This window comes from Vanellus vanellus, assembly GCF_965231255.1.
Source record: "Vanellus vanellus genome assembly, chromosome: 11".
NCBI classification, from domain to species: Eukaryota; Metazoa; Chordata; class Aves; order Charadriiformes; family Charadriidae; genus Vanellus; species Vanellus vanellus.
In genome coordinates, this window is record NC_138916.1 from 6,459,875 (window position 1) to 6,585,672 (window position 125,798).

The 125,798-nt window shown below is 41.2% G+C and overlaps 1 protein-coding gene across 1 annotated transcript; it reads left to right on the forward strand.

Annotated features, from left to right (window-relative positions):
• The first annotated feature begins 48,699 nt into the window (after nt 1–48,699).
• Nucleotides 48,700–117,453, forward strand: RORA (RAR related orphan receptor A). Its single transcript, XM_082488998.1, has 10 exons — nt 48,700–48,747; nt 94,658–94,743; nt 104,558–104,699; nt 106,331–106,726; nt 109,830–109,951; nt 111,170–111,302; nt 111,994–112,101; nt 113,540–113,650; nt 115,007–115,119; nt 116,436–117,453. The coding sequence occupies exons 1-10, from the start codon at nt 48,717–48,719 to the stop codon at nt 116,598–116,600; spliced, it is 1,407 nt and encodes a 468-aa protein (XP_082345124.1). The 5' UTR covers nt 48,700–48,716; the 3' UTR covers nt 116,601–117,453.
• The last annotated feature ends 8,345 nt before the right edge of the window (nt 117,454–125,798 follow it).

The window sequence follows — 125,798 nt, forward strand, 5'->3', positions numbered from 1 at the left end:
GTGAAGAAAATTACTGATGTATGTTGGACTTGCAGAATTAGTTTCTCAAGAGATCCTGTTGATTTCAAAAGAACTGATGCATAAGTCTTTGTAAGACTTCTAGGACACGGCTCATAGGAAAGGCATTCAAACATACATGCAAGAGGGAGTTAGCCCTGGCCCAAAGAAAGCCAAAGATCTTGTAACTCCCCCTTTTTACATTAAGTAGTTTCCAGACTGATTTTTTTGGGGGGGGTTGGGTGTCATAGCACACTCATTTCTAGGTGATTATTATACTTCTTGAATGTTCCGAATAGCAGAGTCATTGGCTTCCTGCATTAAAACTAAAACTGACCGCAATGATGTAGGAATGTGTTGCATACTTAAAATTTATATTTAAAGCACTAGTTATAATGTATCTAACCTAAGTAACTGTTTGGATATGCTGGTACATTTTTTTGCTTAGTTTTTCTTGCCACTTAGAGTTACTGGTGTGAAAGGGAAGGCTTCTTAAAAATTCACAACTCATTTTAACGTAAGTAAAGATTCCTGATTAATTTAAATCTAATCCTATTGAACTCGCTGGCACCATTTATCCTTGTTCCACCAGATTGCAGTTAGTCACTGCACTGTTAGTTCAAAGCAAAATACTTTGGTTTCACTGCATCTACCAGTGTAATTATGAAGAAGATGCAAAAAAGCCTACCTCTAAGCTGTTGTTCAAAAAGGTTATCTAAAAATATCTGCATAAAACAGCTAAAAGGCCTTACCAGATGGTAATCAGTAATTATTGTGGAAACATCTGATTGGAAAAACCCACCACTCGTCTCATATTAAAAAAAAAAAAAAAAGGTAGAAAAATATAAGCACTAATATTTCCATCACTGTTTCATGTATCAGGGGAAAGTAGGCCCTCAGTCAGCGAATACAGCTAAGTCTGTTTTGCGCTGTGGCAAATCCCATTGTGAAGAGGCTGTGAGTAATCAGAAGTGACAGCATAAGCACCTTCTGTTCAAAGTGATTTTACAGAAAGCATTATTTTCTGAGAAAAGTACACATATGGCTCCCATAATGCTGAAAGAGCACTGATGTTTCCATTTATTAGCACTAGTGTTGGGAGAGGAAGTTTTGCAAATGGTGTTCGGATTTAAGACCTTTTTCTCTGTATTTCCTGTTCCGTAAACCACCCTTAAAACTGTAGGAGCTGGGCAGATAGGCAAGGGTGCGGTGAGTACTTCTGCCAAGGGAATGTTAGGACAGTTCGTGGTGATGAAGACTCTATCGGGAGCTGTACATGCTGTTCAGTGGTCACTCCAGAAGTCAAACAGCAGCAAAAATGCTCTTCCTTGGTGGAAAGAACAAAAGTTCTAGTGACAGCTGGAATGTCAAATTCAAAGGGTAAGGCAGACCTTTGGAAAAAACTAGAGAGGGGGTTTTGCACTCATACCAAAGAGTGCACAAGATACTGTTCGTGCATTTTCATGTAGATGCTTCAGACCTCTCTGCGGCTTCTCACTCTGCCACTCTTCTTGCCCTAAGCTATCGTTCCTGTAATAACGCTCACCTCCTTGGCACACGCAGCTGTCCTGGCCCGTTCACCTACTCTGAGCCGTCCAGTAACGATTGGACTGGAATGAAAATCCGTGAAAGCCGGCTCTTACAAAATACAAATTTAAAGGATGAATTTGCCCCCTGTAGTAGCTACTTATGTAGCTAAAAGGTTGTGGTGGTGGTGGTGTGGGTTTTTTTCTTTTGTTCTTATTGCTTACCCTGGCTCTACAGTTTGAGGCTACAACCTTCATTCCTAGCACAAGGAATGTGCGGATTTGGCCGGGACCTTTCCATTTAAGTCAGTACACGAGCATAATCAAGTTCTAGTATTCTGATTTTCGCAAATTGCTTACCAGTGTCTCACATTTACAAAATTATTCAAATGAATTGCTCAGAACTTCTCTTCCCAGAGCCTGGAGCCTCTCAGCTTTTCTTTTCGGGGAAAAGAAAGCTTCCAGTGCTCACACTTGTAGAACTCGGTGGTTCAAGACCAAAAGGCCAATAGCAACACAAGTGCAATTAACAAAAAATCCTCATGACATTTATGTCAAACTTGATAGCTACATATTTGGGGTTGACATTGTGGATTTATGTATCTACTAAAAACATGAATAGTTTAAAATCTGTTGGCTTTGGAAGTTGGTTCTAAATTTGCAAATAAGGTATCTATATTTTTCTGAATTATTATAACCTACTGCCTCCCTGAGATGTTCCACAACAAAAAAGCCTGAAATAATTTTTTTTTTTTTTGAAGAGGTGGTTAAAGAAATAGGAGGGTAGCTAAGGAGATTTGGGTCTGTCTGTCTTTCCTGAATAGTAAGGCAAACAATTCCAATCCCAAAATTTTATTGAAGGCCTTAATCACAAATTAAATTTTTCAAATACTTGTACTGCTTCCAGTAACATCTTTCTTTTCTCATAAAATTCCCCCCAAGGAGAGTGAAGTTTAAAATACTGAGGGGTCTGAGTACAGCACCATTTATCTACGAAAGTGGAGACAATATCGTTCGTATTCAAGCATGAATTCTGATGACATTTAACAGAGTTAATTTTATCTTTATTTGGTATTATGAATTTTGCCTCGTTCCGTTCATTCTGTTGCTTTTTTTAAAATGCCTCTCCAATTTCACTGGCACTGGACCATTGTTGGTGATTACCGCCACATGCCTGCCTAGCATAAAACCATCTTTAGTGCTTCACAAAGTATACATTTAACAGCTTGTAGATATTTGCGTCTGGCTTGGAATTGTGGCAAGTAATACTCCTATTGAGAGAGCTGTTCATTTGGTTTTAATGAGCGTAAGCTACAGCTTGCAGTCAAGGAACTACTTGAACTTAACAACATAGCAACTGAATTGCACGGCTCAAATCTGTTCTGTCTGGGAAGTTTGATGTGCACTAGTTAATATGAGTGTGGGAAAATTTTTAACCGTGGAAAATAGAAGGGGACTTCCATAGTGGTGTTGGTATCTTCTGTTTGCATCAGCTTCAGTCTTAAAAAAGCAGCATCTAGATATGCATTCCAACAACAAAATTTAAGCGATACATGTTGAAATATTTATTGATGAGGTATAAGGAGAGAATGTACCATTAAAGTCTGCATGCAAAGAAGGGAGCTCCTCCCACCTCTAATGTACAGGTCATTGCAATTTTCATTCTTCTTTTATAGTGGCCGCTGTGTGTCTGAAATAAAATAGTTTAATGATGAAATACACATCAAAAGAATTTACTCAGTGGTTGCTTTGCTAACATTTGTATCATTTCTTCCCTACAGGTATTTCTGTAACAAAGAAGACTCATACATGTAAGTAATACCTTTTGATTTGGCCTTCTCTTACAAATAGAATTCATGTAAGGCTGTGCTGTGGCGCTCAGACTGTTATGTGTTGGTCTGGTCTGAGAAGGCTCCGTTTTAAAAATTGTGGTGGGTTTTCTGCAGGTTTTTTTTCCAGTCCTCACCTGAAATGTCATCTAAATGGATATACAATGCGTGTGTGTGTGTATTTGCATATGTATTAAGTCAGAGGGCAGAAAAAGAAAGTTGTGAAGAAAGGCAGAATTCCTCATTCTAGTATGTACACCTTACAGCCAGCTGATAAGTAACGGATCCAGAAAATATAGGTGAGAAGAATGGTTGTACTTTTATATGTCTGTTCTATATGCAGTATGATTCAAATACAAATAAATTATTTACTTGAAAGTCTTCTGTCCCTTCCTATGCATTAATCTGTAAGGTAAATCATTCTGTGCTTGTGCTTAAGGAGCTCTTGATGAAAATGAGGGCGGTATTGTTTTGCTCTCAACTGTATAAACAAACAGTCCTCATAAACGGCAACCTTGGAAATGGATGTGGATGTGTGCATTTACTTATGTATACGTTTATTCCAAATCTTCTTGAAAGGCATCATTATCGGGGATCAACTCATCTACCATGCAGTGAGATAAAAGCACAATTCCAAGAAAATGTTACCGTGTAACATTTGTAACCGAAGGAGATACCTTGAGATTCTTCTGATACTGTGGAGGTTTGGAAGTCTGGTAGTGCAGGAATTGTACTTGCCCAGGATCTGAAACCGGAGTAGCCTAAAGCTGGGGCTATTAGTCTCATGAAAGCCTTCTAACAAAACAGGTGGTAGGCTGCACAGTATTTACAAAGGTATATGCATTTAACAGGGTTATGCATTTGAAGAATGTTCTCCGTGGCTTCTAGCGTTAAAGTGGTGTCATAAAGTGTCTTACATTAATTTCATTCTTATTTCATTCCTGGTTTTAAAATATTAGTGTAATAAAAAAAAATCTGACTTGAGATTATGAATTCTCACCTTATAGAGTTACAAATACAGTTGCTTGATTTCAGAATTTCAAATGAGACACTGATTTTTATGAGTTTTGAATTAAAAGTTAAATGCCACAAACTTTTATAGTATGATGGTCCTCCTCTGCTTAAGCGGGCTTGCCGCTTTATGCATTCTTAGGCTCAGATCCTCTTTGGCTGAATGCATATATGGTTTCCATTGAACTTAATGTGAGCTACAGCTAGGCATCTGAGGGCAGAATTTGACCCATACGTTTTTGGTGAATATTTGAGCTCATGCTGACTGAGATTGACGGTACAGGAGACTGAAGTCCTCTGTATATCCGCAGGCCAGGCATTGTACAGACAGCTTCCTTGCACAGCCTTGCCCATGAGCTCAACCCTGGCCTGGAGCGACCACCCTCTCTAGAGGTGGTAAGTAATTCGGTATTTGTGCTAGCTCAGTCTCGGGCCTCTCTTGTACAGAGGCTAATGGCTGTACGTGGTGGTTTGTAACAATCCACCTGGAAATCAGCTGAAATCACCCTGTATATTTTGTATACAGCAGTGCTGTGTACTGACCTGCTAGAGGAGTCGCATCTCCAGTTCCAGTACTCGACCCTTTTTGTGGGGAAGATTAAATAGTAACCACAGACCTAAAAAGTGTAGAAAATGTGCTCTTAAGCCATGCCAGACTGATAAAGAGTTATCATCATTTATATCTCAGTGGATGCCATGTTTGGCCTATGATGGAAAAAAGAGGCACTCATCAACTGTGTTAGATGATTAGCTGCTGTTCACCATATATGGCCTTTAATCTAGTTAAGACAGAAATTAGGGTCCCAGCGTCTTCTGTGTTGAGAACTTTGTGCTATTCTAAGAGAACTGTCAAAGAGTAGTTCCCCGATTCGTTAATCAGTTGTCATGCAATTGCTGAAGCATGAAGAAAAAAAGTTCCCTGAATAATGGGAAGATAAGCTTGCCCATTAAGAAAGGATTAAAATAGAAGGACCAATATGCTGTAATTGGCATGATGAAAATGCAGGCTACGTTTGCTAACAAATACGTATGCGTTTTCATTCAGTTTTGGTTGAAGTTCTTTTAGAATTCAATCCTGTTATGACAAATTCTCATAGAGCAGGAATTAATGTAAACTGTGCGTCTTTGGCATTTCAGCATCACGCATGATAAGCATTTTTTCTCCTTATTGCCTGGAATTTTTTTATTATTGAACAGAAGAAGTAGACATCAAGATTCAGTTTTGGAATGTCTCAGAAAAAAAAATAATTTTATATAAACACCTAAATGCAAAAATTGCAACTCAAATCTGAGTTGATATCAACTAAAAATGGCAAGGAGTTTTTGTGTATCAAATCGATCTACGGTTTGCCTATTGCTCTGTATCAGTATATATAGCATATCCAAATTAAGTTGCATAGACTAGGATTTCTGCAAAGAAAGTTCAAAAACCATTCTCACAAACACTTTGTGAAGTGTATATACATTTTCTGCACTGCTGTTTAGAAATACAGATGAAGTCTTCTCAGTCCAAGTTTACAATGTATGGCATATGAGGGTGTTGACTGACTGTAAACTAGCACTTAACGTCTAATGACCTTTTGACTTAGTTGGTGGAGTATAATGCCAGAAAGTTTGACACAGTATGCATTTTGAAACGTGAGATTAATCCTTTTCAGACTTCATCCTAATAGCCATTTTGATTGTGCAGGTTTTGAAATCCGTGGTGGCCTTTCTCCACTACTGCATTCTTCCTGGTTTTATTGTTTGAGATTTTGGGTTTATTTTACCCCCTTCTTGGCATTAGACTGTGACAAAAGTGTTCTGTCAGTTGAAATTGAAGTACTGGGCTGATGACAGGTGCTTAGGTCATTTCTGAGTCGAATGGTAGTTCAGCATTCGTACACATGCAATACAGTGCTGAAGAACCAGGTCTTCCCTAATGCAACTAGCTAAATAAAACCTGAGAGATTTTCACTCTTCTTGATACAACTGATATTATCCAAGTACTCTTTTTCATTAGCTGCTTCTCCACATCCTCTCTCTATCGGAATTTAAGCATTACAAAACCTGCCATTTTTAAACAAGGAGTGTAATACTTTTCCAAGCATCACTAAAGGAATAAATTTTGTCCACCCCAAAATGCGGTTTTTCCCTCAGTAGATTGAACAGGCTTTTGAAGAAAAAAATTCATGCCTTTTGTCTGTCTGTAGAACTATTCCCACTTGGGCTCAGGCAGCTATTTGTAACCATCACTTTATGTAACCTTTAGCGTCGCTAAGTCAGATGGCAGAAGCCAAGTCCCCTCTCATCTTCCTCCACACTCAAAATCCTTCACACGCTCGCATCCTTCCACGCTCAAAAGTGGGACTTTTGGTGTTTCGGTTCTTTTTTGACTCAAGAAAGATATGACTGACACTTAGATTCTTTTCTGGTCATTTAGTTTGCACTAATATTTGTAATACAGCCTTCTTCCTCTCGTGTTTCACGTTCTGAATAGAAAGTGAATGGTAACTTTGATACACAGCGTCAGCCTTTTTGCAAATTCAGACAGGCATCATTGTATCAGTGATAACAAAGATCTGAAATTCTGGGGAGTGGAAGGCTGCAAAGGACCTGGCATTACTGACTTTGGTTTATGCTCAATCCTGAAGTGTGTAGTATTCAATTTCTGTAGTATTTCGTTGCTCTTAACTTTCCAGTGACAGCGCACCTACAGATCGCTGTCAAACAGTGTGGATGGTGGCCCTTTGTGAGCTGAGTCCAAAACTGTTTGACAACTGCCTAGTTCATGTACTTAGACTAAATTACCGCCATTTGTGTTTCTTTGGGCAATCCCAGTGATGGATTGCCAAGTACCTCACTTCCTATACTTGATCCAGCTCAGTTTTCAGGGAAGTTTAAGACCTACCGGCCCAATTTGTTCTCTGATGCCTTTATGATAAGGATTTCCCTTATTGGTAATGGAACTTTTTAGTTGTACTACTTTGCCACTCACTAGTCTTTCCTAAAATTCTGACTCAAGAAAGTCAAGCATTAAAGGCTGCTGCAAAATGGTATTCAAAATGTGCATCTCATTCTCCATTCATAGCAGTCTGATCAGTTAAGATGTTGGGAAGTTCAGCTTCACAGAATCATAGAATGGTTTGGGTTAGAGGGGACCTTAAAGGTCAGCTAGTTCCAACCCCCCTGGGCTGGGCAGGGACACTTTACACTAGACCAGGTTGCTCCAAGCCCCATCCAGCCTGGCCTTGAACACCTCCAGGGATGGGGAAGCCACAACTTCCCTGGGCAACCTGTGCCAGTGACTCACCACCCTCAGAGTAAAGAATTTCTTCATAATATCTAATCTAAATCTCTCATCTTCCAGTTTAAAACCATTGCCCCTCATCCTGTTGCTTCACTCTCTGATAAAGAGTCCCTCTCCGGCTTTCCTATAGCTCCCCTTTAGGTACTGGAAGGCGCTATAAGGTCTCCCCAGAGCCTTCTCTTCTTGAGGCTGAACAACCCTAACTCTCTCAGCCTGTCCTCACAGGAGAGGCTCCAGCCCTCTGATCATCTTTGTGGCCTCCTCTGGACCTTCTCCAACAGGTCCATATCCTTCTTATGTTGGGGGCCCCGGAGCTGGATGCAGCACTCCAGGTGGGGTCTCACCAGAGCGGAGCAGAAGGGCAGAATCCCCTCCCTCGCCCTGCTGGCCACGCTGCTTTTGATGCAGCCCAGGATGTGTTTGGCTTTCTGGGCTGCAAGCGCACGTTGCTGCCTCATGTTGAGCTTCTCATCAACTGTCACCCCCAAGTCCTCCTCCTGAGGGCTGTTCTCAATCCATTCTCTGCCCTGTCTGTATTTATGCTTGGGATTGCTGCAACCCAGGTGCAGGACCTTGCACTTGGCCTGGTTGAGCTTCATGAGGTTCACATGGGCCCACTTTTCAAGCATGTCCAGGTCCCTCTGGGTGGCATCCCTGCCTTCCAGCGTGTCGATTGCCACCCTATAGCTTGGTGTCATCAGCAAACTTGCTGAGGGTGCACTCAATCCCACTGTCTGTGTCACTGACAAAGATGCTAAACAGCACCGGTCCCAGTACTGACCCCTGAGGAAACTCCACTCATCATTGGTCTCTGCTTTGACGTCGAGCCATTGATCACAACTCTTTGAGTGCGGCCATCCAGCCAATTCCTTATCCACCAAGTGGTCCATCCATCAAATCCATGTCTCTCCAATTTAGAGACATCTCATACATATGTGTATAGAATACTTCGCATTGTTTCCTGAGGTGGAATTAGGCCAGGGCAGCCATACCTTCTCAGTACCTGGACAAGTTTGGTGTGGACTGTCACATTTCAGCACGTTACCACTTGTTGTTACCTACTCCCTGAACTACCACAGGTTTTGACACTCATTTCTTTATTCTGTGTCACTGCCTGATGATGTGTGATACTGGCAGAAACGGTGCTTCGTAGATTGTATTGTGGTAGGTACAACAGTGAGAAAGCCACCATTAGTGATCTGCGGACTAATTTTGTTCATCCTTTATCATCTGCGTTTGCTTGTAATGCAAGTAGGTGTACCTGGGTATCATGTTCAGCACTGTATATTTTATAATTTCATAACCCAAGATATATCCAGATTTAACAGAAACTACTAATACCAAAGCCCTCTATAGATGAACTCCTTTGTAACTCTAAGATATTTGCCCTTTGTTTCAGATTTGGGACTTCTTTGCTTTTTGCGATTTACTGAAATAGTTATTCTAGAGTAATTTTTCTTAAACAGTTATGTCAGCAGGCATCCCTGTATGAATGCCTTAATTTTGGATGAAATTCCTTCCTTACACTGAAATTATCCCTTCAGTTAACTTCTGTAAGGTAAGAAATGTTTCCAAAGTTAGGTGCTGATTTTAGTGACCTGAGCTTCTGCTGGAAAACTAAGTGGAGACCGTGTGATTTTAATTTTTATCACTAAATAAAAGCATTTGCTTGAAGAGCTGGCAGCTTTATTGGCAAAGGGTGGAAGTAAACCCACCCCTTCTGCTCTCTGAGATCCCACACCGAGCACCTATCCCAACGCCTTCCCTCGCTCCCACGTCAAGCTCGGGGACCATTCCTACACTCGTTTTGTAGTAGGTGTTGATCTAGAGAAGTATCTAGACTGTGCACTTCAAGGAGACTTACCTCTGGGATAAGTGGTCCATTGATGTTTCAAGTTTACACTGCGATTGGAAGGTTTGATTATACCAACATGATTATACCATGTTGTTCACCAAAGTTCTAGAAGCATATTGTTTGCCACTTAATTGAATTCAAGACCTGGATGTCTCTTTTTATCTTATTTTACTTTCCACATTCTATTTATAGCCACTGCTAAAGATTCCTCAAAGTTTATTAGTTATTTTGCTTAATGGTATTAAAGGTAAAATAACTGTGATTTTTTTTTTATCTGATTTATAAGTACTTAGTACATCTACTGTGCTTTGTACTGTCTACTTCACCTCGTGTTTCATGTGCTGGCTAAAGTAAATAAACGGTGCTTTTCCATCAGAAAATAGGAGCCTGCAGAAAACTGATGGTTAACAGGATCTGCTGTTAGCACCAAGGCCTAAAGAGAACAGGTGAAAACTAAACCCTGTCCCCTGAGGCCAATAAAATAGCTGTTTTGTCCCCTGTGTGTAACCTCCTAATAACTTTACTGGGCAGCCTTAAAGATCCCTTGGGGGCTTCTCTGCAAGAGCACTCCCTCTCTTTGTTCAGATTGCTTATTAAAAATGATTTTATAATGAAGTTGCCTCAAATAGAAGCTACTTTCCTACTTGTCCTTGAAGCACTGTTTGCCCTGGTGAAGAATCCGAAGACAACTATCTAGGGCTTTTCTCTTGTTCAAAACTTTTACTGAACTACGGCTACACTTGATTATTTTTTTTCTTTTTCCCTGTGAGTCAAAGAAAACCACTTCACTAGCAGCTAGATACTGTACCTTAATTTCTACTTTGAAGCCATACCTGTAAAAAGTTTGTTTTGGTTGCCAGCGTGGTCAATCGATCAGTTTCATTCCCTGCCACACAAAACACTGGGTCAGTGACTTGTTTGTTGCCTGAGAGAGAATGCGTGTTGCCTTATTGTTGTGGTGGCCAAGTTATTGAGTACAGAGGCAAAGATTAAGGCATTGTCAAATAATGAGGAGAGGAGGGAATATTTTTAAAATCAGAAAATGTTTCTGGCTGGCTTAGGAGCAAGAGTACGCAGGGTGACAGTGCTGTGTGTGAATGTGTGACTTTCATGACATGGATTTAGGTGGAAATCTCTGGATGCTCTGGCTCTTCATGGTAGGTCTATAACAGCGAAATATTTCGTCTGTGAAAGTTCTGATATTTTTGAGGGAGAGACTGGCCCTTTGCCCATGTGGAAGCAGCTGTGGGTAAAGCATCAGAAGACCTTTTTGTTAATGCATGTTTTGTGCCCTCGCAGAATAACTGGTCAGAACTGAGACAAATCTGGTGCCTCTAATCTTCTATTAGCTACCCAAAAGCTTGGCTTCTGCCTGGGCCCCCACCCTTTGGCACAGTTGGAAGGAACATTTCGTTTTCTCTAAGGCTGATAGAACGGGCAATTAAATGCACTGCCCTGGAAGTCCCATGGGGAACTCTGTCTATTAGCTGCACTTGAAGCTAATGTCAGGTCTCTTCTCTGGTTCTGTTCTGAGTATATGGAGCAGCTTCTATCTACATTGGACTTTTGGCTGTAACCATTAAGTATGGACTTGTTTTACTGTGAGCTTTCTGGTAAATACCTTAAGATCGGTTTTTCTGTGCCTTTATAGGAAAGTAGCATGCAAACTGCAGCAAGGTTAAAAAACTGCAAACAGGTGAGAACTAATTTTGGCAAATGAAGACTCAAGCATCTGCAAAATGTTAATCATCCAGTATTAAAATGTGTATGTGTGTTGGATTATGGTTCAGATACTCCTAATATTACAGTTACCTAGCAAACTTAATTAGACAAGGCAGAAGAAAGGAAGCTGTCTTAAATTTTGCAAGTCTTTATCTGGGGGTTAAGTCCTGACCCTTTCCGTGCCTCTAATTCATAGTAATAGAGGTTAAAAAGCAATAAATTCCTTTTCTGCTCACGCTTCATTTCTTTTTCTGGTCTGTCCTGTGGAAACATACAAGATGGGCAGAGACATTCTCTTTCATGTTTAAGAAATGTTTTGGAGGCCCGCGTTTTAAGGAATGATGAAGTGCTGGGAGACCATGTGGGGGATTCTGACATGAGACACCTAAATTCTGTCAGTGCGGTTGGTGGATATTAGGGGATTGTGGATAGGACTCAAAAATAAATTTAAACTGTTTGTGGACGTAGGCGGTACGTACATTGGGAACGTCTGCAGTCTTCTCTTACACCCAAGTCTTGCCTTATAATTCCCTAGAAAGTTATTCTAACACCTTTTGTACCCTTCTCTTTTCTATTTATTAATTCCTGAGGCCATTTGTCTAATGCTAGACATACGGAATTAAGTCATGAACGCTCCTTGTGCAAAGGACTCTAACAGAGAAAGCGTAGGACTGATCTGACTCCTATTGCAGCTGCTTTAAGGATTCCTATTGGCTGGGACATGCTTTGATCAGCCCTTAAAACATACTGTCTTTCGTTGTTGTTGTTTTTAAAGTCTCCTGTCATTAGGACTCTCACAGCTGTTACAGGAAGTTAATGTTTCCAGCTTGATAAGAACAGCCATCCACAATTTTGGTACAGTCTTTGGTTACAGAAGAGAACTGTGTTATGGGCTGAATGTGAGCTTCAAAACACATGATACTTTCCCCACTCAAAGACGTTAGTCCAACTCTGAGAGCAGTAGAAGCTACTCTTGGCAAAGTCCTGAAGTTAAATTTTTTTTACAATTTTTGAGTGGCTTGGGCACCGGAAAACTGACAGGCGAGACTTCTCCAAATCTGTTTTGCATTGCGGATGTTTTTCAGTGCAAACAATGTGCAAACAAATAGAAAGTGTTACTGCTCATGACTTTCTCCTTTAATATACGGGTCACATATTTTGGCTTTGAATAATAATAAGTCCAGGCAGCTCTAATTTCTACATACAGAAGAATACCAATACACTGGAAGCCTTTTGGCTACATCCTTTGCAATAGTTTCCGAAGAGATAATTGTACTTACTAACCAAGACTTGTGCAAGTCTGCGTCAGTTTGATTGGAACAGTTTCTTGAAGTCACCTCACCCTTTATAGAAAGGTACGTCTTTGACTCTGTGAATGGATTTCTACCAAATCCAGCAAAATGTTGGGATTAAATTTGGATTAAAACATGATCTTTAGGCCTGGTTGCCCATTTGTTCAAAGAGCAAAGGTCAAAAAGTTTTCCCGAAGTAGGTGGTTTTATTCCCATGGACGTAGCACTGTTACCTTTTTTCACACATTGAGAAGAATCTGTCCTTAGAGCTTTTCGCTCACATTAATTTCCCTTCATGACATTGTTTCTTATAACACAATACTGCATTTTTGTTGTAGTGGGGCTGAATTCTAACGATTCTAAAGCATGCTCAGTCATATGGACTTCTCCAAGGTTGGTATCTGAACCAAAAAAAGCACATTTTATTATCTGAATTTTGAAGCCAGCAACTGATTCCATCATTCCTAATAGACTCATTTATTTGACAGTGCATTGCTAGACTTGTGCAGTTGCCATTCTGAAACAGCTATTGAACCTGAAAAGGGTTTTTTAACGTATGTTGATGGCTAACCTTATTAGGACTGTAAAAATATTGGAAGCTTTTGCAGCCTTTCTCTGAGAACATCAACCTGAAATTATTTAAATGTTGACCCCAGCCAGGAACAGTTTCTTGCAGACAACATATAAGGCAGCTCCTTATGGCAGATCAGGTAGTCACTCTAACTCATATGGAATAGCTTGTTCTTAATCTTATGACCAAATGATGAAGTATAGTAATTAATAATGCTCACCTAAAAAGGACAAAAAGCCTCAAAGGGCTGTGTGGGTAAGGCTGAAGAACTGAAATCTGCAGTTGAAAAGTAGGAACAGAAACAGATTAGCGCAAAATGAAATAGAATCTCGATGGAATGTGGGATACAGACTTTTGAAAATTCAGCTTTCTTTTTCTTTTTTTGTAACAGTCGAATAGTTTTGAGGTATATTGGCAAAATACTACGTCTTTGTGTATATTGGTTAATTGGGTGGAGGAAGAACAGTGCAGAGAGCTTTTCAGAAATCTCGCCAGGTAGGAGTTACAGTTAAGTAGGAGTACAGATGATTCTTGGGTTTTGTATGGATCAAAAAGTAGGGACATACTTCGGTTCAAGTTTCTGAGTACATCAATGCCACCTGCATTTGTGTTTGTAATTTGCATGAGGAGTGGGAAGATGGTCATCTGCTTGCTTAAACTATGCTCACATACAAATTGCTTATGCAAAATTCTTCATTAAACTGAAAGACTCGGAAAACATGGTGCTTGGTGTTATTTTAGTATAGGGGAAGTAGTTGAATTTCCTGTTGTATATTGAATACTTGTGTCTCAGTTTAAAACAGGAGAAGAATTATAGCGCTTTCATGATATGACAAAAGAACTCAATTTTTCTGTAATGCCATAATGATTTCCTTTCAATCAACTGTACATGCACTAAAAAAGCATAGTTAAAATATGCATGATTGGGCATATACAGGTGTGCTTATTAGCACACGTTAAAATCAGCATCACAATTTTGAAATGTTTTTTTCCTAATTATGTTTTATACAGAGAGAGACAGACAGAGAGGGAAAGAGTCAGTATTAGTAAGTGCCAAAATTGCATCCTCCAGTCTGAATACCTTTGAATTCCAGTGTGAATATCCTTCGCTAATTTATTGCTTGCTATAGTTGTAGAACCTCAATGTGGTCTTTAACCCCAATGCAGTTACTTTGCCTTAAATTACTGTATTGCCTGGTTTTGGATTGAAAGGAATAGATCTCGCCTAAACGGGATTGAAAGGAATAGATCTCGCCTAAACAGAATTTACTGTTTTAAGGGATTGCAACTGGGACTTCAGGAAGCTTCCTGTCTTAACCCGACTGCCATTAATGGTAAAATCCTTGACTTGAATAGAAATAGAACTGTACCTTCGATGAATTATTCTAAAAATTATAAGCAGTAAATGAAACTGGAAGCCTTGACAAAGAGTTTCGTGACTTTGCTGAAAAAAAATAAGGCTGTTGTGAGACCTTTCTGCTATCCGCCTTAGCTTCCCCTGTGTGTTGGATAGGTTCTGTTTAAGGTTAACATAAACTATCAGTTGCGAGTTGTAGCAGTGTGACTTGCTGAACAAAAGACTAGGCACACCCTCAAAGCAATTTCCTCTCTTTTTTTTTTTTTTTTGAGGTGTTTACCACCAACTTCAAAAGCCAGTTCACCACAGTGGTGGTATTCTTGCAGTTTTCTGGAAATTCAAATTAGGCTTTATTTAATCTCTGTGCAACACAGGTAGGGAAACCTCTGGTTTCAGAAAGCCAGTATATGACCAAAGCCACTTAGTGATTTCCTTTTAGATATAGTCATCAGTTGATAACCATCCTTCCCACCAATGTTTGTCTGAAGAACTGTTTCCTTATCTTTGTTACTGTTACCTAACTGATATGTAGGTGTGATACTTGCTGGCTGCAAAGACAACTTTTACAGATAAGGCAAGTTTCCTGTTTAAACTCTTAACATTTCTTTCTGACCTGTTTTTCCTTTTCCCTCCCTATATTGCTGGCTTACTCCAGAGTTATGGTCCTTGAAGTAAAAGTGGAAGTAAAGGCGTCATCCAAAAAGATGATTTTATATGCTGTTTAAGGACATAAGGGTACTAAAGGCTGGCTGAAAATAATTTTCCTGTTAAACAGAGCTTTTGGTATTTCAAAAAATATTTCACTGAAATAGACTCAGGTTTTTTCTACAGTTTGCAGGAGGAAGGAAAGAAAACCCCTTGTTAACTCAGAACAGGGCGAGTAGTCCTTCACATGGGATGATGGTGATGTGACTTTAAGACCTGGCCTAGAACCAAGGTAGTTCAGGTACTTCAACCTTAAATTCCCGTGTCCTGTTAACATGACTTTACCACCAGCTGTTTTGAGAGTAGATTTTAGTATGAAATCCCGTCCTTGATGAAGCAGTAATGTATATTTCTCTGGAATGTATATCTTTGACAAGCAAACAATGTTGTCACCAAAAAAATCCTCAGCCGTTTCTAACAGGGAGCCTTTGAAAAGAGACACAGAGACCCTTGACTAGTTTGCGAACTTATTAATATTCTTTGTGAAACTAATACCTGGCGATCTTGGTTTGCCAAGAAAATTCCCCTTACTGCATGTTAATTTGCCGCTTTTCACTGACATTTGATGGGAGGTTGTATGGCAGTCACTCCAGGTAGGAACCTGTCATTGTTTTCCAAACAGACTGCTTTCCTCACTCCGGGGTTAAATCTACAGTTAGACTACAGCTCCAGCCTAGTAGATGGGATTGTATTCTGTAAGTGCAGAGTTGAGAAGGCTTGTATGGAGCTACTTACTTTATTGACTCAAGGTATTGAGTTCCTGGTCTTGAAATCACAACGCTGAGCATATGAATGCGATTGACATCTTACTTTATGTTCTGGGTAAGCAACAAAAGCCTATCTACTTATCTATTTCTAACGTGTTGTGGGTGGGTATATGTTGTCCAGTAAATCTTATGTGTTCTGTTGTGTCGCATTTGGCTTGCGTATACAAAATGGCTTAATGGCACTAGCACAGCAAGCCTCCATGATGCTTCTCTCCAAATCACACTTGATAGTGCTCTTTTTGACAACCAAAAGGTCTATTCAGCAGTTATAAATTGAACGCGTAAGTGTTAGTTTGACACTGACCCCTCCCGCTGGTGGGATTTGGGCAATTGTTGAGAGACTTTAGTATCCACTACAAAAGTTCATAGCACCTGTGTCATTTCATTCTCCCTCTTCCCTTCCCTGTTCCTTTGCTAATCCCCACGCAAAATCTTTCTTGGAGGCACTTGTCATTAAAAAATGGCTCTATTTCTAAATCGATAAATTACCAAAGTGCACATATAATTTGCCCAAAGCCAAAACAAAAAAAAAACCTAATTCAGTAAGCTAGTTCTGAGTGACATACCCCAAAATAACCATTCCCTCTATTGGATTGGTTCATTGCTGGATAATAAATCCAGAAAAAGGTTTTAATTGACTATTTAAGTAGTTTTAGCTCAAGTTAGTCTTTTCTGCCTTTAGTTTCTATTGTTTTCCAGTTTGCAACCACTGAACACAGTTAAATGGACAGCCCCTTTGATGGGTTTTATGTGCTTTCTACACACTTGCTTCCAAAGAGTTTTGAGGTTATATTTCTATTACGATTGTTGTTATTCTTAGGGCTGTAGGGAGACAGAAGGAAAAGGGAAGGAGAAGCAAAAAGAAAGAGGAAAGGATGTAGTTACTATTTACCTAAAGGTTGTATGCTGATTCAGTATATTAGCACCTATTAGGTATGAAGGCAAACAGAAGCTACAGCTAAAGTTGGTGGTCAGATTCTGTATAAAGGAATGGCAACAGGAACTAAACGATGGCGAATTTTGTATTTGATCCATTAAAGCTCCTTCCGGTGAGATTGTACATCATCACACCACTGCCTACTTGCATAAAGCTAAGCATGCCCCGATCACAAGATTAGACCAAAAGGGCTTAGCCTCTTTCAAAAAAGTACTGCTAGGATACTTCCTGTAGGAATCTGCATGTAACGGCAACTACTAATTAAATCTCCGAACACAATCGTAGTCATAAAAATATCCTTTTTCTTCACTCCGTGAAGCCTTTGCTTCTTTAACTATTGCACTCTTGATTTTCCTCATGAGACTTTTCCCATCAGAGACAAGAGATGATCAAAGACGGGTGCAGTGACATAAAGAAAAGAGGAAAATTGTGTACCTCTTGAAATCAGTAGAAAAACTGCCCTTGGTTTAAGAGCCAGAAGATCCCGTTCATTGCAAAGTGGTGTAGCTTCTCCTTTAAACCCACAGTGGTACAGCATACGGTATTTAGTTGGTTTTCCCTCTCTTACACAGATATTAACTTCAGTAAGGAAAGAAACTAGGATCTTATCAGACTATGCCAACTTGTGTCCTTTGGTGCTTTTAAATGAGTTTCCAAAAAACATCTTTATTCCAAAATGTAAAAGAGGTAAAAATAAGTCTATTAGCTGTTGTATTTGACCCTTCATTGGTTATTCAATAGAAATGTGAATCCTAAGCTGCTTGGGTTTTCGTTTGTGTTTCCCAGGTGATTGTTTTTGTGCTTAGTGTTGAGAAAAGTATTTCCATTTCATTTCTGACCATGTGTTTTCATGGAAACAAACCATCTATAACACATTGTATTTCTATGAAAACACAAGCGTATTAAATGTCAAACAGTTTATGTTTTCACGGCAGTCGTCTTGAAATTGGCACATTCACTGTGTCAGTGTTTTATGATGTAAGCTTAAAACTGTCAGATTGTCAATGTTCAGACATGAAAAGGTCTGAAGTCTCGCACATGGAGGAGGAGAAATTAGGCTCTTGTCAATTAGCAGGTGGTGGTAATTTAGGCGTGTGTGTTCGAGGCTTGGATTAAGATAATGGAAACTCCTTAGTCTGAGTATCCTCAAATATTTAAGCTGATAAAGAGGTGGCGTCAGCGTCGAAGTCAGAGTCATTTGTGCTTACTGAGGGCTGACTATAAATATCAGGGTTGCTGGTGGAGCTTGAAGTTGTCTTTGCGCATTTAACTTTATCACTCAGCTCATGCATTGCAGAAATTGCTTCAAAAAGCAAGGAGGCTGGAAGAAATGGCTCCGCACAACTGTGCATCCCCTATGCCACTGGTGCTGACGGATCTTAAGGACTATATAGCAAGGCTGTGGGCATTGGCTAACCATTTGGGAATTGTAACTGCAGGTTCATGGGTCACATTGTAACAGGCCGAAAAATGACTTTCAAAGCAGACTGGCTCCTGGAAGAGCAAGCAGAGCCCACTGGGTAAGCTCACAGCAAAAAAGTCCTGTGTTGGTAAGGTAGGGCATGCTGAACGAGCTGCCGTTTGTCACTAAGTGATCCTTGTTATATGGAAACCGCACTCACATCTAAGTCTGTCGCTGCTCTACTGAGAGGTGAGGTGGGCATCGGGCTGTTAAAGAAAAGATAAGAAAGTATGTGATGCATATGGGACAAAGACAATGCAAAGGTCATAGTAAAGAGAATTTTATCTTTACTAAGATAAGAAATACTTGTACAAGAAAAGCCCTTTTAGCCCTCCCGCCCCCATCGTTCTTACACTTAAAAAAAAAAAAAAACCACGACACTGTTGCCCTACTGATCTTGACATTTCCAGTATATATGGGTTAAATGGCAGGAAAATCAATTTTGCTTCTATCGTGCTGTGCTATATTTTATAGTATGTAAATGGATGTTGATCGTATGGTTTAACTGAATATGACTCCACTTAGAAATGGCTCATTCCTCACGTGCAAAAGTTTTTAGGAGTAATTTGCAGGTACGAGTGCAGTTGCATATATTTCCCTATTGCATTATGCAAATAATAAGGAAGAAAATAGCTATATAGTTTATTTATTATCTCTAAAGGGAAAATGTACACATATTTTACATGCACATGTCAACAATATTTCCTCTTCTTGTGATTGTAGAAAGCCTTTAATACATTTCTCTACAATGAATTTTAAGTTTCACAGTGGAATTAACTAAATGGTTTGGTTAGTTTTGAAGTCTAATGGATGGGATTTAAATCCAGTTTTAACATCACACAGGAAATGTCTTTCAATATCTTTTTGACTCTGTTCTGTGGTTGTCTCTTCTGTATAGCCAAACTGAAGACAATTTCTCATTGTTGGAAAAAGTTGTAGCACTCAAAGTAGTACAGGTGCTCTTAAGTTCCTTACGCCGAGTTTGCCTAGCACCTGCTCGTCTTTCAGACTCTATCTGAGGGTTATTTGTCCACACTTGTGCCTATGTGGAGTCTGCCGGGGGGCTGTGAGAAAACCCAGTTTCCTAGTCAACCCTCCGTGGCTGCTGGGATATCTGTGTAAGACCACGGTTCTTCCCTTCACGGATCAAATTGCAGAACTTGATTCTTTCATGAGCATCACTTACACATAACTTTCTCAGTTCTGTCCTTACGCGTATCTCCTAGTAGCTCAAACTGTAGTTAGTGACAGACATTCACCTGGTGACAAGTTTAATGATTTGTGAAATCCTAACCCTTGGGGCACATGCTGGTTATTTATTGTTACACGCAAACACAAAGCAGATAGTAAATGTATCGCTTCCAGATTTAGGTGACTGCAATGGGTGTTTGATTACCTGAAAGAGGTAGTGAATGTTTATAGACATTTGCATAACAGCCATTTGTCTTTTCATTTTACCGCTAGACACAGTGGATACGTGAGACTGCCTATAATTTTGCTGCAATTGCCAATATTTTTTTTGAGTGTTGACCTATGCATGTAACTGTCATAGGTATTGTACCACATATCAGAATACAGGTGTGTCAGTAGGAAGCTGTCATTTAATTTTAAAGGAAGGATGAAAACTATATAAGTGGTGCTGAGCCATGATGTCATAAACTTTGTACTGCTCATACTCTGTATTTATACTGTTATTTTTTGCCACGCAGTAGCAGAATAATTTTCTGATTTTTTTTTTTTTTCCCCTAGAATAGGTTTTCTCTCTCTGTTCTCTCTTACATTAACAGTGTAACAGAAGGAAACTATAAATTCTTAACTTCACCCACAAGCGAGATTTATTGGAGATGGATCAATATCTGGTTTTGTTAATGTTGATACACTCTGTGCAAACTTCTCAGTACATGCTTGTAATTTATTCATAGCTGAACTTGGGGTAGACCGAGCGTAAAGACTGTAGTCTGGAACACTAAAGGCACGTCTACTTTACCAAGTCATGCAGATGAAAGGGAGCAGATCTATACGGCAGAGCACTTGACACAGAGGATCTGACAGCCACGCTATACCTGTTTCAGGGTTGGTCTGTTTGTTGACTTCAGAGTAGGTCTGGTCTGGTCTCATGAAGCCTATTGCAGCTGGAGTGAATTACATATTGTCTGGAAGTGCATCTTTCGGTCTAGTTTCATCGGAAAGGAATCCTGTTCACGTGCTCTGAGGCCACTCTATGATGCAAACCAAAACACAGGGAAGCGATGGGGAGAGCTGCTTCAAAAGCACTCTCCCGAGCTGAACTAAAATGCTGTTGGAGACACGCACTAAAAAGCTGCAAGCGCAATTTCTGAATGGGACTAGAAATTTCCTAGCAAAGTAGCGTTTGCAGTTACCAACTCTGCTAAACTGCCTGCGGCAAGTCTCCTTGCTTTCCTTTAGCCGTTAGTTCTCTCTGAAGTGGTCCCCATGACTGCTGCCCGTTTCAGTCACATCACGGGGACAGCTGACGCCTCTGCTTCTCCAGAAGCCACCCGTATGCACAGATGCATTGTAAAGTGAATAGGTTTGTGAAAGGACATGGTTTTCTATAAATAGGAAATGTTCCTTCGTTACACTATGTAATAACTGCTGAAGGTTAATCATATTCATCTTTTGGTATTGCCCCTGTTCAGAACTAACTGATGGTTGGAGAATGCTCTTTATATTGTTCTTCAGTTTGTAAAGGGAAGTCAGATTGATCTTCTGTTTCTTCTTTCTATTTCTGTTGTATAGCATATCCAGTATAAGAACCTGAAGTTCACTCCAGTATGTAAGGAAGTGCTGGAATTGAATATTGGTAATATTATCATATACAGAAAAAACATTTATTGGGGTAGAGGGGAGAGAGGACGTTGCGTCCCCTGCACATCATAAAAGCGATCGCTGAAATGCAGCTTTTCATGCTCTTCTGTATTTTTGTATGGATTTCAGGCTCAAAAGCTACATTGCTCGTTATGGCATGTGTTGCTTCCATTGCTCATAGCAATGGAGATCCATGAACAAAAGAGGAAAACAAGGAGGTGTTCTGTAAAGAAAAGTTTTCCACACAGAACCCAGTTCTTTTGCAGGCGTACAGGTGTGACGCTTTTCTTGTCATTGTGTATGTGCATTTAGTCTCTGATTCAGAATTTTTTTGGGCAGTTTAATGTACTGCAGTAAAGCTTTCACTGCCTTCACTTACTTGAAATTAGCCCTAGTAAATACTGACTTGGTGTGATTTGTTACAGTGCTGACAATGTGTTGCTTGGCTGAGTAACTTGTAAAAAGACTGTGCTAATTAGCTCCTACAAGATAACGTTTTCTTTTCTATGTGAATATATGGATTGTCGTTTGCTGCCAGGCTCTGCAGAAGTGTATCAGTAGTTCCTTACAGTTGTCTCTTTGCTACTTTGAACAGCTCAGCAATCTCTAGTGCCTACATCCATTTGTATGTTCCCGGTGAGCTAAAAAATCATGTTCCTACCCCCGCCCCTTTTTTTTTTTATAGCGTTATATAGAAATGGGGCTCCAGAATCTCCTCAGATTCTAGGAGGATACCTTTTCCTCTGAGTCACTGTTTTTGTTCTGCATCAGTGCCGATTCATTCCCTACTGTCAGTCAACTTTGTTTCTTCACCCCAAAAGTATCTAATAGTATTAGGCACTGGTTATTTATGTTTAGGTCATCATAACTCTGGTGTTTCTTTTGAAGGTTTACTCTGAACATTGTCGTCCATTTCTGTCATTACTTTAATAGTTCTATTTGTTGGCACTGGTGAGCGTTTCCTTTTCCCCCAAGTTTTCATTCTGAATGGAAATAGGAAGCCCAAGCAGAGAATGCATCGGGGTTTTTTCTCAGAATTCCAATATGTTATATTTATTTAGCTTTCGTCTTGTTTTTCCATGTTCTTTTGCAGACATGTTGTTATTAATGCGAATGAGAGGGAGTCATGGACAATAACCCCATTGTGGCTCATGTGTAAATGGGATAGTCTGTGGTTTTCTTTCTTTACATTTGCATTTTTAATGTTTTATTTCTTTTTTGTTTAAATTTTAAATAATAATAAAAAAAACAAAAAAAACCAAAAAAAAACCAAACCAACCTCACACTGGAAATGCAATGATTTGGCTGGAAGGGCACTAACAATGATGGTTCGTGCAACTGAGAATTTTGTTTTTCAGTCCTTCGCTTACACAAGCGACTACCGACAGACCTTTAATTTACATTGCTAGCATAGAGGTATAGCCACAAGAACTGCTCTGTAATATCCTTTTAAGCAGTATTTTTTTGTCCACCTGTAATGAAGGGTGTCTGTTTTATATTGCTGCCCATTCATCATTCCTTGAACACCTGCTGCCTCAGTCAGTTACTTCTTAAATCTGAGTTAACCTTCTAATGTGATCCTGCTCTCCTTTCTTCCTTGCTCAAACCTATTATTCCATAAACCAAGCTGTCCAACGTGAGTCCAGCCACCTGTCAGCACACGGTGTAGGATTTTAACATCTACCGCTTATGCCTGCTGTTCCTTGGAGCAGTGGATTTTCACCACATCTTTATGAACAGAAGAGCAAAGTACATAACTAACCTGAACTATTCATTATGGGCTCATGGGTTTGCTTTATGTTTTCCTTCCATGGCTTAGGACTGCACATTGTTCTCTAATTCATTCTGCAGTCAAGAATGGAACAATTAGCCACAAACTCTCAAGCTCTGGCAGATGATTAATCAAAAAAAAAAAAAAAAATTAACTTTGGCTGATAATGCTACTCCATGAATTATGAGCTGGCTACAAGCCAGAGAATACTCCTATTGTCCGCTGCGCAGACGGCCCATCCTTCCTTGACTCAAGTGCACCAGAAATAGTAAGATTTTTCATCTAATAGAATTTTAACCATTATGTTATTAAGGTTTTTAATTCCTTGGTGCAGCGCTTCTGAATCTCTTTTAGCCAGCTACGATGTAATCCTCAGATAATCCAGAGTTCCTTTGTATTTCAGTATAATTTGGCAGTTGAAAGGGGAGGTGGTAAATAAAGTTTAAAGCATTTAGGTGAACAGCTGCATTGCAAAATCTTATTGTTATAATTACAAAGATTTTAATTAAAAATGCTGGCCACAAATAATTCTGTTGTAGGCTACTGGCAGTGATTACAAATCAGTTCCCAACTGTGCTTTGGTACTGACACGTACCCAAGTTTCTGTGAAGTGCACATTTATTTTACTTTTGCTATTAGTACTCTTTTTTGTAATATTTTCATAGGCCACTGTCCTATGGCTTACCATGGTCCCTAGCCAGCAGGCTGAGTAACACTTGGGCAATGAGGTTTTTTGGTTGTAGAGTATTAGTGATTCCAAAAGAACTTGAATGACATTAACAATTACCTGCTGCAAATGTCTTTATTTCAGGGGGAAAGAATCCCAGCTTTGCTTACTAAATGCAGTATGGTTTGCTTACTAATAAGTATTACAAACCACTACCCTGAACTCGGATCTGTCAGCTCAGATCTCTAAAAGTCTTTCTGAATGACAATGCAAATCTGTTGTTCTGCTAACTGGAAGCAAGTATGATTTCCATGATGAGCCTAGACAGAATTCTTTTTTCCTAAAAACCACTGTCATGAAACTCAAGCTACATAAAACCTGTTTTCACTCTGAGGAGGAACATTACCGCGTCTGCTTCTAGTAATTACTTAGCTGTACTGGCACACGTGTGCAATTGTTTTTCATCCATCAGCAAAAGGATTGCTAGAACAGTGCTCTACCCCTAGTATCGGGGTGAAAAAGTGGAGGCATTACACAGGGGCAAGAGCCTGGGTCTGACTTGTGTGCTTTTCAGCTCTTTACTGGACGATTGCTGATTCCAAGATTGTCGTTTTCGAATTAAATCTTTAAAAAATAAAAATTGCTACTATAGGCAGAGGGAAAAATAATCCAGACATACAGCGAATCTCTGGGGTACTAATAATTAAAGTTGTTGCCAAGACTTTTCAGTGTTCTGAAATTTTGATTAACATTTTATTTCATTTCTGATCAGCACATAGTGTTTAAGCCCGTTTCAAGACTGATTTGGTGGGCTTCCAATAGAGGAGCCGTAGCTTAGATGAGTACTCATTGTGAAGAGGTTCGTGTAGGTCCCACTTAGTGTTTAAATTGACTTTCCAACTCATATTTCACATTAACAATTGAAAGGATTAGTGTAAAGGACTCTATAGTGCCTGTCGGGGAAAAAAAAAATAGTCAAATTAAGTATAAATGAAAAGATATGTTGTAGTAACTTGATCAGTCTTGGCATCTCCTTAGCTGTTGTTATCTGTACCTAAGCTAGGGTAACTGATGATGGGGTTTTCCAAACATAACCTTTCATGCACATTTTGCAGTGCACAGAAACAAATCCCATAAAAACACAAGTTTGTCTGAAAAATGACAAATACCAAATTTTGAGCAGAATCTGTCCATCTGTGTAATCACATCTAGGGTTTCCCTCATTACCATCAGAGCCAAGTACTTCACAGCTTTTAATATCTCAAAATCTGAACAGGGCAGAGAAGCACCCTCACCTATAGAAGACCCAAGACATACAGAAACTGAAGTGATAAAAATCCTTCTCTAGCTCCCAGCTGTGCTGTTGTGTGAATACGCCCTAGCCCCCTTCTGGCAAAATCAGCCCAATGGGCCCCGGCCAGCATTTCTGATGGCTTAATTTTTTTTTTCCATTGTAGATTAGGGAGAGGATACTTAAACTGCCTCAGAAGCTGTCCTACAAACAGAAATTGAGGCTTGTGTTACTGCTGCGTGCCACTGATCTGAGGGTAAACGTCGATCCATGGCCTCAGAGCTAATCTGCATCTACTGCTGTAGCACTTGGCTGTCCCACAGTCCGAGTGCCGTGTGAGCTTTTCCTCCTACACCCTTAAGCTGACAAGGCCAAGAGAACTCTGTCGGCTACAGTTGGAAGCAGTTTTCCTCTTTCTTGAAACTACCGCTCTGGTGCTGTTTAGTGGTCCAGCTACTACCCCCATTTCGGCCAGCACCGTGTGTTCAGAACAGAACTTCCCCTACCTCCTGGTTACGTGATAGTCCTCTGTGCTGTGTATCCCTCCTCTGAGAGATGACTTTCTAATTGTTACGCAGACCAACTGGGTACTTCTTGTTTCCCGAGTATGCTCCTTATTTTTTGTTTTTGCTGCTGGCAACATCTGTAAATAGGGAAACTTTTGGCACTGTCAGCTAATTGAAATTTCTGTGGGATGAAGTAGCCCCTGCTGACACTTCAATGTAACTGCTTCGCTTTCTATTGGCAAGATTTTATTGTGTAGCTATCCAGGCTCTAATAAATATACTGCTTTTAGATAGAGCTTTAATTCACACTGCTTTAAGTGGGAACGAGTAATGTTGATTGCTGCTGCTTAACATTTTTTTTTGTGTTAATAATTTCCAATCAGATAAACGTTTTTCTACCGCATTGCTCACACTTTGCAAGTTCGTTTCTCTCCCTTGCTATAGAACTTAATCAGATACTTATTAAATGCGATCCCTTCCCCTCAGTCTGTCCTCCTCCCATGAAATCCCGGCTTGTCCTTAGCAATAGCTGCTTCAGGAGACACAAAAATTAGTTTGGAAAAGCCTCTTTTCCTTTTCTTCCTCATTTGAAAGCGTTTTACGTTATTCTTTATATAGAAGAACATAGTAGTATTTATAATTACTATTAAGAAAAATATTTTCCATGCAGAAGGCCAGGCCCTGCCAGTGCCAAAAGAAGCGCTCTTTGGTATTTAGGAAGGAGTCTCGGGGGGATGTCAGACCATGCTTTGCAACAACAAAAAAAGTCAAGTATCTGAAACATTCCCTGCTGCCAAGGAGACCTTTGTCAAGTTGTTGAAGACTTTCTGAATTGGGATTGCTTATCACTTCGCAAAAGTTGCCCCCAGAACTTTTATGTACTAGCGAAAGGTGTCCTTTTTCTTCAGTTGCTCCGTCTTTGCTTACCCTTGTCCTACCACTTTCCTTAGCAGTAGGCTGCGGTGGGCCAATATGATTCACCACTGCAGCTAGTGGCATGCTGTAATTACTAACGAGGAAACTACTCCAAGGAATACTAAAATACAGTGTAACAATCGCAGTATTCTGGGCCAAGGTAGTATCATGGGCTTAGAAAGTTTGTATAGTAACAAAAAACAACTAGCATGGGTAGGAATAGCAGCGACCTCACAACAGCACAAGCTTAGTATGTTCCAGCAACCAGATTAATAACCCTCCACTGGCCTTACCTATACACTTCGATCACTGGTAAATACTGTGCTACCGTATCTTCACTGCTATTTTAAGTCATGTTACCTGGATGTGTGATAACACAGTTTTAGTGAAACAGATCTGAAGACTGTGATTTACCGTTGATAACTGAATTGACCCGAATACAAAACACACAGAGTGGCCATACTGTATTTGTCCATCAGGACGGAAGAGACGACAGTATAGAGCCTCTGAAATCTGTGAGCGTTCCATCAAAATCTGCTTTGGCAATGCAAAATTTTTAGACTACAAATGAATTATATCTTTTTCTTTAAATCCGGTCTTTCTTTGTGCAGCACCAAGTAGCAAAATAGGCCTGATTGTTTTTTTCGTTTCTATTTTTTTAAAACCTTTAGCAGTCACCTTTAAGAATCTGACCCTTATTCTTTCTGCTAGGGAGATAATTACTCACTCTCAATTGCTATCCCTAGAACCAGTTAATGAATGCTACATAATAAACAGAAGTAGGGCAGCTGGTTGAGAACAATGCACAGGTGGGTAAGAAGACTTCATTTGGTGAGGATATAATGAGCATGAGAACTTGTGGTTTGTCTAAATACCACCCTCGCCTCCTCCCGCATTGTTACCGTTCTCCCTCAATCAGTTTTTTTACTTGTTAAGTGGCAAGAGAAAGAAGGTTACAAAGGGAAGAGAGGTTTCCTCAGCAGAGGGAGATTCAAGAGATTCCCTCTTTCCCAGACCCATCCTGAACATATTTACTTTCTGATGTGCTCTTGTGCACCTTCCCAGAGGAGGCTGATTCTGCAGGCAGAATAATCACTGCTTTGCTGTGCTTGGTTTTATTATCTCTCTGCGAGACTTACCCCTTCCCATGTCCCCTCCTTCCTTAAAAAAACTGTGCCAAATCTAACCTTTGGAGGTGAGGACAGGATTGATTCTTGATATATCTGTTTATATGATGTTAGCGCTGAGAGAGAAAGCGACTGCCCTAGCCCTGCCACTGCTGGTCTTGCCGTCTGTCTTGAACAGCTGCATTTTCTAGCCAAGTTTTACTGCGTACCTCAGTAATGTGAATCTGTCACAATGACATTTAGTGGCCAACACACACACAAAAAAAGTAAGTAACACTGCTATCCAACTGAAGAATATCAACGCATAATACAAATAAGTATTTCCTTTGCCTGACAGCCTCTCCATAACTGCAGTTTCAGAGATGTAGTGCATCTGTATTTTTTAAGCCAGCGCTAGGTCATTCAGCGATTGATGTTGTGTAAAGTCATAGCAGTAGAGGCAAATGACTCAGTGACAGGAACTATTGAAGATGAACGGAGAGCCAGGCAATACATTCTTTCTATTCTGTGTTTTGGTAACCTGGCTGACTCACAAAAAGGAAACAGGGTCTGAAGGTTTCTGGCTTGTTAACCAAAGTATTAATCGCTTAGAAATTGCAAAGTTTGTTAGTAATGTGGTTTCTGATACTCTGAACATGACTTGACTTCTTATAATGTCCTGTTTGAACTGGAACAGAAATTAATTAAGGTAGAATTTCAAAAGCTAAACTCCACGGACTTCCATTATGATCTGAGCACCTGTCTTCCTTAGACTCTTCTGAAAATTTCCACCTTAATCTTCCAAAGGCATGTTTAATACTCAAAATGGCAGAAGTCGTAGCCAGAACAGCTTCCAGCTAGAGATGTGGTAGGAACATTATGCACAACATTTGCTAATACAGGCACGTACAGGCCAGCAATAGTTCCAGTATCTCTGCCAGAAAGCTAATGAGAACATATTTGGCCATAAACTTTCCTCTGACTTGGGCAAGGGCATATCTAAATTCCAGTTCTCTCGTGTCCACTAGCTGTAAAATGGAGGTATCAAAGCAACATTGCCAGAATAAAGTGTGACTTCTTAAGGGTTTTCAGTGAGACACTGAGACATGATAATTGAACAAACCCGTCATGGGCTGTATTTGCATAGGCGGGTGTATGTTTTTCTTGAGTAAATGGGCTGGTTGTGCATGCCAAGTGCTCGCCACGTATGTGATAGGCCAATGAGGAAACGCAGCTCTGTATGTTCCATTCAGAGCATATTTGGAGGGGAAAAACTTAATGCAAAGTGCTGTCTTTTCTACAATAGTCACCCAAACCCTCAAAACACAGTGAACCTGTCAAAGGGCGCACCTTCACTGTTCTAGTGGCCTTTGTTCATCCAAAACTAGAAGCCTTTTTTCTTGCATAGCATCCTTTTGACATAGGCAAGTGATGAAATTAGAATGGGAGTTAATTTATCTCACTAAGGATCTTGGAAAAGCATGCCTCTTTCCTGATGCTCTCCTGGCTTGTGATCTATTGGACCTTGACCCGTGAAGATAGGAAGCCAAAACGGGAGGTGTTATTCAAGAACTCCCTGAATGGGGAAAACTTGCTCTCCTGCTTTTGAGCTCTAACCCCCTTCCTTCCCAGGCCCTCTGCCGATATATTTTAAGATGACCTTTAGAACCTGTGTTTCAACTCTGGCAAATCTCCACCAGGAGTCAGCATTGCCAGGTTAAACATTGCGGGACGTATAACTACTCTGTAAAAATCAAAATGCAGTATGCAGTGATGATCAGCTATTAAAGGCCTCCTTACAGTACGCCTGGTCTCCTGCCGAGCCTGCGGAGTGCGTTATCCAGGTCCGTGCTACCTGGGAGACAAGAGGCGCTTGGAAATTAATGGGTGCCTGGAGTTCTTTCCCAGCTGAAACGTAGGTCTCTTAAATTGCCAGAGCTTCTCCATGTTGCCTGGACATGCTCCCAAGGCCGCTGCCCGAGTGAAGAAGGGAGAATGGCTATTACCCTTCTGCTATGAAGAAACCATTATCTTCTGCAGTTTAGGAGCTGCACAAGGGACAAAGCAGAAGTTTTGGTGATGCACCCTTACAAGGCCAATGTTTTGGAAAGCTGACAGGCAGCCAAAAATAATATTGTCCATCAGACCAATTACAGTAATACTGTAGCAGCTGGAAACGTTTGCTTTCATTCTTGATACAGTATGCCCAAAAGATGCTTTCTGCCAGCTTTACTGCTGTATGTCCCATGGCTGACAGGAGAGATAAGAAAGGAGACTTTTTCATAAACCCTTCAGACCACAATGACCGGTTCTTTAGAAGAATTACATTTAAAAAGATCTAAATGTAAAAATTAAAATGCAGAATTACCCAACTTCATGTAGAAGCAACCTTGTCATCCTGTATTCTCCCTGCCATATTGCTCGTTAGTCTTCTTGGTGAATGGCTAAGTCATTAACAGCTTAAAGGGGAAACTCTTCAGGTTAGGGATATTTTTTCATTTGCAGCGTACTTAAATCTCTGGAAAGACTTCCATCAGCTGCTATAAGACTACGTAAAGTTTTGATGAGTGGAATGTAGAACCGTAGATGTGCCAGCGCAAAATGCTCTCTTCTGATGTGCCAGTCTCCCAGTCAGCTCAAGCTACGCAGTAAGTTTCAATTATCTGCCTTTTGAATTAAAACTACAGGAATATCTAAATGGCACCATTCGGTGCTGTGCAAAAATAGCTGCACGGCCAGTTTTGGGTAGCAGAACAAGTATAATTGTATTCCGATGCAATTGTGTGTGCTTTGGGGCAGTCAAAGGGTTTGAAAAGTTATCATTTTCACCTACGGTTTGCTGACCCTTAGCTGGACGCGGTTACTGGTGTGCAAGTGCGCCTGTATGTACCTGGCCTGTTTTGGCTGTCATTGAAAGAGACAAGTCACCTTCCTAGTGCAGCAATCGTAGGCTTCTCAAACTTGGTGTGTCACAGCATCTTTGACTGTTTTCTTGGTGTTCCAGCTGAAACCTCGCTCGCAGGTGGTCTAGAGGTGCTATTTGTATTGTATGTATAAGTATTTTTAGAGCTCGCCTGAATATTCGTACCTGATACCGGCGTTTAAGGTCTGCATGGACTTAATTGGTTGGAGGCGTTTGAAGAATTGTAAACCTTGAATTTATAGGAATGGTTATTATGATGTTCCCCTACATTGGTGTTTGATTTATATCTGCAAGAGTCATTCCCAGAAGGGATTCAACTAGATTTCTCTCCCAGGTTTTTAATTTAATTGATGATTGTTTACACGAGTGTCCTTGCCAAAGTGAGGTGATTTGGCAGTCCTCTGGAATGTAAAGGTGAAGTATATTGATGTAATCTTTTCCCAAAGGAGCTGTTCTTTCCATGGCAAAGCATCATTGTTTTTGTTCTTGTGTCTGCAACTTTGTTTACATGGGTTTAATTGAATTTTTTCTATACTGCACTGTAAATGGGAGATGGCAGTTGCATATAGTTCTTCCTTCCTGGAGTACAGATTTTTGGACTCTCAGTTTGTTAATGAATCCTGAATTTCCCTGACCAGTAATTCGTCAGAGTTTTCAATGTGATAAGTACTGAAAATAGGGAGAATCTGTTCTGCCATTATGCAGACAGTCTATAGGAGCTATTCATAGTGATGTTAGGATCTCATACCCTTGTCTTCATGTGATTAGTACTGGACTTAGCTTACAAATAAGCATATCTGAATTGGTAACTTAGAAACAATGTATATGAACCATATTTGTTTTAACATACAAACAAGCTTGTAACAGTCTCAGCTTTAAAATTATATGTTCCTGGAGCAATGTGAATGTAAAACCAGAATTGATAACTGTTTTCAGAAATCATATTTTTTTGGTAGCCTTTTGTTGTTGTTGTTCTAATCTTTTTTTTCCACTTATGCGATAAGTTTGGGGTTTGGACCTGTAATTTTTGAGTAGGCTGTTTGTTGCCGCTCGGGAATTGAGCAGCAAGTGGAACACCGTGACTGAAGTGTTCTTTCATCTGTTCTAGCATGGATGGGCCTTGATCAGAACAGCAGGTCTGGACGGCTCACTGAGCTGCTGAATAGCTTGCTGAGGATCTAAACTTCACAGCTTCTTCTGAACTGTGGGCTGGCCCTGCCAATAGGCTGGAGCTCAGTATGCCCCAAAGAGATGATTTTGTAATTGCAAATGAAATTGGTGATGTGAATCTATCCATTTATTTTTCTGGTCACATCTTTTATCGGTTATTGCTTTTCCATTTCCTTTAAATTCATCAACAATTTTTCTCAGTCATCCTTTTTGTGCTCCAGATCCAGACAAAGTGATCCACAGAGCAGAGAATGACGGCTGTATTCTAGATCTGCGTAGTAATTTATCTCCCTTGTGTCCATTCTGCTGGTCCTAGTTGCAAAGAAGATGATAACGAAGCAGGTGCCTGCCGCTGGGCTTCTGATCATATGCCTGCACAATCCGATCTGATGGTTCAGAGGCAAAGTAGCTCCTACTGTAAAGTGCAAATATAATAGAGATAAATCAGAAATGAACGAGATCCTTATAAACTTAAATTAAAAATACCTTCTGCTATTTCTTCTCCTGGAAAAATGCTTCTTCCTGATATACCTACCCAACACATGGACTCAGTGTTAACTAATGAGGCTTCTTTTTAGGTATTTCTCATTCCTTCTTATCACGTCAAAGTTAGCAACAGATTTCCTGGTATTTTGTTTTTCTTTTCCCTCATTCCTGCAGGACTCAGTCTTAACTCAAGGATTTTTTTTGATCCGTATAGACCTTTAGGAAATTAATTTCAAATATTTGATGTTCCAAATATTTTGCAACTCCTAAGAGTGTATTGTTGGATGTATTGTTGATAGTTAAAAAAGCCAAGACCCGGCAGCCACAGGAATTTATGCCCGTTATGGAAAATCTAACATGATTTCTTTGGTATGGCAATACCAAAAAGTCTGCTGGCATACCCAACTAAAGTACTTATAACCATATAAAGGGAATGCCTTTTAGGAATTGGATTAAAACACAGACATAATATTTTCCATCAATTAGATGCTGAGAAATCCCAGACATACAGTGCTGCAAGTGAAATTAGATACCTTGGGAAACCTATTCCAAATGGAAATCTAATATGTGGGATCCTGACTCAGTCACCACTCCCTCAGTTTTTTACCCTCCCAAAAATATATTTGGATACACTAGCAATGTAAATATAGTAACATTATACCCAGTAAATATGCACAGATTGGATCGCACCAGCTGCACTAAATGTAGCCATAGACAAACTACAAACTTGCCTATAGGTATTTTAAAAACCTGCCAATAATGCAGATTCACCTGTTTTCCTATGTTGCTGCAGATGTGCAGCACTACTATTTGTGGAATCCTTTCAGCAAACTGTGTATTATTTATAAATGGAAAATGACGGAGTTTATGGTGAGGCGTCTGTCACAGTTGTTTGGCATATGGGAATTATAAATAGGACTGGGTAATCATTGATGTGCTGTGCTTTTGGCACTGTGGTCAGTTCTGACCCAAAGAGAAGCCACAAGAGAGAAATATATGGAGGTCCCTACTAGCTTTTTTGTGTGTAGAAATATTTTGTGCTTTGGTTCACACCCTGCTTAAGCTGCAAGCTAAATGGAGTATTTTTAACATCGTCCTTTACATGCTCCCACAGCGTGGCTCTTTTCAAAACAGTTTGCCCCTAAGTGTTTTGGGCAGTTCTTCGTTAGGGTAGTAAAACTAGCACGCAATTATCAGTACTGCTTGCCAAACGCATTTGAGAGCGCCCTCCTCCAGAATATCCAGGTGAAGAACTGAGCACCCGAAGTTTTAGGCCTGTGGTGCAGCTTGGTTTAGATGTAATCTGAAGTAACTGCTTCTGAGCGCACAATGAAGTCTTCTGCAAATCATACACAAGAGGAAGTGGTTTCTGAACTACATGGACAGCATGCAGGCTTGGTTTGCAGTAAGACCAGGTACAAACCAGCCATCCAAAAGGTACCATTTACCTTCTCCTGTCCTAGTGGAGGTGGGAAAGAATTTCTAATGTTACTGAAGGAGCCATTACTCTCTTTGATTACGCAGTGCAACATTTTTGTTTTCCTAATTTCCACATTTAATTGATTCAATTTGAAAGTTATTCTGATTCTTTTTTTAACTTTTAAAACACAATCTGTGATCTAGTTACATCCAGTTCTGCCTTCCCTTTGACTTTTGCTGTTTTCAACGATAACTGGTTTCTTCATTTGAATTGAGTTGGCAGCTCGTTTGATGGATGTTCTTGGTGGAATAGAATCCAGCTGTCTTCACTTAACAGTATTATAATACAGGACAAACATTTTAGTCTGTGTCATCCATGTAAACAGTCTGTGGTTCCAAAGCTGCGTAAATTCATGAAGAAAATGCCAGTCCGTGCTTCTTTTTTGCTATGCTTACAATGTGGGCAGAAGATGGCCCTGGTTGGGTTTGGCTTTTTTTTCCCCCCTAAATCATTGCAGTAAGCTAGTAGGGTGATATGCCAGTTAATACGTTAATGAAGTATACATCAATGTTGCCAAATAAACAGCTTTTGAGGCGTATGCATATTATTATTGTGGGAAATGTTTCTACTGGTATATTAGATAATAGGTGCAATTTGAAGAAGGAACATGTAGTTCTGTTCATCTCCACTCCCTGTGCATCCTTGGGTGTGGGCATATAATACTGAAATGTGTAGCTCAGCACATTTTCAATTCACCTGGTTGACAAGAAGTTGCAAAGCAGCATAGATTTTCTTTTGCTTTCCATCTAGTTCTGATGAGCAAACCCAATAGATTGTTTTTCTTAGGTGGGTTTTTTTCCCCCCCTCCTCCTTCTTATTCTTCATAAAAGGCTTGTTTTAACACTGTACTTCTGGGTAGTGCACCTTTTTAACCTTGTAACTATTGAACCTTTTGCAGGAAGCTGTTTTTGCAGGTACAGAGAATATAGGAAATTAACACCTTCCAGGTGTGGGCACAGAAGCACATTTCAGATACATAAACAGTGTTGTCAGCTGAGGAGTGGAGTGCTTAGTTAGTGAGAGCCTGTGTATCCATGTTCCGACGCACCAGGATTTGAAAGATTGGATAGAATATGGGAGTTTAATCTGTAAGTTTTGGTTTCTCAGAGTTGAAAGGCTTCTTGCTTTGTGATCGTTTCCTGAGCTTACACCCGGTCTGTACCACTTCACAGCAGTTTCTACTTTCCGTGCCCAATGGCTGATCCAGACATTCCTAGGCGGACCTGATTTTTTTTAGTCCCTATAACGTTTTTTCCAGCACTTATCTATAGGAAGGTCAGCTAGGCAAATGATCAGTAGAGTTTCCAACTGCCTATGATGAGTGAAAAAGCACTCTTAAATGGCCCCGTCTTTTTAAAAATCCACTTTAATGACATATTCTCAAGCCAGGGAAATGCATATAGAGGAGGAGTGTAACAGCTTGCTCTTTATCTCTAAAATCTGCAGTCTTCAAGATAGGATACCAGACGTTGCTTTTGTTGAACACAGATTTTTATCTTCCTATCCAATCACCCCCTACCACCAGGCTTCAAAATTCTTGTTTCCCTGGTAAGAAAGCTGGTTCAGACGCCATACCTGTGGTTTCCCTTGTATTCCGGATCTTTTTACAGAACTTGGTTTCCATAGTAAATGCTTTTCAAAAAAAGCTATGGTTCAATAAAAGCACTCTGTAGTCCTTCATTTTATAAAGGAGTGCTCTCATTAACTCACTGTTGAATAACTCTTGCAACCGTGGGTCTATTTGAATTCTACTCCAAATGTTCCGTTACAGGCCGTCTGACACCTCATGAAACACATTATAAGCTCCATTGCTGAGTTTCTGATCTCAGGTCTTAGTCCTGAAACTATTTTATCATACTTACATTTGAACACAATATGCTAACTGAGACAGCAAATGAGGGGCCATATTTAGCCACGCAGTCTAGAAACCAGGAGAAAGGGTCAGGAAATACTTACTGTTCAAAAAACTAGTGTTTTCCAAACTTTCTGGAATAATGTGATGTGAAGCTTTTGTTTTCTGTGTTGCCTCTTTTAATTTTGAAAAGCTTCCTGTTTTGTTGAGACACCACCGCATTTGTTATCAGAATTAGAGAGAGGAAGATGCGCGCACCATGCTGATTCAGGGAGACCTTCATTCCTGTCTAACGTAAACGGGAACCATCAGACAGACAGCACTGGGCTTGGTTTCACAAATACGGAGGAAAATTCCCCTAACCCAGTAATCCCAGTTTAGAAACGGTAACTCAGTTAGTGGGAGACCTGAAGAAATAAGGCATTGTCAGTGACAATCCTGTCCCTCTTTCGTGCATGTGCCTTTTGCGTAGTGATCTTGAACATCACTTCCCTTGCAAACCCCACAGCTATAAATACAGCTCTCGGGGAAACGTAGCTGACATGCACAGGTAGGAGTGCTGTGCAGACAGCACAGTATCATATCCCGCAGCACATAATCCTAAATCATGTAAACCCTCTGGACACCATTGGTAATATCGTGTTGCCTTTGCCAGCCCTTTCCCATTTATTTATTTATCTTCCTCGGTATGGAAAACAATTAGGTCTTTCTTTAGCGAGATTTTTCACCTTACTTAGCAGAGTGAGAAGTGTATAGGCATTCGGCTGCTCAAGCTACCACTGTCTTTGCTGGATTTTGGATCACATCAGTAATCTGTCACGTTTCCAGCAACAAGCACACGAAACGTGGCAGAACATTATCTCACAATTTTGGATGATTGTATCCTGCTCAGTATCGTGGTACATGAAATAATTACAAACTGAGATGTTACCGTGGTATCTGTAGGACCAGTTAATGCCAAGCTGGTGCTTCCTTAGGTTGCCCTTCTATTTTCACAAGAAAGTGAAAGTGAAAAGGAGCTAGGTGTGAAATAACTTGAATCAGCACTGCAAGCGGTGAGAACGTATTTGAGCCTTTAAAGGAGAAAGGAATGGCCTGAAAGTTTTCGCCTGGCACAAGATCTCTACAAACAGTGACTTTTACCCTTGCTGTACGGTCATCAGCAGTCTCAAATTATTTGTGATACACCTCTAAAGTTATATCAGAGCTGAAGATTTGTTACAGCAGTGTGAAACATATTCTGATTTTTCTCTTGACAAAGATAGCATCTTTTTGACTTAGGAAAATGACAGACCTGCCTACCGTTACTGTGCCAGTTGAAACCCCAGTGCGAACCCCAGCTGCTGCCTCTTTCATACAGGAAGACCACTGGTCCTGCGTGGGGTTTTGGGGCCAGATTTGAGATGTAGTTCTTGTGTCAGAGATTCTGGGTCTTTTTTTATAGGCTTTGTAATTTTTTCCTTTCAATTTCATCATACAAAAATTTAGTGTATTCCTTCCTTCTTAATACTGTTAAATGTTGCAGGCTTAATTTAAACATAATGATTGCTTGAAAACATTTGTTTTCTTATTTGGTTGACAAAACCAATGAAGCATTTATATTGCAATGTCTTGGCATGTTTTCAGTTTGGGATCACTAGACAACTAAAGAGGGAAGGGCTAGAGTTTGTGAAGGCAAAAATAATGCGCTTATTTCCCCTTATGAAATGATGCATATTGCTCTTTGCAGAGTACCGGCCTTAAATGGAAAAGAAGTCTAACATAGAATAAATGCTTTTGTCTAGCTTTGAATGCTCCATGGCAAGGCTAACATTTATATAGATGAAACAAAAGAGAAGGGAAGATAGGTAGAAAGTAGTAAAACATCTAGGGCTTTGGAATGGTGTATCTTTCCTGTAACAGGTCAGTGCCCATCTGAAAGCTTGCTGTGGGTTGGGAGGGTCCGGGGGGCTCCCCTCAGAAGCTGTTTCAAGGAGGTCATGCCTTCTAAACAAGGTGGCTCGCAGCCCTGAGCAACACGAGGCACTCAATCCCCAGGAGTGGTTACCCCTCCCTTCTCTTAACCATTCTCCTCAGAGATCTTTAGGAGTTTCTAGAATGTAATTTCTCTCCTTTTCCCAGGGGACTTCAAAACACCGACTACGTAAGCATGCAGACATACTGAGGACGCAGAATTACCTCCAGTTGTCTCTCCTTGTATTGTGGAAAAATGCCCGGTTCCAAAATCAAATGCAGTTACTGTCACTTCGTAGGCTGGCCCGACCAGCAAGCTTTGGGGACCTTTGCTGTTGGATCTGTAGCGTGCTGCAGAATGTTAGCGGGCTGTCTTTGCCACAGGCGTTCCTGACTTTGAGGGAACTGCATATACTTGCTAGTTTTCAGAAATGGCTCTTCTGTCCTGTGCATTGGTGACCGTTCCTGTAGTATGCTTGAGTTTAAGTACAAAGCTTTCAAGGTTCTGTTAGCACCAGCTCCCATTCGCTACTTGTCTCCTTCTCACTTCAATACCGGGTGGAAATACAGCAGATGTGTCGTAGATACTGAGAAGAATCGAGAAGCTGTCGCAGAGAATGCTGTATTTTCTCCTTCTCTCAAAGCTGAGGCTCAGAAAGAGTTGTCTAGTGGTTTATATTGTTTGGAAACATGCTACAGGAAAACGTAGCATCTTTAATTGCTTCTATCAGAATACCCTTTGATTTTTACCATACATCTCTTTGGTATGATTTTTCAAAATTATTAATCAGAAGGTTGTGAAGAAAAAATGATGATGATTTTCTGGGTAAAAATAGTGTGAGTTCTCTCCATTTTTCACATTGAGGTAGGTTGCCCTACCTTAGCAATTTCACATTGGTAGTTCCCCTCCTATTTGATAGTAACTTCTGTTCATTTTGTATCGTATTAACTATCTTTAGCAGTGCTTCAGAAGCTTCCTCCCTCAGCATTTTGGTGCAGATCTCATCAATATCTGTGAACTTCAGTTCTTCTTCACCTCCTTTTGAAGTTTTCTTCAGTTCTTCTATTAGAAGTGATCCAGCTTCCATTCGTCTCAGATTTGTTAAAAAAATGCTGTCGTCTGTTCATTCAGCACGTTGCAGCCATTTAGTCACCTGCACAAGAGCTCCTTTCCATCCCTCATCTGGCTTTATCTCAGCAGTGGGCAGTCTGTCGCTTTGTCTTTGATCAGCGAATTGTAGAGGTTCTTCTCTCTGCCATAATTCCAGTGATGACATAGAGAAACTTCGCATAGCTTGATCTTGTACAGCCTTTTTCGTCTTTCACTTTTTATTGCTATACCTCCTATTTCTTTTAGTAATTATTTTCTCGAGTTTTTTATTCTTTGGCATGGGGATTTTTCATTGTTTTGTACCCCAGCTCGCGCACCTCTCAGTTTCACGTGACAATTACTGCTCTGTCCCAGGTATTGCAGGACACCTGGTTCTTTTATACGCAGTCCACAAAAGAGCAGTGCTCCAGCATACTGGATCGGGGCTTTTTGCCCCAAAAGTGTGAGCGAGCCCATTGGCTTGCGCAGGACTCCTCAGCTGTGTACAGGAGGCACGGTTTGGCCCGCTACATGCGGTGTATCTTACCTGCTGCTATCATGCAACTTTTTGTGGATCATGTAATTGTAATAGGCTTGTTGAACAGATGTAAAGTCTAACAGCTCCGATGATGCACTTTAACGGAAAATACAAATCAATTTCAGTTGTTCATGCTAGAGAGCAGATAAATTACTCTATTAAAACAGAAAAAATACTATTTTGGGGAAGCAGTTTCCAGTCAGTTAACAAAAAATACTCTTTGTCCTTCAGCTAAAAATGAATGGAATGATTAAAAGCAGCAGACACCTTTTTAAATTATTGGACATTTAAAAAAAAAAAAACAAAAAACAAAACAACAAAACAAACAAAAAACCCCAACAAAACCACAAAACAATAACCTGTATTGAAATTCAAGTGTCTCTGTCCGTTGTAGCTTGTAAAGTACATGCTTGCAATATATTTGCTGTGGAGTCAAGAAGTTTGTGTTTTAATAACTGGGGTATGCATTGGAACCTTACTACAGATGTGCACTGAAGAACAGCTGCTATGCGCTAGAGGTAACCTCCCCAGCTATAGCAGCCTTAAAGTAAAGATTAACGATGTCTTAAATTAGCCTTGATTCTATTAGAAATGTCCCTCATATTTCATGCTCTGGAAAGGAATATGGGGAAAGAATGTCATAATGTTTCCCTGTTCTTTGACAAGCCTTTCAGTAGCCCTGTCACAGATCCTTTAAAATTGAATTGAAATAATCAGAAATGATGTGCCTATGTGAAAAATGCTTGGCGGATTCTTTTCTGTAAGATGGGTGTATGCTAATGAATTTTAAATTATGAATTTAAAATTATTCTTATCAAGCAAGTGGTAGTAGCTCAGATTAATTTACTAAGATAGAAAGTGAGAAGGTTTCTAAACCCTTTACCTGTTTAGCCTTCTAAATAGGATAAAAAAATGCTGCCTCGAGCTACATTAATACAAACACAGGTTATAAAACCAGGTTTTATATGAAGCAATAGATCATTCCCTATAGGTGGTCTGCCCTATGTGCTCTGCTTTGTAATCACATTCATCAGCTTAGAATGCTGCTCTCCCCCCTTTTAAAGTAAAAGATGGTACTGTGCAGGTGTTCTCTGAACTTGGTGATTATTAGTAAAACAATGCTCTCAAATAATTATCTCCCTTTGTGAGTGAATCATCTTCTTATTTTGCTTCTACTAAAGTCTGATATCCTTCAACAGTGTCACTTTATCATGCCTGATAATCAGAATTATGCAAAGGAATTATCTGTGTGGATTTCATGCCCAGGAACTGTATCATCGTTTATTTATCCCTCTTAAGTAGGTATGCGGTGTTTTGTTTGTTTGAAGTACTATAGTTGAGGCTGTATTGACTTTTGAAAATAGATCATTAAAGTTTATGTTATCCTTCAAGTTCAAGCCTTAAAAGCCATAATCAGCTACCATTCATTTTTCACTAACAGCATCAAAAGTAATGAATTTTCTTTGCTAATTTTAAGAATGTAATGGTGCCATGGGGGAGGACATCTGGAGTGAAGGCTGCCGGAGCGACTCTTTAGTTTCATTAGAACAATAGCATTTGATCTGTAAATAACAGTTTGCCAGCTACCGTCAGAATACCAAGGAGTAAGAAATGGGACAAATTAACATCAATCTACTAGTACGCGATCAGAGGGTATGTTAGCCTCGCCGGTGTTGCTGTTCTGGAGCTCAGTATTGATCTGAGAAGGAACTGGAGAAAACGCGACACGCACAGCATTTAGGAGCTGCCTGTTAAATACCGTGCTGGAAAAGAGGGAGCCAGACAGGTTTAGAGGCCCATGTAAGCTGTGGCTTGAAGGCTAATTCCGGAGAGAGGCCTAACACGGAACTTTAATTGTCTTGGAAAACACGTGTGGTTCTAAGCTTGTATTTCTCATTGAGACGTAGAAAACATGCCAGATCTTAAAATTTTTCTCGTAATAGCACAAATACTCAGCAGTGCAAAGCTGTATAAATAATGTATATGCTCACAGGAGCAGGAAATATGCAGCTGATCAGGCGACGTCAACTTAGATGAATCCTGTCCTGAAAGCTGTACTTTAAATGTGAGCGATAAAACCACTATTGACATGTGGCACTACTGACTGAAATGTCAATAGTTATAAAAAGAGTATTTCATAACGCAGAATCATTGCTTGGTTTGCTTGACTGGACAGATGCTTCTATTTTCCATGAAGGAAAAATAATCTCCATATTAGTTCTCTGAATGCCCAGCACAGCTTATTTGTCTCACTGAAGCTCACGTTCTTAATTGAAGAATCTGTTCTTGAAAATAGGGAAAATTTGCTTGCTGGTCTTGTACAGCGTAAGAGGGGGTTTTGACACCGAGCATGACCTCAAACGATACTTGGAGTTTGCTCAATCTGGAAACGGGTGCGGGGCAAATTCAATGCATGAAGCATCCTCATCCTTACCCCTTAGCTCCTTCCGGGAGACTGCTTCAATTGTTCTCTGGCATCTGTGACTTAGGCACAGTTTCCAGAGTTTATAGGCAGAAGGGACAATTTTGTTTGGCTGTCTGTAGACTGCAGACTATTACATTTCTCTGGTTATTCTTAAGCATAGTTGAAGCGTTCTGTTTCTCAACAGATTAGAGCATGTGCCGTAAGCAGAGAGAAAATAAAAGAAGCTAAAGTGCTATTAATGCCCTAGGCACACGGAGAGGCAGAGGATCCGCTCAGATATGCCCATATCAGCTTGACTGTTGAACCATTCCTCAGGAAAAGGCCAGACAACCACTCGGTTCCTTCCTGATGCTGCATCTGGCCAAACACGTTTCTGAGGAAGATTCTGAGAAAGAAATCTGTCTCGCTTCATCTCACGCACTGCTCACTAGGGCCCTTTCTCCCACCTTGGCCACCCCGATGATTCAAAAGAGGGCGGAAAGAGAAACCCAAGGACTAAAGAAACAGAACGCCACCATTTGATCAATGTGCCTCAGGAAAAAAAAAAACTGTTACTTATCCGTGGTACGTAAGCAGCTAAAGACCTGAAGCCATTGGTCAGGTCAGTCATAAATTTGCTGGGGGAAGCAAGGAGGCTAGGAGCACTCTTCCTGGTTCTCATTTTCCTTTTCTGTGGCGATGCACGAAAACAGGGCCTCCCTGTGAGCACTGCAATTCTTCTGCAAATGACTATATGCACTAAATTTTGGGAACTGGACCCAATACTTTGTGAAACTCAGTTGTTGCCCCATGCAACTGGCTAAAAAGGGTACAGGCCAACAGCTTTTTAGACAAGTAAGAACTTTTCCAGTACTACTTAGGGGGTTTTCAGAAAGGGACCAAAGCGCTTACAGAGTTCTGCCTACTCTCAGCAGGCCTCCAACAGGCACCAGCACCTGTCCAGCCAGCAGGCAGTGTCTCCGCATCCAGGAGTTTGGTTGCAGGATGAGCAGGATGTTCAGTTGTTAACTGAGCATCTTCACACGGGCTGTTTCTGTGCTACTGAAGCCCGAACATCAAGCTGATAAGGAGCAAAAGGACTTTTGAAGATTCCAAAATAGGCTCAAGATGTTCCACTACAACCAATACAATTCTCCTTGAGTAAGTTTACAGGAAAAGGCAGTTCTTTGGGGAGCCCATTTATGCCCAAAAAAAAAAAAAAAAGATTATATGATGATGCTTAAACAAGGGTCGTAACAATTGCTTCTTTGAGGATAACCGGTATCTTGCTGGGTTTTGTGCTACTGACAAGTCACCTCAACAGTAAGTTTTACACCATCCATTGACTTTTCCCTGCCAGAAGGGATATACTGAACAATGCACAGCTGCAGTTTTTGGTAAGCAACACTGGCCAAAAATAGCCAGGTAAGGTTAGGTATGAAAAAGAGAGCTCTAACAGCTTTCAAACAATTTCCGCTTTTTTGGCAGCATTAATGGTAGGACATTGTAGAAAGATTTGATAATGTGATCTAAAGCAACTTCAAAACTGTATAGATTAGAATCTCTCTGAGATCAAACAGGGACTCAGCAGTGGCAGTGGGATCAGTAATCCAATATCAGCCACTTCATAACCCCATTTTAGGTGTAGAGAAAAGAGGGATGCTCCTAAGTCCAGTTTGATCTATTTCTTGATAACCTTGTAATCTTTTCACTTACAGTTGGTGGCAGATGATTAATTACCCATAATCTCATCTTTCCAATCACTTCAATTTTAAAGTGTACTGCTGTTACCTTACACTTTGAAAAGCAGCAAATATTATAGCCTTTCGAGGGATTTCAAGGTCAGAGAAAACTGGGTGACAATCCAGTTGACTAGAGCTTTAAAATCTTTTACTGCCAACAGCATACCTGGCTGATGATGATGACTTTGGGCTTACCTTTTATCCAGATGAACTCCAAAGCATTTTGTCAACTCGTACTTCATTTCACCAGGTGCAGAACTGTAGCAGCTGTTTGGCAAAGCACAGAAACCAGTTCAACAGTTGTGGATAGCAATGTACTTAATTGGAAGTTGTGGGGTAGTTTATAAAGTGGCTTGATTAAGACGTATAGCTGCAGACCTGCGCTGCACAAAAGCACACCTCCTCAGCAAGAATTTAGGAAGGTATTTTGTCTGAAGCAAAACGGTATGATTGCAGGGTCAGCATAGTAGCAGTTTTAAATAGATGAAAAAGAGGCAACTTAATGAGGACAGCCTCCGTTAGATTCATCTTCGACAGTGTGCTACTTGGAGGGCTAGAAATAAATGAAGATTAAAATACCACTAAATCTAGAGGGGGGAAATGTGTTAAGGACCAATAATTTTCTTTTTGTGGGTGTTGCATATACCAACTAGATAACCCCTGAAAAAGTGATCGTCAACAGGGCGGACAGAACTGTGTATTTTAAAGATTATTTAGAGCTGCAGTCTTCCTGCACTTTGTTTTGGATGTATTTGGTAAACGAGGCAGTTGTGACTGCTGCACCCGTGTGGTTTCATGTATGATTATTGTGCAAGAAGCCAAAAAGGCAACAGCGCAGCTTTCCGACGCTTGGAACTTGTTGTGTGTTTTAAACTCTTGTTGCATCTAGAGCTGCAGCCCTAATACGAGCTGGGAGCTGAACACCTCACCTGCCGTTAGGAAATGTGATTGGGTTGCCATTGGGGAAAGGCTTGGCTTTCAGTATCACCTGCTTTTTCCCATTTACCAGGTAGCTTCTGTCACCTTCTGTCATCTCTGGGCAGGGTTTAACTCCTCAGAGGAGCTCCTTCAATGTTGGTAAGAAATTAATTTTCTATAGGTGTTTGAAGTACTGAAAAACGCTTGAACCTTTCTAAATGTTACTGCTATCTATTTGAATCAATACAAGGTTTCCTAAACATTTTAAAGAACTTCTTTCATTAAAAGCATATGAAAACTTCAGAAAAAACAATTAAAAATATGCATGATTATGTAAATTTATACTGACAGTCTAAGCCCTTTTTTTAAGCAAAAACATCTGTGGAAAACTTAGCTTTGGGTTGTTTTAACAAAGTGAAGAAGCTGTCTCTGCTAAAACTGAAAATGTGGAGGCCCTGGACAATTTGTCGGAGTGGTTTTATATCGCGTTTCTTTTCCAGTAAGTAAAATTTTCATCTCCATGGGAGAATGCAGCCGTTTCCCTGCAAGAGGATTTGCATGCAGTTGTGTATGTGACGGCGACAGAGCAGTGGGTAAAGGCCGCACCTTGTAGTGGTTTGACAACTTCAGCTTCATAACAACCCTCTGTGGTTATACCTCCTTCAGACAGGGGGTAATTACATGACACACTTTCTTCTTTTAAGAGCATTTTTTCCTCTCTGCTATGTAGGGAAGGATGGTGGTGGTTACATCCTATATTTATTATTCAAATCTTAAATTTTAGTGATAAGTAGGTCTCAGAATTCTTCCTGAATTAAGCCTAGCCATGCAGCTTCACTTAGGCAAGAATGCAAAACTTGACCCAACAGTCTGCAGAAATGCCCCCCACTCATGTCCCAGGTCAGGACAATATAAACAGACTTTTTTAATTAGTTGCATTTAAACTCCTTCTGGTTGGGGGTGTCTTTGAACGAGTAGTTATTGGTTCATCTTGGAAGCTGAATTTATTACTTTGCTCTGTAGCTTTAAAGAGAGGTGGTGGAGGAGAGCTTTTCAGTATTTTCTGTCCTGTGCTTAGAATACTTGATTAAATACCGGTTCCCTGATTACTAGTGCTAATAGCCATCATGGGTGTTTTCCCTTTCTCTCTTAGCAATTTAACACTTTTTTAGGTTGGTTGGGTTTTGGGTTTTGTTGTTGTTGTTGCTGTTGGGTTGGGTTTTTTTGCCTAACGGAGGTTGAAAAGGTTGCTAGAAGCAGTTGTTTCCCACTGATTGTTGCGGAGGCTTGTGGTTAAGCTAACAAGTTGAACACCTTTTATATCGATGCAACACAGAACGGCGGTACCTGATAAGGTTACACCAATATGTTAACGTCTTTAAAACTACCAGTCTACCATTTATAGTTCCTGGATGTCTGAGTGTGGTTAGCATTCAAGTTTACGCCATAGCAGACCCTTCGTGCTCACGGCTTCCCTCAGTCGTGGGGGGCCTCGGGACTGGCACATCAAAGGCGGGCGAGAGCGCAGCTGCCCTGGCTCGTTTTTATCTGTTGCAAAAGGGCCGGGGCGCATCTCGCGTCCTGCTGGTCCCCTGGCAGGGCCAGCTGTTCCAGCAGTGCTCTCCCAAAAGGAGGAGCGCACCACTGCCCTGCTCCGGCAGCGGTGGGGTCGGGGTCGGGCCCCCTGCACCCCACTGGCGGCAAGTCAGCCCCATGCGGGGCTGGGCCACCCGCTCCCCCCCAGCACCCAGGCTGAAATGCAAATTTCCATTCTGTCAAAATGGCCACATTCTGGAGCCGCTGACGCGCTGCAGTGCGGTTTTGGAACTACCTGCCTTTGGGGCACGTGCTGGTGGCTTGGATGTTGAGTAGCAGGCCCAGCCGTCCCCCGGGACCCGCTCCTCTCTGTTCCCAAGAAAAGGTGGCGCGAAGGATGAACGCACCCTGTGGTCGGGGTCTGCTTTGCAGGCCGCTAATGAGTCTGAACCATGAATACGTAGATTTAACACCTTCTGGAGGTCTTTGGATGCAGAAATCAAGGAAAGAATTGCGTGTAACCTGAGGTGTAGTTTCTCACTCCTATGAAGAGTATGCAGTCTTGTGGTGTTTTACAGGCATTATCAAATGCTTAGTATCGTAGGGCTTCTGGAAAATAGGAAGCGTCCATATAAATCAAATTAAACCCTGCTGTACAAACCGGCGAGAGCAATTGCGCCTCAAGTAAACTGTAATACTGAGCTAAGTATTATTAGACAGGCACATTGTCTTTGTGTTGTCATTGATATGGTGTCTGAACTTGAGTGAGACTTCCAGTATTGTGATAGTTTGCTAAGTTGGGAGGAAACGGATTTTGAACTGAGTTTTCATAATGAGGTCAAACCAAGACAGAAAACTAAAGTGCGAATAGATGTGTTTATACATCCAGAAGTCAGTTAGCAGATGGCTTTAGACGGGATATTGGTAACAAATAATAGACTATCTGAAGTATGCTCTTCTCACTTAAAATGTCTGATGACCAATCTTCTATAATTTTATGTAGCAACCGTTGTAAGGCATTTATTTGTAAGAACGCAAAATCTGTGCCGCCTGCTTATTATTGAAGCCGTTTAGCAAATCACATGTCATTGCAGATTACCAGTTGCATTTCAGTTGGACTGGAAACAAATACAGATCAGTAATAATGTAATGCTCTGTACCTTAAGGTTAAATGGCTGACAAGACAACTAGCGCTAATGGACTGTGACATTTTTCAAGCCATAGGTCTGACATTACTTGCTGTGTCAGGGTGAAATGCTTACAACCATCTAACTCCAGATTACAGAATATTAAGACATCATTCTTTTCGCCTGTGCGTGCCGCAAGTTTTCGGACTGCGTCTAAATTCCACAGCAGCAGTAGCAGCTGCCCCAGGTGTAAAAGCAGCATTTTCCAGGTTCCAAAGAGCCCTGAACAGCACTGTTAGTGGTATTTGATTCAGTCCAGGATGTCCTGTAAGGTTTCTGTACATTGCAACTTTAAAACACGTGCTGTGGATAAAAGTCCGTGAACACAAGCCCATCTGTCCTGACAACTGCTGGGACCAGGTCTGCCACTGTAACTTTGCTGAGCAGTATCTCACAATGCACGTGGTGCTGTCAGCAGGAATGGCTTAATGTAAGTAAGGATGGCTATCCCAGGTCAAAAACTTTGTGCCAAAGATACCTGCTAAATTTACACTACTGCACCAGATTAGCTCGTAGATTCTTTTTTTTTAAATAAGGAAGATTTAAAACAATATTTTACATTAATGGGGCTTGAATGACTAGACTGATAAATGGTAAGTACACCTGGACGGCTTCTAATCATGTTTAAATAATATCATACTGTATTAAGAACACATTAAAGAAATAGGTAAGAATTAGCCGTTAGGGGCCATTTAATAACAGATTGTTTCCGTGTCCTCATCTCACAAAGGCTCTTTCTAAATATAGGGCTCTGTTTCAAATATCAAGATGCTTCCTCTGGCTTCTGTTTATCTATTTTTCCTTATTTTCATTAAATACTTATATTTCTGATTAAGTTATTATGAGATGTTATATTATGTCCCCTATTGAATAGCTTGTAATGCAGCGATGCTTTTCTGCAGTTTTATATTTTGTGACACTCTCTGCCAGTGGCTGAGATAGGAAGTGGAAAAAATACTGGGTTTGTTAATGCAGTTTTCATCAAAGTGTGGTGTGTTTTTTTTCATAGGTTGGTTGGATTTTTTTGTCTTGCGCGATCCCTCTTGTAGCGTGGATGAGTGTGTATCAATGATGCAAAACTTCATCTCGCAACCTGACAGTACAGTGACAGCTGATGCTATGGAGTATATGAGAATAACTCCGGCAGCGGTATAATGCTTCATACGTTCCAAGTAAATCCTAAGAGAATACGAACCCATCACCAGACAGATTTAAAATGTAAATGCTGTTCAGCTTGATCATCAAGTCAACGACTATTAAGTGTATAGTCGTGTTATGCCAAGATGTAGCTTCAATACGGTTATTTTTTTACTTAAAACAACACTTACAAATCTTTTAGGGCGAGGGGAAGAAAAAAAAGGTGAACTTCCCCGGAGGACGGGGAAAGCAGGGAAGCGAGCTGCCCGCGCTGTCGGCTATTTCAGAAGCGATGATCGTTACCGCCCGCTCAGCCAGCCCTGACCCCACAGCACAGCCCCTCCGCTCCCTCCCCTTCCCTTCCCCTCCTCTCGCATTCGTTCACCCCGACCCGGGGCCCGCACCACCCGCTCCGGCAGGGCTGCGGGGCCCTGTCCCCGCCGGGGCCGCGCCGCACCTGCCCGGCCCGGCCCGGCCCTGCCCTGCCCGCCGCCTTCCCGGGGCCGCGGCGGGCCCGCCGCTGACAGCGGGCTCCGGCGGAGCGCAAGGCCGCGGGGCGGTGGCAGCCGGCGGCGGGGGCGGTGCTGCCGGGCCGGGCGCGCCCCGTGACCGGCCGCCCGCGCCGCCCCTCGGCGGCGGCAGGGGAGGGGAGGGAGCGAGCGGTGTAAACAAGGCGGGGGGCCGGGGCTGGCTTGATGTCAGCGGGTCACATGGAGCCTCATATGGGCCGGGGGATGGCGGCGCGGCGCGGCTCTCCGCTGGCAGGCGGCGGCGGCTGCTGCTGCTGCTGAGGCGGCGGCGGCGGCCGTTCACGCCGAGGGCCCGGCCCGTCCCGCCTCCCCTCCCCGCCTCCCTGCCCGCCGCGCTCCGCTCCCCGCCGCTTCGCCCCTGACAAATGATGTGTTTTGTGCTCGCCGCGATGAAAGGTAGGCGCAGCCCGCCGGAGCCGCGGGGAGGGGGGCGGGGGAGCCCGGCCCGGGAGCGGCGGGGCCGGCTGGCGCGACGGTGCTCCGTGGCCTCCCCTCTCCCTCCGCCGGTGCCACCGCTCGGCGTCCCGCTGATGCGGGGCGGCCTGCGGGGAGCCCCGGGCCGGGGGCGGCGCTGCCCGTGCCTGCCCCGCCGGTGCCTGCCCCGTCCGCCGGCGCGGGGACCCGGCCGGGCGGCCCCTGGAGCCGAGGGAGGTTTTTAGGAGCTCTCGGAGGGATGGGGCGGCTCAGCCTTTGCCGCGAGCGGCGGGCAGCGCCCGGGTCTGCCGCCGCCGTGGTGTGGTGTGGTGCGGGCGGGGAGCGGAACGGTAACCCGGCGGAGCCTCTGCACTTTACACTGTCGCGTACAAGTTAGAGGCTAAGAGATAGCTTATCTGCCAGCACGGCTCTTCGGAGGGAGAGGTTATCGCTAACGCGGTTGGGGTTGCATAAAGCGGAGACGAGCTGTCTGATCTTTCGGCAAACCCTTGTAGAAAATACGGTAAAATCTGTCTCTGGCAAAGGCGAAAAGAACGTGGCAGCATCCTGTAGGTAGCCGGTGGGGCTAAAATGGCATTTTAAGAGATAGCTGCTCGTTTTTTAAAGACTTTGGAATAAAAAGAAAAATCAGAGCTACGTAGTGATTTTAAAAAAACAAACAAACAAAAAAACCAAACACAAACTCAAGTTTTCCCTGCTGGCCGATCCGAGTCCTTATTGAGGGGCAGCGTCAGACTGAGGAGAGTCAAACGAAGTTTTTGATGAGAAATCAGAAGTTTAGAAGTATGTTTGCAGTCTGCCCTGTTTCCTAATAAAATGAGGTGCACAGCAGAACTGTGCATTACAGCATTTTTAAAGTCATAGTTGTTTGTTGTTTTTTTTTTTAATCTGAAACCAGTAACCATCTTACTTAAATGCAATATTCTTTCATAGTGAAGAGTGTCACTGTTGACATTTGAATTTAGTGCTCCCAGTAAAATACTAAATCTGTACCCTTTCAAATATTTTCATGGATTTTCTAGGTAAAGTTTCCTTTTTAAAAAAACAAAATTGTTACTTGGAAAAAGAAGATTGAATCCTGCTTCAGCTAGAGACCATTTCCTTTTTTTTTTTTTTTTCCAGTTTTCAGGAGCAGGAGGTAATGGGCACCAATAGCAGCATAGTGTTTGAGGCACAGTAATTTTCAATTACTAGGCTTCCTTTTCTTCTTGGAGAGAAGCCTATGCGAATAAAAAGAAAAGCACTATATTCATTAATCATTAGCCAGGCTGAATGCATTTGGCAAGAAAATGTAATTGGGTTGATTCGAATAGTTGCATCTGTAACAAAAGGAAATGCATTTTTTTAAGTGCGAACTACATGGATATTTTAACAGTCCCTTAGAATTCTACATATTCTGATAAGAGTTTTTCAGCATTTCCCTCACAAGCCTGTTTAGAACCGTGTAATCAAATAAACACATGTATAAAAAAAGGAAAGTACACAAATTTAAAAAAAAATCGGAGGGGGTATTTGCCTTGTATGCTTCTGCACAGAGACTGAAGGTGTGTTGTAAAAGAACAGGCAGATGATTTTTCAGCAACTCAACTTTGAAATATTTTTTTTTACTCTCTTTGGAGTTTCATTTAAAAAAATTTTCACACTGATGTAAAAACTTAGCGGAGCATGGCTTTTGGGTTTTAAAGTGTAATTCCTAATGGCTTTATGATGAAAATACTTAGGTCTTTGTACTTTTTACAGAATACTTCTATGGTATGTTTCACTCACGTTTCATACCTTTTAGTTTTCTAGTGCCTCGAAAAACTTTCTTGGTTTTTTGTCTTTTCTCTAATTTGCTGGATGGGGTTCAGCTGGAGCAAATGTGGTGGTGTTTGTCTTAAAGTGATCTCTGACTGCCATGAAATAATAGATCCACAGTCCAGTATTGTGATTTGAGAGAAGTAGACCAGTACCACAGGGAATGCAATTTTATATAAGCTTGAAGGTACAAGGGAAAAATGTAAAACGTGCAGGTGAATTGAGTATTTTATTTATTCGCAGTGCTGTAATAGCATCTTTTGGTGCTTCTGATCTTTTACATTTCTGAAGTTAAAGTGCAGAAAATTATGGTCTGCGGGAGAATATGGGACGTTACAGATTTCCCTATTGGATTATTTTTATTTTTTTTTCTTATGAAAAAGAAGAGTGTCAATTCTTTTCCTGTTGCTGTTCAGGCAGCCCAAATTGATACCATATGAAATTAATTTGCAAGTCGTATTTTTCATGCAACATAATGTTCTGGCAAATGTGCTTTCTTTCGTTTTGAAAAGTCCTCAGTCTTCCAGACTATGTACAGGTTTGAATGAGTAAAGATTTTGGCTAGCTGTCAGCACATCGGTAGCTGCGCTTTTATGCTTAAAGAGCTGGAAAACAGACTAGACCAGCGAAGAGGCTGGACATGTCCTTAAGACAGGTTGCGCGATAAGATATGTAACTTTCTGGTTTCAAGCAGAGAGGAAAGAGGTTTGGGTTTTTTTGGTTTTTTTTTTTTTTTTATTTCTAAGAAAATAGGCAGTGGTGAAGCATCAGAGTTCATAATGACTGAGTAAATATTTTGTAGACTGATGGGCTTTTAAAAATTATTTATCAAGTGTTGCGAGTCTGTATAGAGGATTCATGAAGGCTTGCATTCTTAGGTTGTAACATGCAGGCCAGTTAACCGGCTGATAGCTTGAAGGGAGAGTGCAGCTGTATGTGCTTACCAGTAAAAGTTTGCAGAGAAATCAGATAATTTCACCAGCATATTCATTGGTACAGATCTTATTCCCGCGAGAGTCTTCACTGGCAGAAGCTTCAAGGGTGACTTCAAGGAGAATAGTGCTAAGTGCTATGAATTGGTGAGCAAATACTCTGTGCTGGAGTGGAAACATGGATTCAGTTGTCATGCCAGTACGTAACTGGAGGAGAGCTCAAGACGGGGTAGCTGGATTCAAAAGTGTGGTATTTTACCATTTTTTGGTATCTACTTTGTAGAGAGACGGGTGTATCAGGCCTGGTGTTGGTGAGAGCTGAAGTACTTGGCTTGTGCTATCATCAGACCTGGATAAAAGGGTTCAGTCTACTCATGAGTTTATAATGGAAATGAACCTAGCAATAGTTTTACTATCCTTCCTATGGACATTCCAAAGTAGAGATTGGTAGGAAGGTAGATGTAAATTTTTTAAACTCTTTCTACCGGTGCATTTACTGTTAAGGTGGAATCTGAGCTACTAATCCTGACTTTTGCTGTGTGGCCATCAACAAAGTTGAATCTGTTGCTCTTTTGTGGACAATAGACCGGGTGAGTAGAATCAGTTGTTGTAAGGGAAGTAGAATCACTTGATTGTAAGGAAAATTGTTTCACTCTGGGGGTATATGTTTGGATTGTTGGAAGCGTAACTAGTTTTCTAGCTGATAGGGTCTCTGAATGAAAACTCAGGCGGTTAGAAATGCTTGTTTAAGGCAATGGACTGTTGGTTTCCTGATTAGTGCACATGATTTTGGGGTCTTACTGTACTTTTTCTGACGACCCTCGCTGCGGATGGGCAGATAAGCAGGATTTCCCTTGGTGCCTGGCTGTAGCGCTGAAGGGAGCGTGCTTTACTTGCGGCGACCTCCACGCTCTGCCCTCGGCAGAGCCAGCTTGCTCAGAGGCCGGCTGGCCGGCAGGCCGGGGATTTATGCAGTGCTGCTTACCGCGCGTGAGCTTTTCTGAGTCTGTCAAGCCTGACCTTTTGACGTGTTTTTTTGTCGTGTATCTTGGCACCAACCTGCCAGCCAGCACGGTGGTAATTACTCTGTGTTTTTCACCAGTAAACAACTGCCTGTGGACAAAATATCTTGCCATAGGTTTAAAAAAAAAAGTTGCTTTACAAAGTGAAGTATGTTTAAATTTGCCTTCACTGTGGTACTATTGAAAGTTAAATCCTGTTTAGCAAATACCCTGGTACAGAACTTCTGTTGACTAAATATTAACAGAATCTGGCCTTTGGAATTGCTAGCTGAGAGGCTGGTTTTTTGCTGTTTTAGTTTCATACAACTGATCTGAATGACTGACTTGTACCGAAGACATTTGTTGCATGACATTCACAGGATAAGATTGGTTTGAGGTTTATTGCTGAAGTGTACTTTTCAGACTCTTTGAAAGACTCTCAAGATTTGCAAGTAAAAGCAGAGGAAATCTGTCGTTATGTCTCACTCTGTGATAATCAAAGGCAGTTGCATGCTCTGTACAAGTCTCACTTGGGGACACTCCTTTCAAGTATGGAGAATCTGTTACGTCCTGTTTAAGTCAGCAAAAACTGTGGGTGCTGAACATCTCACTAGATCAAACTCTTTAAACTTACGTACAGCTCTTTCCTAGCTAAAGTGCTGACCCTGTTGCAACTGGCTGGCAATACAATCTTAAAAGTAATCTTCTAGGATAAGTCTGAATAATTGGGGCAAAACTGAAGTGATCTATGGACCCCACGCAAGGACTTCTGTACCCTTTTTATTAAAAAAAAAAAAAAAAAAAAAGTCCCTTTCCTGAAGGGATGAAGCTGTAGAGGTGGGTAGTTAAGCGCTGGTGGTGTTTGGGGTGTGGGCTCTGCACAAAAGTGAAATGTCATCATGTTTTATCCAGTGAGCTGATATGGGGGTCGGGGGGAGGTGGCAGCTGGTTCAGCATGTGATGCCGGGTAACGGCCTGCAGCTTCACAGCTTGGCTCTGCAGTGGGGAGGTGAATGTTTGTATTGGCATTTATTAGTTCAGGGAGTAGTGTCTGGAGACCATGGTCGAGAACTGAGTCCTCTTTATATCAAGTACTTCCCCAATGTGTATGAAAAAAACTGATTTCTTTACGTATTCCCCATTATAGAGAGCCCTGCATGTTTGTTGGGGGGGTGGTGAGGTGGTTTTTTTTAGGATGATGTAGCACTCAATTTTAACCTTAAGGGGTTTTAAATCTTTCTTGCTTCTCTTGCCTACAGTACAGTATAGAAATGATACTTATCATGTACTAATTACTGGCAGGGTTGTTAGTATTTCATCTTCACTGCACAACAGAATTCTAAATTGGGATATTTGTTTCTAAACTATACGTACTAAATCAAAACTGTCAAATTTTCTTGTCTCTCCTGAGTAGATACACGCAACATTGTCTGACTTTGCAGTTCTCTATCTAGTATTACAGGAAGCTGAGATGCAGCATGTTCTTTTTTTTTTTTTGCTTTGCATCGCCATGAGATAAGTTTTTGTAGTGTGCAAAATAACTGCGTGTGACAAGAATTAGTTATTACGGTCAGACTTGATACATTTTAGAATGTTATTTTGTTTGGGTTTTTTTTTTAATTTGCAATGAGAGAAAAAGATAAATATTCACCTTTCTTGTATTTATCTGTGAGCTGTAATTTGCAATTACAGCTGATAACTCCTGCGATCAAGCAAGCAGTAGTTCTCTCCTCTTGTGATTTGTCTTTTTCTTGAGGACTGATATCTAAGGGATATGCACATAACTAATGATGTAGAAACAGTCTTCTAAACTTCTGGTTCCTTTTTGAAGATCATTTTTTTCTCTTTTTTGCAGTAAACATTAACAGGGGAGGGGAGGATTCTGTCCTCTAAGAATAGCTATGTTATGAGAAGGTGACTCTATAGAGTGCAGACCTCTCTGCTTGTTGGATGAAAAAAAAACAACCCACAGACTGAAAAGTTGAAGCAGAAAGCCTTGTTAGGAGATCTGGCAGATGAACTACGTCTGCTCCATACTGTTTTAAAGGGAGCCTTGCCTGTGGTTAGCAAAGTCCTTAGTTTGCCCAGGTTTTTTTTCACTTTTCTTGCTAGAGGCATTTAGGCAAAGAAGTTCTGCAAAATATGGGTTGGCAAGCTCGGTGCAGTTTCAGGCTGCTTCCCAGTTGCCTGCACCTTATGTTGAGAACACCAGGGAGTGACTCAGGGTGGCAGTGACTCACAGGGTGTCGTGCTGTTCCCCTCTTCAGAGTGGGGTTAGCTGCAGTACGGAGCTTGCTGACAGATTTGGAAAAGTCAGTGCGCTGGAGAGAGCCCCTTGCCATACCAGCACTCTGCACTGACATTGTCTGCCTGCACACGTTTGCATACAGATTCCCGTTTTTGTGGGAAAAATGTAATTAAATTAGCGTTTGCTTCCCTTTTCCTTCTGGTGTCAGGGGAAGGTGAAACCTTCATGCTGACGGGAGCAAATGGATATCCAGAAAAATCCGAGTCCCATGTTGTGAACAGTAAGGCATCTCTCTTACATCTGCTGCCACTTGCCTTGTGCGTGTGTACTGTCTGCTCAGAAGTACGGAGCTGGGGCTGTTCTGAGCCGTCTCTGAAACGGCTAATGCTCCTTGCATTCATCAGGTGCAGCCTAATGTGGATCTCTGACGTTTAAATCTCACACAAGTGTAAGAGTCCACCCAAAGATGCCTGGGGGTTCCACAAGACGGCTGGGGGGGAGGTGGCGTGCTGCCCTCCCCATCAAACCTAGCCTGTGTGTTCACGGCTGTTGGTGACTGCACCTGGGTTCACCTTAGTGGGAACTTGCACTGGTCAGCAGCACCCACTGCTGCCCGCCTTTAGCCTACAGCCTGGCTCCACTCCACTTAAGCAGTTGATTTCAGTAAGGTCACGATTTCACGATTTCACTGCCTTTTTTTTTTTTTTCTTTAATTTTTAAAACAATTACAGTTTTCTTTCCTGTGTGGTGGAGAGTGGTGCAGGACCCATAGCTTGTGGCTCTTCTGTTTGTGCGATTCCGGCCTTCGGGCCTTTTGTCATGCTACATACATAGCCATCTAGGCTAAAATCAATGTCGAGAGAGGTATAATCATCCCAGCTTTCATTTTAAGAGCATTTATCTCAAAGCTTAATTAAAGCTACTTGGATGTAAATAAGTCTAACCTCTTCACTTCTGAACAATGCAAATAGAATAGTCAGCATACTTATAGGGTATCAGCCATGTAATTATTGTGTAATGTTTGTGTTCTTTGAAATACTATGCTATTTATTGCCATTGAATCCTGGGACAAGGTGCTTCATAAAACCGACTCTATGACTCTTTATTTATGGACTTCAGAAGAAGTTGATCATTCTCAAATGAGGGGGAGGAAAAGTGACATTAAATCTTTACATAGATGGGATGCAGTGTGTGACAAAGCATTTGTCAGAGTGTTCTTTCAAACACAAGCTGGAGTCCTGTCTGGTTGACACAGCACCATGGGCCATGTTTCTGCGTGCCAGGATTGCTTTTCACTGGCTCTAGGTGGTGCTCCTCGGAGGCGCTGCGGGCACCCGGCCCGGCAGGCCGCGTTTGGGCCTCCTGCCACCTCTGCTCCCACCTGGGATGTTGGGAATACTGTCTGCACTGTCAGCTAAAAATAAGGCAAAAAGGCCTGTCACCATTTGCACACCTTGTCTTCTGCAATGTGCACTTTGTTTAGTATTCAAGTTTGTTTATTTTGGTTTGTTTAGTATTCAGTTGCTAAAGACTTGATAATTCTTGCTGTTATTTTGTTAAATGCATGAAATGGAAACCTGGGGAAGGATGCACTATGGCCATGGCTTCTGCTTCCAGCTCTCACAGGTACCAAGAGCTGATGTATTTGGTTCTGCTGGTTTAGAGTTAGACAAGTGAGGTAGGGTGGTACTTTGACCTGCTTTAGTTAAACAATCCTATAAGGCTGGGTGGCGTACACGTGAAATGCAGTTGAAAGCTACGTTTGCTTCAGCTGACTTCTATTTTGGACAGAATTGTCTTAGTTTTAAATAGCGATTTCAGAATAGATGAATCGGAACAGTGGTAACAGGATTGTACGCAGGGCCTCAGGTTTTCAGTCTCCAGCGCAGTTTGAAAGGGGACAAGGCTGTGCTCCGGCATGTGTTTGTGGTACTGAATTTCTCCCTCTTTTCCCAAAATACCAGGAAAGTCAGGATTGCCTCAGCAATTTTCTTCCTCATCCGAGTATCATTTGCTGCTTAAGACTTAGCACAATTTACAGGAAATCAAGTTTTCATTGTATGTGGCACTTAATTCACACCTCTTGTGAGGCTGCTGGGGGTCTTAGGAGCTGGTACTGTGCCATAGGTTAAGCGTGCCTAGAACTGACGTGAGCTGATGTTAAACTGACTCCTAATTCCGAGGAGAGAAGCGCTCTCTTGTCCAGCCCTCCTCTACTTGGCCCTGTGCCTAATGGGACATGATTGGAAGTGTCATCTATCTTCTTCTCACCCCAAAAGAAGGTGAAATTCTTTTTAAGCCCCAGGTGCTCTTTGCCCGAAGCCCTTAGTCTAGGTAGAGTATAGAAAGCCGGCAAAAAGTCATCCCTGGTCATCAGAACATTTGGAGCTTCCTCTCTGCGCATAGGCTTTTGCATGCTTTAATTCTGACTTGCATTTTGAGTGGTATAAATTGCTCTGCTACTTGACGGGAGCAGCAGCAGTAGCTGCTCTCTTCCTGCATCAACTGTAATGTTACTCGTAATGGGTACATTTTTCTATTCAGCTAAATTAATTAGCTCATCTTTGTGTTTGATTTGGCAGAGTAGTTATTGTGGGAAAACACACTTTTCCTTGCAAATTTCTAGTGATTGCTTGAAGCTCGATTAGAGAGTTAATAAACCCATGTTCTGCGCCGCAGAAAACCGCTTGTTGTAGGTCGCCACTGGTTTTTCCCCTTCTTGGACTGACTCCTCCTAGTTTACTGTAGAAATATTTGCACTCTGGCTGTTAGATTACTAACCAATTTTGGAGAATGTAAGCATAAGTGAAACTACCATTTGGGACCAGGCCTCATCCATCAGGCTGCAGCACCGTAGGCTTTTGGAGGTGTGTTTGCGCGCAGAGAGGGGCAGGTTGCTAGTGATTGTCGGAAGTAGCTGAGCTTATGCTCAGCGTTGTTTTCCTTCCAAGGGACACTCCCTGCAATTGTTAGGTTGACGGAGATGTATTATGTTAAGCTTTGGATAGAGTTTTTCTTGTACCGTGGGTGCGCTATTGAATTAAAAGAAGTATTTGCTTAAAATATGAGTACATAGAGATGTTTATAACTGCTGAATAGATTCTTGTATCAACAGATAATAAAAAAACCAGACAGGTTAATTAAAGAGCCAGAGATGTTTCATTTGAGAAACCTCATACATGTAGGCGCCTTCTAAATGGCTGAGGAAAACAGGCCCAGAGCATTCCTCCCTTCCCAGATGCTCCCCGGTGATAGCAGGAGCAGCAGCAGTGGCTGGCGGCACCTGTGGCAGCCACTAGTGCAGGAAGGTGGGGGGCTGGAGTGGGGCCAGCGAAGGGTGCTACATAAAGAGATTGATTTTCCTATGGTTCTCTTCGAGGAGGATCAAAATTCTCTCTTCTGCCTCCTGCATGGGATGCTTTGATGGAAACTGTGTAAAACCTCTCAGTAACGCGGGCAGGATGTCACCCTTGCATTTTTCTTGGCAGGTTATTTTACTGTACATGATAGAATCTGGGTGAGCGCTGAGAACTAACTTTGGCCTGGACCTGAAAAGGCACTGAAAATGTGATGTTTCTAGTATTGGTAGGGCTGGCTCTATTTAACCAGATTTCTTAAAAATCTGCTGGTATCTCTGGGAATAACTTCTCAGTTCCCAGCCAGAAAGGTGGAGTGCAGCACCTGGCTGCCTGGCACGGCTAGCGCTGGAGTGCTCCCTCCTTGCAATACATCTAGCTCTTCACACGCGCTTTTCCGTAGTGAGCTGCTAGGCATTTTTGAAAGAGAGGAATCGGTATCTGTAACGAACTTGTTTCATTTTAGATTCTTTTTTTCTCTCTTACTAAAAATGACTAAGCTATAATATGGTTTGCTCACTTTCAAATTTTAACTTGAAATTAAAATATTCAAAAGAGTGCATTTCTCTGGCCCAGCACATTGACAATGTATCTTTAAACTAGCTAGCTTGGAGAGGGGCATCAGTAGCGGTACTGATTTTGTTATGGAAACCCAGAGCTCGGTATGGGGAAATTTTCCCTCCTTGCCGTCCCTGTTCCAAAATATTATAATTTTCTTCTGATGTTTTCCCTCTCAACCACAGTGTTTATACTTACAGAAGGGAAAAATTGCCAAACATAAAGGTCGTTCTAAAGCAGAGACCTTTGAATGGCAAAATTTCACTCCAAAGAGTTTCTGCTCTTAGGATTGATTTAAAAGCCCTCACAAAAGTGCTTCGGAATGGAAATTCTTTTGTATGTCTCACACTGGCAGCTCTAGCACGTACTGGCGGTAAGTTTGCACTTTGTAACACGTTATTCCTGTCAACGTTGATTAGTGTTTTGTCACAGAAGTAACTAACTTTGTACTTTAATCTGCCTCGGTATTGTCACTCTAAAATTTTATGTATACGCTCTGCATTGTGAAAAACTGTACTCCAGAGGCTCCCTCTGGCTCTGGCGGTCCCTGAACTGTAAACTGCTGGAGGCTGGCAGAGGAGCCAGAGAGGTACCACTACATGCTTGTCTTGGCTTTACGCTGTTCCCAATGCAGCTGCTCCTGGTCACTGCTACAGTCCGGGCACCAGCCCGAATTAGCTAAAAGAAACCGAGGAAATGCATGCTTGACTAGGTAATTATACCTTATGTTAAATACATTCAGATATATTAGCTAATGCTTGTATTAATTTGTAATACTTGAAAAACCTGATCGGATCTTGGTTTTTAATTGAGTTATCATTCCAGAAAGGTAGCACAGTTCTTGTGGAAATTCTGAAAACAAGTTGCTAAGAAATCTGACTCATAAAGCAAGTGCCTCATGAAATTTGAATGTTTCGAAGGGAAAATGACTGGCAGCTCCTCTTGTAAGCACGCTAGTTGCAATAAAGTATAAAAGTTCAACATCAAAGAGATCACCGCTTAGTCTGTGGCGTACTTGTACATCAAAGAACAAATACAGGACAAAAAGAACTGTATAGAGATACAGTTCAGCCTTGCAGACAGGTCCCCGTGGAATGCTAGAGCGGGCTGCTTGCATGATGTGGAAATTATTTCTGGCACATCTTCATTTCTGATTTGGGGAATAGGTAAGATGAAGAATTAAAAGCAGTGTCTCGGAATCCAGTCTTGCCAGTATACTACGTAAGAGCGTCTGAGCTTACATGACGTCATCAGTGCTGTTTCTGTGTGCATTGCGACTCAAGTGTATAAACATGGGAGACAGATAGGAAGTACATACGCAACGCTGCCATTTCACTGGGTGGGGGAGGATGGGCAAAAGGTACATAAAATGCATAAATGAAAGCTAAATGTCTACTTTGGGATTAATTTTTTAATATATATTATTATGCTTGTGGTCAAGTACTGTATCCTCTTGCCCAAAGATGTGGAGTCTCCATGGTTGGAGATATTCAAACCTCGACTGGACACAATCCTGAGCTCCGTCGTTGACCTTGCTTCGAGCAGGGGCTGCACCAAGCAATCTCCAGAGGTACCTTCCAACATCAACTCTTCCATGATTCCATGAGAATAACAATTTTATAGTTAGGCAGCTGTCTACTTATATTTTCAGTTGTGACCCCTCCTAATACAAGACACAAGTTGGCCAAAAACGTGACCAGCTCCAGCACAGCGAAAGTTCACCAAACTGAAACTGAGTTTTTTAGTGCTTTTTCTGAGCTTTTGTAGCATGGAAGCTGGATGTATTTTTGCTGATTTGGGCTTTTTGTAGTTTGTTGTGGTTTGGTTTTGGTGGTTGTTTTTTTTTTTTTTAATCCTGAATTCTCCCTTAAATTACTGAGAAAGTTTGTGGATGTCTGCCTTAGAACTAAAGAAGAGTAATCTTGGGTATCTAGAGCACATCCTCCTTCAGAACAAGGCAGGGCATGAGACATTGATCACAGAAAATTGTTGGACTTCTGTTGACCAATTGGTGGTAGCACTGTGTTGAAGGCAATGGAGAATTTGCTATTAACTTAAATGTATCTGGTTTAATATTAAAATATAAAGTAGGTCACATCAGTTCGTCAGTTCCAGTCTTCTTCATTTGTGTTTCTTGTCTATAAATGCTGACTGCTTATGTGGTATATAAAACTGTTAATCATAAAATCCAGACTAAATCTGAAATCTCTAATTTTCAAGTGTGCTTGGATCAACTGTTTTAATACCAGTTCCACCTTTCACGGAGGTAGTATTGTCAGCAGACTGTTGTTTCTTTTATTGCAGAACTAAAAATAGTTACAATCTCATGGAATCATTAAGAAATACAAAGGGTTTCTGTTAAAAACCCTGGGGAAACCTGATTAGGCATACTACTGTATAATTAATTGATGTGCTACTACACATAGAGAAGTAGTGCATCAGTAAACAGAAGTCAGAATGTAAGAGGCTAAGAAGAACTGCTGGGAATTGTGTAAAGACATCAAGGCTTGAAAACGGCAATTTGGGCACCTCAGGAGAGACCAGCATTTGCATTGGGTGAAAGGACAGAAAGCTCTCCGGAAGGCCAGGGTGGGGGACCTGTGAAGTCTCGGGCTTGTGCTTAGCACTTTCGTTTGCCAATGAAACAGCTGTAAACACCTCCGATATTACCAGTTGCGATATTCCGTACTACTTTCAAGTTGATGTTCTGCTAGTTCCATAGAGTATATGCTTATATTTTTAAAACAGTGTCAGGTTAACTGTTGTTAAAATGTTCCTTTTGTTAATGTTGTGCTTTAAATACATTCATTCTAATAATTAAGTTGTTGCTTGAGATATGAAATGGATCACTGACTTGTGCCATTGTTTGTTGTGTTTGCTTTGAGACATACTTGTCGGCAAGTAGTCTGTAATTATCTCTTTGGAAAAGTCAGGGTCTTCTAGAATGTTACTGTAAAGAGGTGCGGTAGTTGTGTATGTAGAGATCAGGGTGCACGTGATGATAAGCGAATGAATTATTCTTCCAGAAATACATATAAAACGTGTATCAAATCCTTTGCTGCTACCCTGTTGCAATAGCGTTAACCTGAGAAATCTATCCATCCTGGGACAGCACGTGTACTGTGGCCAAGGTGGAAGAAGGAGCTATTACCACCAGCTTCCAGCATTTCAGAAATGTTAATTCTTGATGAGTTGCGGAAGATGTTACAGGGAAGATAGGTTGATATACTTGCATTTGGAGAAAAATATAACATAGCTGTTTTTAAGGAGGCCTATTTCTATATCTGTTGCCTCACCCTGTTGATGGGGAGAAATGAGCTTTATCAACTAAGTGGCTTTACCTGGATCTTGCAACATGCCTGAGTCCTTCTAATAGCACCGCTCCCTTCTGCACACGGGGGCATCGGGGAGAGTTGAGGATGGTCAGTGTGCTTAAATGAAGCCTTTGCTCGGGAAATTATAATAATTGGCTGTAAATAGCGACCATTGCTCTCAAGTAAATGTGGTGGCTGCGTGCGTACCTTGCTATGAGGCATTAACAGCAGACGTGTTTGTACTGTGCTGTTAAAAGAAGATGGAGGTTTCTTCACTCGAGTATGTCAAGTCAAGTCCTGGCCTGCTAGCTGGCGCAGAGTGTGTTTGGAAGAGACAAGAGCTTTACATTTTAGAGAGACTAATCAAATGAATTCATTTTATATGCTAAATTGGAGGAATGTTTGAAAGAGTTTACTTTTGAATTAAAAAAAAAAAAGAGCAACTAACTCTTTAGAGACTGTTTTTCCCACCTTTAAACTACCTGAACTGTCAAGTTAATAGTTTGTTATTTCAGAGCGTGTCTGTATGCATGTGCCCAGGGAGAGTTGCCAGCAACTCTTAAAATCAAAATCCCAACATGAAATCCTTCAATACTTTCCCCCTCTCATTGAATTATAAACTTTCTTAGGGAGGCACCGACAAAAATAATGTGGGGTTGTGTAGCTTACTTCTTTTCTTGGACTATTGTGGCATTATTAGCAATTTGGTAACTATGCTAAGTTCAAATTTTGTGCTGGCAGCGGGTGGGATCTCTTGACATGTGAATGAGTATTCTGAATGGGCAACGTGCACAGATGTCCAACTTGTCTCCTTGGAGCCTAAAGTTGAAGTTCTAGGATCACGTCCAAAGCTGGCATAAAGCTATGTATCTCGCATGGGAAGCACTGCTGTGGACTGTCCAAGGAATTATTTCTAAATGCAAGTAAGTTTTTGTTAGCCAAGCATATTTTCATTGGTGGAAGTTTCAGTTTTTGAGGACTCTTATCTACTTCTAGTGTAAAAGCACCTTAATGGAAATTACATAGCACGACTTCAAATGTAATCACCAAATATAATGTGGGAGAAGAATTAAATTTAATTATAATTAATTCCAGTTTTCAGAAAATGCTTTGAAAGTTGTATTAAGCTGGATACCAAAATTGTTATCGCGTTGGAAAAATGTTCCGAGTCTCCAAACATCTCAGTGAAGTGTCTCTTTCACAAAGGACTACTTTGATCCAGCTATCTAAGAGATTTATCCAGGGAGACAAAACCCAGATTGCTCGCTGCTAATCTGGTGCTTTACAAACAAGATTTTAATTTTTATTCCCTTTACTTGTTTTTCAAAAATTGAGGCAGATATACAGTGGGAGGGTTTCTCCCCGTAAATAATTAAGCCCATTGTAAACAATGTGAGTGGAAAGTAGTCTTGAGATTCATTTAGTTTTAAGTACCTACCCATTTTCCTTTTGAAAACAATGTTGTGTCCCAAGCAGTTTGAATGCTCATAAATCACATTTGTAGAATGGGAGAAGTTATTCCAAACCTACGCTCTGTAAGACTTGTACATTTCTTCTCAAAACTTGTTTGTTTGCCCGCAGACTACTTAAAGAAAGGAGTTGTTCTTTAGCTTGTTTCATAGCAAGTGCCCATAAGGTTGGCGTAGCAGATCCTGTTTGTATTTCTCTCCACATCAGTGGAGTTGCTTGTGTGCATCAGCCGTGCAAGTGGTTACTGTCACCAAATGCAGGCAGGCTGAGCTGCTTCGCTGCCATGCCTCCCTGGTAACATTAAAGAAGAACTCTCCTCTCCTTTAATATGGGCCAGTAAGGAAGTTAGGTCTCCCAGTGAAGCCGTGCTTATTACTACTACTCAAAATGATACTCTTTCCCTGATGAGATCAGGTATTTGAACAACCTAATCAAATAAGCTTTAGCATGGCCCTGGAAGAATAAAAAGCATCCCCGCCCCCAAAAAAGTTGAGTGTAAATACTATGGTGTTTTTCAGGGAAAACGGTGTACAGTAATAGGATGCAAGAAGAAATCAAAGGACTGTATTCTTAAGGAGAAAATACCTGTAGCACTGAAGGAATGAAAATAACTGTGTGTTTGTTTACCTATCTGCTAATTCCATCACAGCAGTTCCAAGCACATTGTTGAGTTGAATCAAAGAACCCACCTAAACATTTTGAGGCATTGTTTATTAACAATAACTGGGTTTAATGTCAGAAAAGGTAAATGAATTTGGTTACACAGATTATCAGACGCCGCTAAATGTTGTGGATGTTATTAGTTATTAAGTAACCAACAGTTAGTCTGGCATTTTATTAAAACTCAAGTCATTGCATGAATAGTCCTAGATGAGGAAAACAATTTCCAGTTTAGAAGGTGAGTATCCAGTCCTGCCCCCATGTGAAATGGGGCTGTGCCAGGCAGCCGTGCGCTATGAATGCAGTGGTGAGCCTTCACCCTGCCCTCTACAAAAGCCCGCAGAAACGGCTTCGTGGCAGGAGCTAAAGGAGCAAAGCGGGCTGGAATCCGCCCCAAAGCAGTGGGCACAGGGTGTATCACCCAGGGCTCTTCAGACTCCTGAACAGCCCGTAACAGTCACAGTTGTGTCTTTCACGTCCTTTCCAAATGATCTGATGTGAAGCTGGTGAAGGGCTTAAGTCTGTCAAAAGTCAGACCTGTAGTAACGGTCTGCTCGCGGCCGGCCGCCTCAGCTGGGCCTTCCCCTGCTGCTGGGCAGCCTCTGCCTGTGCCCGGCGTGAGGCCCGGCCAGCGCGCCGCCGTCCCATCCACGCTGCTGGAGAGCAGCACCTCCTGCCCACCGGGCTTTTGGCACAGCTCTTCTTTATTTGCCGGGGAAGGGGGGATTTGCACATTGGTGGTTAGATGAAGGTAATGTCTCTCCCACTGGATTCAAGAAGCTATCCGTGTTTTCTTTATGAGGCTGAAGAGCACCGCAGAATAACATTAGCAGTGGGTAAATCTGTATAAATCCTCGCTTCTCTTTTTCCTCATTTCTTTCTTACTGACTGCTTTAAACAAACCTTCATTTAGTTTTTTTTTAATGAAAACATTTTTTTCTGTAGTGAATCTGTCAGACAAAGTAAATTGACATGTCATGTAAAGGCTTTGTGGTTCGCAGGGTTTTTTTTTCTTTGTTTTAAGTTGATGCAGAGGGTATATTTTGATGCTGTTGCACTGTGATGGATGAAAAAACTGCACTGACTTTTATCCAGGAGAGGGAAGCGAGTTGTTTTCTTTCAAGGGCTGTAGATCAATTGGTGTCTTACAGAAGTAATACCATGAAAGTGGGGAAGAACAACTCTTTGATACTCGAGTCTTTCTATTTCAGTTGGTACAATAATGGGCTTTTGAATTAAAGGTTTGTTAAAGCTTGTATCTATTTCAGAGTATTGACAGCCGAAGCAGACTCGCCGAGCCAAAGTTTTTATGTTTATCCAAGCCTGTTAAAATCAGAATTTATGTTGACTGTACTAATGTCTAAGCTTTAATACCACTTTTATATAGAAGGCTGCTATTTGAATTTTCAGAAAAGTAAATTTCTTTACAATATGCCTTTGAGTTATGATTTATAACTGGATTCATATAAATAAATGCTTTCAGCCAAATGCTGTTGAACTAATTCCATTCTGAAGTCATTAATTATACTTAGCTCGTTGAAAAAAAAGAGGGGGAAAAGCATCAACTAACCCTATATAAAAGTGACAACGGAATTGTTTTGTGAAATGGCTTTTGGGCCTCTTAAGCTATGAAGAGCGAGTGGTTTGTTGGGTTGGTGGTTGTTTTTTTAATCGAAGAAGTGTGAACAGAAGCTAGATAATGCATTGCTATACTGCAAAGATTTTGAACAGGCATTAATACACTTAATGCTCTTGCTTTTATCACATTAAGGTCTTTGCCTTTGCAATAAGATCTGACTATGCAGTGAGCCTACTGGTTTGTGCACAAAAAAAAAAACCACCTTGTTTTTTGATAGTAAATCCATTAACTCGTCAGATTGTTAAATTTTCAAGGTAAATTTCTTCTGAAGTATCTTCAATTGAATAATTGGTTTGCTACATTCAAACAACAGTGCAAGAAAGAGATGGTACAGCTTTGACTTCTTATAATGTACATTGCGTGAGGCTTACGATAAAGTGCTAACCGACTATCGAAAGTAAAATCTAGATGCAACCAAAACAGTGGATTTTAATGCAGTTTTTGCGGGCCTGCTCATTACACTTCACATTAATATGGTTCCTTTTTGTCTTTTCAGGAGTTTGAGAGAGAAAATAATAAACCTAGGTATTGCTCGATTGCAGTTTCCCAAAGACAGATTAGGAAATAAGTACTGTATGTATTTTTAGACTGGAGCATGGTACTTCTGCCATTTCCATCTTTATCCTTCCATTTTGGCTGTTCCATTTAGGTGGATGTAAGAATTCTCCTGCTTGGAATTCACATAGCCCTGGGATCACATAGGCTGCACGCAGAACTGTCATCTCGCTGAAGTGCTGTGTAATTGCCTGATCCTCCTTCCTTTGCTGTCTAGTTTCTCATTTCTTTCATTTCATTACTTTCATTTCTTCTCCTTCATGTTAACGTTCTTCATCTCTAATTCACTTTCTTGTGTTCTTCTTTCACTCTCTTCTGAAAGCAAACTGCCAGTGCCTTATTTAATCTCTTTATCAGTGTAGTGAGGGGTAACAACACAACTCTACGTTTTAGGCCCTTTATAGCCAGCTGTCTCAGATCATCATGAAAGAATGAAAGATAGAGCCCTCTAGGACACCTCCGTGCTTTACCTTTCTAACACTGCATGCTCAGTTCTTCAAGAGATCTTTGTTCTTTTAGTAGCCTTCTGGAATAGTTCCAAGCACACCAGAGGGTCATGACAACTGGAAGAAGCCGTCTCTCCAGATGGGCTTTAATTGTCTTTGCATCTACCAAAATTCATGTCCTGTCTCTAAAGCCAGGCTCCCCACCCCCGAAACATTTCTGACTTTATTACCACCTTTTGGCAGTCTGTGCCGGGGACACCAGCAGATGCCCATTGGCGTGCTCAGGAAACTTAATTTGTTCTTGCTTGGTGTTTTACTTGGAGAGAAACTGCTGCGATCAGACTCCCAATGTTGGAGGAGAGGGATCTGGAATTACCATGCCAAGCTGCTGCAGTAGCTAAAACGTTTAATTTTGTATCTCGAGCTCCCTAAACATATACAGACTGTTGTGGTTACCATGATGATTAATAATGAATCAACCACAGGCTAGATTTTAGGAAGGTGTCGATGAAACCTCTGCCTTGCTTGTAGATTGCCTAGTAAATTTGGGTGTATTAGTGTGAACTAGCATGAAGCAAGAAAGCTATATGCAATTACTCTTAAACAAGTTGTTTTACAAAACACAGCCGTCATTGTCTAAATCACACATGAGCTATACAAAACCAGAATTACAGTGAAGTGAAATAAGTAGTAGGGAGCAAGGAAAATGCAAAAGAATGTACAATTTTGTATTTCCATTAAAGATCCTTGGAACGGGGACCATCTTTTTATCTGCATTTATACATATTAATTTTTGTGCGTATGAGGTCCTAATCCAAAACTATGGTTCCTCAGCTCTACTATAGTGACAGTGGTGAACAAGCTATCTATCTGTCCTTCCCTTTTATTTAAGTGAGTTTCAAAACTGCTAACTTTATCTTCAAGAGGAGAACCTCGTGGTGGTATAGCTGTGAACACAGGTAGCCAGTAGACGTTATTTCTTGCATATCAGGTTGCTTAGAACAGTGGTCTCCAAACTTTTTTGATCACGCACCCCTGTCGTTAAAATAAATAAATTTGAGCGTGCACCCCCAACATATGTATATTTATTTATAAATAATATACATGTACTACTATAGTAATGTTATGTACATTTGTACATTATAAAACATGCACAAAATTAGAAATTAAAAAAGAATGCGATAGAGATAATGATTTGTGAGGTCCATGTGCTAGAAGCATGTGTGAACTGGAGTGTGTGTAGTAAGTTGTACCTTTATATTCACTACCTAACTCTTCCTGTAAGAGTGAATGGCTGTTGGGGTGGGGGAGTTCCTGTGGCTAGTGGGCTATAAAATCACCACATCTGATAAAATCTACTAGATAAATCGATCGACCGTGAATGTCTTGAACAGTTTTGGAAGACATTATTTCCAGTTTTCATGAATTCATTGCAGTTTCTTGACAAACTACTGACTCATGTTAATGTGTATTTTCCACTCATCCATGAGAAGCATAATTCGTATTGGAAAATGCTTTCTTTTTTAAGTTATTCACTTCATAATGTGTTTCCGTCTTCCTGCCCTCCCTTCTCCTTTTGCCCAGCTCTGGCTTTTGGAAACAGATGGATATAGATGATTCTCAGCTGTCATTTAAAATATTCCCGGTGGTTTTAGTCATGGATATAGCTTGGAAATATATTGTGTTTCTGTGCATCTAACCTATGGCTTATCTAATTTCTGAAACGAAGGAATCTCCAGACTCAATTCAGAAACTACCTGTGGGTAATACCAGGGAAAGCGTATCCTCCAACTGCATCATTCCTTTGTACTTCCTTCCCCTTCTAACGGCTTCATCGTTTCTGTCCCTCACAGGGCTGCCCTGTGAAATGCGTATGCCACCAGGCAGGTCGTATTTAGCTATCGTGTCTCTTATGATGCAAAGCTATATTGGAAGTCAAAGCATGAATACAGCTTCTCTTGCAATGCTAATTAAAGCTAAAAGGAGCATCTGCTTGCACAGTGATCACACTGTATGGAAATATGGTTCTTTGTCACTAGCTGGGATGTGAAACCTGAGCGAGCTGCTTACAGAAACCTGTCACAGTTTTTTAAGCTTGATCACTACTTCCCCAGAGCTTCACTGCTAATCAAGTAAATGTTTCCATTCAGACAATTTTTTGGCCTCTCTCCCCTCCCCTCCGTTTCTCAGTTTCCAGAAGACCTCCGAGAAGAGCTTTGCTGTGAACTACTGAAGCTGTTTGCTTCCTGACACAGAGTTAACTGGTTTTGTATTGGCATCTTGCTTCAGTTGAATGTGGGGATTATGGAGGGCTTCTGTCTGTTGTCTTTCACACCTGAAATCACTGAAGATAAACTGAAACCCAAATAGAGCAGCTCAAACTTAGTTGTTAAAAATCTTAAGACTTTCTGTGTCCATATGTGTGCTTGCTTCTCTCTTGTTTTGTACTTTTTTTTATTAAATACTCAAGGGTTGGCAATGCTGTGAAGTAGAACGGTGAAACATAAATATTAATTGTGGTAGGAATATTGTCTAGAATCTCGTCCTTGTTTTACTTGAAAATAATACTCAATTGTCTTGGCCATGCTGGAACAAAGACAAGACCTAAGGGATGCGGATTTGTTTGGCTGCAACTTTATTAACACATTTGGGAACAGTGCCCAGCAATAAATCATGTAGTGTGAGTCATTGCTTATGTCTTGGTCGTTCCTACCTCTTTGGGAGAGCGGCTGTCAGCCTTCCCCCTCCCCGCCTGGCACCCTCCTATTGCAGGGCACCGCGGCTTGCTTGTGTGTTAGGGCTAGGTGGGGAGGTTGGGGAAGGAGGGGGGTCATTTCCCACTGCACCAGATGGTAGGATCCACGACTGCTTTTTCCCAGCTTTCTCAGAGAACCATTGCTGGCCTTGCTTGGTTTATTTTTCCTCTCTGGCAATGTGAAAACCCGTGGGAATGTATTTAAGATGGGTACCACCTAGGCGTGGCAAGCCCTGTACCTTCCCACTGCTCTTCCTGGGTAACACCTAATTTCGGAGGATCACTGGCATCAGATAAGGGGCTGCTAATCCTTTGTTTGCATAGGCTCCATTAAACTGCTCTCTTCAGCTTTGGGAAGACTTTAAATTTTAAGGGCAAAGATGAAAATTACAGCCCAGTTTGGTAGTGCCTGTTTTCCAACTCCTCTTGCTGGGGCACTCGCACACATAAGCAACCTGTCTGCCCTGTTACTCTGGATTAGGACTGTAGTTTCTGCCTGGAAAAGGTATTTGTCTCTGCTGCTGCCTCTGCCTGCGATGTAAAAGTATATTTGTCAAAAAATTCCCCATCTTGAAGCTCACCGAGACAAGCGCCGAATAGCTGAATGGTTTGAAAGGTTAGTATTGTTGCCTTACTGGGAGGATTCAGAGCTACACCGTCACTAGCAAAATACTACAGTGGTGCCCTAATACTGTATGTTCCAAAAATGGATAGTCTAATTTAGCAGTGGCATGTCTAGCTTCTTAGGGCGAGGAGCACGTCTCCCCACCCCGACATAAAAAAGTGCTTCCAAATACTTAAAAGTTGTGGTATTGTAATCGTTGTGTTTCCTCTGGAATAACTTACATTCTTTTCTGTGTGAAGATGATGAACTACGCTCAGTGGGACTAAGTTGTGTGCAGGCTGGAACTCCACTGAAGCGCAGTGATGGCAAAGTCCCAGCTGTAGGACTGTACGAAGGCAGGAGGGAAGCCCTGGAAGTGCTTTAGCTCCGTATTGTCTCTTCTGGGACGGAAGAGTAAAGGAGCAGACAGGCCCTCCTCCCTTATGTAACACTGTGCACAGCGTGGAGTTGAATATATGTTTTAGAAAATTAATGGTGTTGATTAGTTGGTCATGAAATCATAGGCAATTTATTTTTTTAAATAAATTTAATAACAATTTTTGTGCACGCTGATTTTGAATGTCATTAATGTTGCAACAGAGCTTTTGATGGATTAATTACATCACCTAGTGAGCAAACACAAGACAAACAGAGATGAAGTTCACCTGAGCTTTAGCTGAGAAACTCAAAAATGGCAGTTTGTTGCCTGTGTTCTGAGGATTGTCATCAGCTGCTCTTACTGCTAAGATTTGCCTTATAGGGAGACCGTAATGTTGTCACATTTGCAATGAAGCAAGTGAATTCACTGGTGCGCAGCAACAGTGACAAATCCATTTTCCAGTACTGGATTATGGTCTTAAAATCAAAGGCAGAAATTACTATTTAGTTCCTGTAATCAGTAAGCTGCTGTGTTTCAAAGAAAACTAGAAATATTTGGTATGTGGGGTAGGCGGTAACTTATGACGGAAGTTCAGCTGTTGTTTGAAAGCACATTTCAGCTCCTACTTGTACAGTCATTTTTCAGTGGCACCTGAAAACTGCAATTGCAGATTTAGTAAAAACTTTATCTTTTTTGTGTCTTTCAGTATTGACTATTTGAATTGATGTGTGTTTGAAAATGAGATGAGCTTAAAAGGTTTGATACTTTTAGGTTAAATAAATTATGTGATAGTGAAGACCGTAGATCTGTCAAGTTATATTCTATGCCATTAAAAAGAAAGGTTGGAAAAAAAAAAAAAGCGAAGATTCCTGGTTTAGTCTCTTCTCATTTTAGCCTCTTTTGTCAGCATAGGCAGAACAAGGATCAGTAATGTTCTGTCCTCTTTCTAGTCTATTTCTGGTCCTCCCAGTATGAAGACTGTGTTTTATTTAATTTGTTTTGTACTTGAGTTTTGTGTTTAGATATTGTACTGGTGTATGAAAACTAGAAAATGAAGTTATTTGTAGACTTTATTCCATGTTCCAAGGACGGGCCAGATACTGGGCACTATATAAACATGGGAAGAATGTATTATCTACCCTCTTGAGCTTACATCTGAAAACAGATGATAATCAACATGGCTTTTGTAGAACTGTCTTTGCATTCTCGAGCAACTTGTAAATGTATATTTGTGGAAAACAGGGTGTCCAACGTTAAATTCTTTGTTCCAAACTCAATAAATGTTTCAGGCCTTCTCCAGTAAAATTTTGTCAAGATAACATATAAGAATTGTGCTGAAAACGGATGGTGGCATTTCATTCCGAAGTACACGTTCTTAAAAAAAATACCTTTGTGGAATTCGGTAAATTTGGTTTTCTGGAACTGTGTGCAGATTCTATCATCACTTCTGGAATGCGCATTTTCCCTGGGCCGGGGTTGCCAGACAGAGCCCGCTGACAATCTCTTTATCTATAGGGTTGTCTACAATGTTAATTAGTGAGCTCTTTGAAAAACCGGCTTCCACAAGTTAATTTATGCAGAAAACATCACTGAGGGATGTGTTTTACCTGTTTCATAAGCAGGGGACTGAAGTATAGCTTAAGAGACTTGGCTTGGGCCACACAAGAAGCCTGTGTCATAGCCAGGAATCAACAGATTCACATTTCATTGCCTAACCACAAGACTTCAGAAAATAAGAAGTTGAACAAAAGCAGATGCAACACTGAGGATTTGAGTCTTGGGTACAGTTTACAGAGTGCTTAACTCTCTGCCCATAAAACTGGAAGGATCTGCTTTGGAAGGCCAACAATGCTTATGTATTCCGAGCAATTTAGTTGCAAACTGCCAGACTGACTGCAGAGATTTCTGCCTGCCTTGTGTTCCGGTGGTCTTCAGTGCAAATCCAGATAGTGGAGGATTTTCATTTTCTACTGACAATTTTTTTTTGACCCACTGATACAGCTTCGTAATAATGATTCTTTAGGGCCAATCCCCTGGCCCAGGGGACCGAGGAAGGGGCATTTCAGTGTTAGCCCTTTCCTGGGATGTCTCAAAATCGTAAGGCGGGAGCTAAAATCCTGAGGTTGGTGTTTCAACTTTAAAGCTGCCTTTGGCAGATTCTTATTTTCCTTACGTTTGTGTTTGTTTTTTGAGTATGTGCTGTCTAATCTTGCAAGAACATAATAAGCTCTTGAGACGTAATAAGCTCAATAAGACTTGAAACACTAGTTACCTATTTAAGTATTTACGTGGCTTCTATTCCTATTCGTGTGTCCGAGCACAATGCAGTAGTTAATGCATCCTCGCAGATAGGAGGCTTCCGATCCTAATGTTCTACAGGTATAAACTGAATTGCAGAAAGGCATGTGCCCAGCTCCATGAAGCTCTTTAATTGTTTAACTCCTGGTGTTTTCAGTGACACCTACGCGGCTTACAGAAGTTAGATACACGCGTAACTCTGAGATAGTTACGTGACTTGCCCGGGCTCTCGCACACACTCCTTGTGACGGCACAGGGGCTTGAAGTCAGATCTTCTCAGTCCTCTAGCAGCAATCCTGCATTAGCCCGAGAGGAAGAAATGTTTCCCGTATTCCTCTGAAAGAAAGCGGGAAAATTCAGGCTAGAAGGAAAGGACACGTTTTAACTGTGAGGAAAACAAGCTGTTGGAACAATTTCTTTTAGAAATTGGGGTGTGTTTTCTACCACTTGATGGCTCTATGTGCGTAATAATGGCGCTTTAAAAAGAAGTGCCTTCGAGTATCACTGGTGTGTATGGGCGTCATACAAAACCCAGTGGGCGATATTCTATCGTTTCTGTCACACAGAAGGCGAGATTTGATTATAACATTACCTGCCACCCTTACGTTTCTGTTTCTGTAAACTTTTCCTTAAACTGACCCCGTCTTTCTGATGCTGGAAGCAGTGTGTTCACACAGTTTCTTTCAGTCCGAATCCTATGACATTTTGTATCATGCAGTCATATCTCTTATGGTCATAAATTTTGGAATTGGGAATATGAGGAAGGAGAATGGGATACGGTCTATCCCTAAATGTTGTGCAGCTAAATTAACACCTTGGTCAACTGTCCTTCCAAAGTGTAATTATTTTTGCACATAGAGAAGACGCCTCCCTGTAAATTCCTTGTGACATAAGGATTCTGACTAAAATTAGGTCATAGCTCTTTAATTGTTCAGGTGTCCACCCACGAGGGAGCTACAGAGAGCTCTTTCAATTCCTTGCAATCAAGTAAGTAGCAGTTACTCTCATTTATCCTCTAAGGAAATAGTCCGCCAAAAATAATATGTTGATTCCTTAGCCCCTCCCTGTCCCTAATCACTCTGCTCGTGTAGCTACGTACGGACTTGGCCCTCAGCACCAGAGTGTCCGAGTACCTCAGTCATTAATTTTCAACTTACAACACTGTGGTGATGTAAGAAAGCGTTGTCCTCATTTCACAGCTGAGGAATTGACACATCAAATAACTTGCTTAAAGTTTCACAGCAATACTGGACGTAGAAACCCATGACTTATTCATAGACTATTCTGTTTCTTGGAAAACCAACCCTGTATTCCTTGTCTTTCTGCCTGCTACCCCGGATCTCCGCGTGCGGATTTAGCAGACTAACAGTTTAGTTCAGTGAGTATTTTAACCTCCCATAAGCTGGCGTTGCCAAACAAACGCACCCCTCCCCTGTGCGAGCACAAGCAGCATCTCCCCAGTCACGTGGGGAATTAAGTCAGGAAACTGATTCAGGTTAAAGTTAATCCCCCAAAGAACAGTTTCAACCCGAGTGGTTCCCTCGTTTGGCTCCCGCAGTGCAGCTGTACAGGCAGCAGGGGCAGGGGGGGAGAGGGAGGGAGGGGAGGCCGGCTCTGTTCGATGGCTGGAGCTTTCTGCTGGTTAAAATGCTTGTGGAGTTAGCGGGGTCGAGTTCCGTACCCTTCCTTTCCCTCTTGGGCACGTAAACAAAATCAAAACCTTCACCAAGGTCAGCTCTAGTTTCTGCATACTCTGAATTTTCCCCGTGGCTGTAGAGCCCACCCAAAGCACAGTGGCGGGGCAGCTGAGAAGTGCAGAGCGCAGGGGAGTTCTTACTGTGGGGACGTTTTAGACCTTCCCCGCATGGCAAGTTTTTCTTGTGTGGCTGCTATCGTTAAAAATGCTTGACTCTATCTAAGCCTTTTCTGTTTGAAATTAAACTCTCTCTGAAGAGTTACAAATGCAACCGAAGAGCGCTACTGCCAGGATAAGTACGTTTATAAAGGGAATCGCATGATTTAAGCGTTGCGGCTTAATGCCGCGTCTCACCTTGCACCACTTTGACCTCTGTGGGCCCACATTGCTTTGCCTTTCTGCCTTGAGTGGGTCCATAGGAAACAAGACAAACTGGAATTCTGTGCATGTGTTTTAGTCTCTTGCTGGAGCGTTATCTCTAGGAGCTTTCTGCTGTGACTTTCGTGCAAGAGTTATACGGGGAGGAACCCTCTGTTCTCAAAAGTGGCGTTCAGAGAGCTTCCAAATTGCTGTGCCAAGGTGCGCCTTCAGCTTTCAAAACAGTATGTATTGAGTCCTGCTGCTTCGCGTGAAGGACTGCAACGTAGGAGAACCTGTCAGTGTGGAACGATGCCTTCATCCTGACTACATCAGAAGTCCAGAAAACTTTAAGTAGGGCCCTTGGCACGCTAATAACTTGGTTGTTGATGAGTAAGGCAGGAAGAAGGGTGCCAATGCCATTTAAAAGGAGACTGAGAGTTCTTGTACTTAAGAGATTGCTACAAAAGAGAACAAACTCTCTTTTTAACAACTGCTATTAACGTTTTTTACAGGAGGACGATACCTTTTCACCTGAACTGCCCTGTGACCCCCTGAAAATCTTTTTTGCTGTCTCTGTGGCTGAATCCTATCCCCCCACTGCTCTGCTTTTTCTTCTTCTGGCTGGAGCGCAAGGCCTCGCTGGGAGAGTTGAGAGGGTATTGTAGATGGTCCCCGGTGCCACAAACTTCTGTTGCAAAAATACTCTGGCCTGTGTCAGCTGCTGCTACAGTCCCTGTTCCAACCCGGCCATCTCAGAAGTCTCAAAAGAAACGTGTGTGGGATTGTTGTATTTGGTTTTTCGTTCGGGCCTTGCTCGAAGGCTCAAGATTGAGACATAAATCAGTTTGGTTTTCCTCCGCCACTGAACACAGATCGTAACATCACAGCACAGCCACTTTGTGTAGTAGGGACCTAACGAAAACCAGATTTTAATATAGTCACTAGTTCCTTTGAAGGAGGCAGTGTTAGCAATTACGATCTAGACTAGACATTGGTAAGAACTTACTAAATAATTACAGGCTTCCTAAAGTAGTATAGTATGAGTAATTGCAGGTTTAAAAATGTTATTATGAAGAGTAGTTTATACCGAAACTTCATCCTGCTCTTTGAAACCAGCATCCATAACTCTCATCGTGCCACAGCAAATGCTTGTCCTTCTCCACAGAAGAATGTAGGCTTGCTTTATTGTACAGCAAATGTTCTGTGGTACATTATTTAAATTAGCATATAATAGAAACCTAATTGCCCACTAGGGCCCAAAGCTCTAGCTGGTGGAGATCAATGTGCTTCCACTGAAGGCAGTGTAGCAATGTTGATTTTCACCCCTTGAGGATCTGGCTCAGCAGCTTGTTTCTATTCCAGGCATTGTTAAAGGAGATAGTGTGTTTAGAATATTAAACTATGGCACTGTCGGAGATAGTCAACTCAATTTATGTGCAAGTGAAGAGAAATAAAGCCGTAAACCCATTATTTTTATCTGAGGATTTCAATTTACGTTGTCGATTATCCATATTGACTGATCTGGTACAACAGGGAAATCGTGAGCGTGGGGTCATCTTGTTGTGGTTTTAATTTCCTACGTCTGTAGTTATCTAATCCTCTCAGTGTGAGCAAGCACGATTAGTATTTATTTCTATTCTGTGTGCCAGTGCCCTGGGCCAGGTTCTGTGCTAAATCCAAAGTGACTCTCCTGCTTAATTGGCATTAACTTGTGCTGCAATAGTATAAATAAAAACTTGTACTTTCTGAGTAAAGCACCCACAAGTCCCCAAACAGATTTCTTCTCCATAGATGTTCTGCCCCGATGTTAAGCTTCTGATATGTCTGTCTGTACTTTTTATTCAGTTCGGAACTTTTCCTAGTGATGTTTCCTGAATAATACTTTGGGAAACACAGATTTGTAAAAAATCTGGCTGCTTGTTAACCGTTGAGATGCTACCAGGAGCTGTACCCCACCGATTAATAAATTGCTACAGTAAGAACAACAGCGCTCGCTCTCTCTGCAGAGTCAAATACCAAAACGAACAATAATTCTTCACTTTGTCAAATGGTTTTTACAATCATTTGGAATGCTTGCTTAGAGAAGCTTATTTTACTTAATGAATGCTCCATTCAGGAATAGGGAAACCTCAGGGCTGAGCTGAGCCAAGGGTTCTTCTTTGTGGAGTTTGTTTCCTCTCCTTTCATTTCCATTATTCTCAGAAGACCTCTGGCTGCTCCCTTGCTTATCTCTGCTTCCATTTGTCCCCTGGGAGCTTTGGATAATCAAAGTTGTGCTGCAAGTATTCTTCTGAGAGTGGAAATGGAGGAGTTCTGGTTAAACGTTTTGGGTCTTTATCAAGGACTGTATAGTAACTGACTGTGTTGTGAGCCTTTTAAAATAGTGCAGTGCTAAAACTGTACAAATTTGGAGTTGCCTGGCATTTGTTCTTGCCTATTTTCTGATGCGTGCAGAACACAGGCATAGAAGGAAACATCAGCAAGAACGATGGGTAAAGACCGTCTGGAAAGGGTTGAGAGATTATGTTCATCATTCTCGGTAAGTTATTGTATGGCTTCATGCAGCTCTGGTTACAAGGTTATTTTCTTGTCCTGACAAAGTGATGAAGCTCGTTAAATGGTTTCGATTGTCTTTGGATAAAATGGTTGCAATAATGCAGGTGCTGTTTCTATTATTTTCCTCTAACTTTTATCAAGCCTCCTTTGTGTGAGGAAACACAAATCCAATACATTCACTACTTGCCAGCTTCTACCTTTTGGGGTGATTTGGCCTTTAGAACCTAGTGCTAACCACGTGAAGCAAGTCGACTTTTTCCTTTTAATCTGTCAAATGCATTTAGCAATAGTTGAATCAGTCATTTCATTCTGTTTGTACTCATATTCTACACAATGTGCATATTCTGCCCAGTTCTGTGGGACGTAGGATTGTCTTCTTGTTATTGTACTGTCAGACTTGTTTGAAAAAGATGTTAGTATTCGCTGCTTGGGTTTTTTGGGGGGCAATTTTGCAATTTGGTGATTTTTGTAAACGGAAATAATAAAGTATGAAGGTATTCGAATAGACGTTGATGGTAAGTCAGCACATCATCAAGTTCCTTTGTTTTCAGTATTGGCTTTTTCAGCTTCTATGTGGTTTTTTTTTTTCACTTAAAAACATGGAGACACATTGAACAAATGCGGCCAGAGACTTACCTAACACGAGTCATGCCATGTTGAGGTGAGGAGGCCGTCTTAGAGCCAGGTGCCTGAGACCAGCACTGTGTCATCTCCATCGCGAAGATAATAAACGGTACAGTTTTAGAGTCTGCTGGCCAAGTGGCACAACACCAGACGCGATAGCTTTTCTTTTCCCTGAGTGGTAAATCGTGTTAGATAATTCATGATGCAGACTGCTGTTATTTCTAAAGTATGTGAGCCTCTGATGGCATAGCAGATTTTCTTATCTCTGTACGTTAGATGAAAAGCTGAACGAACTTTAAGAGCAGCAAAATATGCCAGTAGCTCCCCTGCAGTAGATCAGGTGGTACTTTGCTTGTATCATTTTACTCCCCAACGTGGTCAGAGTGGTACAGCTCTTACGCGTTGTGCCTGTTGCCTTTTTGTTAGGAAGAGGCAGGATCGCAAAGATAATGGGTGAAGGCACTGGAGCATTCATGGCAATAATTTCTAAGAGCTGGAGATAAATAAGCAGGCAAAGTTGAAGACTTATCTGGGTGGGGGTATTAGCATTTTGAATACTGTCTGCACAGATGCAGTTATCACTTAATTGACTTTACCTTAGGGAACACTAGAAAATCACTCGCAGCCGTAAAGGAAAAACTTCTGCACATAGTCCGTAACGGTTCTGTTCTGTACAAGAAACTGAGGCCATTTTACTACTGATGTCACAATGGGGAAGAAGAAAGCCTGCCGCAGACCTGCCGCTACACAAGCTCAGTGGTGGTGGTCAGCATCTTGTCTTGCCTTCACGTGTATTCTCGTGATTACCATCATCAGCTTGAATCACAGCTGTCACCTCACCTCTCTCTTGATACACCACCAAGCTGAGGGAGTGGGGCCTGTGGTCTCCAGAGGCTGGTTCCTCCCAGACCAGTCTCTTCCCCAGCAGGGCAGCGGCTGCTGTAGCTGCCATCTCAGCACAAGGCCCAGTTCATTACCCACAAGATGAGGTCGCAGCAGTTGGTCCGTAGGTCTGTCTGCCCTACACCCCCCTCCTGTCTGAGAGCTGGGGCCTGCTCAGCTGCCCTCCCTGTCAGTCTGGAAGCCAGTGGAGGATTCTGCAGTCAGGGCTGCAGCGATTTGGGCTACAAATGGGATTGTAATTGACGGCTCCCCTGGGAGACAAGCGCCATGTGCAGCGTGACCGTCTACCCGCTGCACACATGGCTGCCGACAGAGCTCCCAGCCGCAGGGCTGTCCCGCTCTGCAGTGGCCGGGGGGGGCAGGCACGACTCCTTGACCAGATGGAGAGGGCAGGGCCGCAGCCACCTTCATTCCTGTCCCATTCTGTGTCAGCTGTGGAGGCGAAGGAGTAACATAGGAACCAGGAGAAAACGAGTTTGTTCATTTTGTTTCTAAACTTGCTTTTCAGTCTTCTTTCAGAAACAAAGAGGGTGCTTTGGAATTTTAAAGGATTTTTGTGGGGAAAAAAAAGAATTGATTGTATGATATTTACAGAGGCTGCAGACAGACCTGTCATTTGCTGTATGGTCTCCGGCAAACGGTACTGTGCCTGTATGAATCTAGAGAGTGAATTCTCACTGAGTCCGTTACTAGACTGAGATGGGTGTTTGGTGCCGGAGCACCTTTGATTTCTCACCCTGCTGATTTGCTGAGTGCGGTGCTATTGCCGGAGTTGAGCAGCTGATGTCAGTGACATCCTCAGCTCAGTGGGATCTTCTCCTGTAGAATAGTTTCTTGGTTTGCTTGTAGTCATTATTTTAAAATTTGCTATCTAAGCATGTTAGGGTTTTATGGGTATTATTACTTCAACAGCAATATTGGTTACTCCAGGCATTGTTTAAAAGCTTATTTTTTTGCATTTCTTAAAGGGAGATTTGGCTTAGACCAAAATCAGTAAGGGGAAAAGAATTAGGAAATCAAACCCTTCCTTTCCCTTTTCGAACCTCTCGGTTTTCCAACCTCAAATAAGTACATGAAAGGGGTTTAACAACTTTAAATTGGATTTTGGAATGTCAGATGACTCTAATAGCCTTTGTACACAAATAACAACAGAAGAGCTGATTATTGTTTCTGGGCTCTGCAACGCACTTATGTAATCATTAATCTTGGCACTTCTTTATCTCCAGCAGATTAGGAGGCCACTGTCATTTTGAAGACTGCCATTAAGTAGACTTTGTTAGTGTTTAAATATGTGAAGCTTAACTTTAAGCTTCCTTCATGTATGCAATGGAGGTACCCTGCACGTACAGCGTTGCAGTAGAGCTGTTGTAGTGAGTTTCAGTCACATACCTGCTGCCACAGCCTGACCTCAGACACGGTTTTATGTACGACGTTTGTTAATCAGCATCTGAAGAAACTTTGAAAGCTTTTTAAGCGTAAAGCATTAATATATCTGTTTGAAACAGCAAGCAAACTTGCTTTATCTACTACTTTTCTCTGGGTTTAATCACTGAGAGGCAGGAAATTAAATGCTATGAAATGAGTAGGCAAAAGAAAGGGTTTTACTGACGGTCGTAGCGCCTAATCTAATTGTGGCAAAGGAAGAGCTTTTGCTAGACCCTTTTCTTTTCACAAGCTTATAATTTTCTAAAATGTTTTTTGCGGGCAGCTACATCTTTTTCTTTCATGGTCCTTGTCACGAAATGAAGATGGTTTTCAAACACTGAGGATAGCATATAAAGACATCAAGATGATACAAAGAAGCACAGAAACAGAGCTGGGTCCAGGGAGATGACATGAGCGTGGTTGGTGGGGGACAACACTGTAATACGTGGTTTGAAGAACATGTTGGGGGAAGAAAGCTTTCCATCTGGCAGGAGTGTTTTTGAGACTGTTTGATAGACTGATGGTGGGTTTACTTTGTTGTAAGCCAGAGCCTATAAAATTCCCATCTCCTCTGATGTCATTCTGTGTGTTCTCCCTCCTGGTGCCGTTTTGGGGGACAGGTTTCCTCCTGTGCCCTTCTACAAGAGAACATCCGAGGGAAGAGAAACGTGTGCCCGACAGCAGACAGGCAGAGCTGGCCAACTGGGCGGCCCCAGCCTGCTTCACAGAGATGAAGGACCATTGTGTAACTTCATGCAAGTCAATAAAGTACTGCTAAGATTACAAAGAAAAAACCTCTGTCACCATGAAACTGGAGTGATGCGGTCAGGGGTTGAGAGAAGGGGAAGGGTGTCAGTCTGCAGTATGACAGGATTGCCTTGTGAAGCCCGTTCTAGGTGATGGGAGACTCTGGTACAAAAGCTGCAGGTAGGTAAAAGCTGTCATCAGCAAGAAGCATGTGTGGCCATACTTAGTGCGGTGTGTGCAGGTGTCTGTTTCTATAGACCTGTGTGGTCGCAGGGTCTGGCAAGTGGGCATGCAACTTAACCAGGTTGTCTTGAGCCAACGGTCAATATGTGGGGAGTGTGTAGGTCTCCTCCTCAAAGTAGTAGTCAAATTAGGTGTTCAGAGAAGTTCTACAGGTGTTAGGGAAGAGCGACAGCAAAATTATACTCTGCATCAGTTTTCCACTGTCCAGGCTGTCTTCTAGGCACTTTCTGTAGAAGTGATCTAGCCTTCCTCTTGATCCCACATATATGCTAATATCGCTCCCTCTGAGATGGGGCAGGGGCTGAAAGCCACATCTTTCTTGGAGGGGGCGGCATGGTTATTTGTTCAGCAGAGATTTGACCCTGTATTAAAAAAAAGGCTGTAAGCTCTTGATAATGTCTGTACTTTCTAGTGTCTTAATATGCATCGGGAAACACGTATCAGCTGTAAATCATTGCTTGTTGTTGGACTTTAGTGACTTTTTTTTTTTTTAAATGGAGGAAACGAAGGTATAATTAATCTGTTCTGCGCTCCTCCCTTCAAAACCTAGTGATGTAGCTGAAGCTGCATTGGCTGAGGATGCGGCTTCCTCTGGAGTGTCCCTCAGTTTCATTAATCCTCTAATGACCTCTGAAGAGGACTCGTGAAGAGGAGCTGTGACGAAGCAGCACTTACAAACTCAAAAGAGTGGCAAGGGAAAGCATCCTTGGATAAAAAAAAAGTGACCCCGCGCCTGCTAGAAAGATACAGGATACAGAGTTCGGAAGAACCTCTGTTGTGAGTTTTGAGGGAATCTGGTTGCGGCTTGCTTCTAATAGCTGTATATCACAGAAGGAGTTGCAGAATTCATGCTCGGTCTTTGCTGCCATGCAAATCCAGAAAGGAGGTGTTGGAGGGAGTTAATAAATGAGTGAGTGCAGCTAAAAGGCTTTTTACTGTTCAGAGTTCTGTAGTTGGTTTTGGTTGTTATTGTTCATCTCTTAGATGAATCATCTGAAAATGAAAATCTAAACTAGACGTTTAGAGCGTACCTTTGTGAGAAACTAATGATTCTACTTGGCATACAGCATCAAAGGAAGCCTTTTTAATGACATCAAATTCATGTACAGCCAAAAAGAAAAAGAAAATATCTTAAAAATGCAGATGTAGTCACTTCAGAATGATAGAGTTTCTAGTCTGGGTGAAATACTTCTTTTTTTCCTGCAACTTTTTCTTCTAGAAGTAAATTCAGGTTTTGAATGGTGTTTCATCAAAGTGCAGCTGTCTTGTAAGGAAGTGGGGTTTGCACCAACCATGTTTGCCTGGCTTTAACTTCATCGTACAAAGTCCCATTTCTCAATACACACAGCGATACATCCTGCAATTTCTGCAGAGGCCAAACCCTTCATAAAATCTGTGCAGCCTGGCAAAATGGCATGGCAAAATGCTTTATTTAAAGGGACGCTTGCCTTGTAGGAAATCAGGGGGAAACCCAATCTCTTCTGCATTCGTTCCATATTCCTTTTTCGAAACTGACTGTTGCTATCTAGGGAACTAACTAGCTAAGTGGAACTTGGCCGAATACTAAGTATAAAGGAAAGTGTGTGCATTGTGATAGAGAACATGTGGCGGTGATGGGTTGCTAGTCAAAGACAACCTTCTAAGTAGTAGTGTCAGGAATTATGAATGCCTGATCTGAAAGCTATGTGCATGTGGGTAGAAGGAATGAAATTGCAGCGTTATCCACAGTTAGCTGGTGCTATAGTCTCGTTGACCTAATGTGCCTTTAACAATTCAGGAGCCTGTCACCTTGTTAATGAGTTTAGTTGAAATTGTTAATAATTTCGACAGTGTTGCAAGTGATTACCTTTCCTAGGTGTTTGGGGTTTTTTGAATCTCGTAACTGTAGGTGTCATTGGATTTGTGCTAGTGGAGAGCCTAATGAGAGCATTGAACTGAGATGTAATTTTGCAAATGGATAGCATGAATGTATGTAGCTTCTTAACAAAATCAAACGACTGAGGTTTCATATTGTATAAAAGGAAGTCTTAAGACTCTAAGTAGCCTGTTACCACTCTTCTAAATATCCTTCCTTAATGAATGCTAGTGGCATTTAGCTAGCAACTAAGTTACTCGCATAATCCTGCATACAGTAGCTATATGCTTTGTAACGGGGACTAAAATGATTGCCTTCAGAGCGTTGGTCATTTTAAGACTTTGCAGCCTATGAAAAATAATTCAAGTAAAGGTTGTGCTGTGATACTTCTATCTGACTTGCTGAAGTGGGGCTTAAAATTGACAAGTGGTTGGTAAGTTCTTTGTTTTCCTACTGCAAGCAAATAAGCAGCAATGTGGAGATGTTCCCCTAAGCCAGTACATTTAATTAGGGGAAAGAAGGTGGGAGAGCGGTGTTGGAGTTAACGAATTCCAGTCTTCACGAGGCCAGGTCCAAGACTTGAGAGTAGGAAAATTCATATAAAAGGGGGGTTCTGTGCATTAGGCTGCGGAGCAACTGTCAGAGGTAATTTAGATTTTCACTCTGAAATGCTATATTAAAAGACTTTCTTTATTAAAACCAAGTCTTTATTTGTTTCTTCCAGAGAATTGGGGAATTGAACAGAAGTACCAATACGTTTAAGCTTTTCAGTACAGGTTTCTTTTTGGGGGAGGGGGAGAATGCATTTAGTATTGTCCAGCTAGCTCCAGCAAATAAATACGTTCTGAATTATGTTCTCCTGCAAATCTCGTTTTCTGTTTTCCTTTCCGCTAATACTACAAAATGAAAGACCAACATACAGACACCAGGAAGGAGAAATCGGTGTAGATTTGCTTTTCCCAATGTAAGATAAAAATAAAGTGCAAGGACTATGAGAAACCTCAGTGTGATTGAGTGTACAAGGGCACTTTCCCAGCCTCAAAATGCACGTGCATCTTGGCCTGCCAGCTCACTTTTTTTTTCATTTCTCTTTTTTATTTGACAGACAATATGCATTGGTTTGTTCTAGCAGCACAGCGGCATGGTATTGATGGTATCATAGTAGAACTGTGCTCATGCCCCTGCTGCAGGTGTGTCTTTTCACAAATGCCCAAGGTTAGTGGTTATCTGTAGGAAGAAATTAGGGATGTCAAAACCTGAGTGGACTCTAGGATCATGTGAAAACATACAGCATGGACTGACATGAGCACTAGCTTGCTGCTTATGGAATAAATGCCCTACCAGATCGGAGCAGAAGTGGTCAGTGTTGGCAGTTACTGTGGTAATAGCTCACACCTATGTTGCTTCTAAAACTTGATTTTCTGTAGTTTTGTCAACAGCAGTGTTTTGTAGCTGTGTAATTAAACCTGTAAGCTTTGTTTTTAAAAGTTAAAGGAGGAAACTAACAAAATTTGGTCAACTAGCAGTACTATTACATAGTTTTGTGGCAACTTTTCTCAAAACACTGGAGATTTGTTTGTCTGGAGGTCTGCTCGCTAGTTTCTTGGATCATAAGACCAAGACCCAAGATTTGGCAGTAAGTAGCAGTCACCTAAGATAGCTGTAGATAGAGGTAGAGATAAAGAATGATTATCCTGATTATGTAGATAGAGCAAATGGGACACCAACTTAGCATCCCCGTTCACACGGCAAATCAGCACTGGAATTAGGATCATAGCATCTATTTCTTGACGTGCAGTTCAGAGCTCTGATTAAAACTACATTATATTTCATTAAAGAGAATCACAATTGCAGTGTGAGTGTGTTTTCTTTTCTTGTGAAAAACTGTTTTTCTGTATTGCTTTATTTAACAAGAATTGCATTTAGCTTAGTCTTCAAATTAATCATACTCCGAACTGTGTTCATCATAGTTAGTATAATTATTAATTTTCAGCAAGAGAAGAAGAGGGGAATAAAATGGTTAAACGTTTCTACAGCTGCCTGAAAGGAGGTTGTAGCGAGGTGGGGGTCGGTCTCTTCTCCCAAGTTACAAGTGACAGGACAAGAGGAAATGGCCTCAAGTTGCACCAGGGGAGGTTTAGATTGGATATTAGGAAAAATTTCTTCACCAAAAGGGTTGTCAAGCACTGGAACAGGCTGCCTGGGGACGTAGTAGAATCGCCATCCCTGGAGGTATTTAAAAGACATGTAGAGGTGGTGCTGCGGGACATGGTTTAGTGGTAACTTGGCAATGCTAGGTTGATGGTTGGACTCAATGATCTTAAAGGTCTGTTTCAACCAAAACGATTCACAGAATCACAGCATTTTCAGAGTTGGAAGGGACCTCTAGAGATCATCTAGTCCAACTCCCCTGCTAAAGCAGGATTGCCCAGAGCACATTACTCAGGACTGCATCCAGGCGGGTCTTGAAAATCTCCAGGGAAGGGGACTCCACACCCTCCCTGGGCAGCCTGTGCCAGTGCTCTGTCACCCTCACCGTAAAGAAGTTTTTCTGTGTATTTGAACAGAACTTCCTGTGTACTAACTTGTGCCCGTTACCCCTCGTCCTGTCACTTGGAACCATTGAAAAGAGCCTGGCTCCATCCTCCTTCAACCCACCCTTGAGATACTTGTACGCCATAATAAGGTCTCCCCTCAGCCTTCTCTTCTCCAGGCTAAAGAGTCCCAGCTCTCTCAGCCTTTCCTCACAAGGGAGATGCTCCAAGCCCTTAATCATCTTAGTTGCCCTTCGCTGGACTCGCTCCAGCAGTTCCCTGTCCCTCTTGGACTGGGGAGCCCAAAACTGGACACAGTATTCCAGTTGTGGCCTCACCAGTGCAGAGTAAAGGGGGAGAATGACCTCCCTCGACCTACTGGCCACACTCTTCCCTATGCAGCCCGGGATTCCGTTGGCCTTTTTGGCAACAAGGGCACATTGCTGGGCCATGGATAATTTACTGTCTACTGCGACCCCCAGATCCTTCTCCTCCGAGCTACTTCCCAGCAGGTCTGCCCCTAACCTATACTGGTGCCTAGCATTCTTCCTCCCCAGGTGCAGGACCTTGCACTTGCTTTTGTTGAACCTCATTAGGTTCTTCTCTGCCCAGCTCTCCAGCCTGTCCAGGTCAGATTCTGTGATTCTATGTTTATTCATAAGCACCTGAGCCACCAAGAAAGTGAGAAGCCAAAATATTATGGGACAAAACTGGTGTTTTATGAAATTTAGAAGCTTCTCCTGGCCATATTGGAAAAAATAGAACTAGTCTTCAAATGCTTTGGTTTTGAAATGCATAGGACATTGCATAGCAACAGTTTCCCCTTCATTCTTTCCCTGTTCTTGTTCTTTGCCGCGAAGTTTGGTTACTATGTCTTGTTACTGTGCCTGCGTGTTGTGTCTCGTGAACGAATCTTCTCCTCCACTATAAAAAGAGTTGGTGCTTCATTTTTGCTTCATTTTTTATCTTCTCCTCAAAAGAGTTACTATCATTATTCTGTATCTTGCTGCCATGTACATATTTTGGTGTATCTTTCAGCCATCTTCATGATTTGTGTTTAAGTTCATGAAAGTAGTAACAAAGCTGGAGCTTTCAGAACTGCCTAGACTTCACAAACTGGGAAGATTGATTCTTCAAATAACTACTTTTCTGTGCTCTTGGACAACTGAACACATCTGGATGCAGCACTCCTGATTATTTTGAGCCTAGGCTTGTAGTTCAGTGGTTTGATATTATAGTTCGGTCTGTGGTATGGTTTCATAATGTGACCAGAGTCCCAAGCTAGAGTTGTCTCTACCTGTCATTCCTTTGACAAAGGAAATCAAGCCAAGACAGTGGAGAGATATAAGACTGTTATACAGCAGGAAAATAAGAATCACTTAGTGTGGCACACAGTGACTGAGAGAGAGCAAACGTCAGCTCTCCGAGTTCCTTTGAAAACCCTACCTCAGTTTTTGGCTTGTTTGTGCTCATAATCACTTGCAGAAGTCGTAGATCGTTTGTGTTAGAATTTCTTTTCATCTTAATTTTTCTTTATAAGAATTAAGAATGTTATGATGGTCTATTAAGGTTTTTCAGCAATTTTGTATTTGAATATAACATCAAAAATATACATAGAGACCTCACCACAACAATTTTACAGGAATAGTTTTGCCTATTGGAGAATCCAAACCATTTTCCATATAGCCTTCTTTCATTAGGCGTTCAAGCATCTTTGATGAAGCCAGCGCTTCATGTAATAGCAAACATTTAGTTCTTTAAATAAATAAAATTTTAAAAGTAAAATTCATTGGCTTAAAGTAAAACAATAAACATAAATGTCAGTGATCCTGGCATGAGAGTACGAGCTGTTATTGCACTGTTCCCTTCAACATGTCCAAATCGATAACAGAGGTTGAAAGAACTTAGATTTCTTTCTAAAAGTCAGTCTCGCAAGCCCCAAAAGCGCTCAGGTTGTTCCGTACTATTTATCGTGCAGCTCCTTTAATACTCTTTGAAGCTGAATGTTGTTAACATTGTGGAGTGCTGTGTGGTATCAAGTGACCTACTAAGAAGGATCCAGCTGTGTTCAGGCCCAAAGATCCGGTCTTGGCATTGCAGCATTTCTGCCTTGTGTGTTTGAGGTGTTGCTCATACTTTACTTTTAATTAATACTTTGGTGGCCGTGTTCGTTTCTACTCCACCCATCACACCCACAGACTTCAAAGGATTTGTACCAGCATAACCTCGGTATTTATTTTATTTTATTACTAGTGTGATTTCCTAAGGAAACAAGGCTTGGAGAGGTTGTTTGTGTTTGTCTGGTTTTCTGCCCATCACCCCAATCCTCCTCCTTACCAAAAACCATTTCAGCCAAGCTTGAGAGCATCAGCCAGTCCCAAAGATGTGTTCCTACATGTTTCATGAAAATTGAAAAACATACCCAGAACGGCACCCAGCTAATACTCCGCTGAGGGACACGGCACAGCCCGAGCTCAGCTACAGATACAAGAATCTGTAAAGGAGAGGAAGACACAAGGAATGTTGCGCATGCCGGGAAGGCTTCTGCCGGAACTTGAACTTGACTGGACCCCAGAAAATCCAACTGGGAGACACAAATCTCTAGGATACCAGGCTTTGGTAGTTCTCGGGAGCTACTTGTTACTAGCTATATCACCGCAATCTCCAGCGGGCCTGCTCGTGGCCAGAATGCCATTGTGGTGGGGGTTGTATCTAGAATAAACAAACCTTTCACACAAGGAGTGGGCAGATAAATTCCATCAGCTCTGGATCAAAACACCTACTGTGTGTTCTAAAAATGCCCAAGACATCAGTCAAGCAGCCGTCATCCTTAGAAGTACACGGGGTTTAAATAGTTGAATATATATGAGTGGACAGATGGTCACTTAACGTAGTATATTAATGGAATGGGCCGAGCTGTGCTGCCACTGGCTTTCAGTTTAGTAGAATTGCAGCGTTTGTAAGCTGCAGGTGTTCGGAGACAAGTAATTTGCAGCCAGCTCAAATTACTTAGGGTACATGACAGAGCAAATTATTTAGGTAATGAAGCTGAAAATGCAGGAAGATTAGAATATTATATAGTAAAATCATTCCTTGTTAATTCAGTTTGTGATCAGATATTATGTTGCTTTAAATACCACATTACATGCAGTACCCTTGTTTGAGTCAATGAATATGTATGAATATGTCAGTGAATATGTATGCCTCCTAATTTAATCAATATACTTACAAACAGCACTTAGCAGCGATGTCTGGCACAAACTGCATCCCTTTAGAAGCAGGTTAGCCCAATTTGTATACGTATCATATTTATTTCAAAGCCCTTCTGAATTACATGCAAAATTGTCTGTACCCTGTGAAATGGGGAACAGGCCAAGCTACATTCAGGGAAAAGAATTTAAACCGTTCTTGCAGCCGTAGGAGGGATAACTTCTTAAGCGGTACCCTGAGACCCAGGAGATCCCAGCTGCAGTCCTGGCTGTTGTACCCCACATCTAGCCTCAAGGAAAGTCCCTCAGTTCAGCTAACAGTTTTGGTTAGGGTGCATTCCCCAAGAAGGCTGGTGGATCGGAGAAGGATGCTTAGTGCCCATAGAGGTGTTACGAAATAGACCGGTCTGGCAGACTAACCAGCGTGTGCTTAAGTCCATCTTTATTGTGTGAAAAAGGAATGTGTATACCTGGAATTTCTTGATCTTGCTGCTTTGAGAGCCGAAGGGTGGGAGCTGTGATGGGGAACGCCGTAGAAATGCCCTTATCTCAATGGTGTCAGCATACACAGGCGATTGGGACCCCAGGTACCACGGGAGGGCAAGGGAGCACTTCCTACACAGGTTTTCCGTTCCAAAAAATGCTAAATTTTTAATTCAGAAATAGTAAGATGCAGTAGGGTTCACCTGACTTTCACCTTCTAAAACTTAGGCTTGTGATTAAGGCATCGTTAAAATCCTTCTCTGGTGAGTGGAGAGGAGGCATGTCCACTCGGGGCTTCATCTCGCTTGACTTGAATGAGATGAATCAACATGCCCCCTCTCCCTTTTTCCTTTTTCCTTCTTGCTTTCTCTTTCTCCTTCCCTTTCTTTTTCTCTCTCTTTCTTCCTCCCTTCCTCATCACTTTAGAAGCAGACAAGACAATTAACTTCAACTAATTACCCAACTTTCAAGATAGCTCAGGTCAGCTAGGTGAATCTCACCTAAAAGGCAGGAATAGGGACCGATTTTTGCTTCCATTGAAGAGCACTTCCCAGGATACCAAATCTGAGATTTCATACCTGTTGCGAATTGGAAAAAATAGCGTGTTCTGTGTGAATGTACAATCTTAAAATAACAGTGTGAAAGCAGGAGGAGGAATGGGAAAAATCTTCTGTCTACCATAGTACAATTAATTCACTAGGAACAACCATTTCATTCGGACACACTAATGGGGAGGAAAAACTTCTGTCTTTGGAAAATAATTTTTTCTCTCGAAAAATGTTTTCCTCGAGTGGACTGGTAACGCTCTTTCTTGTGTTTCTACTTAAATGGCTGAACTGGGGAGGAAGATGCCCTGTGCTTTACTTGTGCTGATTGGAGCCTGCCCAAGGAGTTAGAAAGGAAAAAACTAAAGGTTATGATGAGCTTGTACTGAGCATTTCCTTACAAATACGGAATTAGATTTCTTTCCTCCTCTACTGCTCAAACCGGACAAGGAACAAAGTAGCATTTAATGATGCGGGAGTTAATAAAGAGGGGGAGTCTGTCTAGAGGGGTTGGCTGGGGAGGGAGCTTGAAAAAGGCAGGCGAGCCCAGTGAAACCGTTCCAGATTTGCGGAAAGAAGTGAAGCCTGGAGAGGAAGGGAATAAAGCATATTCTTCTATTCCAGATGCCAGCAAAAGCTGTCGTTTAGTGCTCTCTCTGGTTGTCTGATAGGCACATTCACTAGAAATTAGGTGGAGGCAATTGTGTAATTTAAGCGTACCAGAGCTGCTTCAGACAATTGCCAAGTGAAGACACGGTGGATGGAGGAAGAAGAAAGGTTCAGGGGGAAACACAGGCTTTTTTCTGCTGTAATACTTGGGCTCGAGTTCCTGTTTTGTCTGATTTTGAGTAAATTGAAGAGTCTCCATTCGATTTTCCTGCTGTAGAATGAAGATCGTATGATGTTACAGCAGAAGGAAGATTACCAGACATTGCAGTGGTAGGAAGAGCTAAAGTGTGTTGAAGTCACACATACCGAGAGATCTTGGTGGATGTCAGATGCCCATTCCTATGGAGGCGAGTTTGCCTCCTCGTGTGTGACATCAGTTCCTAACGATTGCTACCTCCAGCCCTCAGTGGTCACTGCTCTCTCTCAGGAGCCGTTTCTGTAGCAACTTGTTTGATGCTTGTGGTGGGTCTCTGGGCTTGAGCTCGCATTTGTGGTTCGTTTGGGCTTTTATTCCTATTCATTGCTGCCTTTGGCACAAGACATCCTTGGTAGTATTCTGGAACACTGTTATTTCAGGGTGTGAAAGATTCTTAGGCCTTTAGTCTGGGAATACGAACTACATCTGTCACCTGGGTATCTGTAGCGGTTTCTAAGCAACCACAAGAGTTTATTTTTTTTCTGCAATTCATATTTAAGAAATTATTTGCTCGTGCATGAACCAGAATCAGCCTGAGCACCACCCCAGGAGACAGAAATTGTAAACTGTAATTTAGGCTAATTCTAGTCTAAAGCATGAATTAGAGTATTTTATATAATCTTGGAAAATATACCATATAAATATATGTAAGCGCAGAACAGGTACAATTAATGTGAGCACAGTAGGAAGCTTTAAGTAACTCTGGGAATGTGAGAAACCAAGTTGGAACATATTCTTGACATGTAAAAGTATTTCCCACCTGCCTTGTTTGCATAAGAACAAGGTTTTAGCAAGTACATATTTGCATGTCAAAGTTAAAAGTGGGGAAAATATTTTCACCCTCGTAAGAAAAATGCATAATCTTGGCACAGGCAATTTGCATTTAGTAAGTTTAAAGCGTCTAAGTCCTTTCATGCTATATAGAAAGCGTATGAAGTTGCGACAGGGATTCCGTTTCAAGGAGTTGATTTGCAAAGGCAACCACGTGGAGCAGTAATTGATCTGATGTCTTTCCACGCATTAATTTGTAATACAATTGGTTGTGGCAGTTGCAAGCAATTTATGCTTCCGCGTTTCGTCCCACTGTCCTGTACCTCAGAGTGAAATGATAAGTTGAAGTTGTAAATGCTGCGTGCTTAACTGAAAGTACCTTGAAGATGATGTAAATTCGAGGAAGTCTGGAATGCTGAAATTATACCCGATTGGGTGCCGCTGCTCATACGCACAACGGTCGGCAAATGCTGGCACAGCGGGAGCCTGTGAATCTGTGGAGATTCTCTTCTGACAGTAAAGCACCCTGGAAAATGCAGTTGGGACTAATTATGGCACCTTTTAGACTATTAGTAACCTAGCTTTAGGCCATCACTTTGAAGGCACGTTCCATTCCTTCAGAAACACTCTGCAAATGTCCTGTTGCTTAAGAAATAGGGATTGCATAGACAGGCTTCACGGGCGATTTAACTAATGTGCTGGAGTTTGTAGATAAACAAGATCCAATTATATCATACCTATTCAAAATAAGGCAGTAATTATGTATATAAAAGCGAAATGTAAAAATTGCCTTGCCATGTAGCTGTTGAGATAAGCCTTGTCACTGCCCTGTCGAAGGAGTTGGAGAAGGCTGCTGATTCACTGTAGCAGAGTAGAAAAATAATCAGATAGTGAAAAGGCACGACTGGGAATCGGTAGATCTATTCCGGAATTCGCCCACGGGATTGCTCGCTGAATTTGAACTGCGCGTTAGACAGATTTTGAGTTTCTGTGAATGTCAGTCTGTTGTTCAGTTTGTTGATGTAAAGTGGCGTCACGCTACCCTTTCTGCTCGAAGCTTCGTTCGTAAACAGACGATGCTTTAGTAATAATTAATGTAACACATTAATAAAATAGCATACGCTTTATTTTTTCTTATTATTAGTTCACTTCCTGCTCCATTGTGTTTAATGTGTTAGCTGAGAGCAAAGTGAAATTACAACAGTTTTTGTAGGGCTGCAGGGAAGAAGTATTTCCTTTCTTACGTGTCCTGAACAGACCTTTTAATTTCGGTCTATCGTTTTGTTGCTGCAGGGAAGGTGGGGGATTAAAGATCAAGAATGCAAAGATCCTTATGATGGAAGCAGATGCAAGTGGTGTCCTGCTGTATGAAAATATTTTGAAAGCTGCTGATACGGAACTGTCAGGAAAACAGCAACGTAGTCCCATAGCTGCTGGGCACTGCTGTCCTCAGCAGAGCGTTTTAGCTGCTCTTAGGTTCCTGGGAGCAAATGGGTACTATGTGGGTACTCCTCAGCTGCTCTAATCATTGCATTTGATGTCGTCTGGAGAATATTTGGAAGGAGTATTTTAGCTCAGTCAGTGCTGTGCTAAAAGTCTTCTGGTCTCCTAGTCTATAATTATCTTACAGTTTTGGCCTGATCCTGAGCTATGATGCGGGGCTGCAATGAAACAGAGCACACAGTAGCATTAGAAGAAGATTCTTGTTTAATAATGAGCAGTCGGTTAGGGGGTTAATGGCATGCAAAATGCAATGTTTGTAAGACTGGATGTGACTTTTTGAAAACAGTGTTAAGAGTACAACTAAAGTTTTCTGTGTCGTCACAGGCCGGATAGCCAGAAACTGGGTGGAATTAAAGGTCTCTCAAGCAACTGGGCATCTTGTGAATGGATTTCAGTTCCTCACAGGAGGTTCACAGCACTTCTGATTATTCGTACATCACTGCTAGAGACGCGGCAAGAGTTGCGTTTGTATCCCTGTTCGGACTAAGCCGGTTCAGGAAAACTAATGTAGCCTGATGCTAACACCATTGTGGCAGAGAAAGGGCTTTCTTGGGATTTTTTGGTTATCTACCGTACAGTCCGTGTTTCTGAGAGCACGTGCAAGCGTATGTAAAATGTGGACTGCTGGTCTTTGATACTGTAAAGCACTGCCTCAGCACGATCCTATCCAAAAAGATTTGCTAGCAAAATGACTGCAGCCATACACTCCAAAAGCAGTTGAAGAGGTATTCCTGAGCACGCAGGAGAATCTTCTTAAATCCATGAATTCAGATGGGAAGTGATACATGCAGAGAGTTTTGTTTTGTCACACACTAAACTGAATTCAGTAGGTATGGTTTGTATGTATGAAGTTCAATTTAAAAAAATCAGGGCTTTCATATCACATATCTCTGTGGCGTTTTCCAGACTGTGCCAACTCCTTTGTGTTTCGTAAGTTGGCTGGAATGCTGCTGTATTTTCTCCCTCGTTTGTTCTGTGGTAGCTAATACACATACAGGTACTGATAATTCACTTTCAATTCAGATACGCGAATTTTGGATTTCTTGTGTAAAATGCAGTTGCTCTTTTACCTTGTTACTTCTCTTTTGGATTGGCCAGTCACGTGAACTGGATGGCATGGTGGTGACCCCGCTGGTAAAGGTGTTGCGTTCGTTTTCGGGCAGGGCAAACTTCAAAATTACCTTTTATGATCTCACAGGAATAAGACTGGAAGAAACCTTTCTAGTGTCGTCTTAGCTCTTTGGCCAAAATGTGAACTCTCCTATTGTTTTTGGCTTTGAAATGCTGATTCTTGCCTTCTTGCGGGTTCTTAAACACCTTCTCAAATGACCCATTTTAATAACCCAAAAGCTATTATATAACGAGCAGCCATAATTTAGTCCAAAGCTCTAGGGGACCCTTGCAGTTCAGCAATGAATAGTTAATGCAGTATAATGTTTAGCAGGTTATTAGTTTTCACTGTACAAATGCTGATCAGGGAATGCTTTTATAAGGTGTTTAAAAGAAAATGTAATTAACTGGTTGCGTGCTTCTGTTGCAGCTCAAATTGAAATTATTCCATGCAAGATCTGTGGAGACAAATCATCAGGAATCCATTATGGTGTCATTACGTGTGAAGGCTGCAAGGTAAGCTTCTAAAATATTAAGTCTTAAAACAGCATTTAGCCTTTTGATAGTGATTATTGCCCTTCGTTTTTTAAAGAGCAAGTATCGTGCCAAAGTTGGATCGGTGGACTCCATTTCAAAGAATATGAAATCAGTTGGGTATTCTGAAGTACTGGTTTTACTGGGGCTTTAAACAGGGCATTTCGTCACACACACACACACACACACACACACACACACAGATTTCAGGACAAGCTTCAAAAGTCATGCAGTTCTGCTTGCCGTAAACTGTCTCTCTGTGAATAAGCAGAAGAGGTATAGAAAGATGATCCGCTTCTAGCATACCGCAAAGATTCTGTTCTGTGGATTCACTTGAGAGAGTGTTCCTGGCTTTCTTGAGTCTGCCTCCCCGTTTTTGCTTTGTAAATTGCTAAGAAGCTGTGTTGAAATACATGAGAGCTCTCCAACTTCTCAATTTTCTTTTGTAATCTGCTACAGTTACAAATCTATTCTGTTCGGTGTGGAAGATGGTGTTGCACAAGTAGCACATGCTACTGGTGTTAAGCACGCTTGGGTCTTCCTGGAAGCAGTGCCTGTTCCTTGCACTGCAACCATTGCTGTGTAAGGTTTAGGCTTTGGATTTTTTCCCGGATTTGCACCTTCAGTAACTCTAGTGAACAAGGATTACACTAGAAGCATTTATATTTTGTTTAGTTTGTCTCTCACAACCAAGAATTAAATCAGACAATGCTAACGCTAGGCGCTGTGAAGCTAATCACTCCTGTTTATCACTAGTCCAGAATTACAGCGCTAGCTTGGGAATGACACAGTGTGCACAGCTGTGCTCTGGCTTGTTGCTTTCTTCATGTACATACGTGTTGCAATCCCATGCTGATAGGTTTGCCGCTGTTAACCTACACTTTGGGGGTGAAGAATGTATATTCATGACAGTTTCTAGTCTGCTATCCTGACATGCTTGGTACTACCACCCGTCTTCAAAAAGTAACTTCCTTGCTTTCACATTACTGAGATTTCTTTTGTGGTTTTCCAAGGAAGATTTTTGTGTTTTCATTAACACGTTCTCTGAGTCTCATGGAAGTATTGGTAAGAAGGAAGAAAAAAAAAAATCTAAGAATGTTAGAATGATACAGGACAGCGTCTTCTGCCCTTTGTAACTGCTGTTGCTATGGAAAATGCAAAAAATGCACTAAAAATGCATTGATAATAAAGCGGTTACTTTTTTCAGCTTTATGTGGTTGAGCAGCATTTATCAAATTTCAGCGGTGTGAAGAGGCAGACATTTGCAGTCAGAATTCTGCTGTATGACTGTCTCGTCAAAGAGTACCAAATTATGTTCAAAGGTCCAAGACCTCCTTAGTCCTTAAATGGTCTGGGACCAGTATACCTGAGAGACTGCCTCCAGATCCATGATGAACGTCATTGTCAACAGACAGACGTTAGCATAATGCTAACGCTCGTCTCTGCAGAAAACAGGCCTTTCTCAACGCGGCTTGTTGCAGAACAGGAACAGGCTGCCAAAGGAAAGGAAGGTTGCCAACTGTGTTATCTTTTGCTTCGTCTTCATGCAGGTCTTCGGCCTTGCCTTCTCCTAAGTCCTGTATGTGAGAAAAGCCCCCACCAAAAGCAGCAGGACGGCTGCCTGCAGAAGGAAGCCATAGAGCCCACCATACTCGCAGTCACATTCGTTAGTACGTAGCTGGTAGGCACTTAGCGCTGCGGGCGAGAGACAGGCATATCCATTGGGCATTCCTCTGTCAGAGTGACTGCACTTTCCCAGGAATAAATGCAAACGTGAGTTATTAGGAGAAAAGTCCTTTGTGTACCTCCAGCAGTCAGAAGAATAGATGCTAGCCTGATAGTGAGAAATGCACGTGCAGTTCCTTACGTTTTAGAACAAATGGGTTTCCTTCAAATTCTGTATAAATTGACTTTTCTGGGAGCTCTGTGCAATTCTTAATCTGCTTCTGAGAATCCCACCAGAATGGTGAGATGGTGGGAGAGGGCAGAAGGGGAGGCAAGCAGGAACGTATAGTCAGCATGCTAAAACCCATTTGAACCTTGAAAGCAGACTATGTGAATAAGTAAGACAGTGGCCCAGTGAATGAAGTTAGGCATTTTCTCTTTCTCTTGGAATAAAGTTTTCTAGCCATACAATTTCAGGCAGAATTTTAAAGCCAACGAATATCAAGTAGTTAACTAAGTTACTGCCTTTCAGGAGGGAAATAACTCTGAAGCTCATTCTTCTCTTAACGCCGGAGCCCAGATGACCTGCAGGTAGTGACAGATAGAATAGCGCTAGTGGGCACAAGTCGCGAGAAGAGTTTAAATGATCACAGCCTAGACAGCGTTTAAAATGCCCTACTGTAGCAGATGGATTTTGTTTGTGCTGTGCTCTTCCACAGTAATGTCAACAAAGTCTCACCCAACAGAACTATTTTGGCTGGTGAAAAAGTTGGCATAGCTTGGCTTCTGCCAAATGAGCCAGGTGTGTATTGGTATGGGTTTTTTCCCAGCTTTTCTGGGGCTGTGATCTCGGCAGGTTTGAGCATGCTTACATTGCTCTTCATGTTACGCTAAACCTTCTTTTGTAAAAAGTTCTTTGCTATGAAGACCTAGTTCCCAGTCCTGCGCTCTGATTCCTGGAGCCCATGTCCCGCACCAACAGACAGTCCCAGAGAAGTCAGTGAGGTTCTGCACAGGCGCTACAAACCCATCCATGTGCATCAGATTGCAGGGTCGGGGCCTTCGTCATGAGAAGTGAACAGATGTGGTGCTGCCCTCTCAAGCCAGGCCTGTCAAGAATGATCTACAGGCAGCAAGAGCAGCAGCAGCAGTGTGGGTTGTTTTCAGCTCTTACTGTTTTTCGCCCCAGTTTGATGGGAACTTTAATGTTGCTTACTAGTAATGTTAACTTAAGTGTTACTGTGTATATACTAATAACTACCAGAAATATAATTTATTTAAAACCTAAAGTGAAGTTTTAGTTGCAGACCTACTTTGCAATCTTAATCTGTAGCACGTATGAAATCACAGACAAGCTCTCGTCAAATTGACTTGTGTTGATCCTGCTGCTCTTCTACAGGTTTGTGACCCTTGCATTTCGCATAATTGAAAGTTTTCTGACCGGCTGTTGTTGTTAATAGTGTGTTTCACATAACTAGAATTGAAGATTTGTAATGAAGCCAATTAGTGTTTCTTGGGAAGTTTTCATTTCCTACTTACTATGATGTTACTGGCTGTTTTTATTAAGTTAGTGGCTGTGTTTTGCCCAAACGTCATTGAGTACTCCCAGCCCATCAACCTATTTAGCTGAATTTCACTCTACCTTTATAAAATAAATTTTAATGCCCCTCCCTTCCCCCCCCCCCCCCCCAGTGAAAAAAACAAGGTTTTAGCCAAGTTTTATGCTTTATCTAGGAGGACTCCTGTGGTTTATTATAAATAAAATAAATTTTGAGAGAGGATTTTTTTTCTGTCCGACCATTGCTGATACCTAGTATACAAACGTATAATGGGAGTAAAGGGAAGATGAGATTAATCATATAAGACATGTACTCAGAAGCATGCATGAAGAATGACACAAAGATTGTACGATGACTCAGAAAAGTTTATTCTCCTGTGTAAGACTGGAAATACTACTACTGTAGTGGCACTAGGCACTACTGAGAAAACTAGTAGCTGTATGGAGGACTTCGTCAATCGTTAGTTGTGGGAAGCCATTAACAACCTTTTGCTCTCTATTAGGGACCATGCTGAGGAAGGAGAGTGGTTTGTACATGTCCATATTTTTTTCTCATAGCTGAAAGCTGAATCCAGTTCAGCGTTGTCAGAAAATACCTGAATGCTTCAAAAGGGCATAGCAAAACATTTAGTTTGAAATGAAGTTTTTTGTTAATGAACTATGTCTTTTAATTTGCAGATGCACTTAACTTGCTTTTGCTCTAAAGTGTCAGTTTATGCCCAACTGACCCACAAATGCATTAGTGTGATCCCTCTCTTTACTTGACTGTACGCACTTGGTCTCATAAAACCATCCATGTGGGGCATTTCTGGGCATTTCTCATGTTTTTCCAAGGTTTACAGGTACTGGCTTTTGTCTCTTGGGTCTTTTACAACCTAAGATGGTCTTGTTCATTGGAACTATAAGGGATGTCCCTGTTTGTTACTTCAGAAAACAATACCTGATGTATTGTCACTTTCCATCTTGCATTGTCATAGTATCATAGCCTGGTTAGTGTTGGAAGGGACCTTAAACATCATCTCATTCCAACCCCCTGCCATGGGCAGGGACACTTTCCACTAGACCAGGTTGCTCCAAGCCCCATCCAGCCTGGCCTTGAACACCTCCAGGGGTGGGGCCTCCACAACTTCCCTGGGCAACCTGTGCCAGTGACTCACCACCCTCAGAGTAAAGAACTTCTTCATAATATCTAACCTAAATCTCCCCTCTTCCAGTTTAAAACCATTAGCTCCCGTCCTGTTGCTCCACTCACCGATAAAGAGTCCATACCTACCTTTCCTGTAGGCCCCTTTAAGTACTGGAAGGCTGGTATAAGGTCTCCTCAGAGCCTTCTCTTCTTGAGCCTGAAGAACCCTAACTCTCTCAGCCAGTCTTCATAGGAGAGGTGCTCCAGACCTCTGATCATCTTTGTAGCCTCCTCTGGCCCTGCTCTTCCAGGTCCATATCCTTCTTATGTTGGGGGCCCCAGAGCTGGATGCAGCACTCCAGGTGGGGTCTCACCAGAGCAGAGCAGAAGGGCAGAATCCCCTCCCTCGCCCTGCTGGCCACGCTGCTTTTGATGCAGCCCAGGATGTATTTGGCTTTCTGGGCTGCAAGCGCACGTTGCTGCCTCATGTTGAGCTTCTCATCAACTGTCACCCCCAAGTCCTTCTCCTGAGGGCTGTTCTCAATCCATTCTCTGCCCTGTCTGTATTTATGCTTGGGATTGCTGCGACCCAGGTGCAGGACCTTGCACTTGGCCTCGTTGAACTTCATGAAGTTTGCACGGGCCCACTTCTCAAGCCTGTCCAGGTCCCTCTGGATGGCACCCCTGCCCTCCAGCATGTTGACCATGCCACACAGCTTGGTGTCATTGGCAAATTGCTGAGGGTGCACTCAATCCCACTGTCCATGTCACCAACAAAGATGTTAAACAGCACCAGTCCCAGTACTAACCCCTGAGGAGTGCCACCCGTCACTGGTCTCTGCTCAGACATCGAGCTGTTGACTGGAACTCTTTGAGTGCAACCATCCAGCCAGTTACTTACCCGCCAAGTGGTATGTCCGTGAAATCCATGTCCCTCCAATTTAGAGACAAGGATGTCATGCAGAACAGTGTCAAATGCCTTGCACAAGTCCAGGTAGATGATCAGTTGCTCTCCCCTTAATCCACCAATGCTGTAATGCAATCATAGGAGGCCACCGAATTCGTCAGGCATGACTTGCCCTTAGTGAAGCCATGTTGGCTGTCACCGATTGCCTCCTTATTTTCCATGTGCCTTAGCAGAGTTTCCAGGAGGATCTGCTCCATGATCTTGCCAGGCACAGAGGTGAGACTGACCAGCCTGTAGTTCCCCAGGTCTTCCTTTTTTCCCTTTTTAAAAATGGGGTAACGTTTCCCCTTTTTCAGTCAGCAGGAACCTCACTGACTGCCACGACTTCTCAAATATGATGGAGAGTGGTTTGTTCGTTCGTTTCATTCATTCTTTTTCTTTATTAGCCAATTTTTCATTACTCTGTTGAACATGCAGTGTCATATTGGCATTGCAAACATTTACCTCAAATTCATGCTTTTGAAGCATTGGGGTTTTTTCATTGTCTTTTGCCTAGCCAATTTCAAGCAGAACATGTTAGAAAAGAGATGAGCCGAGTTACAGGAAGGGCTCGTCAGGAGCCTTGTATAACCTGATGAACACAATCTCACCCCTGTCTTTATTGCATATGTATAACGGAACATTTTTTCTCTGTTTTCAGTGGCACTATAACTTTGTTATCAAATACTTTATTAACAAAGTTTATTAAACAATATTGTTGCCGCAGTCTCCTCCCTTTACAACTAAAATATGTGCTCATTTTCATAATAGGGTTAAAAATCCAATTTGAACATTCACCTGCCTTTCATATGACAGTGTATTTATCTGATGTATCTTTGAAGAAAATTTGCGGTAGTTTGCTTTAGAAAACAGTAAAAGAACGAACCCCCCCACCTAATTGTTAATTGCTCAGAATACTGCAAAACTTAATGATACGTGGAAGTCTTTAAGTATTAGCCATAAATCATAGGATTATGAATAAAACCTTTGTTGTCACAGGCTTGCATACAGTCATTCCAAAACGTCTGCCATTAGGATGCAGCAAGGCAGCTGTCAGCTGTTTTCTTGTAATTAAACAGCCAATGAGCAGCTAATTAAGACATATGTGTATACAGAAGTGGAAGTGGGTATGTTAATGAACTGTAGGAATCAATTCATTAAATGAAAATTTGTCAAAAGACCAAACATGAGATCAGCATTTCAGCCTGTGCCGCAGTGGAGCGGGAGTCTGTGCTGTGCCACTGGGGACGTGAGGGAAGCACGACTGGCTTTTCCCCCGCTAAGGAGCGAGCTGGGACACAAACGGCTGTAGTACCGAGGCACTGAGCAGTGAAGGTATTGAAACTATTAATAGACTTTGCAAAAACTGCCATTTACATTTCAAAGTTCTTTTTTAACAAGTTGTTATTCGAAGTGACTTGCAGATGAAAAGTGCTTGCGCCCTTTTTTCCCAAACTTGATTTCTTGGCAGCATATGAAAAACCATATATTGTGTTGTGTATAAATAGGAGTCTGAAATGCAGAGATGAAGCTACGGCTCGTAATCTGCTCTGCGTTTCTTCTGGCACTGTGTTAATGCATCTACATAAAAAGGGAGACATGCAAAGCTCAACGATGCCTCGTCAAAATCAGCTGGATCTTCATGCTGACATCAGGAGGAGGCAGGGCTCCCTGCGCTCACAGGAGCGCTCTCCCCAGAGACCTTGGCTCAGGCCGTGCCATCCGGCAGAGCGGTGTAACACGGTGACGGTTTTTAGTGCAGCAGTAGTTTTGTTGGTGTGTTTGATCAAGAGGGGTCCGCTCTGCCTGTGGCCCCATTAGGCAATCATCTGAATGTGAAATAAGGGTTGTGAACATGCATGCAATTAAGAGCATGTGGCCTGGGCTGGTTTGCATAATGCTTGAATGTATACACGTGTACCATGCATGCATCCACCTCCTCCTTCCTGGTGGAAAAATTATAGCTAGCTCCGTGCCTCTGGCAAGGTGAGGAAATAGAACAACACAACATAGCGTCGCTGCTTCTCTTCATCTAATAAAGGGGAGGAAAAACCAACTTAGGAAGAAATTGTATTTACTTACAGAAGGCTCCTGGGATAGGGGCTTCCCCACATCTATGTATGATATGAGGGCCCAAGGAGCACCAGAAGGTTAGAAACCTCAAAAATAAATGACAATAACGTAGAAGAACTTTGAGAGTAAAAAAACCTTCAGTTTAAAACTTCATTGTCGATTCATTCCCAAATCTCAGCTACGTCTATTTCTGAGCTCTGGGCAAGTTTAGATTCATTTCTGAAGTTTGGGGCAAGGGGTTTTTTTGCTTTCGCCGCTGCTGATGTTTTCAACATGCCCACATCACATTGTAGGGTTTGTTTTTAAAAGCACTCTACTACATCTCTGGTTTGTAAAGTGCAAGTGCTTTTAAAGGCCCCGGTTTCAGGCAGTTCTGCTCTATTGAAAATTTAGCTTCAAGCTGTAACTTAGCTGATGTATTGTACGCTAAAATGTATTGAGCAGCTGGGTCTCTAGGGAAAATCTGGAAAAGCAAACAGCCCAGTATTTTCTCCATTATAATACTAAAAATAAGCCTCAGCTTGACAAGAATATTCTTAATAAAGAGAAATATGCGAAACTGGCAATACAGACTCAGTATACGTCCCAGCTTAAGGAAAACGTATAGATCTCTGAGGTTATTGGGCCAGGTTCATTTTACATACTGCTTAAGTTGACTCTCAGGATCTCAGTGGATGCAGAAGATTTCATACGGTTCATGTGTGAGCATGTCATTCAGCGCAACTGTTAAAAGTTTGCAGAACTGAAATCTTAAGGGCCTGATACTGCAGAGATGCAGACCCTTGATCGGTAAGTCACGGGTCAGGTCAATACCTAATCCTGGTGTTCTAGCGGACCGCACTGCACTTGCATGAGTACCTGCGCTGGAGTGACAGGCCCCACTAAGGGTGCTGACAGAACGGGAAATTAAGCCAGCTACTTACCTAAGAGGCAGCGCCTCCAGAGGGAGCAGTCATGGCGGTAGAAATTTCCCTTGTATTTCAGGTTTTTTTTAGGGTGAAATGCACTCAATCAGAGCTCAATATGTGCAATGCTTTTAGTCTCGGTGACGATCATCTCGCTATTGACAAACATTAAAAAACAGTTGAAAGTTCAATCACATAGAAACAGAGACCAGAATAAATGGGTGAGAAATAGCGTACAGGAAAATGGGATTAAAGACAGACATCTTCAGTTTCCTCATTTTTTTTATACTCCGTTATTTCCCTGTTATAGCTTTAATAAAAGGGGCACGATTGACGAAGACTGGTGCCCTCCTCATAAGATGGGGGACGCGGGGGAAGGCGGGGGGGGTATCTCAGTGTTTTGTCATGTTTCAGTCTGCAGAAGTTTGCTGGGAAGTCTTTTACTTGTCATGCAGAAGTCCCTCCTGTTATTTATATGACCAAGGGTCTGGACAGAGTGTGCATGTGCCAAGGGACTCCGAAATGTGGCCTTCAAATAAATAAAAAAATTGGTAAAAGTCCAACTTTAATTAAAAGGTGCCCAGCCTTTCTGACAAGTATTTTCTTTGCAGCGCTGTTAATTAATCCATTATGTGGCAACATAAAACTAAAATACTGTGCTCACTGATCTCAAACACCTCTTTAGAATGACTGCATCTTCGCAGAATCCTTGTGAAGTAGGTATTACACATGCACCAGCTTATGTTTGGACAGTCTGTGGCAAAAAGATGAAATGAACTTCAAAGCCAAATGGCTGGTGTAGTGGTTAATAACATGCACCGTTCTGATGGAGAGAACTAAGTTGTAACTGCTGCGGAACCTTCCAGCACTAACTTTCTTTTGGAGATGGGTCTACCCGTTGCAGTTGACTCAGAAAAGAGATAATAGATAAGGTCTGTTTCAGCTTCCTCCCTTCTTAAGAATCTAAGTCCTGCGCCAAGTTGAACAAAACCTTGATTGTCAGCATCAAACAAATTAAGAAAAAAACATTTTAAAACATTGTTCTTTGCAGAAGGAACTGCTCAGTGTCATGCTCTGTATTTTTAAACACATAAATACACTGGTGAGGCTGAACGTCAGAGCCTGCTGTTGTCATCTCCAAAGAGCTGAACAGGATAGCAGCTCTTGAATCCTCCCTATTTTGGAGATCTGTGGTGACCCAGGAAAAATAGGAAATCTACGTCTGTAATTAGTTTTATCTCATTTGGAAAGAATTGCTGTGCCTTATGTAAGAATGTGACCTGTAAAATCAGTGAAAAATGTGTAATTCCTTTATGTCTCATAACGCTTTTTTATGATCCATTTCCTACTACTTACCGTTTTTCGTTTGTTTCTAGGAGAGAGGAAAAAAAACCCTGTTAATTTCCTTTAGTTGACTATAGCGTACTTGAACTTCATTTTCTGTGAGGTACGCTACCTTTCAGGCCTTCGTTTGCTCCATCAGTTCACAGCTTCTTGACTTGTATTTTGCAATTCTATCCCAGGGCTTTTTCAGGAGGAGTCAGCAAAGCAATGCTACGTACTCCTGTCCTCGTCAGAAGAACTGTTTGATTGACCGGACTAGCAGAAACCGCTGCCAACACTGTCGATTACAGAAATGCCTTGCTGTGGGGATGTCTCGAGATGGTAAGCTTTGCTAACACGTGGCTTAATGGAAAAAAGTAAAATAATGTTTAGTGTACTGTGTCCAACTAAAACAACACAAGAACTAAAAGTTAATTGTGTGTTGGACTGATAGTTGAGATCGAGTGGTTTTTATATGTTGCTATATGTTCACATAAATATATGTAAATCAGGGCACGTATGAAGTTCTTGGATTATTTTTTTTTCCCCTTCTCATCTATTACAGTTCCCAGTTAAGAGCTTTGCCTCTGGTCACTTCTTGAAGATGCAGTATTTAGTCTAGTGTTAATACTATCTCTGTGTTCGTTCCAATTAAAGTGACATAGTGTAGTTGCAAGTATCGCTCCAATTGCCATATTGGTACAGATCAGAACTGGTTCACAATACAGAGAAGTTTAAACGTGTGTATAATGAATAACGGAAAAAACGCAGAGAAAATAGCAGTGTTTTGTCAAAGACAGAATTCTGAAGCGAATGCGTTCCAGTGCTGTTAATATTAAGCTCAAAATGACACCTGGTGTAATGACAAAAACCCACCTCTGTGAAATGGAAGCTTATGTAACTCGACGAGAACTGGATTTGCAGCTGATATTTGCACACCTCCCCCGTAGATGTAGTGAAGCTGCCACCGCTTACCCAATTTGAAGATCTGACTCAGTCTTTTCCCCTGTAATAGTGACAGCAACGCTACAGGTTCTACTAATACATATGCATTACACTCTGTACATGAGGCCCGATCAAGGAGGTTGTTTTCAGATTACATTTACTTCTTAATTTTTTTTATTGGGCATGAAACTAAAAACCTGAAACAGTTGATCGTGTAATGACTAGTGCCTCCGACGTGTTTGCTTTCCTGTAGAAAAGTACAAGGTGGTAGTCACCTTCCTCAACGATGAGCTTTTACCACTGATACAGGTCCCAGAAATCACATACCATGTTCTTGGGAATTCCCTGGATGTGCCAAGCCAGTTGCTTCTGGCTTATGCTTAATAGTAATACTTCTCATAGTAATAGTCTTGTGGTGAGTTCTACACACGCACGTGCACACACACGGACACGTACAGTTTTAACAATAATTCACTGGGTAAACATTTTTGCCTGTCACAGTAAGCTGCACTGAAAACAGGTTCTGTGGTTCTTCCCATGTCCTTGGGTCCTACTATCAACCAAGCTTGCTTTTCACGCTCTTTGAGTACCCCACGTGTTCATACCTATTTCTAGGTTCACTCTGCAGTACGACTATACAGCTAGTAGGAACCGGACGGTTCCTCTCAGACCAGCTTCTTCTGTTTTAGCTTCTACTTTTCCAGGTAGGATTTGAATGCTGAAGAGATGCATCTGTCAACTTTGGTGGATATATATGAGAAAATCTTTTCAGTATAGAAGTGGAAAGTTAATGAATTAAGCTAAAACAGTAACTTCTCGTGGTCCATTTAAGTAGCATGTTAAAACGGTCTTTTAAAGCGTAGCAGCTATGTTACCTGTAACTGACAGAAGTGATTCTTAGGTCTGCCCATCCTGTGGATGTGCCTTTTGTACTGTTCCCTCACGTGTAGCATTTAAAGACCCAAGACAATTAAAATGCAGTATTGGATTTGTAGAAATGTAATATATTGTGTGTGTCTGTATTTCAGCTGTAAAGTTTGGTCGAATGTCAAAAAAGCAGAGGGACAGCCTGTATGCGGAGGTGCAGAAACATCGAATGCAGCAGCAGCAGCGAGATCATCAGCAGCAACCAGGAGAGGCAGAACCACTAACACCAACATACAATATCACCACCAATGGGTTAACAGAGCTACATGATGACCTCAGTAATTACATTGATGGGCATACCCCTGAAGGTAGCAAAGCAGACTCTGCAGTTAGCAGCTTCTACTTAGACATACAGCCTTCTCCAGATCAGTCGGGTCTTGATATTAATGGAATCAAACCAGAACCAATATGTGACTACACACCAGCATCGGGCTTCTTCCCTTATTGTTCTTTTACAAATGGGGAGACCTCTCCAACTGTGTCCATGGCAGAATTAGGTAATGAGAGAGAAAAGCTTCCATTGTAATTGTCTTAATGTAGTACCCTTTGGATTAAAGTGACACGTTTAGCCAGGTGATAGCGAGAATGCTGCTTCAGTACAGGTGTGAGCATGTATGGGCATTCTTCTGCGAAGTGTACAACACCCTAATGGGGGTATGTGGTGAACACCTTACGGAACAGGACTAAAAATCCCAGGAGCTTGTGGTTTATCAGCTCTAGTAGTGTTGGTTTTGTTGCAGTCCTTGTAATAGAACCCTTTGAATACTGATTAACAAACTAATATTTATTGCTGAGCGAACAGAGTATTTCTTTATGTACAGATTATTTTCGAACATTTTACCTTCTTTTTCATTACCTCAATACTCTTATTTTCTAACAAAAAGTGATGAGGCTGATTTTCTTCTACTCTTTACCTGTACCTGGGAAATAGGAAACCAAAGCACCAGTCTAATCTGAGGGCAGTTGTCCTTGCCACTGGTTAAAGAGAATCTGGCTCCAGATACTTCAGGCAATTTTTGAATGTAGCAAGTTTTGATAATTTCTTTAAGAGCCTTATAATGACCTTATATTAACGAGCACGTTTTAGTTTAAACTCTTCCCTGAATGATTACAGTAGGGCTGAATTCCACAACTATGACTTGTCAACACCTGAGACTCGAGTTAGAGCGTGCTGTGTGAACTGGTTGGTAAGCAGACTGAAACAAGACATTAGAGAAGCGGCTTTAAGATTCTATTACTTATATAAGCAGTCAGGTGTTTAAAACAGTGATTTTGCTTGCTTAAGCAACACTTTTGCTAATTATTCCATTATGAAAACCTAAAAATAGTTTGAAAAATCGGGTATTACAAGTTAAATTTTTCTCTTTTTGCTAACTTTTTTAATTAGAGCCAAGTACATGATACGAAATTTTGCTTGTTTTATTTTAGTTTATGTTCTTTTGAGAAATTTTGCAGAGAGGCAGGCACAAGAAGGCTTACTTTTCAATGTCCTTATGTTGCAGAATGCTGTTCTCTGCAATGTAATTTGTTGTGATAGCCAAAATACTGTGTCTGGCTTGAGTTCAAATAACTTCAGTTACAGATAAGTAAAAGCGAGAAGAAAAAATTAGGATAAAAGCTATGCTACCAGCTCTGTCTCTATCAAATGGTTGTTGATATTCTCGTGGGAGTTACTAAAAGATCTACATTAAACCCACAGAAAAAAAGAAAGGGCTTTTCCTTCCTAGGCGAGGTGTTGAGTTTGGAACGCTGGCCTAAAATAAGCTTGTCGTGTTGCTTACCTGTATCTCCATAGTGCTTGCATTTAAACCCTACAGAGCGTGATTTGGGTGCCCAGCGCTGGCATTGCCAAACAACATTTGAAGAATGTTTGTCTTCCAGACGAAGGTTTCAATTTAGAAAGGTGTGGCTGTTCAATGAAAGTATTTAGGTGTGTGCTGAAATACAGTCCAGAACTGAGGCCGAGGCTCGTGAGTAACACAATCACGTTTCACCTTCTGTGTCCTGCAAGGGCACGGGTATAATGCTGTCAGTTGCTGGTAGTGACAGCAAATGTTTTAAGCACGGGCTGATAAAAAAAATAAACAAACATTGCTCTGAAATACATGAAAGCTATGATGACAACCAAAAGTAAACTACCTTATATTCTACCTCATTGATTGCTCAGGTAGCACATATAGTCTGATTTTACCCCAGCTGGATGCTAGGGACTTTTCAGGTAGCGTCTTACATCAGACTAGTAATGCAGTATGATACTAATCAGACTGATGGGTCCAGCAGTTTAATTTGTAAAGAGTTGGGTTTGGTTGTTCTTAAACCAAGCGAGTTTCACAGAAGACCTCACGCTGGAGTCCCTCGGAATACCCCCACGTTGTTAATGACCACCGTTCTTACTCATTTTAAGCCTTACTCGTTTAAGCAAAAGCATCAGCCACCGACTTGTGTGAGACGGGTTGCCAGGCCTCTGCTTGTCACGTCTAAAACAAGAGAACAGGCACGCGTGAAGGATCAGGGTAGAAAAAGAGAAAGACAGAAGTGGAATTCAGATGTCTAAATGCTATTCACGCTTTTGAAGGTCGTTCCTGAAGGTTTATGGAATCAAGTTTTACTAATACATATAAATCTGCCTTATATGGGTCTTTTAACCAAGTATAGCAGCAGAAGGTAGCTTACTTTGAATTCAGATGTTGGTAGGGAATTTGAAATCACACGCAGTTAACTGAGCGACTACTCTGACGCTGAGGAAGAAACCCTCGAGTCTTTACTGTGTTATATTAATTATCTGGGTTCTCTAATAAGTGTATTTTCCTAATATTTTTTTAATGATATGAGAGTAGAAAAGAAAAGAAACTTTTCCCTCCCAGGCAGCCTCATGTGATAGTGTCCTGCTGGACAGAACACTGGACAGCTGGTAACTATCTGTACTTCTTTATTAGAAAGATGCCGTTGTATAAAACACAAACGACTTTAGCTTCTGAAGGTGTGCTGCCCGGCGCGGTTGCACCCCTGCGCGACAGGCAGCGTCCTGCCCTCAGCAAGGCAGTCCCGCCGGGGGTCTCGTACCCTCAGGTGAAGGCTCCGGCACCGTACTCATTCGCGTTCTTTTCTGCGGCTCCGCTTATAGCGCAGTTCTCAGCCGCGGCTTGAGGGCTGCCTTGTCTCACAGAAGGCGGCGCGGCCGAGCGTGCCGTGCCGAACGCTCCCGGCTTTCGCCGTTTGCCGTCCGCTGCCCCCCGTTTCGGCGCGACCTTGGGGCGGCGGCGGCGGGGAGCGGGGGAAGCCCGTCCCCGCCAGGGGGCGCTGTACCTCCCGCGGGGCGCGCGCCGGGCTACGCGCAGAGCGCCCCCTAGCGGCCCGCGCTGCCTGCAGCCTCTGCGCGGGCTGCCCTCCCCGCCTTTGTTTTGGGGAAGAGACATCTAAGGAGGTCTGAAATTAAAGCACTTTTTTCTAACAGGGAACTCGCTCCCCGCCCGTCCGTCCCGTCCCGTCCCGTCCCGTCCCGTCCCGTCCCCCCCTCCCGCGTTGCAAGTGGAATCTGTTCGCTGTCTCGTGTGGAACTGGGCATTTTTAACGTGTGTCACTTTCTGGTCTTTCTTTTAGAACATCTTGCACAGAATATTTCCAAGTCACACATGGAAACTTGTCAGTACTTGAGAGAGGAGCTACAGCAGATAACATGGCAGACTTTTCTGCAGGAAGAAATTGAGAACTATCAGAACAAGGTATAAAAGCATGCCAAACTATGGCATGGGTTTTTTAAAGCATGGTATTTCTATAACACACTGCAAAATTCACTTTGTCACTGCTTTCTGTTTACTACCAGGAATGTGTATTTTTGTGTGTTTTCAAAAAGATAATACACTAGAATCAAAAGCAGCGAGATGGTTCGGATATCCTTTGCGTTTGTGATTTTTACAGGTACAGGAAAAGGCAAAGCCATATTCCTTAAATCCGTCTGTGATTGATAAACAAGGTTAAGAAACCAGAAGAAAAAATGTCAATCCTAAATGGCACGTTATTTTCATTTCTTGATTTCTGGTGGATCAACACCACCACCAGAAAAAAGCTGAACCCACCAAGTTTTGTAATTTTACATGGTGTGGGTTTTTTCGAGTTTATAAACACAGGACTCTGTCAGATTTCCAGCCTTCAGTGCCTGGTGGTGACCCTGATTCATCCCACAGTCGTCACCCAGTGTTTCAGTTGTACCTACAGACCAGCAGCACTGCTGCCGTACCACCCGGGGGTATTGGGAGATTTAGTCCGTGTTTGTATTTCCAATACGCCTGCCATCCACAAATGACTACCAAACGGCTACTTTTGGAAAACTGTCTTGGGAAGCACTATTAAAGTACACTGCTGTTTGAACATATTTTTTAATTTCCACAAAAAATATTTTAACCGTTAAGAATATAATTTTTCCCACGGATTAGGTAATTTCATTCTGAATTATTAGCAACATATGAAAAAATCACTATTTGCATGTCTTCTTTATGTTGTTAATGAGATGATCTTCATATGTGTATATCTTTATGAAGATGAGGTAGTTAATTTACAGTCAGTACAAAATACAGAACTGGACAGGAAAAATTTGATATGCACTACTAGTGTAAATTGGCATTTTCTTTTGATGCAGTGAATAAAATTCCCACTGAAATCACCAGAGTCATTATACTTTGACACTTTTGGCTTATGAAGTAAAAACACTGCCATCTGGATCTCTTCTGACATCACGGAGAAGTCATACATGTTTACATTGTCACTCATCCACGTGAGGCTTTGGCTTTGAGGTTCATTCCCCTTGTTTTACAAGCAGACTGTAGCCAGGAGCGCTCGAGAGAATTGACTCCGCTTCGTTTTTCAGCTCAGTTTTGCTTTATGAAAATGAGCTTTCCAAACCTTGATTAGTAATTTTTCGATTTTTCTTCTCTCTCAAACAGCAAAGGGAGGTAATGTGGCAGTTATGCGCAGTCAAAATAACAGAAGCTATACAGTATGTAGTGGAATTTGCCAAACGCATTGATGGCTTTATGGAACTGTGTCAAAACGATCAAATTGTGCTTTTAAAAGCAGGTATGTGGGTCAGTTTTAAGGTCTGCTTCTATTGGTTTTGACTGAGGAAGGTCTTACCTGTATACAGTGATTATATACACACATATACATATGTTATACAATTATCATTTAAAATAATACAGGGGAAAAACCTTTTGAATTGTCTGTGTCTTTTTTTAAAGTATTATACCTTCTACATTACTCTGGATAGAATGAGTTCAAGTCTACATATGAAATTTGCATTATGAACAAAGGGAGCAATGAGTGTGTAAAGATGAAAAAGTGGGATTCAGATTTTTTTATTATGGCTTACTAATAGTGAATGACATATTTCAAGGTAAAAATCCAGATTGTTCTATGCAAGATGTTGTAGAAGTAATGCAGTTTACAAATACTGGACGAACTTGTCAAAGCTTTGTGAACATAAATCTAAATGAGCTGCTTTGACTTCAGAGACTTCATTACTCTAATAAAAAATTATTAGAGTTTATTAGCATTAACTAAGTTGCTTTAGCAAGAACTTCTAAAGGGGTTTATGGGAACTCTATTAATTCTACTAGCAAATCAAGCTATGCTCTGTTACACCACAGAAACCTGCTACCCTACTTGATTGATACTGAATGCAGAGCATGGGAATTTTATTAATCCTCATTTGCTCGTTGCAACTGAAGTCTCTACTTAAACAGTCAAACATACATTGTTTCTGTTTTAGGGTCTTTAGAGGTTGTGTTCATCAGAATGTGCCGTGCCTTTGACTCCCAGAACAACACAGTCTACTTTGATGGCAAGTATGCTAGCCCAGAGGTTTTCAAGTCCTTAGGTAAGGAAATGTCAAGTGTTGTATCTTAAAAAAAAAAAAACAAAAAAAAAACCAAAAAACCCCTCACAGAATAAAAAGAATAAGGTGGAAAAGCAAGGGGACAGCTGCTTTGAGAAATTCAGGCTATAGTATTCAAATAAAAGAGTTCCAAAGCTAAAACTGCTCATTTTGAAAGCAGTCATGCTGGCTCTGTTTGAGGCCAAGCCTATTTCAGGAGTTAAAACAGTTTAACTCCATGCAGTAAAGGACTGTTGTTGAGATTCAACACTTAGATCAGGCTCGAGCAGTCTGGACACACTTGCTAAGAAGAGAAGCCCAGATTTCATATCTAGTGTAAAATTTTCTACATCCTGTTGGAAAAAGCAGCAGATTTTAAGCTAATTTTGGATATACTGTCATTACTGCTTTAAAGATGTTAGTAGTGTTTTGTAATATGCAAAGTCCAGTTATTTGCAGGCAAAATACTGTAAATCAATTTTTTTAATAAACCCCAGTTTATCATTTTGATTTTTTCCTGTATATTTTTGCTGATTTTAAAAGGATGCATTTCACTGCGTATAGATTTGGGATGTAAGCCATTTTGGAGGGCAGTGAAAATACGGTAGCGGAGAATGCTGTACAATTACTGAAGTATTCTCTGCCTTTCTAAAACACCGCAAGGTACACGGTTTGAGTGCAAACAATTCAGAGAATGCAGTATCAGATGTGCGTTCCAATGAAACATAACTTCCATCAGTTACCAACTACATCCAGAAATTTAGACTGGGTTGGGGCTGAGATCTGCAGAGGAGAGCCCTCTTCCATCAGGTTGCGATCCCCTTCAAAGCAGGGCTCCACTTTTGCGAACTCTGTAACAGCATGTGTAACAGCAGCAGTAACCTGACTTACACCTGTGTGAGCAAGAGAATGGATGAAAGGAGATAGAGTTCCTTTTCTGCATGAAAAGCTTTCAGACCTTGGCTTCTCCCTCTGCTCCTGCATGTACCTTTTATGCCTCTCTCCCCTCCCTCTTCTGTGTGCTCAACAGTCTTACAATCAGCACTTCCCAAGTACACGTTTCAAACCTCCAGTCCACAGTGACATGAAAAAGTTCCATTTAGAACAGAAACAAAGCTAAACCAATTTTAAGCTTGAAAATGGACTTGGGTTTTATCCATAATCACCCCAAAAGAACCAAATGTGGAAAAGATACAGTGTGCAGAATCCTGCCTGCCAGGGTGTGGGAGCTGGGGACTCGTGGGAATGGGGAAAATGCTCAGAAAATGCTCAAGTGTGAGTGAGATCTCGTTACCATCGCTCCATAGTTGTTAAGGAGAAGACCATTCACCTATGAAGTATTTTACATCCATTTTTCACCTCCATCACACTAAAAGAACAACTCTGTAGCTCTGAAGTAGTTTTGAACAACGTGGCATGAGCTGTACCTTCTTTTTGGCAGGTTGTGAAGACTTCATTAGTTTTGTGTTTGAATTTGGAAAAAGTTTATGTTCTATGCACCTGACAGAAGATGAGATAGCTTTGTTTTCTGCGTTTGTGTTAATGTCAGCAGGTAAGAGTTAAAGGTTTGCTCTAGGTTTATTTGGTAGAGGTCATTTTTATTTTGAAGTCTCTTTAATGATAATGTTAAGACTACTGGACAGTGTGAAATGTCATCACCTTTTTCAGTGTCTCCTTCTTGACCAAAATTTTTATTTTCATAAACACATTAAAACTATGAATTTAGGAATAAATTTGTTAAGTTGGACATCCTAATCCAAGCCCTTGTTTTCCAAATTGTCACCTCGTTGAGTACTCGGCTGCTTTGCAAAAGCTCAAATGCATGTGAGTGAGACCATTTGGTCAGTCTAGGTGAGACAGGCAGAAGGTAGCCACCGGAATTTATATAGTCAGCTTTCAATGTATGTGATCTTGCAGCTGTAGCAGAATTATCTCAAGCATAAGACAGAATGCTTTCAGTGTCACCTCAGGACTGTTAAGTGGGGTTGCCATTTTAGCATGGTACAAAGGTACCAAGGTAGCTTAGGTATCTCTGTCCCCATTGGGAAACTGGGTACGCCAAGAATGATGGTGCCAGACATACAAGTCACCCTGAGTGTCAGCCTGGGTCTACCATACCCGTGACTAAAATAACTTAATAATCTCAAGTAGATACACACAGTACTCCAGGTTCTGGGAAGGCTTATTAGGTCAGGTGAAACAAGATACTGGTGCAGAAAGTCAGTTCATGTCTGGCATAACACCCAAGGAAATAAACGCTCTGTTTTTAGACTGCAGCATAGTGGACTCAGGAGTGGCTGTGGAAGAGTCTGTTAGCAACAGTGGGTTTATTGAGACTATCTTAAATACATTCTCGTGCTGTTTGCCAGATTGGAAGTATGTTAGCCCTGTGCCGTCGTAGTACGTAAGTCATAGAATCCCACAGTTCTGCCACGTAGAGGATGTGGCAGCTAATACTACTTTTCTGCTAGGAATTTTAGCAGCTATTTTTTCCTAATAGCTGAATATCTACTTCTAATTTTTCTGTATGTCGCTGTAGATCTTAGCAAGAACATTCACTCCAACTACTTGTTCACTATGTGATGTATTCATTTCCCACTTAAAAGTTGCTAGCTTCATTTGGTAAATACCCTGCATTTTACAGACCTTGTTAGCAAATAATTAATAAATCTTACTCAGATATGCTGCATTCTTCTAATTAAGGGCTTCATAAAAGTAATTTTACATGCATGAAATAAATATACTCCAAAACCTATTAATTTTCAAACTCACTTTCTTTATAAGAGTATATAAGAAGTGGAGGGAAGGTTGCAAACAAGAAAGATGAATCTGTAACAGACTTCGTACTTCCTAGCGTGCTGTGATTGATGCGTGCAGTACTAGAGGTGTTAACTCCGTTTATATTTAGATCGCTCATGGCTTCAGGAGAAAGTAAAAATTGAAAAACTCCAACAGAAGATCCAGCTAGCGCTTCAGCATGTCCTACAGAAGAACCACCGAGAAGATGGAATTCTAACAAAGGTAAGACTTGTACTATGCCGTGTCACATAGCTGTGAAAGTATGCTTTCTTATGAACAGTATCCTAATGGTGGTGTAAAAGCTTTTAAGCAGTTCATTTGTTATTTATAAACCCAGAATTCTTTGTTCAAAATCAAGGTGCTTAGCTGAAACTATTTACTAAAAAACAGAAGAGGTGAAATAATGATGTACTAGGGAGCAAGGCTGGTAACGGTCTGAAAAGAATTATTTTAATGTTGAACTTCATGAAAAGTGATGAAGGTTTTTATCGTATTTCTCCTACATGTTTCTGCCACAGAATCCTATTTGGGTTCTACAACATGCACGCCTTAATCCTTGTGAAATCTCTGCCTGCATGACAATTAAGTTGTTTTAACACGCAATACCCAAACGAACCTTGCTTTTTAGTCTTCCATGAGAAGTTCCCACACAGCCGTTTTCTCAGCAGTTCTTCCCAATATTGATGCCTAGGGAAGAGAAAAGAGATACTACGTACTATTATGCTAATCTAAAGTATTTTCACTTTAAAAAGTGGTGTGACGTTAAAAAAAGTAAATCTGAAGAACTGGGGAAGGATAGGTACTTCCTTACAGAGCTAGTTCCTTTTAGAACTCTACGCAGCCAGAAAGCTTATGGTTAGTTTCACACCACAGAACTAATTACAACAGAAGCAGGATGGTCCACCCCAGGCTTTGGAGATTGGCCTCATTTCAAATCCTAGCTCACATAATTCTTTTCCCAGCATATACTTTGGATACCTTTGCTGGAAGAAAGTTTCTTCCATGCGCTTTGATAAAAATATTCTACTCAGTAAAAATATTTTACTCAGGAAGTAATGTTTTTGAAGTACAGATTTTTATGGTCTGTTCCTTTTCACCTTATTTGGCATAAATTAGAAGAGCCTAATCTATTGCATTGCCAGTTCTCCCCATAATATTCACAGTGGGTTTAAAAGTAGTCAGGACTGCCTTCTTCCAAGAGAACGACTAAGTTCCATGAATGAAGATCCAGCCATGAAATACTTCTATATCAATCCAGTGCTTGGTAGTCAGTAGTGAGGTAGTGAGGAAACCTAATGATACGCTTTAAGATTATTTCACAAATAATGTTAATCCATTACTTAAACAGCCTTTTACTGGCTTCCTCTTTTTTTTTTTTTTTGTATCTAACATACACTTCTGAACATCTGAAATATCATTGCTAAGGTAAACAACTGAAGCGAACTCAAACTGTTTGAGAGCGCATTAATCCTAAGAGCAAGATTGGGAGGCCTGGTTCCATATATATGACCGTATGACTTCTGTTCATTTTTTTACAGTTAATATGCAAAGTGTCTACTTTAAGAGCACTGTGTGGACGACATACAGAAAAGCTTATGGCATTTAAAGCAATATACCCAGACATTGTACGACTTCATTTTCCTCCACTTTACAAGGAGTTGTTCACTTCAGAATTTGAGCCAGCGATGCAAATTGATGGGTAAACGTATCACCTAAGCACTTCTAGAATGTCTGAAGTACAAACATTAAAACAAAAGAAAGGAAAAGAAAAAAAAAAAAAGAAAAAAAAGAAAGAAAACCAAGACACTTTATATGGCCCTGCACAGACCTAGGGAGCCAACACACTGCACATCTCTTGGCGGTCGGGGTCAGGCGAAGGATGGGAAACAATGAAACAAAGTTGAACTTGTTTTTCTCATGCATATGATTTCCATTATGCCTACAAATATGGACCCTTTTTCTGTCTCAACTTCTCAATCCTTGACCTCTGTTTACACAGACTGAGGGTACTAATGTCAGAAGGTTGTTTTCTCTTGTAGTTCACTGCCCAGACTTTTGACAGAACAATCAATTTGTTGATCAGAACAGAGAGTCCACTTAGTAATCAGCGACTGGTGTGCATTGCAGAGATTTCAGCATCAGTTTGCACAACTTGCTCATTGTTTCATGAAGGACGATTTTTTTCACCTACCAGTTTGCCAGTAGACAGAATGGCATGAAAAGGGTCCATAGCAATAGCAACAATAGCATTATAATATATTACAGGGTAAATGGGCATGAAGACTATATATAGCAAAAGAGATATTGTTTATATATTGTTTTAATTAATATAAAATGTAGTTACTGGTATAGCTTTTCTTGTTGAATTGATAAGGCACTTTCATTTTGCACCTTTTTCTTTAAATTAAATGCTAGCGTGTTCATTGTTGTGTTGCATGTGCACCAGAAATTCAAGTTTAACTGAAAAAGGTTTGGCAGGTACTGGTACATTGGGAGGTATTTATGCTGCTGTTTTCCACGTTACTTTTAAAGAGAGGCTGGTCATATCCTGAAATGGTTACACAGATTTTTTTAGAGAGTTGAAAAATAATGACAGTTTTCTAAATTAAAATCAGCTTTTCAGCTGTTAATTTCAAAGGTACTTTTATTTTCAAATCTTTCAAACCTGGATGTTTAACATTACATGCCTAAACTCAGTCAAAAGCCTCATTTTCAATGGTGCTGAGTCTCCTTGGTCAAAGTTAAACTAAGCAATTACAGATCACTTACAAATGAGTAACACAGCATCCTTGAAAATCAGGCTAATAAAGTGTATTTCTGCCCACCGTAAATCCAGGTTTGAAGGTATTTACTCAAGTCTGTATCTACAGTAAAAGTATGTCTGTATGACATGTATGTGGCAAAGTAATTTTTATACATAATATTACATACTTTTGTACTCCATATGGTAAACAATGCCTTCAAACTCCAGACTCTAGCCTAGCAAAATCCATAGGAGGTTTGTCTTTGACTTCAGTGAGATGAGACACTGACCCATGTCCAGCATCCAGCGGTTCAATTTCAGGTAGCTGAACAGAAAAGTCCATTTCTCTCCTTATTTAAAAAGATGCACTTTAAACTTTACCAGATGAGGACAGACTAACAACATAAAGGCGTGCTGTTGCTAGAAAGCATTGGTTTGTACTCTGTATAATGCCTGGGAATCAGTAATATCATAAATCTGCAGTCTGAAATTGTGATTCCCGTATTGCATAACCAACGAGTGAGTGGAATCTTGCTGTCTTTATTATTAATTACCATTCCCTTTAGGGAGAATGCTGTCTCTGAGCAAATTTGGCAAGTAAACCTAGTTTTGAAGGAAACAGATTCACAATAAATGACATCACAAAATAAACTGTGGCTGTTGGAGCCAGAGGTGCGTAACTGGTTTGGATGAGATGAGGATGTATAACTGGATGCCTTGTAGGTCTACACAAATGAAGTTTCTGATGAAGTACTTAAGAAAAAGCCAGGAACTTTAAAAAGAAAAAGGAATGAGACAGGATGTGCCCTGCTGCTTTAACTGCCAAGGCTAAACGATCTCTGACATATATTATAGTCGTTGAGAAGAAACAGAAGTAAATAGAAGCACGCTGAAGCCGCACGCAGAAGCCTAACTGTTTTTAAAAGGAGAATTAGGTCAGTGGGTTATTATAAGCAAACTTGAGGTTTATTCTATGATTTGAACATGTTTCCTTTGGGGTCAAATTGAGACATTTAGCTGTGACATATATAAGCAATTTTATAGTCTGCCACGTCAGGGAAGCTTACAGCTAGCACTCCCCTCTGTGATTTGAAAGGAGGGGCAGATGAGCGTCAGATGTTTCCCCTACAGAGCAGTATGCCGCCACAGTATGGGAGGGGAACGCCTGCACCTCTGTGAGTGCTGGGATGGAAGCAGGAGAGGGCTTTTGGAAAAAGTCCACAGAGCCGTCCTTTTACTGCTCCGTCCTGCCTGCTCCCGAAGAGGCGGCTCACAGCCCAACACATGTGCTCTCCAGTCTCACTGAAACACTTTTCCTAGAGTCATTGTTTACTTTATTGGAGTAACTGGCATGATATGGTACTTTCACACTAATGTGTGTTCCTATTTTTAAAGCAACCCTTTTAACTAACAAAAGTTTTCTGAATGTGACCAGCCTTAGGTGCTAGTCCTGTAAAGATCAACTAAACTTAATTTCAGTGTCAACTAATGATTAATGAAGTAAGACCTGTACTTTTTTAGAGAACGAGATACAACGCCTACTTCTGACAGTAAGTAGACTACCAGGCAAAATATTTTGGGATTAGTTTTCAGTCACGTCCTTTTCTTACCTTTTCCTGATGAATATCAGTACTTTACCAGGCCTCTAGGTGCAAATGGTTTTGTTTGGTATCTAGTTCAGCAGATTTACACCCATAAGTCATTGACAACATAGATTTCTGGAGCATTTACTAATAAAATACATAACCATAAAAAGGATCCAGACAGGGCCTTAGCTGAAAGCCCTTTGCATCTGAAAACAGCTTGTGACATGATCTTCCAGGCCAGAAAGCGCTGCCATTTTTGTCCATGGGAGCTCCTGTGTACTGGCACCTTGTTAAATCAGGCTCTGCGTACGTACCCCAAGTAACTCTGCTTTCCTGATCACAGTAACCAGCCACTCGGAAACAGAATATTATTTTTGTTTTGCTCTTCATAGACAGGGGAAAAAAGGGGATATAGCATGGCAGATGTAGTGATAAGACTGCTGCTGCCAAGGAGGCTTTTATGAAAGGGGACGTAGAATCACGTCAGAGTGACGGCCACGCAGGAACCCAGCGCAGCAGAGGAAATGCACTCTGCAGAACCTCTGGGACCATGGTCTGGTATCAGATGATCAAGCCAATATTCAGTTAAAAAATCTATTTGGGGTCAATGGAATCGTCACACGAGTATTTTCGTAATCTGCCCAGTTCACTACAGACAAAAACATGAGCATAGCTGAAGATAAAGGAATAATATATCATTTTTCAATGATCCGTTCCTTAAAGCCTGCAAAGAGATTTTCATTGAGCGTTATATCTATCCACAGAGACGTTTTCTGGCTTTCTAAGAAAGAGATACTATACTATACTATACTGTCATTTGAACCACCCTAATATACTTCAACATCTCCAACATTGTTTGATGTTTTAAAAACTACGGGATAAGGTGAAAAGAGAGGCTGTTTTTAAGTTTGGTTGTTCTTTATTAAAGCTTGTCTATCTTAGTATGGATACCAAGATATCTGTGTGTGTATGTGCACCTGCGTGTGTGTGAGAGTACATTTGTGTGCGCACATGAATATATGCGTGGGTATGTGTGAGTGGCTGCTTCTAGGCTGTTAAGTGTCAATGGAATAAAGAAAATGTATTCAAAATACTTAAGTCAAAAATAGAAGGTGGATAAAAGATTTATTCTATACAAAGCCTTGTCTGGACCACTTTAGAGAGACTTCTATTTTTTTAACCCTTCTATAAATGTTTGATGGCACTTGAAATATTCCTGCAATAAAATGTGATTTGTGTAAACATTAAAAAAAAAAAGATTTTGTAATGTGAAACAATGAAAGAAAGTAATGTAATTTTTCTAAAAAACAAAAAAAAAACAAACGAACGAACTTTGTATTATTTTCTTGATGGAATTTGTCTATTTGTCTTTGGAAAACTTTTTATTTCATTGAATGTGCCATAGTAGAGGTGTGTTTTTCTTTTTCTTTCTTTTTTTTTTTTTTTGTTTTTTACATTTTAGATTAAAGGAATAGCTGTGTTCCGACATTCCAAAATGCAAGATGACATAGCAGTCATGATTAAAAGGTTTGATTAGTAAGCTTCAATCATCGTTGCTTTTTTTGCACATGTTCTTCATTCCTCTACAGTGCAATATGTACATAGAGCACTTGCGGGTGTAACCTTGATCCCTCAGGGAAAAATACATATTTGTACAGGACTTTTTTTTGCCTTTTTTTTTTTTTTTTTTTTTTTTTTTTGCTAAGGAATGTCGATTGAATCACTTGTCTGTCGTTGAGGGGCAGCCAGATAATAATCCTATACCACTGTCACAAAATATTGATTGTTTAAATTTTGTGCCCTTTTATAATTTAAAAAAGAAAAATAAAAGTTATTTTCTGACAGTTCTTTGTGCTGATTGGTGAAAAAAAGGGTAAATAGATAAGCACCTTATGATTGACTTAACTGTGAATGACAATCCATCTCGTTACAACAACAGAAGCCCTATCGTTTTGGAGCTGGGGTTAACAGTCAGAAACTAATGTGCTCAGGGATCTTCTAAAACTCTTCAACAGGGTGGCCAGTACTACTGGTGGAACAAATTACTTTAAAAAAAATATGCTAGTATTTCTTCCTTTCCCCCTGCCCCCCAGGCACAAGAGAACTGGATATTTTTTTTAACTAAATGCTCTATGCGTGCCTCATTCTCTTACTCAGTTTTGCAGTACAGCTGCTCTTTGGTCTTTATTTTGTTAAAAACTAAAATACTCCAAACAGCGCAAAGGTTTTGCAATTATATTTTAGAAAATAAATTAACGGGGACCCATTAAACAAATGACTGAAATTAATTTCAGTACCCTCTGGACATTTTTATAGGACTATTTTTCCAGCTGAATTTCAGTGTTTTGCAATAAAAATGGGTTTTCTGTAATTAAATTATTGTCAAAGAAAACAATTTATAGTAAAGAAAACAGTTTATAGTACAGCAAGAATGAAAAGGTAATGATTAGGTTTCAGCAATGAAGTCGCATAGAAAGGAACACAGATTGGCAGGAATACAAGAACAACAATTCAGACGTCCTCTGTCATTGTTGCATATGCTTCATAGTAAAGCAAAAAGCCTGACTGAAAAGAAATGCTGAGGCTGAAGACATTTTCAGGTCTAGTACATCAAATACAGCCACTCTAAGTGATTACAATGGTACCAAAACCCAGCAATGTCTAGGAGGTCTCCGAGTGCCAAATTGTAGGATTCTGGAAGCCTCTCCCAATTAGCCTTGTTTTATGGCTTCACATTCTTTTGCAAATGCAAGTAGAAAAGTAAATAAGCAACTACAACCAAAATGAGCACGACTTCAAGACTTTGGGAAGTCTTGAAGAGACTGGAAAGAGACTGAATTTCTCCATCAAACATGTCTGTCTTCTTGCAAAAAGCATCAGTTCTCCAGTATCTTAGGTTGTTGAGGGCTTTTTCACTGGGTGTATGGCTTCCAGTTGTTTATTTTAGGTTGCTTAATAAATAGGGAGACCTTTCCTATGGTGTTGCAAGCGTTTGGCCGAGTTTAGCTTGGAATGGCCTTCCAAGGCAGACAGCCGCTTAGCAAGTGCGACCTCTTGATCGGTTTGTGTTTTAGCATCTTCAGCAGAGGAAAATTCCTGTTGCTGATTCACAGCAGAACCTATTCTTTCCATACTTGCAGATCAATTAAACATAACGTTAATATGTGCAATCTATAAGATGTTTTAACTATGTAGTGGGGTGATCTAAACATTACAATATCTTTTTTTGGATTGGCATAGACATTCCCCAGTCTGTACCTGATGAACAAAACAGGTTGCACAGTATAAGCTGTACAAACAATGTGTAATTTTTTTTCTCTACACATTCCTAAACTCCCCAATGTAGATAAACTTATTAATTTAAATGTCAGAAACAGCATTTACTATCCAATATCCAAAAATAATAAGCAATTTTCTCTGCGTATTGAGTATATGAAATTCTACCTGTGCTAGCTGATTTCAGATAGCACAGAAGAAACATCTTGGTTTACCTTAGCTGGAGAAATATAACTATTAGAATTATTTTTTAATTATTAATACTAATGTTTATTACTTTAAAAGTGTCATCAATGAATATATTTGAATATTAGCCTCCTATTTTCTTTATGCTTAAATATTCCTGTCAGTAAATCATTTGGTGGAAATGAGGGCAAATGCATACAGATACCAAATACAACAACAAAAAGAGAAGTTTTAAAATTTAAATGAGTATTTATTTAAAAAATCATTGCAGTATGTGCTTTAATCCTAGTACTGTGATAATAGCTCGCTAAATAATGCTAAGTCACTGGACTTGAGGGGAAAAATACGAAACGTTTAGGATAATATACAGTCTATCTTTGGAACTTTATTCAGGTACTAAATAGAATTTTAACATCAAAATAAAAGCTGTATTCTACCTTTTTCATACGTAATGTTGCCGTTTATCTTTTTTTTTTTTTTGCCTTTATCATTGGTAGAATATAGCAATAACTTTATAGCAATAAGTAGGCTATCCAAATAAGAAACAAAACATGATAAAGGCTTCAGATCAATACTCATAGGTTCATTTCTTCTGCCACAATATTCACTTGTATGTCTTCCCTCATACTCATTACTTCTTCAACCTGAACTTCACAATCAAGTTGTTCAACTTGATGTGTGACATCACACCTTTTTGTTAACATCTGCATGTTTTTGGTGTTCATGTGTCCTTTGTATACTTGTTTTCCTGTAAGTCAGTGTTTCTCAAGCTTTCTGAAAGCACAATCCCTCTGGGCTATATTTCTTCATAGGGCTCTCCGCATTGCAATTAACTCACTTTTTCTGGGGCGGAGAGTGCGAAGCAGCTGTAATTACTGGTGGCATTTCCCAACTGAAGGAACTGAGCTGCCGCTCGTGCTTAGTAACTCCACGGCTACTGCAAAAGCTCGCAGCCAGCAGCCAGCCCCTCCACGCTGAGGGCGCTGAGCTGCATCCAGTGAGTGGGACGAGCTGCCCGCCCGGCGTGCCAGCCTGCAGCCAGCACAACCGCACGCGCTGCGCTGCAGAACCCGGCTGCTACACTTCACGGAGAACCGAGCTACGTTTGCCTGACTTAGTGTTTTGATGATAATCTAAACACCCGGGCAACTTTCAAATGGTTGTGACTTTCGGTTTGAGAAACACTACACTAAATTACCCCACAAGGTCTTAATGTAGATGCACAAACTTTACAGGAACTTGCAATCTGTAATTCTATCTATATCTAATGCAGAGAATTCATAAGCAATACAGTGAATTTTATTTCACAAAAAGGCATACGTACTGTACACCTTTCTAAATCCAAAATGTTCCTCATTTCTACATTGATTTAGAAACAAGTTACAGAACAGTGGTGAATATTTGAACTATTAGGACATTAACTGGCTGCTTCTTTATATGTAACTGTATTGTCTGCCTGCTCCTTTTCTGGAGATGTGTTTTTGTATTGGATGTTTGGGCCAATGGGAGGCTTCAAGCTACAATGTATTTTCCCAGATTAAATATATTTAACATATGACAAACCCCAGACAAGGCTTTTTAAAATGTATAAAGAACTGCAGTGTTAGGTGGTTTATTTGCAAACTGTTTTCAATGTTGTCCATTTTTATGGCACCTTTAACAATAATCTTGTTTCCAAAGTACAAAAAAGGTTAAAAATACTCTAGCCATAACTGAATGTCAAGCAATAAAAACAAATGACTTTTTGTGCATAGATTTAAAAAAAAAATACAAGTTTTAGACATCTGCATGTAAATGCAATCTCTTGTTTACTGCTTTCTTAAACTTGAGCAACTGATTCCTTATTTTACTACTAATTTAAGGACTTGTAATGGCCTGTAAACATTTTATCTTGCTCTATTCTTTCAACTCTAACTTTGTCTCTGCTTTGGAGTCATAATATTTAATGTTGTTCTGCTCACCTCTATACAGTTAACTTTTTGCTTTCATTCTGTATAGATAAAGTTATACTATAAACAGCCTACACAGTGCAAATATTTATCTGTTTATCAAATACCACATTATGCTGTATAATATCTGTTTTACTATATAATCTATTTTAGACATAGCTGTTTAGAACTAGAGTGTGCTATTTTTGTGTTTTTCTGATGTGTGGTGCTAGATAAGTTACTTTTGTGAACAAAAGCAAACAAACCCCTTTTATTCCTAGACAATACCACCTTTGGGTCTTGTTAATTTCACTGAGTATAACTATATATAAATATATATATATTTGTGTATATATATATACACCAACATATGCCCAACAAGTACCTGTATCAGAGTACAAGATTTGGGACATGGTTTTCTCTTTAAATGCATAGTGTCATTATATAAATTATTCTATAGTATATTTAATAAGGAGAAAATTACTTCACCGGTACAGATACTTGATATCAAATGTAGAATTATTTTCTACATTGTTAACATTATTAATTATTAACGTTATTAAAAATGTCCTGTCCAGCTTGTTATCCTTTCGGTTACTAAAACAGTCTGCCTGTATTGTATCAGAAAAAAGAAGACCATCTAATCTGCCAGTATAAAGTAATTAGAACATGCTGTCTGTCTGAAAGGGAGGTAGTTATTTGGCTTGTTGGGAGAGTTCTATCCTGTCGCTGCATCTGGTATTTATAGATGTTATTCTGCTGGGTGCCTTCCTCCCTCTTCACTTTAAATAGGATCTGTACACACTCAAACTGCGGATGTTACTAGGCCATGCCTACACACTTAACTCCGGTTACTGTAAATAGGAATTTTCTGTAAATCTTCCATGATAGAGGGATGGCTAAATTCAGTCCTTGGATATGCTTATAAATCATGCATGCGTATCCAAGGACAGCCATTAGCAACTCAAGTTAATAAGAAGTGGAATTTGCAACGTTTTGTCAGGTCTGGGGGTTTTGTTTTTATTTTTCATGTATACCTTAATTTACATAGCCATGTACCCTTAAAAGTATTCCTGTCCCCTGTTCCTTTCATTCTAGGTATTGTTTTCATGTTAATTCTTAAAAACTGATGGATATCAAATATCTAACTAAGGAGGTAATTAACCTTTTAAATATTTATTA

Coding starts and splice junctions, on each gene's coding strand:
- RORA (XM_082488998.1), top strand. CDS start 48,717: ATGATGTGTTTTGTGCTCGCCGCGATGAAAG. Junction 109,952..111,169: donor TTGAGAACTATCAGAACAAG/GTATAAAAGCAT, acceptor TCTCTCAAACAG/CAAAGGGAGGTAATGTGGCA. Junction 113,651..115,006: donor GTTTGTGTTAATGTCAGCAG/GTAAGAGTTAAA, acceptor GTTTATATTTAG/ATCGCTCATGGCTTCAGGAG.